This window comes from Muntiacus reevesi, chromosome 11 (genome assembly GCF_963930625.1).
Source record: "Muntiacus reevesi chromosome 11, mMunRee1.1, whole genome shotgun sequence".
In the NCBI taxonomy this organism is placed as follows: Eukaryota; Metazoa; Chordata; class Mammalia; order Artiodactyla; family Cervidae; genus Muntiacus; species Muntiacus reevesi.
In genome coordinates, this window is record NC_089259.1 from 35,619,445 (window position 1) to 35,763,623 (window position 144,179).

The following is a 144,179-nucleotide window of genomic DNA, read 5'->3' on the forward strand; positions in this document are numbered from 1 at the left end:
TTAAGAAAACCTGCTTTCTTGAGTAATCATTAGCTTACAATAGTCTCTCATATTTTTTTCAATTTACAATCCCCTAGTGGGATTAACTATTTAATCACCTACTTTGTCCCTTTACTCTGTCCCTATCAGTTACAGGAAAAAACAAACATTTCACTACTTTCCACTTTACACCATCTTTCACTATGAATCTATGAAAAAGTGTTCCAAGATCCTGACTATTGAGCTACCAACTAGTTGCACCATATCTGGCACCTCCTAAAATATAAATGCGCTATACTCTTCTATTCTGTAATTTATCATATTAATATTTTAAATATTCTATTCTTTTAAAAATGAATTAGAAGAAATTTTGTATTGCTTATAGCTAAGGGCACTTAACCAATACAAACTTCATATACAGATTTTCTTGTTTACATTAGGTGTACTCTTCCTCCCCCCAAAAAGGTTTATGTAACTAAATAGTTGAATATCAGACTGTATTTTAAAGTGTTCATGAGAATTTTAGCCACTGAAAAATCCAATAATCACTTCATGTAAATCAGTGGCATGTACATCACTCATTACAGCAATTCAACTCTGAAAATTTTATTGTTTAAATTTTTTTTGCTACTTTTTCAAAGACTATAATCCCTTTAAACTATATTCTTCCTTAAATTTTAGGGGTATTGTTCTGAACTTCTGGATGAGAGATTACATAGTGATACATATCAATAGAATGAGTCAGGCAAAATGAATTTCCCTAAAACATTATCAGTTGATTTGCATATTATAAAAACTTCAAACATATATTAGAAAAATTAAGAGTACATTACAAGTTATTTCTTTAGGCTTGTTAAACACTGTTCTATTTCATATTATTGCTTAAGTTTCCACAATTGTTCTTGAGAAGAAGTTATGACAGACTGAAAAAATGGTAGACAACATTCTGATCCTCCCTAAATCTAGCTTATATTAGCACTTTGTTATAAAATAAATTCTAAATATATTTAAATATATTGTAATTATACAGGGTTACAAATTATGTAGTTTTTAAATAAAATCATATGGACTGTGTACCCCTAACTAAATGATGGTCAGATTCTAGTTTATATATTTCATTTTGCAAATCAAGTTTCATAGAAAATTTGTCTTCATATTGAATAAATTGTCAGCATAAAGGATTAAATATATTTGTGTTTTTATATGTATATAATATACATTGTATGCCTTAGTGTATTAAATGTATTTTATATATACTGTAAATATATATGCATACAGTTACACATATGTTAATGATGAGAATTGATCAAAATACCCCATGTTCTAATTAATGACAGAGTTTCAACTCAGTTCAGTCACTCAATCATGTCCAGCTTCTTGCAACCCCATGAGCTGCAGCATACCAGGCTTCCCCAACCTTCACCAACTCCCAGAGCTTGCTCAAACTCATGTCCATCAAGTTGGTGATGCCATCCAGTCATCTCATACTCTGTCATCCCCTTCTTCTCCTTCCTTCAATCTTTTACAGCATTATGGTTTATTCCAGTGAGTCAGTTCATTGCATCAGGTGGCCAAAGTATTGGAGATTGAGCTTCAGCATCAGTTCTTCCAATTCAGGTCTTATTTCCTTCAGGATGGACAGGTTGGATCACCTTGCAGTCCAAGGGACTCTCAAGAATCTTCTCCAACATCACATATCAAAAGCATCAATTCTTAACTGCTCAGCTTTCTTTATGGTCCAACTCTCACATACATACACGACTACTGGAAAAACCATAGCTTTGACTATAAGGACCTTTGTTGGCAAAGTAATGTCTGCTTTTTAATATGCTGTCTAGGTTTGTCATAGATTTTCTTTCAAGGAGCAAGTGTCTTTTAATTTCATGGCTGCAGTCACCATCTGCCGTGACTTTGGAGCCCATGAATGTAAAATCTGTCACTGTTTCCATTGTTTCCTCATCTATTTGCCATGAAGTGATGGGACCAGATGCCATGATCTTATATTGGATATGTCTCTTCCCGTGGCCAAATTTTGTCTTGTTTACACCTTGTACCATCCATATAAATAAAAAATAAATCCACTAGTTCATTTCAAGAAAGATTTTGAAGTTCGTTTTTCCCCTATGGTTTTGTCTTGGAGTAATAAAGTGACATGGCTATCAATCTCAACTAATTGATGATCAGTATTACCAATTTATACATTGATGGTATAATTTTCAAATCCATAGCTAAATACTTTCATTAGATGATAAATAGAAGGAGTATTTATATATGCACATATGGCATTAAAAATAAAATTTTGGTAGAAATAAAGTAAAATCAACAATTTATTTTAAATTAGGTTAGCTTTATTTATAGCTATTTTTCACCAAAAGTATATCAACTTATTGTCACAGCAAAAATTTCCCTCTTCAAATTTAAGCTGGCAAAGAAGACTTTATACATAACTATTGTAACAGGGGAAGGAAACCAGAAATGAGATTGAGCTCAACTCTATTGTAAAAAGGGCAGGAAAAGGTTTTAAAGAGCTAGAAGGAGCTACTGCAAAGTAGAGAAAAGTCCTGAAAGTAGGGGGGTTGATCAATGGGATGTGTCTAGAACACTGAATTATTACTCAGTTTGCAATGTGTTTCCCTATGGTTATGCCACCTGAGTTTGCAAGTCGGCACCATTCAGTTAGGCCTCTATCCTCTGATAGAGACTGGAAGATAATTGTGGTGTCTTTCTTGATGATCATATTTCAAAGAAACAGTTTTCAGGAACTTAAGAAAGACATTCCTGGCTTGTAAAACTGAAAAATGTCTTTAAAAGATATTTACATCTTAAAGGAACAGAGAAAGAACGTATTTATACATTCTAAAGTAAATGCTCTAAGAAAAGAAAGGTCAGGGGCCCATATCTAGTCAGGAAAATTCCAGTGTGAAGTTCAGTTAGTCAAGCTGAGAGGAGCTTTCAGGCTCCTCTTGGTTAGTATCTTAGGAAATGCAACAATGAAGTTTGAATTCATTAAGCCTTTTATTTTACATGATAGACTCAGATTCAAAAATTCAATGTGCAACAGTTAAAATCCATGCATAGAGTCTTATCAATCCAAAATTTTATTAAGATTAACCATAAAGTATAACATAATGAATATATTTTCTGATTTAATGAGTATGTTTATTGAATATCTAGCATGGGATTAGAGATGCTAGTTCTCTCTTGCTCCAAGTGGGTGCCCAATACAAATAAAGCATGAGGAGGATATGGATGATTTAGATTGAGTTGAAAAAAAAATTTTTACAAGACAGAAAAAAATCTATTAATTCTAAACTTCTTTATTACAATGTATGATGCAACAATTTTGCATAGAAAATGTGAATATTGCATATATAAGTGGCATGAAGCACTTTTCTACAAGCATTCAGGATTTTTGAGAATATGATATTGTGATATATATTGTGATATTGTGAGACATATATATATATATATATATATATATATATACACACACATATATAATCTGATATATATTGTGTCACATTATATAAATGGTGAAGAGCAGCTTAAGTCTGGAAAAGTAGAGCATGTAAAGTGTTGGTCCATATGCATACACAATTCCAGTTAATTCTAACCAAAACCAAAATTAGGTTTTAGGTTTGACTTTAATTTGAAAGGTGCTCAGCTTTCTTTATAGTCCAACTCTCACATCCAACATGATGACTGGACAAACCATAGTTTTGAATAGATGGGCCTTTCTTGGCAAAGTAATGTCTCAGCTGTCTAGGTTGGTCATAACTTTTCTTCCAAGGAGTAAGCGTCTTTTAATATCATGGCTGTGGTCACCATCTGCAGTGACATGGGAGCCCAGGAAAACGAAGTCTGTCACTCTTCCATTGTTTCCCCATCTATTACCATGAAGTGATAGGACTGGATGTCATGATCTTTGTTTTCTCACTGTTGAGTTTTAAGTCAAAATTTTCACTCACCTCTTTCACTTTCATCAAGAGACTCTTTAGTTCTTCTTTGCTTTCTGCCATAAGGGTGATGCCATCTGCATTACCAAGTTTATTGATATTTTTCTGGAAATCTTGATTCCAGCTTGTACTTCATCTGGTCCAGCATTTCTCATGATGTACTCAGCATATAAGTTAAATAAGCAGGATGACAATATACAGCCTTGATATGCTCCTTTCCCAATTTGGAACTAGTCTGTTGTTCCGTGTCCAGTTCTAACTGTTGCTTCTTGACCTGCATACAGTTTTCTCAGGAAGCAGGTCAGGTGGTCTGGTGTTCCCACCTCCTGAAGAATTTTCAACTGTTTGCTGTGATCCACACGGTCAAAGGCTTTGTTGTAGTCAATAAAGCTGAAGTAGATGTTTTTCTGGAACTCTCTTGCTTTTTTGATGATCCAACTGATGTTGACAATTTGATCTCTGGTTCCTCTGCCTTTTCTAAATCCAGCTGGAACATTCGGATGTTCACGGTTCATGAACTACTGAAGTCTGGCTTGGAGAATGTTGAGCATGACTTTGCTAGTATGTGAGATGAGTGAAATTGTGTAGTAGTTTGGGCATTCTTTGGCATTGCCCTTCTTTGGGATTGGAATGAAAACTGACATTTTCCAGTCCTGTGGCCACTGCTGAGTTTTCCAAATTTGCTGGCATATTGAGTGTAGCACTTTCAGAGTATCATTTTTTAGGATTTGAAATAGCTCAACTAGAATTCCATCACCTCCACTAGCTTTGTTCATAGTGATGCTTCCTAAGGCCCACTTTACTTCACATTCCAGGATATCTGGCTCTAGGTGAGTGATCACAGCATCGTGGTTATCTGGGCCATTAAGATCTACTTTGCATAGTTCTGTATATTCTTGCCACCTCTTCTTCATATCTTCTGCTTCTTTTAGGGTCATACTGCTTCTGTCCTTTATTGTGTGCATCTTTGCATGAAATGTTCCCTTGGTATCTCTAATTTTCTTGAAGATATCTCTAGTCTTTCCCACTCTATTGTAACTTTTTAAGACTCCAAGATGGTGGAGTAGAAGGACGTGCACTCATCTTCTGCGTGGACTCCAAAATTGCAACTCACTGCTGAATATCCATCGACTGAAGAATGTTGAATCCCACCAGAAAAAGATACCCAATGTCCAAGGGCAAAGAAGAAGCCCCAGCAAGTAAGTATTAGTGTTTAAATCTCATTTAGAATCAAACCCATACCCCCCCAAAGATACTTGGAGTGCTCAAACAAAGCATGTGCACACCGGGACCCAGAAAACCCAGAGAGACTGCGCCAGAACTGCGTCTGAGTGTCTCCTGTGGAGGGAAGGGTCAGCAGTGGGCTGCAGCAGCAGCAGGGGCTCTGGGTGCAGCAGACCTGGGTATGGCATAAGCCCTGTTGGAGTCAGTCGCCATTACCCCACTATAGGGCTGCCATAACTTACAGAGGACTGGGGAAGCAGTCTCTTGGAGGGCACAAACAAAACCTTGCACATACCAGGACCAAGGAGAAAGGAGCAGTGACCCACAAGAGACTGACCCAGACTTGTCTGTGAGTGTCCAGGAGTCTCTAGCAGAGGCGTGGGTAGGTGGTGGCCTGCTGCTCGGTTGGGGGCACTTAATGCAGCAGTACAGGCACAGGACCTTTTGAAGGAGATCACTAATATCTTCATTACCTCCACCATAGTTTGGCCTCAGGTCAAACAACAGGGAGAGAACACAGTCCCGCCTATCAACAGAAAATTGGATTAAAGATTTACTGGGTATGGCTGCCCCCATCAGAGAAACACCCAGTTTTCCCCTCAGTCAATATCTCCCATCGGGAAGCTTCTATAAGCCTCATATCTTTCTCCGTCAGAGGGCAGACAGAATGAAAATCACAATTACAGAAAACTAACCAAGCTGATCACAAGGACCACAGCCTTGTCTCACTCAATGAAACTATGAGCCATGCCTGTAGGGCCACCCAAGAGGGACAGGTCATACTGGAGAGTTCTGGCAAAACATGGTCCAGTGGAGAAGGCAATGCAAGCCAAATCAGCATTCTTGCATTGAGAACCCATGAACAGTATGAAAAGGTAAAAAGATAGGACACTGAAAAATGAACTCCCCAGGTTGATAGGTGCCCAATATGCTACTGGAGTTCAGTGGAGAAATAACTCCAAAAAGAATGAAGAGATGGGGCCAAAGCAAAAACAACATCCAGTTGTGGATGTGACTGGTCATGGAAGTAAAGCCCAAAGCTGTAAAGAGCAATATTGCATAGGAACCTGCAATGTTAGGCCCATGAATCAAAGCACACTGGAATTGGTCAAAGAGGAGATGGCAAGAGTGAACATCAATATTTTAGGAATCAGTGAAGTAAAATGGACTGGAATGGGTGAATTTAATTCAAATGACCATTATATCTACTACTGTGGGCTAGAATCCTTTAGAAGAAATGGAGTAGCCATCACAGTCAATGAAAGAGTCTGGAATGTAGTACTCGAGTGCAATTTAAAAATGACAGAATGATCTCTGCTCATTTCCAAGCCAGTCCATTCAATATCACAGTAATCCAAGTCTATGCCCCAACCAATAATGCTGAAGAATGAAGAAGCAGAAGTTTACCGGTTCTATGAAGACCTACAATACCTTCTAGAACTAAAAGTCAAGAAAGATGTCCTTTTCATTATAGGGGACTGGAATGCAAAAGTAGGAAGTCAAGACACACCTGGAGTAACAGGCAAATTTGGCCTTGGAGTACAGAATGAAGCAGGTCAAAGGCTAACAAAGTTTTGCCAGAAGGATGCATAGGTCATAGAAAACACCCTCTTCCAACAACACAAGAGATGGCTCAATACATGGTCAATACCAGATGGTCAATACAAAAATCTGATGATATTATTTACAACCAAAGATGGAGAAGCTCTAAACAATCAGCAAAAACCAGACCAGGAGGTGACTGTGGTTCAGATCCTGATCTCCTTATTGCCAAATTCAGACTTAAATTGAAGAAAGTAGGGGAAACCACTAGACTATTCAGGTATGATCTAAATCAAATCCCTTATGACTATATAGTGGAAGTGAGAAATAGATTTAAGGGACTAGATCTGATAGACAGAGTGCCTGAAGAACTATTGACAGAGATTTCTAACATTGTACAAGAGGCAGTGATCAAGACCATCCCCAAGAAAAACAAATGGAAAAAGGCAAAATGGTTGTCTGAGGAGGCCTTACAAATAGCTGAGAAGAGAAAAGATGTGAAAGGCAAAGGAGAAAAGGAAAGGTATAGCCAATTGAATGCAGAGTTCCACAGAATATCCAGGAGAGGAAAGAAAGCCTTCCTCGGTGATCAATTGAAAGATATAGAGGAAAACAATAGAATGGGAAAGACTTTAGATTTCTTCAAGAAAATTAGAGATTCCAAGGGGACATTTCATGCAAAGATGGGCACTGTGTTTTGATTTCTAATTTAACAAACGTATCAGATTTTTGAAAATATAGTTTATAACATCTTATCATGTAGGAGTACTATCCAATATAAGATTCTCTTTTACATGATGCAACAATTCAAAATTAAGGTTTTACCTTTGCAAAAGATATATTTGACTATCCAAATCATGTAAAATTATCTGTAATTTAACCATTCAACAAATACTTTGTTTTAATCAAATTAGGTGTTATTCTCACCAATGCTATCAAAATGTCAGTGATAATATTACAAGTTGTAGCTTCTGGAATAAATTTCAAAAAGTACTAGATGTGACTGATGAAAGTTTTTCTTTTTAAGTAATTTCCATTAGTGGAGCCATAGGATATAATAGCAAATCTCTACAAGTCAGTTCTAGGGCAATATCTCACTAGGATTGAGAGTTAAAATTATGTGACAATCTGTGCAATGGAATACATGCAAGCATGAAGTATTTTATGTACATGTTATGTGCGTTAGTTATAGAAACATAAATTTAGACCATGTTATAGTCATTATACAGGAAGTACACTGAGAATTCCTCAAAAATTTGAAGCAAAATTTATGTAGTCTGAGAGTCAAACTTAGATCAGAGAAGAATTTTTTAGTCATTTTACTGTAGTTCTTTAATTTTCAACACCCCTCTGGGTGAACCATTATCAAACATCAAGTTGTCACAAGAGTCCACTTTCTAGTAAACAATTCCTGTTTATAGAAACCAACTTTAAAATCCTAGAGAAAACAATAAGTTATTGGATATCATAAAAATAAAATTATAATGAGGTATATGAAACAGTAGAAAAATGAAAGATTATTTGCTTTACAAAGACAAAATCTTTAGAGCTTCAGAAATGAAATGTAAATATGACAAAAGTTTCTTAACCAAATCTGGTATCAATATTTACCTTCCTGCTTGTCAGTCATGACTTGAACATAGAAAACCTTTGCCTGCATTTTAACTGACATAATGTTATACCTACTGGAATGTTCTCTAGTGAAAAGAGCTTACATTATCTAATTTCCAAGACAAACTGCAATTACAAGAAGTGGACTCTTTCTCTCTGCATCCTCAGTTTTCTAATATAAAGTCACAATTTTATGAAACCAAATTTTTAAAATCTATTCTAGTTTTCTAATAATCTAACATCTCACATCATTTTTATAAATATGTAAAACCTAGTCAATAATGGTAACAGCACAGAAAATAAAAGTATATCTGTCCTGATCTATGCCCTCTTTGCTCTTCAATTTGAGAAGCCCTGATCAATATGTCCAGAGACTGGCTATTCTAAAACAAAATAGTGACATTTACATTTTATACAAATAATCTATTTGCTTAAATGATAACTTAAAAATTTTTAACTAAGGTATTATAAAATGAACTCCTAAACTTCAAATTTATGTGAATTTGAAATGGTCACTTTGGAAGGGATAAAATGAACATCAAAGAGCTTTTGATCATGACAAATCTACTGCCTAAAGTTTATAATTAAAATCATTTTATTTCCTGGAATTTTCTTCTATATTCAATTAGAATGCATTTTAATTGAGAATAACTCAAGTCACACAAATTGATTTTTATTAATTGACTCTCTCTGTTGAAAAATTACTTAATTTCCCCAAATAGAATAAAGACTTCTATTTTTACCATCTTTTTAATTCGTGTAGCTCTATGGCTGATTCACATCAATGTATGACAAAACCCATTGAAAAATAAAAAAAATAAAAAAAAATCACAAATGTAAAAATAAATAAATAAATAAATAAATTCCATATATATGTGTTAGTATACTGTATTGGTCTTTATCTTTCTGGCTTACTTCACTCTGTACAATGGGATCCAGTTTCATCCATCTCATTAGAACTGATTCAAATGTATGGCAAAAACCACTACAATATTGTAAAGTAATTAGCCTCCAACTAATAAAAATAAATGAAAAAAAAGACTTCTATTAAAAAAATATATGTTAAAAAAGATAGATAACATTATTTTAATACAAATTACTGGGCTATAACAATTCTTATTCTCTGAGTTATTAAAACCATTATTAAATTTCTTAGCTGAAAGCATCTTTTTTCACTTTTATTTAAATAATATTTTAAAATAATAATTTTATTTGAACAATACTTCACATTTTAATAATTTTCATGAAGAGGCTCTTGGTTGATCAACATGTAATTTCCTCCAGGCTTACCCAATATTGAAATACAAATCACATCCTTCTTCCTTATAATTACCATTTCTAACAACTCCACTTCAGTTCCTTTCACTGCAATTAATTTTGCAAAATATTATACAATAGGTATTGGTATGGTGATAGACAACCACAATAAATAAGATAAGGACGGAGTCTCCAAAACACTCACAGTCTAGTAATTGGAAACAAAAGGGTGTTGATGAGCATCAGGTTGCTTCCATGTCCGGGCTATTGTAAATACTGCTGTAATGAAATTTGGGACACATGTGACTTTTTGAATTATGGTTCTCTCAGGGTATATGCCAATTAGTGGAATTGATGGGTCATAGGGTAATTTTATTTCTAGCTTTTTAAGGAATTTCCATAGTTTTCTCCATAGTGGCTGTATCCATTTATATTCCCAATAGTGCAAAGGGTTCCCTTCTCTCCATATCCACTTCAGCATAGATTGTATGTTGATTTTTTTGATAGTCATTCTTACAGGTGTGAGGTGATACCTTATTGTAATTTTGATTTGCATAAGTAATAACTTATGTAGTTATAAACTATAAATATAGTTTCCATATAGTATACTAGACAAAATAAATAGTATATGTTGTACACGTAGAGAAAGTGGTTGATTTTTTAAGGGAGAAGACAGAGATACCATTACAAAAAACAAGGACATCAGCTAACATGAGCATAAGCACATTGTGAGAAGAGGCAATAGCATGTTTTGAAGAATAGAGGCATGAACTAGTGTGGTATATTCAGTGAGTTCATCAAAAGTGATGAAATACGTCAAAAGTGTATTCAGTGAGTTCATCAAAAGTTCATCAAAAGTGGATGAACTACATGTGATCTTGAAGAAAGTGGATGATGATACATATAGACAGGTAATAAGGGAAGCCAGTCTTGAAACCAATGGAGAATAATTAAATGTTTTAAGTTTAAAATCTCTGGTTTTCTATTCTCTAGCTCCTCAACAGTTAGAACTGGACATGGAACAACAGACTGGTTACAAATAGGAAAAGGAGTATGTCAAGGCTGTATATTGTCACCCTGCTTGTTTAACTCATGTGCAGAATACATCATGAGAAATGCTGGGCTGGATGGAGCACAAGCTGGAATCAACATTGCCAGGAGAAATATCAATAACCTCAGATATGCAGATGACACCACCCTTATGGCAGAAAGTGAAGAGAAACTAAAAAGTCTCTTGATGAAAATGAAAGAGGAGAGTGAAAAAGTTGGCTTAAAGCTCAACATTCAGAAAACTTAGATCATGACATCCAGTCCTGTCACTTCATGGCAAATGGATGGAGAAACAGTGGAAACAGTGGCTGACTTTATTTTGGGGGGCTCCAAAATCACTGCAGATGGTGACTGAAGCCATGAAACTAAAAGACACTTACTCCTTGGCAGGAAAGTTATTACCAGCCTAGACAGCATATTAAAAAGCAGAGATATTACTTTGCCAACAAAAGTCTGTCTAGTCAGAGCTATGGTTTACCCAGTAGTCATGTATGGATATGAGAGTTGGACTGTAAAGAAAGCTGAGTGCCGAAGTTGATGCTTTTGACTGTGGTGTTGGAGAAGACTCTTGAGAGTCCCTTGGATTGCAAGGAGATCCAACCAGTCCATCCTAAAGGAACTCAGTCCTGAGTGTTCACTGGAAAGACTGATGTTGAAACTGAAACTCTGATATTTTGGCCACCTGATGCGAGGAACTGACTCATTTGAAAAGACCTTGATGCTGGGAAAGATTGAAGGTGAGAGAAGAAGGGGACGGCTGAGAATGAGATGTTTGGATGGCATCACTAACTTGATGGACATGAGTTTGAGTAAACTCTGGGAGTTGGTGATGGACAGGGAGACCTAGTGTGCTGAGGTCCATGGGGTCGCAGAGTTGGACACGACTGAGCGACTGAACTGAACTGAAGCTTAAAATAGACATGGCATTCACATTTTAATAAAATAGCATTTATAACACTAGTTAGTTAGTGTTAGTCAGTTGTGTCCAACTTTTGTGACCCTGTGGACTCTAGCCTGTCAAGCTCCTAAGTCTGTGGGATTTCCCAGGCCAGAATACTGGAGGGGGTAGCCATTTCCCTCTCCAGGGGATCTTTCTGACCCAGGGATAGAACCCGGGCAGATTCTTTACCATCTGAGACACCAAGGGAACCTATGGACACCAGATTATTGGAGGGAAGATGAAGTCAGTAGGATAGAGGTTACTAGCGCTCCCCAAACCTTATTTGTTTTATTTTCTCAAACACATGGAAGGGATTTCAGTCTACCTTGGGTTTATTTTGAGCCTTTGTAAATAATAGGATAGCAGTATCTGAAGGAGGTTGAGATTATGTGTGATTTCCTCACACAGAACTCTTTGTGAACAGCATTCTAAAGCCACATGCCTAGCATGCAGCAGAAATAAGTTGAAAAACACTGAAATATGATTGGATTGCAGGGAAGAAAGAGAAGATGTGTGGACAATGAGATCAGAGGGTAAGCCAATAGCCACATCATATGGACTGTTACAGATCTTGGCAAGGCTTTTGTAGAATAGATGAAGTAAGAAAGGCAGTTCTTGCTAGAGATGACAAGAACTTACTTACATTATATCATTTAAATATCTGTATCAGATTTGTCCTTAATTTTGTTATTCCACCCAAAATTTATTTCTCATATTTGAAGGATTTTGCTACCTTAATTTTACCATTGAGTCAATCTTCAAAATTTTATACACCTTCAGTATGCAGAATTTTTAAGTTATTTCTCTGAAATTAACCAGAGCTTTACAGTTACAAAATTTCATAGATTTCTTGTTTTCAACCTCTTTACATGATTAGAAAATGGTAATTTGCTTCTTGGTATTCTTTTGCTCTAGGTCATTGTGATACAACAATTTTTCTAAGTTCAGGGTCATAATCTGGTATGTTTCTGTCTTCTCATTTTATTCTCAGAACTTCTGTTTTTCCTTTTTATTTTTCTTGTATTTTCTGGAACTTTTATAATCTGAACGTATAGCTAACAAATATCACCAAAAGTAAAATTTTAGATTTTTAAATCTTTTTATTTCTTGAGTTTCAAGAAACATTTCCAGATGACTGATAAGTAATTCACCTACTTCATATGACAATATAATCAAAACTAAATCATTTACATATATTTCCTAATGTGCCCAAACCCTTAATTTTTTACTTCTCTGTGCACAGCTTTGATCATAAGGTTTTATATAATGTCTAGTTAAATCATGCAACATTTTTGTTTTATTTTTAGTCTTATCAGTGGGATATTTCACTACATAAAAATTAAGCATTAATATTTATTTTCAAAATTTTATATAACTTATAATTAAAACATTAATTACAGGTACATTACCTCAGAAATTATTTTATATAATGTGTTACTTTCCTCTGCAACTAATTATCACAGATTTAGTGATTTAAAACAACACAGACTTATTGTCTTACCTTGCTCAAGGTCAGAAGTCTGAAGTGGGTGCTACTGGGCTAACATTAAGGGGCTTGCATGACTATGCTACATTCTGGTGACTCTAGTAGAGAAAGTTATCTCCTTGACTTTTCCAGAACTACTGTACTCTTTGCCTCAGGATGCCATTCTTTACTTTTTAAGGCGGCAACTTTTTAATTTTTTTCTTTTTAGCCACTACTTTGTTAATTCAGTTGTTATTGTTTTTCATAATACATATATTTTGGTTACTTAAGCCACTGCACTTTTTAAAGCAAGATACAAGCAAGTATTGCCTTTATTATATAATGAACTTTTTAAAATTTTAACATCAGATATTAATTTCTTTATTTTAATTTCTCTCTCTGTCTACCTATATAATTTTCAGTTTCTTTTCTCTCTTAGGATGTTAAAAAATACTGAATAAGTTCTCTATGCTATACAGTGGGTTTTGTTGTTGTTGTTGTCTATTTTATATTTAGTAGTGTGTATATATTAATCCCAAACTCCTAATTTACTCCCCTCAGCTGTCCCCTTGTGTACCAATAAGTTGTTTGTGTGTGTGTGTGTGCGGGGTGGGGGGGGGGTTAATTCTGTTTTGTATCTAAGTTCATTTATATTATTATTATTATTTTTAGTTCCCACATATAAGTGATATCCTAAGATATTTGCTTTTCTCTGTCTGGCTTACTTCAGCCGATATAATCTTTTAAGTCTGTCCATGTTGCTGCAAATGACAGTATTTCATTCTTTAGAGTGGCTGAGTGATACTCCTTTGTATACACATATATAAGAATAACAAAAGCAATCTTGAGAAAGAAAAACAGAACTGGAGAAATCAGCCTCTTTGACTTCAGACTATACTACAAGTGGAACAGGATAGAAAGCCTAGAATAAACCTAAGCACCTATGGTTGATTAAGCCTGCAACCCTAAGTTATTTATCTCATTGCCATCTCTCTTTTACTATGTTTCTTTCTTCTATTTTTGTCAGGACACTGGGTTTACCTGGATTATCCAAGATAATCTCTTCATTTCAAGGTAATTTCAGTGGCAATCTAAATTCCATCTGCAATCTTAATTCCTCTTTGACATATAAACTAAAATAGTCACAATTTCCAGAGATTAGAAGGTAGACATCTGGGCAGTCATGATTCTGTTTATCAGAGATACATATATTTTTTTAAATATCAGGAGACATTTAAAAGTGAAATTCTTCTTAATTCAGAAAGATTATATAACACATAGAATATCTCAAGTTTTCACAAGGAAAAGTTTGTATAATTACTCTACTAATATAGTTAATTTAAAATGAGAGACACTAGACAGTGTCCTAACAATCTTAGTTTTGCTTCTAAAACTTTAAACAATGTCAAAACTTCAAAATTATTGCTGTCATTTCATAGTATTTTAAATGCTTGAGTTTTGTCTACAATATGTGGTTTTTCCTACATATTGCAAATGAAATATGACCTATTCATTAACAGAATCTAGAAATTACTTTTTTAGGAACATGGTTTATATAAATATTTCACAGCTAAGTTTTTAAACATGGGTGAAGACACTATTTCCAGAAATTACAAAGAATTTATATTAAAATGATTTTTGAAAAATTATCTTTAAATAGTCAAAGGAAATATAAATCAGGGAACAAAGAAAAATAAAACTGAAAGTGTAATTTGTTATAATGATGTGGCAGCAAATGTGTTTCTGTTAAATTATTTTACTTAAAAGCTTCTTGTAGAAAACTAAGAATACATTTTAAATTCTGAAAAATTAAACTTGATAATGCATGAGTAAATGAACCTATGCTTGGAATATATTTTGTTAGAGATATTGAAGAACACTTTACAAACTATAAAATGCACTCTCTGATATGAAATTCTATAATTTTTAACACACACAGTTATGCCACCTAAATCAAGACACATGATACTCCCATCTCTCCAAAACAGCCCGTATTCTCCCTGTACCCAACACTCTAACACTGGACTCAGAAAACCTGAATTGTTAACTGAATATTTGATTTTGCCTTTTCCAGAATGTCATATAAATGAAGTTCTATAGACTATAGCATTTTTATTCTGACTTCTTTTGCTTAGCATATTGTCCTTGAGAATATTCTATATTGTTGCATGTATCAATAGTTCTTTCTTTCTTTCTTTTTTTACTGCTGGGAAATGTTTATTTGCCACTAAGTCACCCAAGATTGCTACAATTACAAGAAAGGTACAGGTCATTTCTCCTTTCCATAATTCAATGTCCACAGCACCTCCTCAATCATAACTATTACAAAAGAAAATTAAAAAAAAAAAAAAGCCACATTTTACGGATCTTAGACTTGTCTTTACAATCTAGCTCCAATCTTACCATCTTCAAAAAGCAGTTCTCCTGTCAAATTTAGCTAAAAGTTCTAGCCAAGTGGTGAGAAGATGGCGCTTGCTAGCCCATGGCAATTCCTTTTTGATTTGTCCTAGCTAGCTAGTGCTAAACAGAAGAATGAGGCTTAGATTGCAAGGGTGGGAGTAAGGGGGCAGCAAGGGCTAATTCCCCCAGGACAAGATGGGCATCTGAAACTTGATGGTAGAGCTGAACTGGAGAGACTGAGGGAAGGGTCCAGGCCCTGTATTTAGTCAGAGTCACTGGTGGAGGAGGAGGAGGAGAAGGAGGAGAAGGAGGAGGAATGCTTGCCATGCTTATGGTGTTTCTGCTTCTTTTTAAGAGTTTTCTTCATTTTCTCGTGCACCTTCTGGTCAATCACTATTCCTGATCCTCCTATACCAGGAACCAATGAATTCACAGGACACATGCCAGGGCCAGGTGGTGGGTGTGGAGAGGGGTAGGGATCTGAGGACTGGCATCCTGGATATCCTGGCTGTGGTATAGGATGACAGGGTCTGCAAGGGGGAAAGCCTGGATTCCCCTGGTGTGCTCCTGGGGGAGTGGGAAAGGGGTCTGGAGGAAAGGCAGGGTTGGCAGGTAACAGATGGGAAGGATTGCAACCTCCAGGATACCCACCGTTAATGGGGTGTGGATATGGCCCTGGATGCCCAGCATCGGGATTCCATATGTTCAAGTGCTTCCTTCAGCCCAGGAATGGAGAAAGAAGGAACCTGGGGTATCCAGATGTCTGGTCACCCTGACACCACTGCCTGGGTGGACCTGTTCCTTTTTGGCCTGAATAACTCTCATTTTTTATTCCTGACTAATACACTTTTTGTAGGAATGTACCACAATTTGTTTATCTCGTTTATCCATGACTAGTTGTAGGACATTGGGTTGTATTCAAGTTTGGTTAAGATACTTGTAAACAGTTCTATACACGGAATTTTTGTGTGTGTGTGTGAATATATATCTTCATTTATTTTGGATAAATACCTATGAGAAGATTTTCTAGGCCATAAAGCAAGTGAATTTTTATTTTAATAAGAAACTTTGAAAGTGCTTAACAAAGTGGCAATAGCATTTTACATTCTCAAATCAGTGTATGAGAGTTGCAGTTCCTCCTCATTTTTGTTGCTATGATTATCTTCAACACACATTGTGTGAATAGTCTATAGGAAACAAAGGCTTGAGGTTTTTCTAAGGATTGGACTCCTGAGGAGGGTTGTCCTCAGTTTTGGAAGGTTACTTGACAGTCAGCCATCGTTGCACTCCTTTCCCTTCCCTTCTCTTTTTCAGTGTTTAAATTATGTTGCTTGTGCTCCATGCCTTGTTCTGACAGCACACAAGCATATTTCTTAGTTCACTCTAACCTCAGTCATAGGGATACCCTTTGTCAGGGCCTCTGAAAGAGCTTTGTTAGAATCCTGTCCCTCATCTCTGAGACAGCCAATCTCTACTTGTATCTATATTTGATATTAGGTAGTTGTTTCTCACTTTTTTTCTAGCTGTAGAGATATATGTTTGGTGTAGGTTTAGGATTTGATTTTTAAAATTATCACCTGCTCATTCTCCAGAGTAGACATTAGCTTCTAGTCTTCTGTTAGCAGTTTTAATTTTTCTCTCTACCATGGAGGTGATTTTTATGCCTGGATGTCAGAGCCATTTTTTTCCTTTTGCCTAATAACCAAAGAAGAATCACTATGGTCTCCTAGGCTACATGCAGACTTTCTCATAAGCCCCAGGTAGAGGGCTCTAGGAAAGAATATTCTTTCTTAATAATATACAAATGAGTGAAAACTCTGTTTGTGTTTAGATTAACTGATTTTTTTTTTCTTTTAAATCAGACTGACATACTAACTCATAATGGTTTTGGTAGTCTGTCCAAATTTTAATTTATTCATATCTTGACTGGCAGCCAGAACCTCTATCTTCCATCTTGTCCTACAGGTGAGACAGCCATCTCTCCCTGAGGAGGCTCTCTCTCTTTGAAATTCATGTTACTCAGTAATCTATCTATCTATGTTTTTTAAAATGTGTTTATTTTTTAATTTATGATTTATTTTTATTATATATTGGAGTATAGTTGATTTGCAATGTTGTGTTATTCTCAGGTATAAAGCAAAGGTATACATACACATATATCCATTTTTTTCAGATGATTTTCCCATATAAAATATTTTTAAAATTTATTTATTTTTAATTGATATTGTTTTACAGTATTGTGTTGGTTTCTACCAAACATCAGCATGAATCAGCCATATGTGTCCCCATGTCCCCTCCCCCTAGAACTCCCTCCCCCCTCCCTCCCTATCCCACTCCTCTAGGTTGTTATCGAGCCTCAGTTTGAATTCTCTGGGTCATACAACAAATTCCCATCAACTGTCGATTTTGCTTATGGTAATGCATACTTTGTTACTCTCTCCACATTCCACCTCCCCTTCCTGTATACTCCGGCCATGTCCGTAAGTCTGTTCTCAATGTCAGTGTCTTCACTGCTACTGTGCAACTAGATTCATCAGTGCCATCTTTCCAGATTCCATTTAGTATATGATATTTGTTTTTCTCTTTCTGACCCCACTCTATGTAATAGGCTCTAAGTTCATCCCTCTCATTAGGACTGACTCAAATGCATTCTTTTATGGCTTAGGAATATTCTGTTGTGTATATGTAGCACAGCTTCTTTATCCATTCGTCTATCAATGGATATCTAGGTTGCTCCATGTCCTAGCTATCATAAGTAGAGTTGCAATGAACGTCGGGGTACATGTGTCTTTTTCAGTTTTGGTTTCCTCAGGATATATGATCAGTAGTGGGATTGTTGGATCATATGGTTTTATTCCTATTTTTTTTTTTTAAAGAATTTCCATACTGTTCTCCATAGGGGCTGTATCAATTTACACTCCCACTAACAGTGCAAGACGGTTCCCTTTTCTCCACACCCTCTCTGGCTTTTATACTTTGTACATTTTTTGATGGTGTGGGTTGATATCTCATTGTAGTTTTTATTTGCATTTCTCTAATAATGAGTGGTGTTGAGCATCTTTTCATGTGTTTATTAACTACCTCTATGTCTTCTTTGGATAAATGACTGTGTAGGTCTTTTTTCCCACTTTTTGATTGGGTTGTTTGTTTTTCTGGTATTTATTTGTATGAGCTGCTTGTTTATTTTTGAAATTAATTGTTCATTAGTTGATTCATTTGCTATTATTATTTCCCATTCTGAGGGTTGTCTTTATACCCTGTTTATAGTTTCCTTTGCTGTGCAAAACCTTTACGCTTAATTAGGTCCCACTTTTTAATTTTTGTTTTTATTTCCATTACTCTGGGAGCTTTTCATAGAGGATCCTGCTATGATTTAATTGGAGTGTGTTCAGTATATATTTTACTGTAAGAATTTTAAAGTTTCTGGTCTTAAATTTAGGTCTTTAATCCATTTTGAATTTATCTTTGTGTATGGTGTGTTAGAAAGTGTTCTAATATCAATCTTTTACACAGTTGTCTAGTTGTCCCAGCGGCACGTATTGAAGAGACTGTCTTTGCTCCATTGTATAGTCTTACCTCCTTTGTCAAAATTAAGTTATCCATTAGTGTGTGAGTTTATTTCTGGACTTTCTATTCTATTCCATTGGTCTATATTTCTGCTTTTGTGCCAGTACCATAGTGTCTGGATGACTATTGCTTTGAAGAATAGTATAAATTCAGGAAGACTGATTCCTCCAGCTCCATTTTTCTTGAATAATAGTGGTGAGAATGGACACACTTGTCTTGTTCCTGATCTTAAGAGGGAATGCTCTCAGTTCTTCACCACTGAGAATAATGTTTGTCGTGGGTTTATCATATATAGCCTTTATTATGTTGGGTAGGTTCCTTCTATGCCCATTTTATTATAAATGAATGTTGAGTTTTGTCTAAAGCTTTTTCTTCATCTATTGAGATTATCATATGATTTTCATCTTTCAATTTATTAATATGGTGTATCACACTGGTTGATTTTAGTACATTGAAGAATCCCTGCATCCCTGGGATAAACCTGATTTGATCAAGGTGTATGATCTCTCTAATGTGTTATTGAATTCTGTTTACTAGAATTTTGCTAAGGATATTTGCATCTATGTTCATCAGTGATATTGGCCTGTAATTTCTGTGTGTGTGTGACAACATATTAAAAAGCAGAGACATTACTTTGGCAACAAAGGTCTGTCTAGTCAAAGCTATGCTTTTTTCTGTAGTCACGTATGGATGTGAGAGCTGGAACATAAGAAAACTGAGCACTGAAGAATTGATGCTTTTGAACTGTGGTCTTGGAGAAGACTCTTGAGTCCCCTGGACTTCAAGGAGATCAAATCAGTCAATCCTAAAGAAAATCAGTCCTGAATATTCATTGGAAGGGCAGATCCTGAACATGAAACTCCAATAGTTTGGCCACCTGATGCAAACAACTGACTCATTGGCAAAGACCCTGATGTTGGGAAAGATTGAAGGCTGAAGGAGAAGGGGATGACAGAGGATGAGATGGTTGGATAGAATCACCGACTCAATGGACACGAGTTTGAGTATAGTCCAGAGTTGGTGATGGACAGGGAAGCCTGGAAAGTTGCAGTCCATGGGATTGCAGAATCAGACATGACTGAGCGACTGAACTGAACTAACTGTCTTTTGTTTTAGTTTCAGGGTGATGGTGGACTAGAAATATGAGTTTGGAAGTTGTCCTTCCTCTACTATTTTTTGGAAGACTTTTAGAAAGATAGGTATTGGATCTTCTCTAAATGTTTGATAGGATTCACCTATGAAACCATCTGACACTGGGTTTGTGTTTCAGGAGATTTTTTAACACAGTTTTGATTTCAGTGCTTGTAATTGGCTTGTTCATAATTTCTATTTCTTCCTGGTTCAGTCCTTTCTAAGAATCTGTCCATTTCTTCTAGGTTGTCCATGTTGCTGGTGTATATTTGCTTTTAATAATCTCTTATGATCCTTTGTATTTCTCCATTGTCTGTTGCAACCTCTCCTTTTTTATTCCTAATTTTGTTGATTTGATTTTACTCTGTTTTTTCTTGATGTCTGGCTAATGGTTTGTTAATATTGTTATCATCTCAAACAACCAATTTTCAATTTTATTAATCTTTACTACTGTTTCCTTTATTTCATTTTCACTTATTTCTACTCCAATATTTATGATTTTTTTTCCTTCTACTAACTTTGGAGCTTCTTGTTCTTCCACTTGTTTTATTTTAAGTGTAAAGTTACATTGTATATTCAATATTTTTCTTGTTTCTTGAGGTAGCATTGTATCACTATAAACTTCCCTCTCAGAGCTTCTTTTGCTGCACCCAATAGGTTTTAAGTTGTTATGTTTTCATTTTCATTTGTTTCTAGGAATTTTTTGATTTTCCTTTTGATTTAACCTGTTCATAATTTAGAAATGTATTGTTTAATCTCCATGTGTTTGTATTTTTCCAGTTTTTTTTTTTTTTCCTGTAATTGATGCCTAGTCTCATAGCTTTGTGATCAGAAAAGATGAATTTAATAAGGGGTGATTTGTGACCCAAGATGAAATATCTTGTAGAATGTTTCATACGCATTTGAGAAGAAAGTGTATTATTCTGCTTTTGGGTAGAATGCCCTTAATATATCAATTAGGATCATTTGGTCTAATGTTTCATTTAAGATTTGCATTTCTGTTTTGATGATCTGTCCATTGTCATAAGTGTGTTTTAAAGTCCCCTACTATTATTTTGTTGGTGCCAATTTTCCCTTTTATGTCTGTTAGCATTTGCTTTTGTATTGAGGTGCTCCTATGCTGGGTGTTTAATATTTACAATAGTTTGGTCTTCTTCTTGAATTGATCCCTTGATCATTATCTGGTCCTTCTTATCTCTTGTAATATTCTTTATTGTAAGTCTATTTTGTCTGAAATGAGAATTGCCACTTCAACTTGCTTGCTTTTGATTTCCATTTGAATGAAATGTATTTTTCCATCCTTTTAATTTCAGTCTGTATGTGTCTCTAGGTCTGAAGAGCGTCTCATGTAGACAGCATATATAGGGTCTTATTTTTATATCCATCCAGGCAGTTTGTGTCTTTTGGTTGGAGCATTTAATCTATTTACATTTAAAGTAATTATTGATATATATATATATATATATATATATATATTCCTATTGGCATTTTCTTGTTTTGGATTTGTTTTTGTAGGTCTTTCCTTTCTACTTTGTTATTAACTATGTTAGTCCCTTTAATATTTGTTGTAAAGCTGGTTTGGTGCAGCTAAATTCTCTTAACTTTTGCTTGTGTGTAAACTTTTGATTTCTCCATCAGTTTTGAATGAAATCTTTGCCAGATGGAGTAAACTGATTGTAGCTTTCTTTCTTTCAGTACTGTAGATATATCCTGCCATTTCCTTCTGGCCTGCAGAGTTTCCACTGAAAGATCAGCTGCTAATTGTATGGGATTTTCCCTTGTATGTACTTGTTCCTTTCCCCTTGCTGTTTTTAATATTCTTTCTTTAGGTTTATCCTCTGTTAGCTTGATTAGTATGTGTCTGGGCATGTTTCTCCTTGGGTTTATCCAGTATGGGACTCTCTGCACTTCTTGGAAATGACTATTTCTTTTCTCATACTGGGGAAGTTTTCAGCTATAATTTTTTTTTTTTTTTTGGAAAATGTTGTCAGTGGCTTTCTCTCTCTCTTCCTTCTCTGGGACCCCTATAACTCAAATGTTGGTGCGTTTAACAATGTCCTGGGGTCTCTGAGGCTATCCTCAATTCTTTTTATTCTTTTCCCTTTATTCTGCTCTTCAGCAGTTATTTTTACTATTCTATCTTCTTCTGCTTCAGTTAATCTACTATTGGTTCCTTCTAGAGCATTTTAAATTTAGTTATTGTATTACTCATCTCTGTTTATTCTTTATTTCTTCTCTCTCCTTATTAATTGTGTTACTTGTGCTGACTGCTTCTTGCATTTTCTGCATTCTATTATTGAGACTTTGGAGCATCTTTATTATCATTATTCTGAATTCTTTTTCAGATAGTTTGTCTATTTCCTCTTCACTTATATGATCTTGTGTGTTTCTCATTTGCTCCTTCAGTTGCACAGTACTTCCCTGTATTTTCATTTTTTTTTTCCTTTTTTTATTTATTGGGTGTGAGGTCTCCTTTTCTCAGGCTTTGAGGCTGAATTCCTTCTTCCTTTTGGTTTCTGTCCTTGGTGGGTAAGGTTGGTCCAGTGGTTTCTGTAGGCTTCTGTTGGGTATGACTTGTGCTTGTACTCTGTTGGGAGGAGGGAAGAGGTAAGTTTTTTTTTTTTTTTTTTTTTCTTCTTCTTCTTTCTTCTGATGGGCAGGGCTGTATGAGGTGGTAATCCTGCTTGATGATAATTGGATTTGGGTTTTTGTTTTGTTTGCTATTTGTGTGAGGAGTCCTGTGCTGGGTACTGCCAACATTTGGGTGAGGCCAGGTCTTGTTTAAAGGTGGAGGCCTTTGTGGAAGTTCTCACTAATTATTACTCCCAGGGTTTAGGAGTTTTCTTGCAGTCTAGATTCTTCCTGTCAGTGCTCCCATTCCAAAGGCTCAGAGCCCAAATTCTAGACAGGGAAGTGAGATTCCATAGGTGGTTTGTTATGGCAATAAAGGGGATTAAAACAAATACACTAAAACAAGAAACAAAATGCCTACACCAGACAAATGGCAAATACAAAATCAGACAAATACTAAAAAAAATAATGAACTATATATACACACACATAAACAAAATCAACACAGTCCAAAATAAATAGATAAAGTGGAAGAGCTTGACCCGTGGAGCAAAGGAAAGCAAAAATGATATCAACCATTTAAAAATAAAGCTAACAAAAATTTGCTCAGAAGGCAAAGTGTCTGCCTACAATGTGGGAGGCCCGAGTTCGATCCCTAGGTCAGGAAGATCACCTGGAGAAGACAATGGCAACCGACTCCAGTACTCTTGCCTGGAAAATCCCATGGATGGAGGATCCTCATAGGCTACAGTTCACAGGGTCTCAAAGACAGACATGACTGAGTGACTTCACTTTCACTTCTTTTCAACAAAAACTTAAATTGGAAAATAAATCTGAAGCAATATGCCAACTTGGGAATAAAGAAACAAAAGCAAAACAGACTAATAAACATGGTGAAGAAAAAAAAAGAAAAAAAGAAGAAAAGAAATAAAGAATAGAAAAACAATGTTAAATAAAGGTAGATAAAGTAGACTTATATATCTCAAGGAATAACTACAACAGGGAAAGAATAAGTAAATGAAATCAAAAGAATATACGTAGAAAGTTAGACTATAAAGAAAGCTGAGCGCCAAAGAATTGATGCTTTTGAACTGTGGAGTTGGAGAAAACTCTTCAGAGTCCCTTGGACTGCAAGGGGATCCAACCAGTCCATCCTAAAGGAAATCAGCCCTGAATATTCATTGAAAGGACTCATGCTGAAGCTGAAACTCCAATATTTTGGCCACCTGATGCGAAGAATTGACTCATTGGAAAAGACCATGATCCTGGGAAAGATTGAAAGCGGGAGGAGAAGGGGACAGCACAGGGTGAGATGGTTGGATGGCATCACCGACGTGATGGGCATGAGTTTGAGTAGGCTCCAGTAGTTGGTGATGGACAGGGAGGCCTGATGTGCTGCTGTCCTTGGGGTCACAAAGAGTTGGACAAAACTGAGAGACTGAAACGAACTGGGAAAAAAAAAAAAAAAAAAAAAAAAAAACTCAAAACAGCAAAAGGTCAATATAGAGGCAGAAGTATTTAAAGGAAATAAAAAAGTCTGATTAAAAAAAAATTCTCAAAAGTTTAAATAGATTTATAGTACTGTTAAAATCAAAAGCTACAGCAGAGAAAAAGAAAAAAAAAAATCCTATAGCAACTACCAAACAAGTTAAAATATAAGAAAAATAGATGTTTTTCTTTGATCCCTGCTGTCAGTGTTCTTTTCCTCACTGTGAGTCACAGTCCACCTCACCTCCCTAGGATGCCCTCCAATACTGGGCTGGTCTCTGGGCCTGTTGTGGGGGCAGCTCAGACTCTAATCTGGTTCTACTCCAGAGTGTTCTTGCCTCTAGTATTCACATCTACCAGTGCTAGTGCATTTTCTATTGAGGGAACACTTACTGTGCTTTTATATATTCAATAGATACAGATTCGTCCTTGTCGATCACACGGCCTCAGTCATAGGAGCTATGGTCCTATTAGAGTATTTTCCTAGCCTCTGGCAACTGAAAATCAGAGGATCTCCTTGACTTGTCCTTCTCTGTTTCTTGGTCCATTCAGGTTGTTGTCATTCTCTGTTGCCTGGAATATCATGCACTTAAAGGGTCACCCTGACGGGGATCCTCATCTGTTGTTTGGTGCATCAATAACTTAAAGGGTCACACTGGCTGGGGTTTTTCAGTCATCCACTGCTGATTAGTGGGGAGAGAGAGACTACAGAAATGGCTCCAACCCCTGTGTATGACCCAAACCATATTGCCCTGCTTCCATGTTTGACTGACTGTCCTTAGGCATTCCCCACTGTGATCTCCTCCCTCAGGTCCCCTTGGACCATTTTCCTGCAGTCAACATCAAATATTGCTCTGAGGTTGCTCTCCAATCTCTATGCTCCAGCTCTTAGCTGCTTCACTTTCTGGGGGACTTGCATCCCTCTACAGAGTATGTATGGCTGTGGGAAGGATTATCTGTGTGATTCTCATTTCATTTAGACTGTCACGGGTCAGCTGCTTCACTCTTCAACAGCCTCAAATGCTTCACCTCTGTTCCAAACAGTTGCCCTGATGTGGGGATCTGACTCCTGCTTCAGTTTTCCCACTCCCCAGGTGCAGATCCAGTCCTACTCACTCTCTTCTGTTTTGCCCTCCTTCCTTTGTCCTACCAAGCTTTGCAAGGTTCTTTATATTCTTTTCTTGTGATCAGGTTCTGCTGCCCAGTCTCAGCTGGTATTATGCAAGATCTGTCTTTGAAAGTGTATTACTGATGTATCCATGGCCACCTACTGCTCCACCATCTTGAATCTCCTCCCATTTAGAATACTATAGAATATTGAGTAGACTTCTCTGTGCTGTATAGTAGGCCTGTGTTATCTATTTTACATATAATAGCATGCATATGTTAATTTCAAACTATTTTACCTCCTCCACTTTTCCCCTTTGGCAACTATGTTTATTTTCTAACTCTGTGAGTCTGTTCCTATTTTGCAAATAAGTTCATTCATATCATTATTTTTGATTTTACATTAAAGTGATGTCATATGATACTTATCTTTCTCTGTCCACTGCCTTCACTTAGTATGATAATCTCTAGATCCATCCACATAGATGAAGTTGCATTATTTTGTTCTTTTTTATGGCTGAGTTCTATTGCTTCGTATATATGTACATTATCTTCTTTATCTGTTCATCAGTTGATGAACGTTTAGGTTGCTTTCATGTCTTGGCTCTTGTATGCATTATTGCAAAGAACTTTGGGATGCATGTATCTTTTGTAATAATGGTTTTCTCCAGATAAATGCCCAGCAGTGGGTTTGTTGGTCATTGTATAATTGTAGCTTTCTGGTGGACTCAAGATAAATTATGATTCTGTATTTTATGCCCACTATCTTATAAGTAGTGGAATTAATTTCAGTTTCATTTTTTATTTCTAAATAAAGCAAAACCTTAAAGTTTTCAAACACAAGTGAACTAAAGAACAATATTTTGGAGGTGGTTTGGAGAGCTACCTTGATTCAAATGGATATCTTTGTGAGAAAAGACATTCAATCTTCTTTTTACTTTTCTATTGAAATTTCTACTTTGAAATTGCCTTAAAACTCAATATTCAGAAAACTAAGATCACGGAATCTGGTCCTATCACTTCATGGCAATTAGATGGGGAAACAATGGAACTATAGAGAGATTTTATTTGGGCAGGGGGCGGATGAGAGGATGACATGGTCGGATGGCATCATGGACTCAATGGACATGAGTTTGAGCAAATTCCTGGAGTTGGTGATGGACAGGAAGCCTGGCATGCTGCAGTCCATGGGGTTGCAGAGCCGGACCCAACTGAGTGACTGAACTGATGGACTGAAAATTTAAATTACGTACAAATGTCAAGAGATACCAAAAAGCAATCAAGACTTTGCAGCAATTATTAATACATGATCAAAGTTGTTGATCTATATATCTTACCCCAGCAACCATGCAGACACAAGATATTACTATCCATGTAATCCACAAAGGTATCAGTTCAGTTCAGCCACTCAGTTGTGTCCCGTTTTTTGTGAGCCCATGGAGTACAGCATGTCAGATCTCCCTGTCCATCGCCAACTCCCGGAGTTTACTCAAACTCATGTCCATTGAGTTGGTGATGCCATCCAAGCATCTCATCCTCTGTTGACCCCTTTTCCTCCTGCCTTCAATCTTTCCCAGCATCAGGGTCTTTCCAATGAGTCTGTTCTTCGCATCAGGTGGCCAAAGTATTGGAGTTTCAGCTTCAGCATGAGTCCTTCCAATGAATATTCAGGACTAATTTCCTTTAGGATGTACTAGTTGGATCTCCTTGCAGTCCAAGTGACTCTCAAGAGTCTTCTACTCCATAGTTCAAAAGCATCAATTCTTCAGCGCTCAGCTTTCTTTATAGTCCAACTCTCACATCCATACATGACTACTGGAAAAATCATAGCTTTGACTAGACAGACCTTTGTTGATAAAGTAATATCTCTGCTTTTTAATGTGCTGTCTAGGTTGGTCATAACTTTCCTGCCAAGGAGCAAGTGTCTTTTAATTTCATGGCTGCAGTCTCCATCTGCAGTGATTTTGGAGTCCCCCAAAATAAAGTCTGTCACTGTTTCCATTGTTTTCCCATCTATTTGCCATGAAGTGATGAGACCAGATGCCATGAACTTAGTTTTCTCAATGTTGAGTTTTAAGCCAACTTTTTCACTCTCCTCTTTCACTTTCATCAAGGGACTCTTTTGTTCTTCACTTTCTGCCATAAGGGTGGTGTCATCTGCATACCCGAAGTTATTGCTGTTTCTCCTGTCAATCTTGATTCCAGATTGTGCTTCATCCAGACCAGCATTTGTCACGATGTATCCTGCATATAAATTAAATAAGCAGGGTGACAACATACAACCTTGACATGCTCCTTTCCCCATCTGGAAGCAGCCTGTTTTTCCATGTCCAGTTCTAACTGTTGCTTTTAGACCTGCATACAGATTTCTCAGGAGGCAGGTCAGGTGGTCTGGTGTTCCCATCTCTTTAAGAATTTTCCAGTTTGTTGTGACCCACACAGTCAAAAGTTTTGGCATAGTGAATAAAGCAGAAGTATGTGTTTTTCTGGAACTCTCTTGCTTTTTTGATAATGCAGTGGATGTTGAAGATTTGATCTCTGGTTCCTCTGCCTTTTCTAAATCCAGCTTGAACATCTGGAAGTTCACAGTTCATCTGAATCCTGGCTTGGAGAAATTTGAGCTTTACTTTGCTAGCGTGTGAGATGAGTGCAACGGTGGTGTAGCTTGAGCATTCTTTGGCATTGCCTTTCTTTGGGAAGAAAGAAGGTATTGCTAGTATTTATTCTAATATCTCTCATCTGAGGTGGTGGCTTCCCCAAACTTGGACTGAGGGTGAAAAGAGAGAATAATAAATCAAATAACAATGATTCTTTTCATTTTCTTCCTTAACAAGGCCTCACATTTCCAGCTTCCTGCTGTAGGAGGAGGAGTCTGAAGAGACTCAGCCACAAAAAAAGAACAAGGAATTATCTGCCCTCTCTCTACCCACAACCCTCCTCTCCACTAATCAGATTCTTTGACATTCTTAATTTCTGATACATATTCTTGTTTTAATATATATTTATCAAACACAAAATTAAACTCTATTCTCCAGATTCAAGTATTATAGCTACTAGTTTTATATGTTTCCAAATCCCTTGCTTCCTTATAGTCAGTTAAACCACAGCAGGGGTAATAGCACATTTTTCCTACATATTTTGATTTCTGGTCTCTCAATACAGATAAATTTTCAGAGTATCTGAAAGAAAATCTTTTCTTTTCACTTCATTTATTTATTAGAGCACACTTTGTCACCTACTCAATGACTTTATACCATAATTTCCCATTCTCTTTTACATGATCTATTTATCATGCTCTTAGTGGTATACCTTGTACCCTAAAAGCTTTTAATTATCCTCTGCATCTTAAAAAAAAAAAAAAAGGAGAAAACAAAAAAACAAAGCTATATATTTTGATCAGGAGTTTGCCAACCAGAAATTAGTTCAAGTTATTTCCACATTGATTAATTCTCAGTCCTTATCTTATGTAACCTAACAGTTGCCTTTGAAACTTCTTTTTCTTCTTCTTCTTCTTCTTCTCTCTCACCCTCAGTTTCAGATCAGGTCCTGGTTCATTAGAATGAGATCTGCGATCTGTGCAGTCACACATGACCTTGGGCCTAGAAGAGTTCTATACATGATTTACAGTTCTGCTGTCACTGACTTGAAAATTTAAATATAGCTTCAACAAAGTTTCACATTTTGTGAGCTAGATCCATAATTGTTGCCAGTCTTTCTTCCAATAGACTCTATTGTGGTTTCTTTCTATATTTCTGATTGTTACATCTCTGTGTCTATTTGTGTTCATCCTCTTCTTCCATCTTTAGAATTTTGTCTCCTCTATTTACAGTCATCTCCTTCATTATCTCACCTCTTTCTATGATGTCAATATCATCTATTTGCTGACAATTTCAAAGTGTGTATTTCCAAACCAGACTGACTAACCCCTCACAGTCCAGATTTTTCCTCTCACATATTATCTTTCCCTTGAAAAATAATTATTGGAGTTAACTTGAGTGAGAGCAAGAGTGCATGAGTGAGAAATAGGCCAAACAAAATATTCACTATCTTGTGATGAAGGGGCAAGTGAAGAAGGAGTCAAATAGGCAGCAACTGATACTAAGTCAAGACCAAATAGAAAGGTGACAGATGAAGGGTAGGGTCAGTTAAGAAGGCAACGAATTCAGTAGCTGTCTGCACTGAGTTAGGTCAAAGAGCCACTGGTGTGACTACATAACAACAGCCAGAGAGATACACTGTTGATGACTTTCAAAACGGTGAAAGGAAGCTAACAAAAGGATGTAGATCATCTCTAAAATTTGGAAAAAGCAAAACAAAGAAAAAACAGAAAATCCTGAATGACAACAAGAGCAACAAACACACAAAAAACCATCTCCAGAAAGAAATACAGCCCTGCTGACACCTCAGTTTTAGCCCAGTGAGACCTATGCTGGCCTTTTAATTTCTAAAACAGTAGTATAACACATGTGTGTTGTTTTAAGCCATGAAGCAAGAGGCAATTTGTCATAGAACCCATAGAAAGCTAATATGAAAAAATGGGTTTTTCATTATAAAAAATGTTACAAATATGGAAAGGGAGGATTCTAGAATAAACCATGCATGTTAGATTGAAATTAGAAGGAATGGAGTGAGCTCTTATATATTTCAAAATACAGATATAAATATAAATATGACTATAGATTGATATAGATATGAATGTCTGGTGTATGTTTGTGTGTTTATGTATATATACACAAATATTTGTGTGTGTGTACAACTGTGTGTATATGTGTATGCTTACACTTTTTACCTCAGTTCATTGTAAGGCCTGGGTGTAGCAATATCCTATTGCTGTCCAACAGGTCTTAGCTTCTAAATACCACTTTTTACTAAAAGGTACCAGAATTTTTAAATTCCAGGCCTGGGGAAGAAAAATAATAACTGAGTCTGGAAAGTCTTATGGCAGAAAGTAAGAGAATATCAAAAGAAAAATGGGTCTTGTTAAAGGACATAAAAGCCAGCTTAAAGAGTCTCCCAGTAGCCAAACCCAACACAACTTGAACATCAAAACAGAATGATAAATGTATAACATAAATAATATATGAGTTTATGATATAAAAATGAACAAATCAGAAGGAAATATATCTCTGACTTGTAGTCAGGCAACTAAAAATGTGGGAAAAATGATAAAATGATAAAATATTATAGCATTCCAATATTCTAGATTTTTTTTTAAATCAGTGGATGCTAAAAAATATAACAGCAAATTTGTACTTTCACAGCATCAAAGAATCTCCCTGTGAACTTCTTAGTAATTACAATAGGGAATCTGGGAAACTTTACAGTGAAGAAAGAATATGACCCCTATCAGCTGATCTTAGTCAACATTTCCAGTGACTACACAAATTGTCATGTGTCATGAGCTGTAAAATGTGCTAAGAATGAGGATTACAACTGTGATATTTATCATAAAAATGTGTAACCTGAATCTAGTTACAAAGCAACAGTAGACGTAATCAAATTGAAAAACATTCTACAAAAAACAAACATATAATTTAGGATTATAAGAGAGTGAGGAATATTTTCAGATTGACTGAATTAAGAGATATGGCAACCTGATGATACTCTTGAGTCTGGATTGGATCAATTCGTTTTAAAAATGACAATATTTGCAAATATTAATGTACTTATTTTAAAAGATAATGCTATAGAAGCAAATGTCCTTGTTTTCAGAAAACACACACATATTTAACTTGAAGGGGACATTGATCTGCATATAAACAAATATATGAAAGCAAATGAATGATGTAGCATTGATAAAATATTTACTATTTAGATGAAGAATATAAAAATAAGAGGCATTTTTTACTATCTTTTATAAATGTTACTTTTTACTACTTTTTATAAATTTTTAGTTACTGTGAATATTTTTTCAAATAAAAAGTAAAGGAAAATGACTTTATCAAATAGCCACCATGAATAGATTTACTCTCAGAGTTATTTTGTTGGTAGAATATCTTCTTTTAATATAGATGCCACTTTATATGATATTTCTTTTTCCTTAATATATATCATGTTAATAAATATGCAATTTTATTTCCCTGTGCTCACAAGTAGTTTTCCATGTTACGATTTTATATATTCATAATTAACAACTCATGATATTTCATGTATCTAAGTACATCTTTGAAAATTATGTGTGCTCATTTTAACATTTATATTACATCTACATCAGTTTTTCTTAAGCTTTTTTTTCTTAACCTTTTTTTCTCTGGACTAACTTCAACAATTAAAGCCAGATCAAATAAAATCCCAATGAATACCAGAACTTGCCGTCAAAAAATGGATTCATACAGATGGTAATCTGTATGCTTAATTTTTCCACTCATAGTCTTGGAGTAAAGGAAATGATAACACTAAATAATTATCACTAAATAAAAGACATATAAAGACTAGGACACATATTTCATCCTTACCTTTTCAATAACATATATAATTGACAATGAATTATGTAATTAGGCTGACAATTATGGAATATTTCCCCCCAAATTTTCCTCATTCTAAATCTTATACATATCTATTAAGTTAAACAACAAATTATTTTTTACAAAATAGATAATATATACTCCTGATAATTAAAGATTGAAACTGAATAGATATGATATGATAATTAATAAATAGATATAAATATGACAAATGGAATTCTTGCCTATTCAATATTTGTTGCATTTAAATTTTGAGATTAATATGTTTTCGGTAGTATAAACATGCTGACCTAAAAATTTGTTCATCCTATCTTTTTTACAGAATTTTTTCTTAATATCAATATATTTTAATTGTGGAAAATTTTGATATAATATGAATTCTTTTTACTGGAGTATAGTTTCTTACAATGTTGTGTTAATTTCTATTGTACAACAAAGTGAATCAGTCACAGATATATACCCACTCTTCTTTGAATTTCCTTTCTACTTAGGCCACCACAGAGCATTGAGTAGAGTTCCCTGTGCCATATAGTCAGTTCTCACTAGCTACCTACTTTATACATAGTACTGTAGATACTTCAGTCCCAATATTCCAATCAATCCAACCCCACTTCCTTCCTTGGTATCCTTATGTTTTTCTATATAATGTATAATTTGTGAGAGGCACCTCATTTATCCTTACATCTTAAAAATTAAAATCTTTTTAACTGACACATTTTATCTAGTTATACCATAAATAAGTTCATATATTTCTTTTTTATTTTTCAATTTATTTTCAAACATTTCTGTTGAAGCTTTTATCAAAAATCTTAAATGCACAGTTAATTGTATTATTCCAAAATGAATACACCCACTCAGTTCAAGAAATCAAACATTATCAGGATCCCCAGAAATCTCTTTTGTGCCCTCCCAAGCATTATCCATCTGCCTCCTGTCAGTAACCACTATCAAGAATTGTCATATCATACTTATTTTGTCTTTCTTAAACTTCAATAACTGGAATCATACAATATACATGGTGTTGTGTGTGGCTTCTTCATTTAGCATCATTATGAGTTTAAGTTTACATATTTGTGTGCACTTTCAAATAGCATGAAAACTTAGAAGGAAGGTAGAAAAATCAACCTGACATTCAGATAATATTTATTGAAATAAATCAAAATTATTAACTTTGTTTATTAGCAGGAAGTCTCTTTAATAATGAGAAAAATCAAAGACTTTAGGATATTCATACTAGAGAATTTGTGCATGTATTCCCCTCCTCTTAATGGTGTTAAAAAATTCTGCCCATGTTGACAGCAAACTCCATGTACACTATTTTAATGCAACAATACTCTGTAAAAGTATTTTTTAAATAAAGTTTTATGATGAGAGCAAAGTATATTTTTATGTTGAATGTGAAAATGAGTCACTCTGTTGCGTCTGACTCTTTGTGACCCCATGGACTATACAGTAATGGAATTCCCTAGGCCAGAATACTGGAGTGGGAAACCTTTCCCTTCTCCAGGGGATCTCCCCAAACCAGGGATCTAAGCCAGGTCTCCTGCATTGCAGGTGGATTCTTTACCAGCTGAGCCACAAGGGGGAAGTCCCACATGGGATTATTTAATGACCTTTATTTTCTTAAAAAAAAAAAAAAGAACAGTGAACAGCATGACTGGATAGCTGGTCTCTAAATGATTGGTTTTTTACTTGTTTCCTATCCTTTGGAATTGGGCATGAGTGAAAACTGGAGTACCTCTGAGAAAACAGAATATAAACAACTAAAAATCAATATAAATATAAACAACAAAAAAATTTAGGAATACATTATTTGATCACAAGTATTGAAAACCATCAAGAAATTGAACCACAATTTTTCATTTCTTAACTTCTAAAATTGTTTATCAAATAATATATATTTAAAATAAAATACTGATAAATGACATCAAAATATTTAGAATTTTGTGCATTCTGTGATTCATAGTGTTTATACAGCTCATGTTCACACATACACACACATTCACACTAACTTTAAGAAAATGAATAATATGCAAGAGATCATTTAAGTTAGCAGTGGCATTTATATCCTAAGGGAAAAACATAAAGGAGTAGATGGCCTAACAAAAATATAAAACAAATAAAAGAAGTTTTTTGTGGATTTTGATTTATTTTAATTTTATTGTCATGGTTTGGAGTTACTGCAAATATTTCCAAAGGTATTTGTAAATCAGAACAATTGTCGGCTTCTAGAATGTGTGTATATAGATATATTTGTAAAGACAAGAAAATGTGGAGAAAATGGTCCTGTTTCTTTTTGATTATCTTAATGGAGATTTTGCATACACACCCTACACACCTGTTGGTTCAGAAAAACTTACTATTACAGCATGCATGATTTTCACTTTCGTGTGAACACATAAAATAAGATTGGTAATAAAGTGTTAAAGAACTAATTAATTTTTGAAATGTTACATCATCCCTTAACTGATTCAATTTAGGTTTTTTTCAAAGGGGTTAAAAAAATTAGTCATTTAGAATCACTTTTAGGAATCATTCACTGTTACATTCTGATCTCTTGTATCAAAAAGGATACATACCTCTTTTATTAAAGCACTGATGCTGGGAAAGATTGAGGGCAGGAGAAGAGGGCAATATGGATAAGAGGATGAAATGGTTGGATGGCATCACTAATTCAAAGGACATGAACTTGGGAAATCTCTGGGAGGTGGTGAGGGACAGGGAAGCCTGGCATGACACAGTCCATGGGGTTGCAGAGTCAGACACAACTTGTCAACTCAACACAGCATACAAAAGGATAATTAAATCCTCAATTATTTGTAGGTTATTGCTGTGCTGATGTGTAAAGAGTAAAATTTTTCCAAGTCAAAAATTGATAAGAGATTAGAAATATGAATTATTTTGTTGCTGAAAATGAGTAAAAATAATCTATTATTTTCCCAGTAGGAAATTTAATTCATCATAGTACCATCATCTAGTCACATCATTTTGGTTTTCTCTCTGATGCTAGAACTACAGCTCAAAATAGAGGCTGATCTTTCCTCAGGAAGATTCATGAAGCAGAGTCACATTTGACTCTGGCCAACATGTAACAAAAGCAAGAAATAAAACTTAATCTTGGAAATAACTGCATTTGATTTGTTGTTTTACCACAATATGACCTGTAAAAAAATATACATACATATATATATATGAAGTATACTTTTGAAATAGCTTTGGAAGTCATAAAAATTATAAAATGTGTTATGAAATGGGGAAATACTTGATAATGCTATCAAAAGAAATAACATGGAATAAAGTAATATGTAAAACGAGCTTCCCAGGTGGCACAGTGGTAAAGAGTCCACCCATCAATGCAGGAAAAGCAAGAGACGAGAGGTTGATCCCTGGGTTGGGAATGCTCTCTGGAGTAACAAATGGCAACCCACTCCGATATTATTGCCTGGAAGATTCCATGAAGAGAGGAATCTGGCAGATTACAGTCCACGGAGTTACAGAGTCAGACATGACTGAACATGCACACATTCATGATATAGCCTGCATTTAGCAAGGTACTATAGAAAGAGATAAGTTGAGATAATTGACAAATGGGCAAACAAATGAAAGGAAAATATGAGAAATTCTAATACTTTAAGATTGAAAGATATAATCATTGTTCTCATTGTTGTTCAGTCGCTAAGTTGTGTCCAACTATTTGTGATCCCATGGACTGCAGCATATCAGGCTCCTCTGTCTTCCACTATCTCCCTGAGTTTGCTGTAATTCGTGTCCATTGAGTCGGTGATACTACCTAATCATCTCATCCTCTGCCGCCCCTTTCTCCTCCTGCCCTCAATCTTTTCCAGCATCAGGTTTTTCTCAATGTGTCAGCTCTTTGCATCAGGTGGCCAAAGTATTGTAGCTTCAACATCAGTTTTTCCAATGAATATTCAGGGTCGATTTCCTTTAGGATTTCCTTTGATCTTGCAGTCAAAAGGACTCTCAAGAGTCTTCTCCAGCACCACAATATGAAAGCATCAATTCTTCAACACTCAGTCTTCTTTATGGTCTAACTCTCACACCTGCACATGACTACTAGAAAAACCATTGCTTTGACTATATGGACATTTGTTGTCTAACTGATGTCTCTTTAATATACTTTCTAGGTTTGTTATACCTTTCTTTCCAAGGAGCAAACGTCTTTTAATTTCCTGGTGGCGATCACAATTCACAGTGATTTCAGAGTTCAAAAAAAGAAAATCTGTCATTGCTTCCACTTCCCCCTCTTCTATTTGCTATAAAGTGGCCATCTTTTTCTTTTTTTCTTTTTTAATATAGTTTCAAGCTAGATTTTTCAGTCTACTCTTTCACCCTCATCAAGAGACTCTTTAGTTTCTCTTCACTTTCTGCCATTAGAATGATATTTTCTGCATATCTGAGGTTGTTGATATTTCTTCTGACAATCTAGATTCCAATTTGTGATTCACTGAGTCCTGCATTTCACATGATGTACTCTGCATAGAAGTTAAATAAACAGGGTGGCAATATACAGCCTTGTCATACTCCTCTACCAATTTTGAACCAGTCGGTTGTTCCATGTCCAGTTCCAAGTATTGCTTCTTGATTTTCATGCAGGTTTCTCAGGAGATAGGTAAGGTGGTCTGGTATTCCCTTCTCTTTAAGGATTTTCCACAATTGTTACTCGATGTAAACTAATTAAAGACAAAATCTAGTGTCAGAAGGTCACTATATAATCAGTTTCATGGAGTAGACAAAATCTAACTTCTGATCATGGAATCCTTTGTTAAATCTCAAATTTTGTTTAGTTGACTCTCAGAAAAACTTTTAACCAAGACAAGAAGTTTAGAGAAATGAGACTATAAATATTGCACTTCTGTAGATGACTGATAAACTTAAAGTACCTAAAAATTGAAAGAAAAGTGAGTGAAGTTGATTAGTTGTGTCCCACTCTTTGTGATCCCATGGACTGTAGCCTACAGGCTCCTCAGTCCATGGAATTTTCCAGGCAAGAGTATTGGAGTGGGTTGCCATTTCCTTCTCTAGCACAAAAAGCATGTCTACAAGAAAATTCTATGAAGTACTGATATGTGAATCAAAAATAAGATTTCTATTGAACTGTATCTCCCCAAAAGCTATGTTGAAATCTTATTGGTGCCTCATAAAGTGACCTTGAACAGGAATGGGCTTATTGCGAATGCAACTAATTAAGATGAGGCCATCCAGAAGTATCAGTTCAGTCGTTCAATCATGTCTGACTCTTTGCAACCCCATGAATCACAACACACCAGGCCTCCCTGTCCATCACCAACTCCAGGAGTTTACTCAAACTCATGTCCATCGAGTCGGTGATGCCATCCAGCCATTGCATCCACTGTCGTCCCCTTCTCCTGCCCCTAATCCCTCCCAGAATCAGAGTCTTTTCCAATGAGTCAACTCTTCACATGAGGTGGTCAAAGTATTGGAGTTTCAGCTTCAGCATCAGTCCTTCCAATGAACACCCAGGACTGATCTCCTTTAGGATGGACTGGTTGGATCTCCTTGTAGTTCAAGGGACTCTCAAGAGTCTTCTCCAACACCACAGTTCAAAAGCATCAATTTTTCTGTGCTCAGCTTTATTCACAGTCCAACTCTCCCATCCATACAAGACCACTGGAAAAACCATAGCCTTGAGTAAACAGACTTTTGTTGGCAATGTAATGTCTCTGCTTTTTAATATGCTATCTAGGTTGGTCATAACGTTCCTTCCAAGGAACAAGCATCTTTTAATTTCATGGCTGCAATCACCATCTGCAGTGATTTTGGAGCCCCCCCAAAATAAAGTCTGATACTGTTTCCCCATCTATTTGCCATGAAGTGATGGGACCAGATGCCATGATCTTTGTTTTCTGAAGGTTGAGCTTTAAGTCAACTTTTTCACTCTCTTCTTTCACTTTAATCAAGAGGCTCTTTAGTTCTTCTTCACTTTCTGCCATAAGGTGGTTATTGATATTTCTCCCAGTGATCTTGATTTCAGCTTGTGCTTCTTCCATCCCAGCATTTTTCATGATGTACTCTGCATATGAGTTAAATAAGCAGGGTGACAATATACAGCCTTGATGTACTCCTTTTCCTATTTGGAACCAGTCTGTTGTTCCATATCCAGTTCTAACTGTTGCTTCTTGACCTGCATACAGGTTTCTCAAGAGGCAGGTCAAGTGGTCTGGTATACCCATCTCTTTCAAAATTTTCCAGTTTATTGTGATCCACACAGTCAAAGGCTTTGGCATAGTCAATAAGGCAGAAATAGATGTTTTTCTGTAACTCTCTTGTTTTTTCGATGATCCAGTGAATGTTGGCAATTTGATCTCTGGTTCCTCTGCCTTTTCTAAAACCAACTTGAACATCTGGAAGTTCATGGTTCACGTATTGCTGAAGCCTGGCTTGAAGAATTTCGAGTATTACTTTACTAGCGTGTGAGATGAGTACAGTTGTGCGGTAGTTTGAGCATTCTTTAGCATTCCCTTTCTTTGGGATTTGCAATGAAAATTGACCTTTTCCAGTCCTGTAGCCACTGCTGAGTTTTCCAAATTTGCTGGCATATTGAGTGCAGCACTTTCACAGCATCGTCTTTCAGGATTTGAAATAGCTTAACTGGAATTCCATCACCTCCACTAGCATTGTTCATAGCGATGCTTTCTAAGGCCCACTTGACTTAACATTCTAGGATGTCTGGCTCTAGGTGAGTGATCACACCATCATGATTATCTGGGTCGTGAAGATCTTTTGTTGTAGTTCTTCTGTGTATTCTTGCCACCTCTTCTTATTATCTTCTGCTTCTGTTAAGGTGATACCATTTCTGTCCTTTATCAAACCCATCTTTGCATGAAATGTTCTCTTGGTATAGCAGACTCTTAATCAGGTTTAAGGACTGATTCCTTATAAGAAGAGTGAAATTTGGACGCAGACACCAAGGCAAGACACAAGTGTGTAAAAAACAAAGGCAGAGATTGGATTTATGCTGCCACAAGCTGAGAACCATAGGGTTGTTAGAAGCTGAAAGAGACAGGGAAGGATTCTCTCCTACAGCCTTCCCAGGAATCACGGCCCCGACAATACCTTAACTTTGGGCTCTAGACTGTATAATTGTGAAAGAATATATTTCGTTTGTTTCAAGACACCCAATTTATGTTTCTTGTTATAGCAACCCTAGGAAACCAATACACTCACAAAACCTGACTAACACACTCGCATTTGACAGCGTCTAGCTGAAATTTCAGTATTAAATATTCAAAATTCTGTATTTTAAATCCAGGTATTTCAAGTCTAATATATATTCTTAGCAAAACACATGGTATTCCCCCTAAAAGTATGTAATCACCTGAATACTTTTCTCTTAGTTTGTGGCAATACTATCCAGTTATGCAAACAGAATGTCTGGGATTAAGTCTCAAATCTTCTCCCTACTTTTTTTCACTCACATATAATAAACTTTTAATATCACCTCTTAAAGTTATCTTAAATCTATCACTGCAAATTTTGATTTGGTTTGAGTTTACCCTTTAACAAATGAGCAGTTAATTTGATGTATTAGATCATTCCAGTCTTTTCTCTTAACCATCAGTATCACACTTTAATCTTCAGAGAGTTTATTCTCATTTTCTTTTAAATTCTTCTCTTCTGTTGCTTGTCACATTAAGTTCAGTAATATCTAGGGTTTTTTTTCCCCTTAAAACCTATAATTTTATTATCACATGAATGATTACTGGGTGATTTCACTTACTTTCACAGTAATTTTCATATTTTGTACACTTCCTACCTGCTGCTTAATCCTCTGGAACCAAATAGACACGGACAATAAAGGATCCTTTACTATTCACATTTGCAACACAAAATCTCACTATTTAGTCTGTCTCAAGAGAAAGTCAGAAATTGTAACTCAAATAATTGGGTAACTTGCTAATATTCAGGAGCAAATTATTTACTGAGCTCAAAAACCACTTTTTCAGCTGCTTCCATGGTCTCTACAACTGAATGCGTGAGGACACCTTTAATTTTGTATGTTCCAAAATGGACTTCTCTCCCCTAATTTCCTATTTGCTTATTTATGTCTCCCTTCATTCCAAATAATCTTTTGAATTAATGGACATTTAACCATTTCGTTACTAAAGCTTAAAGCTTTGGAATTATTATTTTTTATTCTCTATTCCCAACCTCAATATTAAGCTCTTTACCAAGTTCTTCCTATTTTTCTTTCCAATAATCTGAATTTGTCTTTTTAAAGAAAGTTCCAAATTTCTTGTTTAACTTGAAAGAACCTAAATGATCTGGATCTAATTTAATTTTCTAATGATATTCAATCACCTACACCATATCCACTCAAACATGTTTTGCTTTGTTTTGTTCTGTTTTTGCTGAAACTTGCCACTTATGCTACCTCTCTCATTTTTGAAACAAGTGTTCTTTATACTGGTTTATCAGTTGATTATTCTTTCCAATATATCAAATTTTTGGTTGAATCTCTTGGTTGAACTCTTTATAATGATCTCACTATATTATTTTCTGTTTTTATTATTTCCTACTACTCCTTTGGTTTAATTAATTGTCATTTTTGCTGCTGTGTTAATATGGATGTATAGATGATTTAATTCCATCATGTATTTTCTTCTAATGCAAATATATGAGCTGTAACAGTACCTCTAAAGATGGCTTTAATGATAAGACATTTTGCCACTATTCATTAATTTTATTGTAAATTGAAATATTTTCTATTTTTATTATAACTTTCTTGTTTGTTTATCAGGTAATATATTTTTTGCATTTATCCTTTTTGATAATCATTGTTAGCTAAATAATTTTATGTTCATAGGACATATAGTATGTCTTCTCAATGTTTTGAAAATTTCTAAAACTTACTTACAGTACTTGATAATGCTAAATTTTTGTAATGTTTAACATGAAATGAACAGTCTGTATTCTGCAACTTAAAGTATTTAGTATATGTAATTAGATCAAATATTTAATTGTGTTATACTAGTATTCTGCATCTTCTCTTAATTTTTATTCTCTTTGTGATGCATCAGTTACAGAGAAAAGCATTAAAAATCTCCCACAATGATGATGTGTTTCTCCTGTCTTTGAAGATCTTTCAATTACCATATTATATATACTTGAGGTTATATTGCTAGGTACACAGCAATTTTGAACTGCTATATTTATAATGAATTGCAATTCTATCAATATATATCTGTCATTTTCCCCTAAGCATATTTTTCATTTTAGAGTTTATATTTTTTCTGAGATTAGAGTTACAATTTTTTTGTTTATGTTTTGCAATATATATATATGTATATGTATATACACACACACACATATGTGTGTAGTTCACCTATTCTACATGTTCCTATGAACAACATACAATTTGTTCTCTTTTGTTGTTTAATTGGGATATTTGATGGTTTTCATTTAAGAAGTTATTGATATAGCTGAATTTTAATCTACTATTTGATTTTTTCCTTCCTTATTGTATTCTATTTGTTTTTCTTTCCCTTTGTTGTAGAAAAAATATTGTTGGTCCACAAGAGCCCACTCTAATGAACATAATCTATATTGTCCCTACCCAGTGAGTGTGAGACAGACCAGTGAAAATGAATGGATATCACTTCGATGATGAGATTACTATTTTTAAATGCATTTAAATTAATCCAAAATGACATTATTTAGGATGGATATGACTCAATTAGATGTGACTTAAAAGAAGGTGAACAGAGATGTTCTTTATAGTGAAAACTGTCATATAATGGAGAGAACCTCAGAGTAAGGATCAGAGAATGGTCTCCAGAAGTGAGTGATCTTCAAGTGCTATGAAAACTAGAATCTTAGTCATAGAGCCACAATGCAATTTATTTTTGTGGCAGCAGGAGAGAGCATGCAAAAAGACCTTTCCTAGATTAATCTCTACATTAACACGCATCTGGCCACCACCTTGTTTTCAGCCTGTGTGACCCTAAGCAGAGGACCCAGTTAAAACGTCAGACTTAACTTTGAAAACTGTGATATAATAAAGCTGTTAAGTTTAAAATGATGTGTTATAGTTGTTGTTTAGTCACTGAGTGGTGTCCAATTTTGTGACCCCACATGGACTGCAGCAAGCCAGGTTTTCCCGTCCTTCATTGTCTCCTGGAGTTTGCTCAAACTCATGTTCATTGAGTCAGTGATGCCATTCAACCATCTCATTCTTTGTTGCTCCCTTCTCCACCTGCCTTCAATCTTTCCCAGTATCATGGTTTTTTCCAATGATCCACCTCTTTACATCAAGTGGCCAAAGTATTGGAACTTCATCTTCAGTCTTGGTCCTTCCAATGAATATACAGAGTGATTTCTTTTAGGATTGACTGGTTTGATCTCCTTGCAGTCCAAGGGGCTCTCAAGAGTCTTCTCCAGAACCACAGTTTGAAAGCATCAATTCTCTGGTGCTAAGCCTTCTTTAAGATCCAACTCTCATATCCATACATGACTACTGGAAAAACCATAGCCCTGACTATTCAGACGTTTGCCTGCAAAATGATGTCTCTGCTTTATAATACATTGTCTAGATTTTTCATAGCTTTTCTTCCAAGGAGCATTTCAATAATGTGTTATGTAGCAAAAAGAAAAAGAAAGAAAGAAAGAAACTAACATTCCTCTACTGTATTCTTTTAGATTTACTTTTTTAAAAAATTGTAATTATTCATTTTTCTACACTATTCACAAAAATCTCAGTTTTGCTTTTTCAAAAAAAAAATTATTTGAAAGTCAGCATTGAAGATATATTTGGTAGATATATGATTTTACTTGGGCCAAAATTTCCAAGGCTGTATTTTTTTGCCTTTGTCTCTTGAGTCTGACAAAAGTTATCCTCATTTTCAAAATGGAGAAGGAAATGGCAACCTACTCCAGTATTCTTGTCTGGGAAATTCCACTGGTAGAGGCACCTGGTGCGCTACAGTCCATGGGGTCACAAAGAATTTGACATGATACAGAAATTAAACAACAACAACATGTTCACAAACTTCCATCTTCCTCTGCATGGAAGGCCAAATCCTTAACTGGAAGATGGTTCCAAATGATAAATTCATTTCTCTGAATTTTGTTCTCCCTGGAATGCTGCCATTTAACTTTGTGGTCAACGAAATTATTTTAAATATTTGATTTGCATTTTCTGGATATTCTCAGGGGAAAAGCTTGGCCCAAACCATCTAAGCCATCATTTCATAAATGAAAATAATTCTTTCAGAGATTAAAGATAGCTCTTAACTAAGCAGATTCAACCATGTAACAATGAAGTCCTGGTATTCCACTTGGTTAGGTCAAGAAAAAGAAAATCATGTAAAAAGTCTTCTGTAAATTTGACCTAGTATTTGTCATGTCACCCATTGTACTTGCTTAGGGTAATTGCACTACAAATGTTAATTTGATAGCATTTGAATGTTCTAAATATTTGTTTTGCTAATATGTTATTTATCTAATTTTTGCTGCAAGAAATTCTTCTACAATTACCTTTCTTTGAAATTATTTATATTGTTTAATTGATTGCAATATTGTAAAATACATGTAACATTCCTATGATTAATATAATCTACTTTAAAAATGAAAAGCATTGGATAAATGCTACTCATATCTTGATTGTTATCACATAGTCCATGAGGTACATTTCTTAGTAGGGTAATAGTAGAGTCCTGTTTTGAAAATACTTACTTTTATTCACCTCACTTCAGTACACATAAATATTTTTCAACAGATCACCTAACTGTACTGAATACTTCTTTCCTACCTCCATGTTTAGCCTCATTTACTGTGTTCAGCCATTTTGTAATGATTGCTTCAACCTACTAATTAATCTGTTTATAAATTAATTTAGTAACTATAAAATATATATCTAATGTTTTCTGTTTGTCATACCCCTCTAATTTATCCCCTATTACATACTCCATCACATTCATACACCTTTCACCCATCATAACAGATGTCATCTTCACTAGGTTAGCTCTGTTGGGTATTATTATAGTTCACATGAGACTTGATTCCTTAGTGGAGATCTTTCCTCTTCTCACATTTTGTTTAGTTCTCAATATTGTCACTTATAACTTACTTCTTTCATCTTAGTCACTGGCTGAACTTGTTATGAATGTGCATAACAGTTATATCCATGACACCCCTAATCTTCTTGTTTGGTATATTAATGCAATCTCTATTAAATAGTATGGTTAAGAGGTAAGTTATTTAACTTTCATAGGTTCTTGTCTCTTCTCTCTAAAATTGTGAGAATTGCAATTTTACTGCAAAGGATTGCTAGAAATTCTAAATAACATGTGACTTAAAAGAGTAGTGGCAATGCTGAGGCCTAATTCACACACTATCATTGTTATGTTATTATGATAATATATCTAAGAACTATTGAGACAGGATGGGACCTGGAACCTAGGTCCTTTACTGGAATGCTTGTTCATAGATGAATGTCCCCTCTAGCAAAAGAATGCAAAGAACCTATAAGGCCCTAAAAGCAACTCCACTCATGTTTATTCAGAGAAATTATGAATAAGATACAGAGACCAAAGCTCAACTGCCAATTCTGAGGTGCTGGGAGCAAAATCATGGGACTGCTCATGATTCCTGCATACAGCACCACCAGAGAGGTGGAAAGACTACCTAAGTTAACCCTGAATGGGACAAGAAGGGGTAAAAAGAAAAAAAAAAATACCCTTTTTTCATTTAACAAAATGCTTTCCCATTCTGTTCTGGTTCCCATTCTATTTTTCCACTTGTGCTGGAGTGAGCAAGGGTGCCGTTACTTGTTTTCACTTCCTCATGCCTCATTATAGCCTTGCTTAAATTTCTTCTCTGGCTTCAAATGAAATTCTATTTATTAAAGAATCCAAGAACCCAGTTCAGTAACAATATTATATAATGATAATTATGTCCTTAAGCTTGGAAATGCATTTGCTTGTTTATTAAATATTCCAAGACACATTCTCCACCTGCTTCTATCTTTTACTTTATAAGATGTATTTTTAGATACTGTGAGTAAAGTTGTTAGTTGGGGTTTTGTAAGTTTGTTTGAAACTTAATCCAAATGGCTGAGGAATGTGAAGGAAAAAGCAGTAAGATTAAACAAGTTAAAGCATATTTCCATAACATTTTAAAATAAACCATGTGTACTTCTATTGTAAACTCAAATTCTTGTGAAGTTGTTTGAAAATACTGAAGCACCATACTGCAAAAATAATAAAAGCTCTAAGTAATGTTGAGGTAAAATAATTAAATGCAATTTTGAGATATTTTTCTTGAGTTTGGATAACTTAATGTCCAAAGTTATAACCTGGATAACTTCAAGAATATGAAGTCATAACAAAGTAAGTCTTCTTAACTCAATACTATTATCTTGCTGTTTTCTAGTGTGTGTTTTCTAATGCTGAAAATTCTATTTTCTAATGTGTGTTTCTAATGGGTCAGGATAATATTGGAACACACACACAAATATCTAAAAGCAATAATTTTCTTTCACAATATTTCATCTACTGTGTTTTTGTCAAGAAGAATGCTAAATTCATCATGAAAACAAATGTAGGTTATATGTATGATATATGTAAGTGTGTGTATGTATGTGTTGTATAAAGGATAGTGGAGGAATATGAAAACTAAGGAAAAGGAGATAATAATGAATTTTATACACTGATCATAGAAAACTTTTTCTTTTTCTCCCCCATTTCTTCCCTTTCTTTCCTCTTAATAATAATACGAGTGAATGTAACTTCAAAATTTCTTAAAGAAAATTTGTTGGGAAGTCTGAACATCTGACATGTTGATTGTTATTTACACAGTATTGTTTTATATACTATATTATATTTTCTACTACACAAAGATTGAGTTTGAGAAAGGTTATGCAAATAATCCAAGAGGGCATTGCTGATGATATAGCAAGATTTTATACTCATATCCATAATATATAATTCTGCACTGAATACAAGTTTACTGAAAGATGCTATTATATCACTTATAATTTAATAAATGAATAAGCAAGCTAATATATTAAAATATATTGTATAATCTCAAGTTAGGCACCATATAAAATGATCTGTTAAAACTTTTTTTTTAATTTACTTTAAAGAAATTTACTTATTTTTAACTGGAGGATTATTGCTTTAAAATGTTGTGTTGCTTTCTACTTTACATCAACATGAACCAGTCATAGGTATACAGATGTCCCCTCCCTCCTGAACCTCCCATCCACCTCCCACCCATTCCACCCCATCTCACCCCTCTAGGTTGTCACAGAGCACCATGCTGTACTCTCAGTAATATATATCAACTTCCCATTAGCTGTCTACTTTACATATGCTGCTGCTACATTGCTTCAGTCATGTCCCACTCTGCAACCCTAGGGACCATAGCCTGCCAAACTCCTCTGTCCATGGAATTCTCCAGGCAAGAATGCCAAAGTAGGTGGCATGCCCTCCTCCAGAGGATCTTCCTGGCCCAGGGAATGAGTCTTTTACACTCTTGCCTTGGTATTTGGGTTCTTTACTACTAGTGCCACTGAGAAACCCCATTTTACATATGCTAATGTATACATTTCAATGCTACTCTCTCAATTCATCCCACTCTCTCCTACCACCACTGTGTCCATAAATATGTTCCTTATGTCTGAGCCTCTATTCCTGCCCTGCAAATAGTTTCATCAATATCACTTTTCTAGATTCCATATATATGCATTAATATATGTTATTTGTTTTTTACTTTCTGTCTTACTTCACTGTGTATAACAGGTTCTAGGTTCATCCACATCACTAGAACTGACTCAAATTTGTTTCTTTTTATAGCTGAATAATAGTCTATTGTATATACGTACCACAACTTTATTCCTTCATCTGTCCATGGACATATAGGTTGCTTCCATGTCCTGGCTATTGTAAACAGTACTGCAATGAACACTGAGGTCTGTTTCAATTATGGCTTTCTCAAATCCTATATATAGACAGGAGACACAACAGTTTATGACTACTAATTTTCACATAGTGTCCATTATTATATAATATTGTTGCCATAAGTATATGTTTATCTTTTCTAACTCCACAGCTAGGCAAATGCAGCAAACTATTATATCAGTGGCTATCATAAACCATGTATTTTATGTTTCCTTGTATAGTCTCTTGCCACATCAACTCATGAGTCATCAGTTACAAACAGACTTGATAATTACTCGCACATTGAGTGTTGTCCTATGAATTCTCTTCTGAGCTCTGAATCACTATGTGTAAATGCATTTATGGCATCCATTTGGAAAAAAAGAAGTGCTCAGTTAGCCCCCAGATGTTTCAACCATTTCAGATAAACCTTTAAACATGAAAAAAGGAGACATTTTCAACATTCTAGATTTATCAGACACCATCTGTGTCTAACCTCAATTTTAGAATAATGCAGAACAAAAATTTGTCATTTTAAGTGTTTAATATGAAGTAATTTCATGCAGAAATTGACAACTGAATAAGCAATACAATTATTATTTTATAAGCAAATAGTTATTTATGTTCATCTACATTTATACCGATTTATTTGGCCACCTTTAAAAAACTTTATCATACTCCCTTTTCTTATACAATATTTTCTCTTCTTCATGAAATATATCTATTTGACTATCCTGCAATAAATTTCTCTCAGATTTTGTTGAATAAAAATGCTTTAATTTTGCTCCCTTTTAAACTGACAGTTTATGTTGACCATTGTTGACCATCCCTATCACTTGGAAGGGGATATTTCACTTTCTTTGTGATTTCATAATACTACTGAACGTTGCTATAAGTATAGTTGTCTTTTTTTTTTTTTTTGTAGGCAAGTTTCCCTTATTCACTGTTTAATATTAAGCTCTCATATTTTGCATTTCTATTTTTTAGTTTTACCATGATAATAGTGTGTATATTTTTCTCTTTTTTGCTTGGTGTTTTCTTTTTTTCCTTCATCTAAATTTGACTTAAACCTGTGATACATCAATTCTGGGCAAATCTCAGTCATGATATGTTCAAATACTGCTTATCCCCCATCCTTTGTCCCTTTTTCTATTGGAAATCATTTAATCTTACAGTTGCAATATTAATTATATATTTTTTTCAAAATCTAAGCTTTATAATCTGTTTTATTTACAATATATAAAACATTTTCTCATTTAATTTCTATTCTCTAGTCATTATACTGTTTTGTATCTTCAGCAGTGAATGTCCTCCTATTAACATAGTCACTGAGTTGAATGCATGTGTACATATATATGTGTATATCTGTATATGAACATGTGTACATATAGATGTGCATATATATATATATATATATACACACACACACACATACATATACACTCCAACAAACATATACATATGTATGCATATATGTTCCTTTCAAAATCTGTTTTTGTTTCTTTGTCACAATTGCATGGTCATATTTAGTAATTGCGTTTTTAACGTGCTTTCATATTATTAATTTAAATATTCATATTTTACAGCTGTGGCCTATAAAACCAATGTGGTTGCAAAATTTTTGACCACTACTACTGACAAAATGTGGTACACTGGAGAAAGGAATGGCAGATAACTTCAGCATTCTTGCCATGAGAACCCCATGAACAGTATGAAAAGACAAAAATATAGGACACTGAAAGATAAACTGTCCAGGTTGGTAGGTGTCTAATATGCTACTGGAGAAGAGTGAAGAAACAGCTCCAGAAGGAATGATGAGGCTGAGCCAAAGTGGAAACAACACCCAGTCGTGGATGTGTCTGGTGGTGAAAGTTAAGCCCGATGCTGTAAAGAACAATATTGCATAAGAACCAGGAATGTTAGGCCCATGAATCCAGGTAAACTGCAAGTGGTCAAACAGGAGATGGCAAGAGTGAGCATCGAATAGTCATTAGTGCACTAAAATGTACTGGAATGGGAAAATTTAATTCAGATGACCATTATATCTACTACTGTGAGCAAAAACCCCTTAGAAGAAATGGAATAGCTCTCATAGGCAAAAAAAAAAAAAAAAAAAAAAAAGAACCTGAAAGGCAGTACCTGGGTGCAATATCAAAAATTGCAGAATGATCTAGATTCATGTCCAAGGCAAACCATTCAATGCCACAGTAATCCAAGTTTATGGCCCAACAATTGATGCCAAAGAAACTGAAGTTGAACAGTTCTGTGAAGATATACAATAAAGACATTAAAACATACAAGGCCTTTAAGAACTGACACCCCCCAAAAGATGTCCTTTTCATCATAGGGGCCTGGAATGCAAAAGAAGGAAGTCAAGAGTAATAGGCAAGTTTGGCATTGGAGTAGAAAATGAAGAAAGGGAATAAACCAACAGAGTTCTACCAAGAAAATGCACTGGTTATAGCAGACACACTTTTCCAACAACACAAGAGGTGACACTACACATGGACATCACCACATGATCAATATCAAATTGAGATTGATTGTATTCTTACAGCTGAAGATGGAGAAACTCTCTACAGTCAGGAAAAACAAGGCTCGGAGTTGATTGTGGCTCAGATCATGAAATCCTTATCACAAAATTAAGACACAAATTGAGGAAAGTAGGGAAAACCACTAGGCCATTCAGATACAACCTAAATCTTATCCCTTATGATCATACAGAAATAAATAAATGTAAGGGATTAGGTCTGATAGAGTGCCTGAAGAACTATGGATGGAGGTTCATAACATTACACAGGAGGCAGTGATCAAAACTATCCACAAGAAAAAGAAATGCAAAAAGGCAAAATGGCTGTCTAAGGAGGACTTAAAAGTAACTGAGAAAAAACCAGAAGTGAAAGGCAAAGGACAAAAATAAAGATATAACCATCTGAATGCAGAGTTCCAAAGAATAGCAAGAAGAGATAAGCATGCCTTTCTAATCAATCAAAGAAGCAGAGGAAACCAATAAAATTGTAAAGACTAAATATCTCTTCAAAAAACTAGAGATACCATAGGGAAATTTCATGTAGAGATGGGTACTATATAGGACATAAATGGCATGGACCTAAGAGAAGCAGAAGATATTAAGACGAGGTGGCAAGAATACACAGAACTATGCAAAAAAGATCTTCATGACCAAGATAACCATGATGGTATGATCACTCAACTGGAGACAGACATCCTGGAGTGCAAAGTCAAGTGGGCCTTAAGAAGCATCAATATGAGCCAAACTAGTGGAGGTGATTGGAACTCCTGCTGAGCTATTTCAAATTCTGAAAGATGATGCTGTAAGAGTGCTGCACTCTGTATTCCAGCAAATTTGGAAAACTCAGCAGTGACTACAGGACTGGAAAAGGTCAGTTTTCATTCCAAACCCAAAGAAGGGCAAAACCAAAGAATGTTCATACTGGCCCAAATTGCACTCATTTCACATGCTAGCAAAGTAATGTTCAAATGCTCCATGCTAGGCTTCAACAGTGCATGAACAAAGCACTTCCAGATGTTCAAGGTGGATTTAGAAAATACAGAGGAACCTGAGGTCAAATTGCCAACATCTGCTGGATCATAAAAGTGTAAGAGAATTCCATAAAAAATCTTCTACTTCTGCTTCATGAGCACTGAAGAATTGATGCTTTTGAGCTGCCGTGTTGGAGAAGACTCTTGAGAGTCCCTTGGACTGCAAGGAGATCCAACCAGTCCATCCTAAAGGAAATCAGTCCTGAATATTCACTGGAAGAACTGATGTTGAAGCTGAAACTTCAATACTTTGGCCACCTAATGTGAAGAGCTGAGTCATTTGAAAAGACGCTGATGCTGGGAAAGATTGAGGGCAGGAGGAGAAGGGGATGACAGAGGATGAGATGTTGGATGGCATCACTGACTCAATGGACATGAGTTTGACCAGACTCCAGGAGTTGGTGATGGACAGGGAGGCCTGGCATGCTGCAGCCCATGGGGTCACAAAGAGTCGGACACGACTGAGTGACTAAACTGAACCATGCAAAATCTTTTGAATCTGTGGGTGACAACAAACAGTGTAAAATTCTTCAAGAGATGGGACTACCATACCATCTTACCTGCTTCCTGAGAAATCTGTATACAAATCAAGAATCAACAGTTAGAACCACATATGGAACAGGGGACTGATTCCAAACTGGGAAATGAGTATGTCAAGCCCATATATTGTCACCCTGCTTATTTCATTTTTATGCAGAGTACATCATGTGAAATACCAGGCTGGAGGAAGCACAAGTTGGAATCAAAGATTGCTGGGAGAAATATTATTAACCTCAGGTATGCAGATGACAACACTGTTATGGCAGAAAGTGAAGAAGAACTAAAGAAGTGAAAGAAGACAGTGAAAAAGCTGACTTAAAATTTAATGTTCCAAAAAACAAAGATCCTGGAATTTGGTCCCATCACCTCATGGCAAATAAAAGAGGAAACAATGGAAACAGTGACAGAATTTCTTTTCTTGAGCTCCAAAATCACTGCAGATGGTGACTGCAGCCATGGAATGAAAAGGTGCTTGCTCTTTTGAAGAAAAAAAAAAAAATCTATCACCAACAAAGACAGCATGTTAAAAAGCAGAGATATTACTTTACCAACAAATGTCCATATAGTCAAAGCGATAGTTTCTCCAGTAGTCATGTATGGATGTGAGTGTTGGACAATAAAGAAGCCTGAGCTCCTGGGTATTGGTGCTTTTGAACTATCGTGTTGGAGATAACTCTTGAGAGTCCCTTAGACTGTAAGGAGATCCCACCAGTCAATACTAGAGGAAATCAGTCCTGAATATTCATTGGAAGGTGATGCTGAAGTTGCAATACTTTGGCCGCCTGATGTGAAGAACTCATTCATTGGAAAAGACCCTGATGCTAGGATAGATTGAAGGCAGGAGGAGAAGAGGACAACAGGGAACAAGACAGTTGGATGAATAACTGACTCAACGGACATGAGTTTGAACAAGTTCTGGGAGCTGGTGAAGGACAGGGAAGCCTGGTATGCTGCAGTCCATGGGGTTTGGAGAGAGTCATACAGGAAAGGGCAACTGAATAACAACAAACTGACAGTTCAAGGAAATCTTTCTGTTTTTTTTTTTTTTTTTTTTTTAGTAAATTGTCCTTTTATTTTCTTTCTTTTTATTTCAGCTACATTGAAGTACCATTTCTACTGTATAATCATAAAGGATTTGATTTAAGTCATACCTGAATGGTCTAGTGGTTTTCCGTACTTTTTTCATTTGTCTTAATTTGGCAATAAGGAATTGATGATCTGAGTCACAGTCAGCTGTGGACTTGTTTTTGCTGACTGTATACAGCTTCTCCATCTTTGGCTGCAAATAATTTATTCAATCTGATTTCGATATTGGCCATTTGGTGATGTCCGTGTGTAGAGTCTTCTCTTGTGTTATTGGAAGAGGGTGTTTGCTATGACCAAAATCACTACAGATGGTGACTGCAGCCATGAAATTAAAAGACGCTTGCTCCTTGGAAGAAAAGCTATGACCAACCTAGATAGCATATTAAAAAGCAGAGACATTACTTTGCCAAGAAATGTCCACTTAGTCAAAGCTATGTTTTTGTTTTTGTTTTTCTTCTTTCCAGTAGTCATGTATGGATGTGAGAGTTGGACTATAAAGAAAGCTTAGTACTAAAGAATCGATGTTTTTGAACTGTGGTGTTGGAGAAGACTCTTGAGAGTCCCTTGGACTGAAGGGAGATCCAACCAGTCCATCCTAAAGGAAATCAGTCCTGGAATATTCCTTGGAAGGACTCATGCTGAAGCTGAAACTCCAGTACTTTGGCCACCTGTTAATGGAAAAGACCCTGTGCTGGGAAAGATTGAAGGCAGGAGGAGAAGGGTACAGCAGAGGATGAGATGATTGGATGGCATCACCAAGTCTATGGTCATGAGTTTGAGTAAACTCTGGGAGTTGGTGATGGACAGGGAAGCCTGACGTGCTGCAGTTCATGGGGTCCCAAAGAGTCAGACATGACTGAATGACTGAACTGAACTGAACTGAAGTACCTCTGGCAAGTAAAATTGTAACATATTTAAAGTGCACAATAAGATAATGTGATATACACTGTAAAAGGATCCTCCCATCAAGTTAATTAACAATATTCACCTCATATTTTTTGGTTCAGTTGCTAACTCATGTCCAAATCTTTGTGACCCCATAAACTGTAGTCCACCAGACTCCTTTGTTCATGGGATTTCCCAGGAAAGAATACTAGAATGGGTTGCCATTTCTGTCTCTACATTTACCTCTTTTTTATGTGTTAGATAACCTAACTTCTTCTCTTTTATTGAAGTTCAAATATACAATACTGTACTACCAACTGTAGTCATCATTCTATATATTAGATCCTCAGATTTTCTTTGTCTAAAATGAATTGTCTTGAATTTTGATTTTGTGCTTTACATGGCTAATCTAAATATTTGGAAACACTAATGGGCTTAGAAAGATATGCTTTTCTTCATAGTATGCTGTTTTGTTTTGCTTATGTTTAGAAGCCTTCTACTAGAAACTGCCTCAGTTTCATATTTAATGTTTGAATATTCCAGGCTATGGAATTAATATATACTTTCAAAGCTGTTGTCTATCATGAAAGGTATTTCCACCTAACAAGAGCTGTGGCTGAGCCCATGGAGATTGTCTATCATCTATTCCTTACTTGCGGTTTTAATTTTCTGTTACTGTTCCCCTTCTAGCAGATGGGCAAAATTTGGTCTTTTATCCTCCTCATAGATGGAAAAACATCTTTTCTCTTTTTCTTGTATGGTAAATGTCATAAAGCACTCTTTGTTTTGCTTTGTATGTTTTGACCCTTGGTTTTCTTATCATTCTGGTTGTCTCTGTAGTTAAAGGCTCTGGATTTCCTTATCTTTTTGTCAACTCTGCTAATCAATTAAAATTATGCTTATTAAAATTTAGCCAATATCTAGGTGTTTTGGACCAAGATGTTTCTTGTATGGCTGACCATATTGATTTAAGTATGATATTTTTGTTTTTCCCTACTCCTCTTATATCTCACTCAGTCTCCTTATTAAACTTTAAATTTTTAATAGTTTAATCTTTTTTCTCTAATTTTTTTTACATATGTCTTATGTTACTTCTTTAATTTTTAGAGTACTTACTTGTCATAAATCTTTTGGTCTTACAATTTAGATCCATAATCAATCAGTATCTTATTAATGCATTTATATTATCTGCATTATTTTTCTAGGAAATCAATACATTTATTTTTGCACTTGTTGCTATCATTTTAATGTCAATGGAAATATGAAGCATTGCCCAAGTAGCTTAATTGATGCATACAGTCATTTCAGTAATGTCTAGCTCTTTGCGATCCTAGGGACTATAGCCTGCCAGGCTCCTCTGTCCATGGGATTCTCCAGGCAAGAATACTGGAGTGTGTTTTCATGCTTTTCTCCAAGCTTAATCAAAACATTTATATTATTTTGTATAACAGGGAGTCTGAAAGTAAGCTGTTCTAGGATTAATGATTTCAGCCACAAGGTAGCATCAAGACCCTAATCTTCATTTTTCTCCTCTATCAGTTTCTGTGCATTCACTATGAACTTTAAGTCTGTATAATCATTAAACATTTTTTAATAAGATCTGGATTTATGATTGGCTTTCTCTGTGCATACTTTTATGTCAGATGCCCAATGACAAAGTTCTAATAACTATCAAAATTTTAGAAATGTGTTATTTAAATTTTGAAGATTTCTTAAATGTATTAGCATCCACTATTATGGGGGCTTCCCAGGTGGTGCAGTGGTAAAGAATCTTGCCAATGCAGGAGACTTCTTGCAAGAGACTTCGGTTCAACCCCCGGGTCAGAAAAGTCCCCTAGAGAAGGAAATGGTAATCCACTCCAGTATTCTTGCCTGGAGAATTCCATGGACAGAGGAGCTGGGTAGCTACAGTCCATGGGGTTGCGAAAAGTCGGACACCACTGATAGACTGAGCAAAGCTATGAAATGGTAGTCTCATTATAATGTGAATAACTAATGCAATCTGACAGAAAATCCTTTACATATGGTAGATGTTTTGTGAATGTTATAGTCATCAATCTTTTTATAAATTATATATATACAGACATATTTAATTTGCATATTTCAGTAAATATATATGTGCATTACATTTTTTTATGTATGTATGTGCTGTGCTTAGTCACTCAGTCATGTCCAACTCTTTGTGACCCCATGGACTGTAGCCCGTCAGGCTCCTCTGTCCATAAGGTTTCTCCAGTTAAGAATACTGAAGTGAGTTGCTAAGTCCTGCTCCAGGGGATCTTCCCAACCCAGGTCTCCTGTATTGCAGGTGGATTCTTTACCTTCTGAGCCACCAAGGAAGCCCTTTTATATATATACATGTTATATATATATATACACACAAACATGTATTTATATGTGCATATATATATATTTATGTGTGAAATTACTTATGTTCTACTCTCTTAGTAAATTTCAATTGAATAAATGTAAATCATTCTTGACTGTTTTATGCTAAGGCTGTGCTTTCCCATGGAAGTAAGAAATAGGTAACACTCATGAAAATATATTGATTGCTTCAGGTTAACAGAACCTCAGATTGCTAACAAAAGTTTGGAGCAGTCAAAGCTCTTAAAGCGAGTCATCATTTGATATATAGCTCTGCTATTAACTTGAGTGAACCACACAGACTATAAAATCCTATGTGTTGAGGAAACACTGCCTTAAAAAAATGAATCAAGATAAGTCTTGCTGAACTTATTAAATGCTTGTATTCAGTTTTTAGTTTTATTTTATCTACCTGAACTTTTGCATACACTCAATAAAATCTTATTTAATGTATTTTCACAGTTTCCAAATATTTAAATATTAAAATTTTTGCACAAAAAATGTTGTGCATTCTAAGCTTAAATAAGTATTTTGAAATATCATATTCTATATTCTTGCAGTAATCTTTGGTTATATTTAATTTTTCTCAATTCAAATTAGCATTATGATATATAAAGTATCAGTAAAATTTATTTTAAAAATATTTTATTTAAATTATTTTGAATATAAAAATATGTCTGAATGTATATCTATAACAGCACAATGAATGACAGTAAAGTTTTTCTGTATCTTAAAGAAAGCTAAAAATCTTGCAATTATAAAGAATGCTTGACAGATGGAGAAACATACCGTGTTCATGGATTGGAAGAATCAATATTGTCAAAATGGCTATTCTACCCAAAGCAATCTATACATTCAATGCAATCCCTATCAAGCTACCAATGGTATTTTTCACAGAACTAGAACAAATAATTTCACAATTTGTATGGAAATACAAAAAACCTCGAATAGTCAAAGTAATCTTGAGAAAGAAGAATGGAACTGAAGGAATCAACCTGCCTGACTTCAGACTCTACTACAAAGCCACAGTCATCAAGACAGTATGGTACTGGCACAAAGACAGAAATATAGATCAATGGAACAGAATAGAAAGCCCAGAGATAAATCCACGAACCTATGGACACCTTATCTTTGACAAAGGAGGCAAGGATATACAATAAAGCAACACTTTAACAAGTGGTGCTGGGAAAACTGGTCAACCACTTGAAAAAGAATGAAACTAGAACACTTTCTAACACCATACACAAAAATAAACTCAAAATGGATTAAAGATCTAAATGTAAGACCAGAAACTATAAATCTTCTAGAGGAGAACATAGGCAAAACACTCGCTGACATAAATCACAGCAAGATCTTCTATGACCCACCTCCCAGAATATTGGAAATAAAAGCAAAAATAAACAAATGGGACCTAATGAAACTTAAAAGCTTTTGCACAACAAAGGAAACTATAAGTAAGGTGAAAAGACAGCCCTCAGATTGGGAGAAAATAATAGCAAATGAGGAAACAGACAAAGGATTAATCTCAAAAATATACAAGCAACTCCTGAAGCTCAATTCCAGAAAAATAAATGACCCAATCAAAAAATGGGCCAAAGAACTAAACAGACATTTCTCCAAAGAAGACATACAGATGGCTAACAAACACATGAAAAGATGCTCAACATCACTCATTATCAGAGAAATGCAAATCAAAACCACAATGAGGTACCATTACACGCCAGTCAGGATGGCTGCTATCCAAAAGTCTACAAGCAATAAATGCTGGAGAGGGTGTGGAGAAAAGGGAACCCTTTTACACTGTTGGTGGGAATGCAAACTAGTATAGCCACTATGGAAAATAGTGTGGAGATTTCTTAAAAAACTGGAAATAGAACTGCCATATGACCCAGCAATACCACTTCTGGGCATACACACGGAGGAAACCAGATCTGAAAGAGACACGTGCACCCCAATGTTCATCACAGCACTGTTTATAATAGCCAGGACATGAAAGCAACCTAGATGCCCATCAGCAGATGAATGGATAAGGAAGCTGTGGTACATATACACCATGGAATATTACTCAGCCATTAAAAAGAATTCATTTGACTCAGTTCTAATGAGGTGGATGAAACTGTAGCCCATTATATAGAGTGAAGTAAGCCAGAAAGATAAAGAACATTCCAGCATACTAACACATATATATGGAATTTAGAAAGATGGTAACGATAACCCTATATGCAAAACAGAAAAAGAGACACAGAAGTACAGAACAGACTTTTGAACTCTGTGGGAGAAGGTGAGGGTGGGGTGTTTCAAAGGAACAGCCTGTATATTATCTATGGTGAAACAGATGACCAGCCCAGGTGGGATGCATGAGTCAAGTGCTCGGGCCTGGTGCACTGGGAAGACCCAGAGGAATCGGATGGAGAGGGAGTTGGGAGGGGGGATCGGGATGGAGAATACGTGTAACTCTATGGCTGATTCATATCCATGTATGACAAAACCCACTGAAAATAAATAAATAAATAAAATTTTAAAAGTGCAAAAAAAAAAAAAATAAATAAATAAAGAATGCTTGACTTTGCATTCCTAAAGAAAATTCAGTGCAACAACTATATTCAGTGAATGATGATAATACATGGGAGATAACAGAATAACAGGTTGATGAAAAACACACAAAAGTAATTGAAAATAGTACGTATAGATTTATGTACCTGTTTTATAGTTTCCCTGAATTTTTTAAACACAAGGGAAAATAGTTATTCTTTGAGTTAAAGGTATTGTTAGGTAAAAATAAAATTGAAGACAACAGAATTTTTTCTCCAAATAACAACATCCTACTTTGCAAAGTAGTGTGGTATAAGAAAAATATATGGGACTTGATGTTAAGAAACACTATGGCCTATTCTAACTTTTCTTAATTTAATAACTACTTGACTTTGAACAAATAATTGAAAAAATTGCTTTTATTTTTTCTATGAGAACAAGAATATTTATAATTTGCATATGTAGGAAAAGAAAAATCTTATAAACTTGCAGATTCATTATAATCTATTTCTTAAAGAAGGATAAATCATAAGAAGGATGACGGGTGACATAGGCCTGAGAACCTTGCCTATACTCTTAGAGGGAAAGTAAGTATAAAATCTCAGCCAAATATTCCAGGGAAGCTAAAAGGCAAGAAATTGAAACAAGAATGAATTATGAAACATCAGTGTCACACTTGACTTTAGAGACAAGAAGCAAGTTGTCTACTATAAAAGTCATCAGGAAATTTCTAAGTCCTCTCAATATTCAGAAAACTAAGATCATGGCATCTGGTCCCATCACTTCATGGGAAATAGATCGGGAGACTGTGGAAACAATATCAGACTTTATTTTTATTTTTCTGGGCTCCAAAATCACTGCAGATGGTGATTGCAGTCATGAAATTAAAAGACACTTACTCCTTGGAAGGAAAGTTATGACCGACCTAGATAGCATATTTAAAAGCAGAGGCATTACTTTGCCAACAAAGATCTGTCTGGTCAAGGCTATGGTTTTTCCAGAGGTCATGTATGGATGTGAAACCTGAACTGTGAGGAAGGCTGAGCACCAAAAAATTGATGATTTTGAACTGTGGTGTTGGAGAAGACGCTTGAGAGTCCCTTGGACAGCAAGGAGATCCAACCAGTTCATCCTAAAGGAGATCAGTCCTGGGTGTTCATTGGAAGGACTGATGCTGAAGCTGAAACTCCAATACTTTGGCCCCCTCATGCGAAGAGTTGACTTATTGGAAAAGACCCTGATGCTGGGAGGGATTGGGGGCAGGAGGAGAAGGGGACAACAGAGGATGAGATGGCTGAATGGCATCAACGACTGGATAGGCTTGAGTTTGAGTGGACTCTGGGAGTTGGTGATGGACAGGGAGACCTGGTGTGATGCAATTCATGAGGTCACAAAGAGTCGGACACAACTGAGCGACTGAACTGAACTGAAAGTCAATATTTTGGGGAAATAAATGACCACAATTTATATTAATTTATATAAAGAAGTTATACTAATCAGATCAAGTTGCCATAACAAAATATCATAGACTAGGGTTCTTCACACAGAAGTTTACAGAAATTTATTTTTAAGCACAACACATACCATATATTACAACCCACTAAATAAAATAAGAATCAATGAATACATGTTTGATATAAATAAATAAAGGACAAAGTAATGCTGTTCCTTAAACTATGAACCATCATATAAATTTAGAATATATGACAACATTAATAAATGACTATATGGCAATAATCATAGTAATAATTAGAACAAGAACTAGTGAATAATTGTTTGATGAGTAATGGGTTATTTACATGGTTTCAAGGGATCTACTTATTTTCTTTACAATGCGAAGAAATTGACATAATGTGCCTCCTGATGTAACACACTGAGAACACAACATCTTTTCTGTTTTGCTGTCTTGTATTTAAATGTATGAAAAATTTCCTCTTGGGGAAATATTATACAAACCCACATTGAGAAACATTCCACATGATAATTGATCTGTACTCTCAAAGTTATCAATTTCATAAGAAAAAAGAAAAACTGAGATATTGCTCTTTAATAAAGGATACTGTTGAGGTGGTTTTTCCAGTAGCAATGTATGGATGTGAGAGTTGGACTATAAAGAAAGCTGAGTGCCGAAGAATTGATGCTTTTGAACTGTGGTGTTGGAGAAGACTCTTGAGAGTCCCTTGGACTGCAAGGAGATCCAACTATTTCATCCTAAAGGAAATCAGTCCTGAATATTCATTGGAAGGACTCATGCTGAGCTGAAACTCCAATACTTTGGCCACCTGATGCAAAGAACTGATTCATTTGAAAAGACCCTGATGCTGGGAAAGGTTGAAGGTGGGAGGAGAAGGGGATGACAGAGGATGAGATGGTTGAATGGCAACACTGACTCAGTGGACATGAATTTGAGTAAACTCTGGGGGTTGGTGATGGACAGGGAGTCCTGGCATGTTGCAGTCCTTGGGGTCGCAAAGAGTAGGACACAACTGAGCAACTGAACTGAACTGGACTGTTGAGACATTATGTAATACAGAATTTTTCATTTACTGCAACATTACTGAGAAAATAGAAAACTGAATAAATCCCATAGATTAGATAGTGTAATAGCATTTGTATATTTGTTCTGTGGTTCTGCCAGGAAGTTTTTTTTTTTTTTTTGGAATACACACTTAAACCTTTAGGAATAAAGTAGAGTGATTTTTTTAATCTCAAATATTTCAAAAATATGCAGAGAAAGAATAATGAATCAAAAAATGTTAAAGGTTAACATTTGCAAAAGCTGAGTGAAAAGGAAGTTGGAATTCTTTGTATTATTCTTACAACCTTTCTGTGCCTGATATGATGTCAAAATAAAAATCTTAAAGAAAATAAAGTATTAGTTTTCATAATATTTAATAAGCTTTCTCCTGTTTCAGTTTTTAATTTCTACACAAGGCAAGTGACATTTGTAAAAGTTTAAAACCTTGATCTTAAAACCATTATGCATCTGTTAGGAAAATTAAGATAGAAGTAGCCTTGGTCAGGCTTCAGAGACAATATGAGACCTCTCACCAATTCTTTCATGACCTTGCCTTGACTACATGCCTGTTCCTAAACTACAGCTAGGTAGCCTGGTGCACTCAAGATAAGAGAAAGGAGTGAGTCATGGAATTCTTGAGCCTTGGGAATCTGCCAATTCCCTGGAGTCTGAAAAATCTTGACACACAAGGTAAAACAAATAGCATTGTTGGCAAAAAGTAGGGCTGCACACTTGCATGCAAATTGTTGGTATCAGATTGCAACTTGGTATTAGAAACAAGACTCCCCCTAACTGCAATTTGAAATCTCACCCATGGAGTAGACACATTTCCTGGGATTTTCCCAGTTGGGACTCCAGATCAATGTTTTTGGGAGTTCCCAGAGTTGGAGAAGACTCTTGAGAGTCCCTTGGACTGCAAGATCCAACCAGTCCATCCTAAAGGAGATCAGCCCTGGGTGTTCATTGGAAGGACTGATGCTGAAGCTGAAACTCCAATATTTTGGCCATGTCATGTGAAGAGTTGACTCATTGGAAAAGAACCTGATGCTGGGAGGGATTGGGGGCAGGAGGAGAAGGGGACAACAGAGGATGAGATTGTTGGATGGCATCACCGACTGATGGACATGAGTTTGAGTGGACTCCGGGAGTTGGTGATGGACAGGGAGGCATGGTGTGCTGCGATTCATGAGGTTGCAGAGTCTTACACGGCTGAGCAAGTGAACTGAACTGAGAGCTCTTCAAGGCTGTATGTAGTTGTCTCTCAGCCCAATTTGGTTATGTATATACTTTTACTTTTCTATTCCTCTCTCACTTCTATTTCTTGCTTTCTGATAATTTTCTATTAAAATTGGAGTAAACGTTCATTTGGGTAATAAATGGTGTCTTTTGCCAACAAATCCTTTGAACTTAAAATGAAAGTTAAAATTTTGGCAAAGCAGCATCTAGAAAATAGAAGGTCACTTTCAGTAACTGACTTTGTAGTTTCCTGCAGGAAAGTCTGACTAGAGAGTAGAAACTTTGGATTATATGATTTTCCCATACAATATATCTTTCACTTACTTTTGTTGAACTAGAAATACTTGGTAAGGAAGAAGGTGTGTGAAACTCAAATCTCCTCCATGGTTTTACTTTCAGAATAAGAGAGTTGTGCTGTGTGCTGTGCTCAGTCTCTCAGTCTTGTTTGACTCTGTGACCCCATGGACTGTAGCCCGCCAGCCTCCTCTGTCCATAGGGATTCTTCAGGCAGCAATACTGGAGTGGGTTGCCATGCCCTTCTCCAGGGGATCTTCCCAACCCCGGAATAGAACAGGAGTCTCCTGCATTGCAGATGGATTATTTATCAGCTGAGCTACCAGGAGTTAGTTGATACCAACTGCTAAAATTAGTTTTAGAGATTATCCATAGCTGCTGCTGCTGCTGCTAAGTCGCTTCAGTCATGTCCGACTCTGTGCGACCCCACCAGGCTCCTCCGTCCCTGGGATTCTCCAGGCAAGAATGCTGGAGTCGGTTGCCATTTCCTTCTCCAGATTATCCATAGATGATCCCTTAATTCCTCTGTTATTAATACTATTTTGAAATCACTATTTATTTGTCATCCAGAAATAGGATTATTTTTACTTATCTTTTTCAGTCAAAAATTCTTAGTTTCCAAATTACTTTTTTCCTTAAAGCTTTCTTTATTTTATATACATTCTTGACTTCATAGTTTCTTTCCATTTTTTAAACCACTTTTTTGAGGTATGACAGACCTGTAGAAAGTTTTACATATTTACCATATGCAGCTTGATGAGTTTGGGGATTGATGGCATAATTTTCATATTAAGAACATTAAAATCTCCCTCTTTTTCTTATTGGTCAAGTCCAGTTTCAAAACCTCCATCTATGTGATCGCACCACATCTGAATTGATAAACTGTTTACAATGGAAATGGAACCTTTCTCTCTCTCTCTCTCTCTTTTTTTTTTTTTCTGGTTTATCTTAGTACTATTCAATAACTTGATTAAAAAAAAACAAAACAAAACTAAGGCACAAGTCCTCTAATTGTAGTAGCTTCATATACTCAACATTAAGAAAATATTCATAAAATAGTAAATATTCATTAATTTGTTTAAATAAAAAAAAGAAGAAGCACCTTTTATATACCAGCCAATGTTTCTACATTCATTATATTCAATACTAATCCTTTGACTCAGAGAAGGCAATGGCACCACATTCCAGTACTCTTGTCTGACAAATTCCATGGATGGAGGAGCCTGGTAGGCTGCAGTCCATGGGGTCATGAAGAGTCAGACACGACTGAGCAACTTCTCTTTCAATTTTCATTTTTATGCATTGGAGAAGGAAATGGCAACCCACTCCAGTGTTCTTGCCTGGAGAATCCCAAGGATGGGGGAGCCTGGTGGGCTGCCGTCTACGGGGTCGCACAGAGTCAGACACAATTGAAGTGACTTAGCAACAGCAGCAGCGATCCTTTGACTCTTATCTTGCAAAAGTAACATACAGGTAAAATTCAATTGAAAGTGCACATTAAACAAAATCATTTTTGACTATGAAAAATGCTATGAAGAAAATTAAAGAATGATTGACTGACATGTGACTGGGCAGAGAAAATTGACTTAGACTAAGTGTTTCTGAAAGGCCTCACTGAGAAAATGACATTTGAACTGAGACATGGATGGCTGAAAGGAGTCAGCTGTGAGCAGATATAGTCACCTAGGTTTGGTCAGAGTTAAAGAATGCGCACCTGAGCAATGTGAGAAAGATTTTGATATATTGGAAGAAAAATCTTACTGCAACTTATTGAATGAGGAATAAAGGTAAGTTGAGAGACATATGGAGTAAGAACACAAGCTTTTTCTTTAAGTAACGGGAAGATAGTGGTAGTTTTCATCTTAGGACTGTCATAGGTCAATTCTTTTTTTTTTTTAAATCATTTCAACTGGATGAAAATAGACTTCTTGTTGAAGAAAATGAATTGGGATAATCTTTACTGTAAAATTTAGTGACTTGAATAATAAAAATTGGAATAATTTTAGTTTTCTTAGACAATTGTAATAATTCAGGTAAGTATTAATTGGCTAGGTCTGGGTTTATAGTAGAGATTCTGAAAAGTATGACTTTGAACTATTCAGAGGATTTGATTTGAGCATTGTGGTAAAAGTCAAGGAATGACTCCTAAGTTTTCAACTTCAGCAAGCAGATTCAAACAAAGATTGGGAGATAACACAGTATATGTGAATACAAGAGTACTGAGGAGATCAAAGCTATTGCCACAGTTGAGTTAAATTTGAACTGTCAGCTGATAAAGAATTTGCCTGCAATGCTGGAGACCTGGGTTTGATCCCTGAGTTAGGAAAGTCCCCTGGAGAAGGGAAAGGCTACCCACTTAAGTATTCTAACCTAGAGAATTCCATGGACCATATAGTCCGTGAGGTTTCAAAGAGTTGGACACGACTGAGTGACTTTCACATACATATACATTGACATGGAAGCAGTGACACCAAAGCAAGTGGTTTGATATATGAGTTTGATTCACAATGGAAATATCAAGGTTGGAGACATAATGTCATAAGTTGACAAGTAAATAACATTATAGTAACTTTTAATTTCCTTACATAAACTGTTAAACATCAAAATATTTTAATAATTTATTATAAACAGATTTTTCTAGTGTACTTTCATTTTTACACTTACATTGCTAATTTCCTTCAGTAAGTACAATTTATCAAAAGCTTTATTTCAAAATTAAGTTTATTTTTAGATCCTACAGGCAGTTTGCCTTTAAAATAATATTTTGATTGTGGAAGTTTTTTCCACAATAATAATATTTTTTAAAAAAGCATTTTAAGATTATTTTAGTACAGAAAAATGTGAAGTACACCTTAATTTTTTTGCAAATAAATATTTATCCCAAGGTAGTAACTTTATTCTGAGGGGATTACTTTTTAAAATTAAGGTGATAATCACAGATAAGCAAGAAATAAGTACGAAGTATGGTAACTTTTTGTTCAGATCTTTTAAAATATCGACATATATCAAAGTCAGGATTCAGAGAGTATTCTAGAAGTATTTTCTCTCAAATCCCATTGGTTGAATTGTGGCTGGTAACGGTCTATAAAAGGAAAGTCAATTTGCCCCTTGATGGAAGTTGCTGTACCAAATGTAGTAAAGAGCTTAGAAAACTCTATTCAAAAGTGTAGGTGTTGATTAGTTTCTAGTTTTTCTTTTTGTGCATTGGAAATAGGTCTTGCTTATTAGTTCTTTTTAATTTCTCACATCAGTTTCCTGGCATTACTGTTTATTTCTTAACCTGAAAACTTGTCTTTAAGACAAAATATATGGTTGCAGAGAATAGAACACGGTTGAGTGACTAAGCATATAGCACGTATAGTTCCACATGAGTTCTAACTCACTGATAAACAATTAGTTATTTTTAAAAACATTATTTGTGATGGTAGAAAACTTCAAAACCAAATTGAATAATATTTATAAGTATTTTTGAGAAGAGAATTAATTATTTCTTTAATATTCCTAAATTTCTCAGTATTCATTACTATGACTTTTTTTCCTAGACTGAAATTTCTTAATAATTAGCTTGTCATGCTATTACTATCCATATAGTTAGTATCTATGAAAATGTGTCCTTTATTTTTAATACACCATAACAGAAAAATATAAATTACACTTGCTACATATGATCATTTTATTTATAAACCTAAATCAACAGGGAAATTGTGAAGCTGAAACTTATCTTTTCCAACTTTATACACACTTTAATATATCCATTTTTTACTTTGTATCTGAAAGAATTAAATTTTAGTTAAATTATTAAAGCAGTTACATGAATCATCCTCATGTTAGAGATGTCTTGTAATCAAATGAATAATTTATGTAATTGAAAAAGGTTGGATTTACTGTAAAATTCTTACAAGATACACTTTAAGGCTAATAATTACTTATGTATTTATTCTGGGAAAAAGTTGAACTTGGTAAATATAAACTTAAAACTATGTCTCTAAAAATGTTAATGTTAAAACATGGAATCTTCAGAGGTGTCATATTTTGTGTACTCTCATACAATTTTCACTGCAACAAAATAGATTAGAAATGTGCAGAAATATTTTATTAATTAGCATAGATATTTTATATATAGAACATTTCTTACAGCAGGAGAGAGTGCTGTAATTTTATGCAATTTACTTTGAAGTTTATATGTAAGATTAATATCATTTTAGAATAATATAAAATTTAAGTTGTGGGAAAAAGTGAGGAGCCAGGAGAATTCAGCTTCCTTATCATCTCATAAATCAATGATTGAACAGCTATCCCCAAACAAAGCATCTCTGGAAGACCTCTGGAATCTATGTAAATATTTTAGCAACACCATGAAGCAAAAAAACCTGAGCACAAGAAGAGAAGGGGGGCATAATCTCTTTCCTCAGGCTAGCATAATTTAGCAGCAAGAAGGAACATCCTAACTAGAAAGAGCTTTTCTTGCCAGGGAAGAAAGATCAGAGTGAGTCATAAGTTTTTTAGCCTTTGAGGGCACTTCACAAGAGTCCCATCTGTTTCACCTCACTCAGACTTGTAAAGTTGAGATATACTGAGCCAGCTAGGAATAAGATGAAATTCCTTAGATTTGGGATAAATCTCAAAGACACAAGTTCAAACTGCTTAGAATTGAAGAACTCCTGACAGACAGGAATACTAACCTTGAAAATTTGCAAATCTACTGAAGGTATTATTTCTCAAGAGCATTTATTTCAATCATTGAGCATGGATCTATTGAATATCTCCTCCACATAGATACTGATTTAGGCACTGGGCAAACACCAAATTACATATGATCCATATGCACAAGACTGACCACAGGTGAAAAAATACTGTATTTCATAGCAAACTATTCATGGGGGACAGGGTGCACAGATTCCTTGGAAAAATATCACTTACGCAGAAAGTATTCCACATGTAACACTTGAGTCATGAATGAAGAATTTGCTAATACTACAAGAGAGGCAGAAAGGAAAAGAATGAACAAATACACAGGGCTATAAATAGGCACAACATTCAGGGGAAATTCAAATACTTATCCCTTGTTGATATATAAGATACTCAGAAAAAGAACAGTAATATTGAAGATGTAGTCAAAGACAAGGCCATGTAGGGCTTAGGCTATTTTCTCAATTTCTCAATTTCCACCTGAGACTATTATTTTTAGAAAGCACTCCTTATGATATTGGTACATGAGTAGACAGATTAATAGAACACAAAGTCCAGAAAGAGAAAAGGAAAATAATTATTGTGATTTAAAATTTATTAAACTGGTATTCAGATGACTGAGCTGAAGATAGACTTAAAAATAACTAGAACTGTGAAAACCAATAGTCACTGAAAAGTGATAACTGTATGCTATGTTGCATGCTGGGATAAACACCAAAAGGATCAAATATTTAAATGTAAATAATGACATCATATTAGGACTAGAATAAAAGCTGCATGTGATTAAATTCATTTAAAAACTGAGTGGAAAAACTTTTTAAACTATTTCTTAAAATACAAACTTATAGTAAAAAAGAATTGATAAATTGAACTATATTAAAAATCAAACCAAAGGAAAAATTCTTGATATACTTGATACAAAACAACATAAAGAATAAACTTGTGGGGGAAGCATAAGCAATATCAAAGATACATAATTATTGTAAAATTCCTATATCAAGAAAAACTGTGTTCTCAAGTTTCATATGTTTAAGACTTAACCCTCAATTCTTCAGAAAATGATCTTTTTCAGATTGGGTCTTTAAAATATTAATTAAGAGATAACCCTTTTGAGAATGAGGTGAGTAATATAGATTCTAATCTAATCTGACTGGTGTCCTTGGAGATTAGAGCATATGGAGAGCTATCAGGATTCTCCACACAAAGAAAAAGTCCGTGTGAAGACATAGGATGAAAACAGTGGCCTGAAAAGCAAGGAAAGAGATCCCAGGAGAAACTAAACCAACAAACCTTGACTTTGGATTCCTAGCTTCCAGAACAATTAGAAAAAAAAAATTCATTGTTTAAGACACTCAATTTGAGATATGTTGTTATGTCAACTAAAAACAAAAAAATAGAATTTCTCTCTCTTACATGAAAAGTGAGAGAAATGAAAAAAAAAGTCCCAAACCTAGCTGAAGAATGAGCAAAAGACATTAAAATACAGCTTACAGAAGATGTACACATATTACTTAAACTGATAGAATATAGTTTAGGCTTATTCATAATAACAAATAATGTACATAAGTCTACAATCAAGATGCTAACAAGAAAAATTTCCCCTCTATCTTTCTTGAGTTTTTGTGGCTGGACTCATAATGAAATTGATACAAAACAGATAATAAAAGGGATAATTTGTGCTCATGGAAGTCTCATAGAAATGACACCTAAGATGTGACCAAAGCAGGCAGCTTTTATAACTTTTAGACAACAAAACAAATTTGTGAGAGGTCAAATTTGTGACAGGACAACACTTTGGTTTTGGGAGCTTAATTAGTGAAGAATCTAAATGGGGTTGGGCTTTGGGTAGTGAATTAAAGTAAGATTTTTGTATATACCTTTCTCTCCCAGAATTCCATCTTTGTGGTGTTCTCTGCCTCCAAAATGTAGAAAATTCACTTTCACAAGAGAGATTTTGCTTTCAGGGAAAGAGAGGAGAGTCAGAGGAACCCTCTAGTGATGGCCATTTCTTAAGTAATTTTAGTGCAAAACAATATGCCATTGAAGAATATTTTGGGATGGCCTAGCCTGAGTCCCAGCAATGTTGTATCTCATTGTTCAGATTAGTGGAAACATCAAAAAGGTGGGGAAACTCTGCTTCTCTAACAAAAGTCAGATGTCCATATAAAATTATGAAGATTTCTTGCTGTGCTTATAAACCACCATAGGCATGTCTGGCAGTTCTAAAAGTAAAGTTTATTCAAACTCTACTTGCCACTTTATGGCAAATAAGTGGGTGAAAAATGGAAACAGTGGCAGATTTTATTTTCTTGTGATCCAAAGTCACTGCAACCAGTGACTTTAAATTAAAAGATGCATGCTCCATGGAAGAAAAGCTATGACCAACCTAGACAGCATATTTAAAAGTAGAAATGCCACTTTGCAATAAAAGTCCATGTAGTCAAAGCTATGGTTTTTCCAGTAGTCATATATGGATGTGAGAGCTGGACCATAAAGAAGGCTGAGTTCTGAAGAATCCATGTTTTCGAACTGTGGTCCTGGAGAAGACTCTTGAGAGTCCCTTGGACTGCAAGATCAAATCAGTTGATCTTATAGGAAATCAACCCTGACTTATGCTACAGCTGAGACTCCAATACTTTGGTCTGATGTGAAGAGCTAACTCATTGGAAGAAAACCCTGGCAAAGTTTGAGGTCAGGACTAGAAGGCAGAGAATAAGATGGCTAGGTAGCTTCCTTGACTCAATCGACATAAAATTGAGCAGACTCTGGGAGACAGTGAAGGACAGAGGAGCCTGATATACTGCAGTCCATGGAATCACAGAGTCAGATACACCTTAACAACAACAGTAACTAGGCACCACCTTTATATTTATTGAAAAAAATTTATAGAGTATATTATATTTGAAATATGTTACCATGAGTATGGCCTTCCCTGGTGGCTCAGCTGGTGAAGAATCCGCCTACAATGTGAGAGACCTGGGTTTGGTCCCTGGGTTGGGAAGATTCCCTGGATAAGGGAACGGCTACCCACGCCAGTATTCTGGCTGGAAAATTCCATGGACTGTATAGTTCATAGGGTCGCAAAGAGTCAGGCATGACTGAGGGACTTTCACTATCACTTTCTTTCATCAAGAGTATAAGGTAGTAGCCTATATTTGGACACCAAGAATTCCTCAGCATCAAGATATATCTTTGTTATCAAATGCCCACTATTTAGTTCACTTATTTACACTGCCACTTGTTATCCTGGCCTTATACTTGAAGCCTTAATGATTGTCTTGTTATTATATTACTACAATTCTTACCAGCTTTTCAAGACTGTCCTTCAAAGCATTAGGATAGTCATAATCTTTACAAGACTTCCCTGGTGGTTCAGACGGTAAAGTCTCTGCATACAATGCAGGAGATCCGGGTTCAATCCCTGGGTGGGGAAGATCTTCTGGAGAAGGAAATGGCAACCCACTCCAGTACTCTTGACTGGAAAATCCCATGGGAGAAGCCTGGTAGGCTACAGTCCACGGGGTCGCAAAGAGTCAGACACGACTGAGAGACTTTACTTAACTATTTACTTAATAATCTTTCCAAAACCCTACTAATATCTCATTAGCAGGGTACTGTGTTCACTTATTCCCTAGGGCAAGGCCTTTAGAAGCATTACCTTGCACTTGGAGGCAGGCAATGAAATCTTTTCAGATTTGTCCCAGTGGAACTACCATCTCTCCTTCCCCCTCTTTCTCAATTTATCCTCCTTCTTTACTTTTCTTCTCAAAGGAATTACCTGAAGGAGAAAAAAAAGAAGAAGAAGAAAAAAAGAATGAGTGTCAGAATACCAGAGGAAGTACAAAGCCTTGGTTCATCTTACTGAAAAATTCACTGGCTCCAGCCACAGCTCTCCAGGGTCACATCCTCACAGGTTCAATGATTCTCTGCATATCCCTTCCTCAGTTTGCTTAGTATTTTAGACATATAGCTAATAGATCAAGTGGAAAAAGTCTGTCTCCTCTCTGATCATAAAATAAAAGTTTATACTCATAAAAGTATACATTGATAAAAGTTTGCATAAACAAAAACTACTTCAATGAAGAAAACAATGATATCTTGTGGCTTCTAGAAAATTTTCAACTCTGTAAATGACTGTGTCCTTCTGATGATTTTTATTTTCAACATAAGAATAACCATGTTACTCCTCTGTACAAAACATTGTACATTTCAACTATGGCAAATGTGAAGATTACTATGAAGTTAGTTCCTTCACACATAAGTATGCATTTAAACACACAACTATAAGTAGGCCATGGCAACTGAGTGAGGAACTAATGTCATTTTACTTTCATTTGCTTTTTTCTATACCTCTTAATATACATATTCTTTGAAATATAATTGACTTACAATGTTTCAGGTGAACAGTAAAGTGATTCAGCTATATATACACATGTATATTAATTTTGAAATTACTTTCCATTGTAGGTTATTACAAGATCTTGACTATAGTTCCCTGTACTAAACAGCAAACCTTTGTTGCTCATTACATATCTATTTTTTCTTAGGTAGAAATCCAACATTCTACACATTAAGCCAAACAAGTGAAACAAAATGTCATAAATTATTTAATTAGGCAAAAAAAATAATATTTTCAAAAATATATATATTATGCATATTATTTTTATATATGTATACAAAAGCTTTTCTACTATGCTTTGTAAAGACTTGAGAAAGATTAAAAAAAAAGTTGGAGAAATTAGAAAATATAAACTAAATGAAATTGCAACACTGAATGTGAAAAAAAAAACTAGATAAAAGACCATCATAGAGTCCACTTGTTTTTAAGCATGACTACTCATTAGAAACATATCTGGAGCTCTGGGAGTAAAAACTGCTATGCCAGGGCATTTGTATTTTTCAAAAACATTCAAGAAAGTTCTTATATCCATCTGGGTTTTAAGAAGTGATTACAGATATTTCTCTTAAATCATAGTTTTGGTGATATAGGGTTCCATTATTTTTCTGTTGACCAATCATGATAAAATTGTGTTAAGTGAGTAACAATTGCATAATTAGAGTTCCAAAGAAAAGCAAGGAGGGATAAGAAAGATTTCCTCAGCAATCACTGCAAAGAAATAGAGGAAAACAATAGAATGGGAAAGACTGGAAATCTCTTCAGGAAAATTAGAGATACCAAGGGAACATTTCATGAAAAGATGGGCTCAATAAAGGACACAAATGGTGTGGACCTAACAGAAGCAGAAGATATTAAGAAGAGGTGACAAGAATACACAGGAGAACTATTTAAAAAAAAAAGAAATCCTCACGACCCAGATAATCACAATGCTGTGATCACTCACCTAGAGCCAGACATCCTGGAATGTGAAGTCAAGTGGGCCTTAGGAAGCATCACTATGAACAAAACTAGTGGAGGTGATGAAATTCCAGTTAAGCTATTTAAAATCCTAAAAGATGATGTTGTGAAAATGCTGCACTCAATATGGCAGCAAATTTGGAAAACTCAGCACTGGCCACAGGACTGGAAAAGGTCAGTTTTCATTCCAATCTCAAAGAAAGGCAATGCCAAGGAATGCTCAAACCACCACACAATTGCACTCATCTCACACACAAGTAAAGTAATGCTCAAAATTCTCCAAGCCAGGCTTTAGCAATACATGAACTGTGAACTCCCAGATGTTCATCTTGGTTTAGAAAAGGCAGAGGAACCAGAGATCAAATTGCCAACATCCATTGAATCACTGAAAAAGCAAGAGAGTTCCAGAAAAACATCTATTTCTGCCTTATTGACTATGCCAAAGCCTTTGACTGTGTGGATCACAATAAACTGTGGAAAATTCTGGAAGATGGGAATACCAGACCACCTGACCTGCCTCTTGAGTAACCTGTATGCAGGTCAGGAAGCAACAGTTAGAACTGGAAATGGAACAACAGACTGATTCCAAACTGGGAAAGGAGTATGTCAAGGCTATGTACTGCCATCCTGCTCATTTAACTTATATGCAGAGTACATCATGAGAAATGCTGGACTGGAGGAAGCACAAGCAGGAATCCAGATTGCCAGGAGAAATATCAATAATCTCAGATATGCAGATGACACCACCCTTATGGCAGAAAATGAAGAAGAACTAAAGAGCCTCTTGATGAAAGTGAGAGAGGGGAGTGAAAACATTGGCTTAAAGCTCAACATTCAGAAAACTAAGATCATGTCATCTGGTTCCAACACTTCATGGGAAATAGATGGGGAAAGAGTGGAAATAGTGTCAGACTTTGTTTTTTGGGGCTCAAAAATCACTGCAGATGGTGATTGTGGCTATGAAATTAAAAGATGCTTACTCCTTGGAAGGAAAGTTATGACCAACCTAGACAGCATATTAAAAAGCAGAGACATTATTTTGTCAACAAAGGTCCGTCTCGTCAAGGCTATGGTTTTTCCAGTGGTCATGTATGGATGTGAGAGTTGGACTGTGAAGAAAGTTGATCATTGAAAAATTGATACTTTTGAACTGTCGTGTTGGAGGAGACTCTTGAGAGTCCCTGGGACTACAAGGAGATCCAACCAGTCCACCCTAAAGGAGATAAGCCCTGGGTGTTCATTGGAAGGACTGATGTTGAAGCTGAAACTACAATACTTTGGCCATCTCATGGGAAAAGTTGACTCATTTGAAAAGACTCTGATGCTGGGAGGGATTGGGGGCAGGAGGAGAAGGGGACGACAGAGAATGAGATGGCTGGATGGCATCACCGACTCGATGGACGTGAGCTTGAGTAAACTCCTGGAATTGGTGATGGGCAGGGAGGCCTGGCATGCTGCAATTCATGGGGTCAAAAAGAATCGGACACGACTGAGTGACTGAACTGAATTGAACTGAACTGATTACATTCTTTGGCATTGCCTTTCTTTGGGATTCGAATGAAAACTGACCCTTTCCATTCCTGTGGCCACTGTTGAGTTTTCCAAGTTTGCTGGCATATTGAGTGCAGCACTTTTATAGCATCATCTTTTAGGATTTGAAGTAGCTCAGCAGGAATTCCATCACCTCCACTAGCCCTGTTCTTAGTGATCTTCCTATGTGCTACTTGAATTCACACTCCAGGGTGTCTGGCACTAGATGAGTGATCATACCACCGTGATTATCTGCATCATGAAGATTTTTGTGTATAGTTCTTTTGTGTATTCTTGCCACATCTTCTTTATATCTTCTGCCTCTATTAGATTAATAACATTTCTTTCCTTTATTGTGCCCATCTTTGCATGATATTTTCCCTTGGTATCTCTAATTTTCTTGAAGAGATCTCTAGTCTTTCCCATTCTATTGTCTTCCTCTGTTTCTTTGCTTTAATCACTGAGGAAGGCTTTCTTTTCTCTCCTTGCTCTTCTTTGGAACTCTACATTCAAATGGGTATATCTTTCATTTCCTCCTTTGCCTTTCACTTCTCCTCTTTCCACAGTTAGTTGTACAGCCTACTCAGAGAACCATTTTGCCCTTTTTCATTTCTTTTTTTGGGGATGATCTTGATCACTGCCTCCGGTACAATGTCATGAACCTCTGTACATAGTTATTCAGGCACTCCGTCTAACAGATCTAATACCTTGAATCTATTTCTCACTTCCACTGTATAATCATAAGGGATTTGATTTAGGTCATATCTGAATGATCTAGTCGTTTTCTCGACTTTCTTCAATTGAAGTCTGAATTTGGGAATAAGGAGTCCATGATATGAGCACAAACAGCTCCTGGTCTTGTTTCTGCTGACTGTAGAGAGCTTCTCCATCTTTGGTGTAAAGAATGTAGCCAATCTGATTTCCATATTCACAATCTGATGATGTCCACATGAAGAGTCTTCTCTTGTGTTGTTGGAAGAGGGTGTTTGCTGCGATCAGTTCGTTTCTTGGTTAAACTCTATTATCCTTTGCCCTGCTTCATATTGTACTCCAAAACGAATGTTGCCTGTTACTCCAGATGTTTCTTGACTTCCTACTTTTGGATTCCAGGCCCCTATAATGAAAAGGACATCTTTTTTGCATGTTAGTTCTAGAAGTTCTGTAGGTCTTCATAGAACCCTTGAACTTCATCTTCTTCAGCATTACTAGTCAGGGCATAGTCTTGGATTACAGTGATATTTAATGGCTTGCCTTGGAAATGAACAGAAATCATTCTTTCACTTTTGAGATTGCATCCAAGTACTGAATTTCAGACTTTTGTTGACTATGATGACTACTCTTTTTCTTCTACAGGATTCTTTCCCACAGTAGTGGCTATAATGGTCATCTGAGTTAAATTCACCCATTCCAGTCCATTTTACTTCTTTGATTCCTAAAATGTTGACATTCACTCTTGCCATGTCCTGTTCGACCACTTCCAATTTGCCTTGATTCATGGACCTAACGTTCCAGGTTCCTATGCAATATTGCTCTTTACAGCATTGGACTTTATTGCTATCACTGGTCCCATCCACAACTGGGTATTATTTTTGCTTTGTCTCGGTCTCTTCATTCTTTCTGGAGTTTTTTCTCCACTGATCTCTGGTAACATATTGGGCAGCTACTGACCTTGGGAGTTCATCTTTCAGTGTCCTATCTTTTTGTCTTTTCATACTATTAATGCCGTTCTCAAGGCAAGAATACTGAAGTGGTTTGCCATTCCCTTCTCCAGTGGACCACATATGTCAGAATTCTCCACCATGACCTGCCAATCTTGGGTGGCCCTACAAGGCATGGCTCATAGTTTCTTTGAGTTAGACAATGCTGTGGTCCATATAATCATATTGGTTAGTTTTCTTTCCATAGATTTAATTTTTTCTTGCAATTCTTTATTGACATCAATTTATTGCAGGTGTGATAATGCAAAAAATATTAGAAAAATATTTTCAATAAGGAAACCATGATTCTCACTCTAGAGTGAATACTTTTTTTAATTTTTTATTTTAAGTGGTGGAGATAAAAATATAGAATTGTAAACATCTTAAAGTTATTTTGGAGTATTATCATTGTTTTGCCAAGAATCCTGAATTTAAAGAAACTTCTAGTTTTGGATATTCTGTTTGTTAATTTATATTGATGCTTATGGTCTGCATAAATGTTAAAGAAATTTTCATTTGTATCCAGTGTGTTGAGAATGTGTAAATGCAAAGCTTGTGAACCTCTGAACATTGTCATGCAATGATATTATTTTGTAACAACTTGTTTTAATCCGAATGAAATATATAATAATTTGGTCATCAACTCGCTTTGATTCTTAGAAGTTTCAGAATAGAATACTTTGACACTTGCTAATGTTTCATAAACACCTGCTTTTGTTTCATTAGTGAGTAAATACTGTGATTTTTGTAAATGAAAATGAAACTGTGAAACATAACATTTCTATTATTCTTTCTTTGAAATAAGGTGGTTCATATAAATACTTAGATGCTGTGTACACTAGTTACAGTCATGATAAAATAGTAATAAGTAAAATTAAGTACTCTACATTTTCAGCTTATGCAGTTACCAAAAGTGTGAACAACCACTTGAAGTACACCTTCAATCCTGTCTGGACTGACTTCTTTTCTTCACCTGCACTCTGCCTCATACCTGTGGATGATCTCCTCCATATAGACCCCTCACTGGGACACAGCATCTCTCTTCTGCACTCCAAAACACACATGTTTCATTTCCTTATGAAATTAAGTGTTCAGAAATGGGAGGGAAGGAGAAGGAAGGTGAAGGAAGGAAAAGGAATGATGAAACAAGAACATGTTGAAAGGGAAAGTGAAAAGAGGATTGATAATGACATTTTAAATTCATATTTTATAGTTAAAGAATTGAAGGTCTCAGTGTAGAATGAACGTGGACTAGAACAAGACACAATAGACAGACATAGACATCTGTGTTTTGGAGTGAAGGAGAGAAATATCATGGCCCTAAGTGGGCCTGCAGGGACCCTCATGTGGGGTCATAGTCTGTCTAAATAGAAGAGGACATCCACAGCAGTGGGGTCAACCCAGACAGAACGATGAGTGCATTCACATAAGAGGGGGCATGTGGTATGGAGAGCAGTGTGCAGTGGCTGTCCAGGTTGTATATGTGTGTGACGTTGGAGGCTTTGAATGAAATATGTGGTGTGTCCTGAAATGTCAAGTATTAAATGCATTTTACATAGATAAAGATGCTATTTAAATTTGTGACCACTTAGTACTCATAATATCATCTTATTTTGACCATGATTTTCAAAGTTTCATTTAAAAATTAAAAAGGCAAATGATACTGTACTCTCAGTGTATGCAATTATTAGAGGATAATTTGTTGCTGTTGTTCAGTTGCTCAGTCATATATGACTCTTTGTGACCCCATAGACTGCAGCAAACAAGGCCTACATTTCCTTTACCATCCCCCACAGCTTGCTCAAACTCATGCCCATTGAGTTGGTGCATATTGGAGGATATTATGCTTGATAATAAGTGCACAAGTATTTCCATTCCAGCTGACTGTTTGCTATACATAATTTTTTAAGATGTTATACATGTCTACATATACCAGAATATCTGAAAGTGTGAAAGAAAATACCAAAAATGAATTTGAAACTACTCTACAGAATAGATGATCATTGCAGTTATGATGACATATTTACATTATTTTGGGAAAATGTTTAGTAGTAGTTACTAAGCAATAAAAATGTTAAACAGGTGTGCTTTTAGCAGTAGTAATTGTAGGTATATTCCAAAATATGTATGTTTATATGTATGTGTAAGTGTAGAAAACATGGCTTTAATCCCAGAGTCAGAAAGTTCCTTTGGAGGAGGAGATAGCAAACCAGTACAGTATTCTTGTTGGAAAAAAATTCATGAACAGAGGAGCCTGGCAGGCTAGAGTTGATGGGATCGCAAAGTCAGACATGATTGAGCGACTGAACATGCCTGTATATATTAGGCGGATATCAGTTCAAGTCAGTTCATTCAGTCGTATCTCACTCTGTGACCCCACGGACTGCAGCACGCCAGGCTTCTCTGTCCATCACCAACTACTGGAGCCTACTCAAACGCATATCCATCACGTTGGTGATAACATCCAACCTTCTTATCCTGTGTTGCCCCCCTTTCCTCCCGCCTTCAATCTTTCCCAGCATCAGGGTCTTTTCAAATGAGTCAGTTCTTCACATCAGGTGGCCAAAGTATTGGAGCTTCAGTTTCAGCATCAGTCCTTCCAATGAATATTCAGGACTGATTTCCTTTAGGATGGACTGGTTGGATCTTCTTGCAGTCCAAGGAACTCTCAAGAGGCTTCTGTAAGACCTCAGCTCAAAAGCAACAATTCTTCAGCACTCAGCTTTCTTTATAGTCAAACTCTCACATCCATACATAACTACTGGATAAAGTCATAGCTTTGACTAGATGGACCTTTATTGGTAAAGTAATGTCTCTGCTTTTTAATATGCTGTCTAGGTTGGTCATAGCTTTTCTTCCAGGGAGCAAGTGTCTTTTAATTTCATGGCTGCAGTCACCATCTGCTATGATTTTGGAGCCCCCAAAAATAAAGTCTGTCACCATTTCCATTGTTTCCACTATTTCCCCATCTATTTGTCATGAAGTGATGGGACCAGATGCCGTGATCTTAGTTTTCTGAATGTTGAGTTTTAAGCCATTTTTTTTTTCACTCACTTCTTTCACTTTCATCAAGAGGCTCTTTTGTTCCTCTTCACTTTCTGCCATAAGGGTGGTATCATCTGCCTATCTGAGGTTATTGATATTTCTGCCAATAATCTTTATCCCAGATTGTGCTTCATCCAGCCTGGCATTTCTGATGATATACTCTGCATATAAGCTAAATATATAAGGATATCTGTATCTATATCTATATCTATATATTTATTTTTCAGAATATCTGAAAATGTGAAAACAAAATGCCAAAAAAGAATTTGTAGCAACTCTTATAGAATAGATGATCATTGCAGTTAGGATGGAATATTTACCTTATGCATATGTAAATATAAAAATATATCTGTAAAATGTAAATATTGTATATGTAAAAATGCAAATATTTTCATTATGTATATGTCTATATACATATATATATATATATATCTATGATGAGTGCACTCAAAAGTATTGTGCTGAGTATTGTGTTATTTTCATCTTATAGAATAAAAGAAATGGACTAGTATAAAGCACAGAAGAGTTTATTTCAGTCTTCTTTCTCTTTTCCACTCTATTTCAGATTAGATAGTTCAAATAAACAAAAAATTGTCATGCTGCTTTTTTAGGGCTCTAAACACAATCTTCTAAAACATATATGATGACACCCCATTGCATAACAGTTTTTTTTAGGATTATTGAGATACATTTTTTTCCATTTTCACTGACATGTCAATCAGCATATGAAATTGTGTAATTTTATTTTTTTTGAAATTGTGTAATTTTAAAATGTACAAGATGCTGATTTAATTTATGCTCAGTTCAGTTGCTCAGTTGTGTCTGACTCTTTGTCATCCTGTGGACTGTAGCACACCAGAATTCCAGAACTCTCAAGAGTCTTCTCCAACACCACAGTTCAAAAGCATTAACTCTTTGATACTCAGCTTTATTTATGGTCCAGCTCTCATATTCACACACGACTGCTGGAAAATCATAGCTTTGATGAGATGAACATTTGTTGGCAAAGTAATGTCTCTGCTTTTTAATATGCTGTCTAGATTGTGCACAACTTTTACTCCAAGGAGCCTTTTAACTTCATGGCTACAGTCACCATCTGCAGTGATTTTGGAGCTCAAGAAAAGAAACTGTGTCACTGTTTCCATTGTTTCCCCATCTATTGGCCATGAAGTGATGAAAAAGGATGTCATGATCCTTGTTTTTATGAGTGTTGTATTTTAAGCCACTTTTCGTTCTCCTCTTTCACTTTCATCATGGGGCTCTTTAGTTTCTCTTCACTTCCTGCCATAAGGGTGGTGTCGTCTGCATATCTGAGGTTATTGATATTTCTCCCAGCAATCTTTGATTCCAGCTTGTGCTTCATCCAGTCGCATTTCACATGATGTACTCTGCATATAAGTTAAATAAACAGGCTGACAATATACAGCCTTGGCTTTCTCCTTTTCCAGTTTGGAACCAGCCCACTGTTCTATCTGGGTATAACTGTTGTTTCTTGACCTGCAAACAGATTTGTCAGGAGGCAGGTAAGATGATCTGGTATTTCCATCTCGTTAAGAATTTTCCACAGTTTGTTGTCATCCACATGGTCAAGGGGTTTCACATCATCAATGAAGCAGAAGTAGATGTCTTTATCTGGAATTCCCTTACTTTTTCTATGATCCAGCAAATGTTGGCAATCTGACCTCTGGTTCCTCTGCCTTTTCTAAATCCAGCTTGAACATCTGGAAGTTCTTGGTTCACATACTGTGGAAGCATTGCTTAGAGAATTTTGAGCATTTCTTTGCTAGTCTGTGAGATAAGTGTAATTGTGCGGTTGTTTTTTTAACATTCTTTGGCATTGCCTTTCTTTGGAATTAGAATGAAAACTGACCTTTCCAGTGCTGTAGCCACTGGTGAGTTTTGCAAATTTGCTGGCATATTGAGTGCAGCAATTTCATAGCATCATCTTTTAATATTTGAAATAGCTCAACTGGAATTCCATCACCTCCACTAGCTTTGTTCCTGGTGATGCTTCCTAAGGCCCACTTGACTTTGCACTCCAGGATGTCTGGCTCTAAGCAAGTGATCACACTATCATGGTTATCTGGATCACTAAGATCTTTTTCATATATTTCTCTGTGCCACCTTTTAATATCTTCTGCTTCTGTTAGGTCCATACTATTTCTGCCCTTTATTGTGCCCATCTTTGCTTGAAAATTTCCTTTGATATCTCTATCTTGAAGAGCTTTCTAGTCTTTCCCATTCTATTGTTTTCCTCTATTTCTTTGCATTGATTTGATCACTGAGGAAGGCTTTCTTATCTCTCCTTGCTATTCTTTGAAACCCTGCTTTCAGATGGTTATTATCTTTCTCTTTCTCCTATGCCTTTCACTTCTTTTCTCAGCTATTTGTAAGGTCTCTCACACAACCATTTTGCGTTTTTTCATCTCTTTCTTGTGTATTATTATATGGTCACTACATGATTATGATTTGTTTTTTGTGTGAAAAAACTTAAAATCTCTCTTATTAACTTTCAAATATATAATGCAGTATTATGACATTAATCATGATGCTTTTCATTAGATTTCCAGACCTTTTTTAGCTTATAATTGAAAAATTACTTTTTGATTAAAAGCTTCTACCGTAGGATCCAGCAACTTCAGTTTTGGATGTGTATTCACAGGAAAAGAAAACCGGACCTCAAAGAGATACCTTCACACTCATGTTTATTGAAGCACTACTTACAATAGCCAAGGCATGGAAACAACCTATGTTCATTAACCATTTTTAATTACTACTTTTCGATCAGACGATATGGCTTGAAGTTTCTAGACCATAGTATCTGATGTAGAATATTTCATATGCACTAAACGTTAAAACAAAAGTTACACTGTGAAATAGAAGAAAGGTTTTGATGGAAATATGATAAATGGAAAGAATACTAAACACACATACATGTGCACACACACATGGAGCCACTGCTTGTTTACAATACGTGTGGTTTTATCTTTGGATCTTTTGATATTTGTGTCCTTTCCATTGATACACTGATAATCAGAGAAGTTGAGTTGTTCCCTTACTTTCTGTTTTAGGAGCTACAGACAATAATATAAAACCAGAAAACTGAGACAGGAATGTGCTCACATGCTCCAAGGACATGATGAAAGACAATGATCTTAGTGAGCAAGCAGATTGTGGTGGAGGGTGAAGTTTGAAATGTTGCTGATGTCAGATTGTGGAGGACAAAGATTATGATAAGGAGTTGGGATCTGAACTTGAATCAAGGGTATAGATCATAGCAGGAGTTTAATAAGATTATTTTACATTTTTTTTTTTTTTTAAAGATCAGTCTGCTTCAAGTGTGATGAGGGCTTAGCAGGGTACAAGAATTAAGACTGTAAGAATGGTTAGTATGTAGGTTTACTTGTGTAGGTGTAAGAAAATGATGATTTGGGTGTGGTTTCTTGAAACAGAGATGGCAAAATTTACTCACACTTGGGATATATTTTACTTGTATTTGGCACATACTTGCAGTACTACACAGTCATTTTTGTCCTAGGAAAAACATTTGACCAAAAAAAAAAAAGCAGAAAGAAGGAAATATAAACTAATTGCATATTTTCCTAGATATAGGTCTAGGCTTAAGTCAAACTTAAAATGTGTAAAACATTTATCTTTCCTTGTTATATTCTTACATATTATCTTTTCATATAATTGATTCCACAGAGTCCCAGCCATACATTGTTCTCATGTTATCTTAATTTCTTATTTATGATGTTAAAAGAAAAGAAAAGAAAAGAAAAATCGCCAGGACCCCAGTTTGTTTTCTTTATGTAATTTCTGAAAACATTTGTTACTCTGGGCAGGAAAATAAATTATTAAGTAAATGGATGGGATGGAAATATATATATATATATATATATATATATATTTTTGCAATTTCTGAAGGATTGACAGATCAGTTCTCTTATAAGGAACATTTTTGTTTCATTTATTATTACAAAAGAACTCTAAACTCAAACAGAAGAGCAAGATATAAACCAGCTAAAACCTCATAAATGAGACCTAATGGATTAAACAAGATAGTTTATTGCTGATGAAGCCAAATTCAATTTCTGTAACCCAACACCAAAGTAAATATCTGACACGAGGTTTGGCATAAGTAGAAAATGACAATTTTATTGTTTATCAAGACAAAGTAGGTTACGGTGGGCTAATTCCTTCAAAACTAAGTGTCCCATCCTGGAAGGAGTAGTGAGAACTCTTGCAGTAATGGTTCAAAGAGAAGGGCATGATCAAATCATGGACATTCTTCTGATTGGTTGATGGTGAGGTAACTGAGAGTCAGCATCATCAACCTTCTGGTTCCAACCTGTCTTATGTCTACATACCTGTGCACAGCATACACTTAACTTCTGCTACCTAGGTTTCAGTAACTGTTAAAGGGCTCAAGATTTTATGTATACTCTTTGAAAGTGGAAGTGAAGCTCGCTCAGTCATGTCTGACTCTGTGACTTCATGGATTATACAGCCCATGGAATTCTCCAGGCCAGAATACTGGAGTGAGTAGCCTTTCTCATCTCCAGTGGATCTTCCCAATCCAGGGATCAAATCCAGATCTCCCACATTGCAGGCAGATTCTTTACCAGCTGAACCACAAGGGAAGCCCAGGTATACTGGAGTGGGTAGCCTATCCCTTCTCCAGAGGATCTTCTCAACCCAGGAATCAAAGGGTCAATATGCAGGGTCTCCTGCATATCCATTAAGAAGTATGGAAAAAGACCCAGTTTCCCCCACAGTCAGTCTCTCCCAACAGGAAACATCCATAGGCCTCTTATCCTTATCTTTCAAAGGGTAGAAAAAATGAAAACAACAATCACAGAAAACAAATCAAACATCACATGAACCACAGCCTTGTCTAACTCAATGAAACTATGAGCCATGCCATATAGGGCCACCAAAGACAGATGGGTCATGGTGGAGATTTCTGACAAAACGTGGTCCACTGGAGAAGGGAATGGCAAAACACTTCAGCATTCTTGTCTTGAGAACCCCGTGAACAGTATGAACAGGCAAACAGATATGACACTGAAAAATGAACTCCCCAGGTAGGTAGGTGCCCAATATGCTACTGGAGATCAGTGGAGAAATAACTCCAGAAAGAATGAAGAGATGGAGCCAAAGTGAAAACAATGCCAGGTTGTGGATGTGACCACTGATGGCAGTATAGGAACGTGGAATGTTAGGTCCTTGAAGCAAGGTAAACTGGAAGTGGTCAAACAGGAGATGACAAGAGTGAACATCAATATTTTAGGGATCAGTGAACTAAAATGGACAAGAATGGACAAATATAATTCAGATTAACATGGCATCTACTACTGTGGGCAAGATTTCCTTAGAATAAATGGAGTAGCCCTCAGAGTCAACAAAAAGAGTCTGAAATGCAGTACTTGGGTGCAATCTCAAAAACAACAGCATGATCTCTGTTCCTTTCCAAGGTAAACCATTCAATATCACAGTAGTCCAAGTCTATGCCCAAACAGTAATGCTGAAGAAGCTGAAGTTGAATGGTTCTATGAAGACCTACAAGATGTTCTAGAGCTAACACCCAAAAAAGATGTCCTCTTCATCACAGAGGACTGGAACACAAAACAGGAAGTCAAGAGACACCTGGAGCAATAGGAAAATTTAGCCTTGGAGTACAAAATGAAGCAGTGAAAAGGCTAACAGAGTTTTTCCAAGATAACTTACTGGTCATAGCAACACCTTCTTCCAACAACACAAGAGAAGACTGTACACATGGTCATCACCAGATGTTTGATATCAGTTGTATGCTTTGCAGCCAAAGATTGAGAAGCTCTATAGAGTCAGCAAAAATAAGACTGGCAACTGATTGTGGCTCAGATCATGAACTCATTATTGCATTAATTCAGACTTAAATTGAAGAAACTAGGGAAAACCACTAGACCATTCAGGTATGACCTAAATCAAATCCCTTACAATTATACAGTGGAAATGACAAATACATTCAAGGGATTAGAACTGATAGAGTGCCTGAACAAATATAGACAGAGGTTTGTGACATTGTACAGGAGGCAATGCTCAAGATCATTTCCCCCAAACAAAGAAGTGCAAAAAGACAAAATGGTTGTCTGAGGAGGTCTTATAAATAGCTGTGAAAAGAAGAGAAGTGAAAGGCAAGGGAGAAGAGGAAAGATATACCCATTTGAATACAGAGCTCCAAAGAATAACACGGAGAGATAAGAAACCCTTCCTCGGAGATCAATACAAAGAAATAGAGGAAAACAATAGAATGAGAAATACTAGAGATCTCTTCAAGAAAATGAGATACCAAGGGAACATTTCATGCAAAGATGGGCTCAATAAAGGACAGACATGGTATAGACCTAACAGAAGCAGAAGATATTAAGAAAAAGTTGCAAGAATACACAGAACTATACAAAAAGATCTTCAAGACTGATATAATCACAATGGTGTGATCACTCATCTAGTGCCATGCATCCTGGAATGCGAAGTCAAGTGGGCCTTAGGAAACATCACAATGAATGAAGCTAGTGGAAGTGATAGAATTCCAGTTGAGCTATTTCAAATCCTAAAAGATGATGTTGTGAAAGTGCTGCATTCATTATGCCATCAAATTTGGAAAACACAGCAGTGGCCACAAGACTAGAAAGGGTCAGTTTTCATTCCAATCCTAAACAAAGGCAATGGCAAAAAAATGTTCAAATTACTGCACAATTGCATTCTTCTCACCTCACACACTAGCAAAGTAATACTCAAAATTCTCCAAGACAGGCTACAAAAATTCGTGAACTGTGAGCTTCCAGATGTTCACACTAGATTTAGAAATGCTAGAGGATTTAGAAAAAGATTTAGAAAAGGCAGTGGATTTATAAACGGTAGATCAAATTGCCAATATCCATTGGATGATCAAAAAAGGAAGAGAATTCCAGAAAAAAAAGATCTACTTCTGCTTTACTGATTAAATCAAAGACTTTTACTGTGTAGATAACAACAAACTGTGTTCTTAAAGAAATGATAATACCAGACCACCTTACCTGCCTCCTAAGAAATCTGTATGCAGCTCAAGAAGCAACAGTTAGAACCAAACATGGAACAATAGACTGGTTCCAAATTGGGAATGGAGTATATCAGATTGTGTATATTGTCACCCAGCTTATTTATCTTATACACAGATCCAGACTGGAAGAAACACACACTGTAATGAAGATTGCTGGGAGAAATATCGATAACCTCAGACACGCAGATGACACCACAATTATGGCAGAAAGCATAAAAGTACTAAAGAGCCTCTTGAAGAAAGTGAAAGAAGAGAGTGAAAAAGCTGGCTCAACACTCAACATTCAAAAACAAAACAAACAAACAAACAAAAAAAACGAAGATCATGGCATTTGGTCCCATCACTTCATGGCAAAAAGATGGGGAAACAATGGAAATGGTGACAGACTTCATTTTTGGGGGCTCCAAAAATCACTGCAGATAGTGATTGCAGCCATGGAATTAAGAGATACTTGCACGACAATGGAGAAACAGACATATAGAATAGACTTATGGATATGGGGAGAGGGAAGGAGAGGGTGAGAAGTATGGAAGGAGTAACATGGAAACTTACATTACCACATGTAAAATTGACAGCCAAAAGGAATTTGCTGTATGGCTCAGGAAACTCAAACAGGGGCTCTGTATCAACCTAGATGGGTGGGATGTAGAGGGAGATGGGAGGGAGCTTCAAAAGGGAGGGGATATATGTATACCTATGGCTGATTCATGTTGAGGTTTAACAGAAAACAACAAAATTCAGTTAAGCAACTATCCTTCAATAAATAAAAGAAAAAAAAAAAAAAAGAAAAGACACCTGCTCCTTGGAAGAAAAGCATATAGACAGCATATTACAAAGCAGACATTACTTTGCTGACAAAGGACTACCTAATCAAAGCTATGGTTTTTCCAGTAGTCAGGTATGGATGTGAAAGTTGGACTATAAAAAAAGCTGAGTGCTGAAGAACTGATGCTTTTGAACTGTGGTTTTGGAGAGGACTCTTGAGGGTTCATTGGACTGCAAGGAGATCAAACTGGTCAATCATAAAGGAAATCAGTCTGCAATATTCTTTGGAAGGACTGATGCTGAAGCTGAAGTTCCAATACTTTGGCCACCTGATGTGAAGAACTGACTCATTGGAAAAGACCCTGATGCTGGGAAAGATTGAAGGCAAGAGGAAAAGGGGATGACAGAGGATAGTTGGTTGGATAACATCACTGACTCAATAGAGATGAATCTGAGCAAACCGGGAGATGGTGAAATACAGGGAAGACTTGACTGCTACAGCCCATGCAGTCACAAAGAGATAGACATGACTGAGTAACTGAACAATGAATAATACCAAGCTGTGTGATCCTAAAGAGACAGAATTACCAAACAGTTATAAAATGTAATACTCTTATTAAAGCATAGAAAATTAATGAAAATTAACTTTCTACACCTTAAGCTATAAGGTTAACAGTAGCTTAATACTAGAGTGAGTAAGCAGGACTCTGTGCCTGAGAAACCTTCTGTTGTGGAAAAGGAAGCCTTGGGGCTCATGTAATGCAGACATATTAGAAACATGAGATCATCCAGATAAATGCATTTTGTCAGACTTCATGTAGCAAAGAATTTACTTCATGGCAAAACTGGTTCACTGAGGGAAAGAGGTGGGAGGTGAGAGGTTCAAGAAGTGAGTCACTTTGGATAAAACACATACTGCCCCCAAACAAACACAGAAAGCAAACAATAAACAGTTCCTTTGGTCATCTCCCATTCTTTAAGAGCCTATGGACTGTAGCCTGCCAAACTCCTCTACCAATGGGATTTCTCCAGGCAAGTGTACTCAAGTGGGTTGCCATGCCCTCCTCCAGGGGATCATCCCAACCCAGGGACCAAACCTGCATCTCTTACATCTCATCTCCTGCTTTGGCAGGTAGGTTCTTTACAGCTAGTGTCACCTGAAGAAAATACATTAAATCTTCCGTTCTAAAAGGGAACGGTCAGTTCACAGGGGCTTCCCAGGTGGTGGTAGTGGTAAAAAAACAAACAACAACAACAAAAAACCTGCCTAACAATGCAGGAGATGTAAGAGTTGTGGGTTCAATCTCTGAGTCAAGAAGATCCCCTGGAGGAGGGCATGGCAACCCACTTTCGTATTCCTGCCTGCGGAATCCCGTTGACAGAGAAGCCTGACAGGCTACCGTCCCATAGGGTTGCACAGAGTCAGACATGACTGAAACAGCTTAGCATGAATGCACATACGGATATTTCATTCCTTATTTCTTCTGGATCACAGATACTGTTTTAAAAAGTTATCTCATGACCAAGCTACTAGACGTTAGGAACTTAAAGTATTCAATGTTCTAAGTAATTTAAAATTCAAATGAAATTTAGTATTATTCTTTAGCAGAAAATGTATTAATAGAACTACTATAATAATGGAAAGTTTTTCTTGTTGTTAAGTGAAGCAAATCTTAGCTAAAAATGTTAATGCCAGGAGGCTAAGGCACTATCTCACTAGTCTATCCAATGTATGTAAACATTTTCTTATGAGAGATTCATAAAATCATAAAATTCTTAGCATAACATAAAAGAAAGTAGGCATGAAATTGTGACTTACAGTAATCTGTTTTTCTTCCCTATTCCTATGTTTCCTACAAAAAATATTTCTGGCAACATGAATGTCAAGTTATTAAAATAGTAATGTGCAATTATATATGTGAAAAAGTGATTTAATATTTTATTTACAATGGTAAATTGTAAAATCTATCTGCATCATTTTATTTTTTTCTAAAAGCATGTTAAAGTGATCATCATTCCTATGTCTAACCTATCCCCTTTGTAAAATGTATTAACAATCATCTTGTTAAAAAAATAAAAATGAAATCCTGGAATAGATTAAATTGTAAAGAAATACTAATTTGAAAGACAAGACGAACTGATAGTAGTGTGCATGAAACAGAACACAAATGAGATTGGGTCTGTTCTATAGCTGTCAGCAAGAAAGTGTGCAAATCTGGGAGCACTGGAAGAACAGAAACAGATAAAACTATAATTTCTTCAAAATACACCCTAGCCATCAAAGCGCAAGTTTCTGACCACATTATATCCTAATAATAACATTTTTTGCTGCTAATTTTTTCAATTAATTATTCTATGTCTGCTCTTTGAAATAAGACTTTGCACTTAACATTGTTACCAGAAATTTATTTAAATGCCAACCAATGAAATCACCATCTACCCAAAACCTTGGCAAGTAACATAACTCAAAATGGAATCAGCAGATAAGTGACTATAGATTAGAAAAAGATGTCTTTATGGGATCATCTTGACTGATTGCCTTAGCATTGAACTTTGAATCTGCAAAATATTCATGGGAAGTTTAGAATTATAAAATTTCTAACTTAAGATTTTTTATATCCTTATGGATCATGTTAATAGTCAGCTCATCATTTAATATTTCAACATCGATCCATATGTTACAGTAATTGTTATTTAATCTTTATAAAATGGACACTTTACCTTTAACTAGATTGATTTATTAAATTTTCTTGATAATGGTAAAACAGAGAATGTTTTAGAAGTAAAATATACCTTTAAAGAAAAAACAGTTCTAGGTGAAAGAACTTAAAGTGATGGAAATATTTCTATTTTCAAGGTGATAAAATTATATTTAACATTACCATTTCTTTGCAAGTTTCATATAGTCATCTTAAATAGAAATCTTATCCTTGTTCTAACTTTTTATTTATATTAGAGTGTAGCCAATTAACAGTGTTGTGATAGTTTCAGGTGAACAGCAAAGGCAGTCAGCCATACATATACATGTATCCATTTCCCCCCAAACTTCCTTCCCATTCCGGGTACCACATAACACTGAAAAGAGCTCCTTGTGCTATATAGTAGATCCTTGTTTGTTATCCATTTTAAATATAACAGTGTGTACATGTTGATGCAAAACTCTTTAACTATCCCTCTCCATCATTTTTTTTTTTTCTAGTAATCATGTTTATTCCCTAAGTCTGTGGGTCTGTTTCTGTTTTATAAAGAAGTTCATTTGTATCACTTCTTTTTAGATTCCACATATAAGCAATATCAAAATGTATTTCTCTTTCTCTGTCTGACTTACTTCACTCAGTATGACAATTTCCAGGTCCATCATGTTGCTGCAAATGGTATTAATTAATTCTTTTTAGTGGCTAATTAATATTCCATTGTATATATGTACTACATCTTCTTTATCCCTTCCTCTCTCAATGAGCATTCAGGTTGCTTCCATGTCTTGAGTATTGCAAACAGTATTGCAATGAACATTGGGGAGTATGTGTCCTTTCAGATCATGCTTTTCTCTTGATATAGTCCCAAGAGTGTGCTTGCAGGGTCATGTGGTAGCCCTATTTTTAATTTTATAAGGAGTATTCATACTGTTTTCTCTAGAGGCTGTACCAGTTTGCATTCCCACCAACAATGTAGGAGGTTTCCCTTTTCTCCTTCCTATCTGGTGGTTCAGCTGTAAAGGATCTGCCTGCAAAGCAGGAGACTTTCAGGAGATATGGGTTTGATCCCTGGGTTGGGAAGGACCCTTGGAGAAGGGTAATGGTGATCCACTCCATTATTCTTGCCAGTGAACTACCATGGACTGTGGCCCATGAGGCTCCTGTGTCCATGTGTTGCATAAGCATTTGATACAACCTAGAGACTAAACAGCAACAAAGATTTTTTGATGATGGCCATTCTGACCAGTGTGAAGTTACACCTCATTGTAGTTTTGATTTGCATCTCTCTAATAATAGAGATATTGAGCATCTTTTCTTGTATTTGTTGGTCATTTCTATCTTCTTTGGAGAAATATCTATTTAAATCTCCTGCCTATTTTTTTTCCTTTTCTTTCTTTTTTTTTTTTTTATTGGTTTCTTCTTTTTATATGGAGCTGCATGAGCTGTTTGTATATTTTGAAGATACATGCCTTGTCAAGTTGCTTCATTTGCAAATATTTTCTCCTAGTTTGTGGGTTCTCTCAGAATTATTTTCCTTAAGGATTTTGTGGGGTCCTTGACATCAGAGCTTTTAGTGTCCCCCATTTCTTCATTACAGGAAATAGGCTTCACTCAGTCTCCAAGACCTTCCCTGAGCTCCAAAGGGCGGGTTCAAACAATTACTAATTAGGGAAAAGAGAGGATACAGAGACAAGAGAGGAACAGGCAAGAAAGAATAGTACAGCCTTGAGGCAGAGACTTGCTGCCCCTTCAAGATATATGCATAACAAAACTTTGAGCCCTTTTGCAGGCGCTGAAACTTCCATCTCCTATACAATGTTATAAACTCCCTTCAATTGTTCTTCAGGCACTCTATCTATCAGATCTAATCTCTTGAATCTATTTGTCACTTTCACTGTATAATTGTAGGATATTTGATTTAGGTCATACCCAAATGGTCTAGATTTCCCTGCTTTCTTCAATTTATGTCTGAATTTTGCAATAAGGAGTTCATGATCTGAGCCAAAGTTGGCTCCTGGTCTTATTTTTGCTGACAATATAGAACATCTTCATCTTTGGCTGCAAAGAATATAATCAATCTGATTCAGTATTGAGATTCTGGTGATATCCATGTGTAGAGTCTTCTCTTGTGTTGTTGGAAGAGGGTGTTTGGTATGACCAGTGTGTTCTCTTGGCAAGCCTTGTTCTCTTTCCCAAAAAGTCACTGCCCTACTTCATTTTGTACTCCAAAGCCAAACTTGCATGTTACTCCAGGTATCTTTTGACTTCTTACTTTTACATTCTAGTCCCCTATGATTAAAAGGACACTTATAGAAGGTCTTGTATGTATTAATACAGCATTCAACTTCATCTTCTTTGGCATTAGAGGTTGAGGCATAGATGTGGATTACTGTGATATTGAATGCTTTGTTTTGAAAATGAACAGAGATCATTCTGTCATTTTTGAGATTGCATCCAAGTACTACATTTCAGACTCTTTTGTTGACTCTGAGGGTTACTCCATTTCTTCTAAGAGATTCTTGCCCACAGTAGTAGATATAATGGTCATCTGAATTAAATTCACCCACTCCAGCCCAATTTAGTTCACTGATTCCTAAAATGTCAATGTTCAGTCTTGCCATCTCCTCTTTGACCACTTCCAATTTACCTTGATTCGTAGACCTAACATTCCAGGTTCCTATGCAATATTGTTCTCTACAGCATCAGAACTTACTTCCATTGCCAATCACATCCACAAGTGGGCACTGTTTTTACTTTGGCTCAAGCTCTTCATTCTTTCTTGAGCTATTTCACCACTCTTCTCCAGTAGTATATTGGGCGCTTACTGACTTGGGAATTCTTCTTTCAGTGTAATATATATTTTTTTTTTTTTTTTTTTTTTTTTAATATTATTTTATTAGTTGGAGGCCAATCACTTTACAACATTTCAGTGGGTTTTGTCATACATTGACATGAATCAGCCATATAGTTACATGTATTCCCCATCCCGATCCCCCCTCCCACCTCCCTCCCCACCCGACTCCTCAGGGTCCTCCCAGTGCACCAGGCCCGAGCACCTGACTCATGTATCCCACCTGGGCTGGTGGTCCGTTTCACCATAGATAATATACATGCTGTTCTTTCAAAACATCCCACCCTCACGTTCTCCCCCAGAGTTCAAAAGTCTGTTCTGTATTTCTGTGTCTCTTTTTCTGTTTTGCATATAGGGTTATCGCCACCATCTATCTAAATTCCGTATATATGTGTTAGTATACTGTATCAGTGTAATATATTTTTGTCAGTTCATACTGTTCATGGGGTTCTCAAGGCAAGAACACCGAAGTGGTTTGCAATTCCCTTCTTCAGTGGACGATGTTTTCTCAGAGCTCTCCACCGTGACCCGTCCGTCTTGGGAGGTCCTAAATGGCATGACCACAGGATATGACTACACAGCCCTCAACAGCATGAGTACATGGCCCTACAGTGAGTATGAATGTGGCTCAGATCATAAACTCTTTATTGAAAAATTCAGACCAAATTGGAAAAAAGTAGGGAAAACCAGTAGACCATTCAGATATGACCTAAAGTGACAAATAGATATAATGTATTAGGTGTAATAGATAGAGTGTCCAAAGAACTAAGGATGGAGGTTAAAGATTGTAGAGGAGGCAGGGATCAAAACCATTCCCAGGAAGAAGAAATGCAAAAAGGCAGAATAGTTGTCTGAGGAGGTCTTACATCTAGCTGAGGAAAGAAGAGAAGTGAAAGGCAAAGGAGAAAAGGAAAGATATATCCATCTGAAAGCAGAGTTCCAAAGAATAGCAAAGAGAGATAACAAAGCCTTCCTTGGTGATCAGTGCAAAGAAATAGAGGAAAACAATTGAAAGGGGAAGACTATATCTCTTCAAGAAAATTAGAGATACCAAGGGAACTCTTCATGCAAAGATGGGCTCAATAAAGGACAGGGATGGTATAGACATAACAGAAGCAGAAAATATTAAGAGGTGACAATAATACACAGAAGATGTATACAAAACAGATTTTAATGACCCGGATAACCACGATCATGTGATCACTCACTTAGAGCCAGACATCCTGGAGTACAAAGTCAAGTGGGCCTTAAAGCATCACTACAAACAAAGCTAGTGAAAGTGATAGAATTCCAGTTGAACTATTTCAAATCCTGAAAGATGATGCTGTGAAAGTGCTGCACTCAATATGCCAGCAATATGGAAAACTAGCAATGGCCACAGGACTGGAAAAGGTCAGTTTTCATTCCAATCCCCAAAAAAGGCAGTGTCAAACAATGTTCTTCCTACTGCACAATTGCACTCATCTCACACACTAGTAAAGTAATGCTCAAAATTCTCCAAGTTAGGCTTCCTGAACCAAGAACTTCCAGATGTTCAAAGTGCATTTAGAAAAGGCAGAGGAACCAGAAATCAAACTGCAAGCATCTGTTGGGTCATAGCAAAAGCAAAAGAATTCCAGAAAAACATCTACTTTTGCTTCACTGATACATTAAAACCTTTTACTGCATGGATGACAACAAACTGTGGAAAATTCTTAAACAATGGAGTTGCTATACCACTTTTCCTGCTTCCTGAGAAATCTGTATGAAGGCCAAGAACCAACAGTTAGGACCAGACATGAAACAACCGACTGGTTCCAGATTGGGAAATGAATATGCCAAAGCTGTATATTGTCACACTGCTTATTTAATTTATATGCAGAGTACATCATGTGACATGCCATGAAGTACAAGCTGGAATACATTTTGCTGGGAGAAATATCAATAACCTCAGACATGCAGAAGACACTATCCTTATGGCAAAAGTGAAGATAAATGACAGAGCCTCTTGAAGAAAGTGAAAGAGAAGAGTGAAAAAGCTGGCTTAAAACTCAGTACTCAAAGAAAAACAAAGATTATGGCATCCGGTCCCCTCACTTCATGGGATATAGATGGGGAAACGATGGAGACAATAGTAATCTTTATTTTCTTGGTCTCTGCAATAACTGCAGATTTTGACTGCAGCTATGAAATTAAAAAGTGCTTCCTCCTTGGAATAAAGTTGTGACCAACCTCCTAGACAGCATATTAAAAAGCAGAAGTATTTCTTGAGCAACGAAAGTCCATCTATTCAAAGCTATGGCTTTTTGAGTCGTCACATATGTATGTGAAAGCTGGACCATAAAGAAAACTGAGCACCGAACAATTGATGCTTTTGAACTGCAGTGTTGGAGATGACTGCAAGAAGATCAAACCAGACAATCCTAAAGGAAACCAATCCTGAATAATCATTGGAAGGAGTGATGCTTAAGTGAAGTTGCAATACTTTGGCCACCTGATGCGAAGAACTGACTCATTAGAAAAGACTCTGATGTTGGGAAAAATTGAAGGCAGAAGGAAAAGTGGGTGACAGAGGGTGAGATGTTTGGATGGCATCTCCAACTCGATGAACATGAGTTTGAGCAAGCTCCAGGTGTTGGTGATGGATAAAGAAGCTGGTGTGTCCATGGGGTCACTAAGAGTCAGACACGAATGAGAGACTAATTGAACTGAACTGAAACCCCCAGTATATAGGAGAGTTAACTATATGGTACCCTCAGCAATGTAGATCCCAGACTGGTTGGGACCATAAGCTTGATGATGCTGACTCTCACTTACCTCAGTGCCAACCAGTCAGAAGAATATTCACAAGCTGAACCATTACTATAAATGTCCTTACTACACCCTCCAGGTCAGAATACACAGTATTTAGGGCATTAATCCTTTGTTGTCCACTTGTTCTGATAATTTCAAGGGGTTGCAGGAGTGAGACACAAATGAGCAACTGAACTGTACTTTCCTGACAAAGCAAAAAGCTGTTATTTTAGTGTCACCCAAAATTTTGTCTCTGAGATTAAATTTGGTAACAGTGTACAAAGTTTGAATTTCAGCTAAACAACAAGCTAACACAAAAAAGAAATGCAATTTATGTTCATAATCAAATCTGATTAACTTTAAAAATGGCAATTATATATATTCATAGCATCCTTTTTGTTGTGCTAGTGTGAACTGATCTATGGTTCCTCAGCCTTTTCTAAATCCAGCTTGAACATCTGGAATTTTATGGTTCATGTACTGTTGAAGCCTGGGTTGGAGAATTTTGAGTATTACTTTGATAGCATGTGAGATGAGTGCAATTGTGCAGTGGTTTGAGCATTCTTTGGCAACATCCATGGCAAGATCAAATTGCCAATATCTGTTGGATCATTGAAAAAGCATGAGAGTTCCAGAAAAACATCTACTTTTGTTTTGTTGACTATGCCAAAGCATTTGACTTTGTTGATCACAACAAACTGTGGAAAACTGTTCAAGAGATGGGAATACCAGACCACCTGACCTGTCTCTTGAGAAATTTGTATGCAGATTAGAACAGTTAGAACTGGACATGGAGCAAGAGACTGGTTCCAAATTGGGAAAGGAGTGCATCAAGGCTGTATATTGCCACCCTGCTTATTTAATTTACATGCAGAATACATCATGAGAAATGTTGGACTGGATGAAGAACAAGCTGGAACCAATTTTGCTGCTAGGTACATTAATAACCTCAGATATGAAGATGACACCATTTTATGGCAGAAAGTGAAGAAGAACTAAAGAGCCTCTTGAAGAAAGTTAAAGAAGATAGTGAAAAAGTTGACTTAAAACTCAACATTAAGAAAACTAAGATCATGGCATCTGGTCCCAACATTTCAAGGTGAATAGATGGGGAAAAAGTAGAAAGAGTGACAGAGTTTATTTTTTAGGCTCTAAAATCACTGCAGATGATGACTGCAGCATGAAATTAAATGGTGCTTGCTCCTTGGAAGAAAAGTTATGACCAAAATAGACAGCATATTAAAAAGCAGAGACATTACTTTGCCAACAAAGGCCCATTTGGACAAAGCTATGGTTTTTCCAGTAGTCATGTATGGATGTGAGAGTTGGACTATAAGGAAAGCTGGGTGCTGAAGAACTGATGCTTTTGAACTGTGGTGTTGAAGACTCTTGAGAGTCCCTTGGACAAAAAGGAAATCTAACCAGTCCATCCTAAAGGAAGTCAGTTCTGAATATTCATTGGAAGGACTGATATTGAAGCTGAAACTCCAATAATTTGGCCACCTGATGAAAGAGCTGATTTACTGGAAAAGACCCTGATGCTGGGAAAGATTGAAGGCAGGGGGAGAAAGGGAGGCCAGAGGATGAAACAGTTGGATGGCATCACCGACTCAATGGACATGAGTTTTAGTAAACTCCGGGAGTTGGTGATGGACAGGGAATCTTGGCGTGGTGCAGTCCATGGGGTCACAAAGAGTTGGACACAAGTTTGCAACTGAACAGAACTGAGAGTGAACTAAAAGGAAAAACTGTGAGTCAGAGAAGTAAATTAGTTTGCTTAAGAATATACTCCTGGTACAGAGCATATACAGAGTTGAACATTCAGTTTATTCTGACTTTTAATCTCTTTCATGTTATACATGTCCAATATTTTTTACTTAACATTGACCCCCAATGCAGAAAAACCCCACATTTCTTAGAAGGGCACAGTTAAGAATAAACTTCATTATCTCCTATGTAACATACTCTATCAGAATGATGAACAGGAAGTAAATATTATCTGTACCCCATCATATCCCTGCATCTAGACCTTCAGTTTCAGTTATTTCTTTAACTTTATTTTTAAAAAAATTTTTTAGTATAGTGAGCCATTGTTCAGGTTTTTTTCTTTTTTATTCTACTCTATAATATTCACTTTATTACTATCAGGGAAAATAACTTTGTGAATGATTAATGTTCTTCCTATCAGCTTCCTTTAAATACAAAAGAATCCTAAAATGATGGGTCTTTATGCAATATGTTTTATTTGTTTACTTTGTTTTTAAACAAACTTTTCCTGAGATAGAAGGGAATATGGAGTGACTTTTACTTTGAAAATGTATTTGTCTTTGTCATGAGATTCTAATGTCAACTTTACAAAATAAAATAGCCAGTTATTTTTCCAGTAAGATGATTTTAGTTTGGAATACCAGAGGAATTGCAATTAAATAAAGAAAATTATGTTGAATGGTAGGCAAGTCTGAAAAACAATGGAGGACAGAGTTCTTTTATAGAGAAAATGTAGGAGTTTCAAAGGCATGTTTCTGAACAAAGTCCACTGGAGGAACACAGGAGTTCAGGATTGTGGATGCTTCTCTTTGGCTGAGTGGTTGTGCGTTCTCATTGGCTGGGCTGTTGCTGGAGTGTGTAAAATAAGCTTTCTATTGCTACTAGCATCACCCAATGGTGAAGTGTGACAGCACCATATAGGGCTTACTCCATTTTATTTCTTTAAATTTTAATATATATTGGAGTATAATTACTTAACAATGTTGTGTTCATTTCTGTGGTATACAAAAGTGAATCAGTTTTATGCACACATACATACACTCTTTTATAGATTTCTTTCCCAATTAGATGGAACAGATTGTGGAATAGAGTTCCCTATCCTAAACAGTAGGATCTCAATCAGTTCAGTTCAGTCTCTAAGTATCAGTTCAGTTGCTCAGTCATGTCTGACTCTGCAAACCCATGAACGGCAGCATGCCAGATCTCCATGTCCATCACCAACTCCTGGAATATACACAAACTCATGTCCATTGAGTCAGTGATGCCATCCAACCATCTCATCCTCTGTCATCCCCTTCTCCTCCTGCCTTCAATCCTTCCCAACATCAGGGTCTTTTCAAATGAGTCAACTTTTCACATCAGGTGGCCAAAATATTGGAGCTTTAGATTCAACATCAGTCTTTCCAATGAACACCCAGAACTGATCTCCTTTAGGATGGATTGGTTGGATCTCCTTGCAGTCCAAGGGACTCTCAAGAGTCTTCTCCAACACCACAGTTCAAAATCATCAATTCTTTGGCACTCAGCTTTCTTGATAGTCCAACTCTCACATCCATACATGACTACTGGAAAAACCATAGCCTTGACGAGACAGAACTTTGTTGACAAAGTAATGTCTCTACTTTTTAATATGCTGTCTAGGTTGGTCATAACTTTCCTTACAAAGAGTAAGCATCTTTTAATTTCATGGCTGCAGTCACCATCTGCAGTGATTTTGGAGCCCAAAAAATAAAGCCAGCCACTGTTTCCACTGTTTCCCCATCTATTTCCCATAAGGTGATGGGACCAGATGCCATGATCTTAGTTTTCTGAATAGTAAGCTTTAAGCCAACTTTTTCACTCTCCTCTTTCACTTTCAACAAGAGGCTCTTTAGTTCTTCTTCACTTTCTGCCATACGGGTGGTGTCATCTTCATATCTGAAGTTATGGATATTTCTCCTGGCAATCTTGATTTCAGCTTGTGCTTCATCCATCCCAGCGTTTCTCATGATGTACTCTGCATATAAGTTAAACAAGCAGGGTGACAATATACCTTGACATACTCCTTCTCCTATTTGGAACCAGTCTGTTGTTCCATGTTCAGTTCTAACTGTTGCTTCCTGACCTGCATACAGGTTTCTCAAGAGGCAGGTCAGGTGGTCTGGTATGCCCATCTCTTTCAGAATTTTCCACAGTTTATTGTGATCCACACAGTCAAAGTTTTGGCATAGTCAATAAAGCAGAAATAGATGATTTTTGGAACTCTCTTGCTTTTCCGATGATTCAGTGGATGTTGTCAATTTGATCTCTGGTTCCTCTGCCTTTTCTAAAACCAGCTTGAACATCTGGAATTTCATGGTTCACATATTGCTGAAGGCTGGCTTGGAGAATTTTGAGCATTACTTTTCTAGCGTGTGAGATGAGTGCAATTGTGCGGTAGTTTGAGCATTCTTTGTGTTTGCCTTTCTTTGGGATTGCAATGAAAACTGACCTCTTCCAGTCCTGTGGCCACTGCTGAGTTTTCCATATTTGCTGACATTTTGAGTGCAGCACTTTCACAGCATCATCTTTTAGGAATTGAAATAGATCACCTGGAATTCCATCACCTCCACTAGCTTTGTTCATACTGGTACTTCCTAAGGCCCACTTGACTTCATATTCCAGGATATCTGGCTCTAGGTGAGTGATCACACCATAATGATTTTCTGGGTTGTGAAGATCTTCTCTGTACAGTTCTTCTGTGTATTCTTGCCACCTCTTCTTAATATCTTCTGCTTCTGTTAGGTCTCTAATATTTCTGTTCTTTATTGTGCATATCTTTGCTTGAAATATTCCCTTGGTATCTCTAATTTTCTTGAAGAGATCTCTAGTCTTTCCTATTCTATTGTTTTCCTTTATATCTTTGCATTTATTACTGAGGAAAGCTTTCTTATCTCTCCTTGCTATTCTTTGGAACTCTGCATTTAAATGGATATATCTTTCCTTCTCTCCTTTGCTTTTTGCTTCTCTTCTTTTCACAGCTATTTGTAAGTCCTCCTCAGACAGCCATTTTGTTTTCTTTGTATTCTTTTTTCTTGGGGTTTGTCTTGATCCCTGTCGACTATACAATGTCACGAACCTCCATCCATAGTTCATCAGGCACTCTGTCTATCAGATCTAGTCCTTTAAATCTATTTCTCACTTCCACTATCAGTGTCTCGGTCATGTCCAATTCTTTGTAACCTCATGGACTGAAGCTCACTAGTCTTCCCTGTCCATCACCACCTCCCAGAGCTTGCCCAAATTCATTTTCATTGAGTCAGTTATGCCATCCAACCATCTTATCCTCTGTCATCTCCTTCACCTTCTGTCTTCAATATTTTCCATTATCAGAGTTTTTTTCCAATGAGTCAGTTCTTCACATCAGGTGGCCAAAATATTGGTGTTTCAACTTTGGCATCAATCCTTCCAATAAATATTCAGGAATGATTCCCTTTAGGATTGACTGGTTTTATCTCCTTGCAGTCCAGTGGAATCTCAAGAGTCTCCTCCAACACCACAGCTCAAAAGCATTAATTCCTTCACACTCAGCCTTCTTTACCGTCTAATTTTCACATATATATCATGAATATTGGAAAAAACTGTAATTTTGACTAGACGGGTGTTTCTTAGCAACATAATATCTCTGCTTTTTAATATGCTGTGTAGGTTGGTCATAGATTTTCTTCCAAGTAGCATGTGTCTTTTAATTTTATGACTGCAGTCACAATCTGCAGTGATTTTGGAGTCCGATAAAATACATTATTTCACTCTTTCCATTGTTTTCCCTTATATTTGCCATGAAATGATGGGAGAACCTGCCATGATCTTCGTTTTTGTTGTTGCTGGTTTTTTTTTTTTTTTTTTTTATATTGAGTTTTAAGCCAGTTTTTTCACTTTCCTCTTTCACCTTAATCAAGAGGCTGTTTCATTCCTCTTCAGTTTCTGCCATAGCGGTGGTATCATTTGCATATCTGACTTTACTGATATTTCTCCTGGCAATCTTAATTCCAGGAAAATCTTGTGCTTTATCCAGCCTGGCATTTTGCATGATGTACTCAGTATGTAAGTTAAATAAGCAGGGAGGTATTATATGGCCTTGATGTACTCCTTTTCCAAGTTGGAACCAGTACGTTGCTCCATGTTTGGTTCTAACTGTTTCTTCTTGAACTGCACACAGATTTCTCAGGAAGTTGGTAAGGTGCTCTGTTATTCCCATCTCTTGAAGAATTTTCCACTGTTTGCTGTCATCCACACAGTCAAAAGTTTTACCATAGTCAGTAAAGAAGAAGTATATATTTATCTAGAACTCTCTTGCTTTTTCTATGATTCAACGGATGTTGGCAATTTGATCTCTGGTTCCTGTGACTTTTCTCAATGGACCTTTAACATCTGGAAATTCTCACTTCATGTACTGTTGAAGCTTAGCTTGGAGAAAATTGACTATTGCTTTGCTAGCATGTGAGATGAGTGCAATTGTGGGCCAATTTGGGCATTCTTTGGCATTGCCTTTCTTTGACATTAGAATGGAAACTGACCTTTTCCCGTCCTGTGGCCATTGCTAAGTTTTCCAAATTTGCTGGCCTATTGAGTGTAGCACTCTCACAGCATCATCTTTTAGGATTTTGAAATAGCTGAACTTGACTTCCATCACCTCCACTAACTTTGTTCTTAGTGATGCTTCATAAGGCCCACTTGACTTCACATTACAGGACGTCTGACTCTAGGTGAATGATATACTCCCTTAGACATCGTGACAGTATACCTAGTCATCACCTAGACAGTACTCATCTACTCATCTAAACATCATGGTTATCTGGGCCATTAAGATATGTTTTGTATTGTTCTTCTGTGTATTCTTGTCACCTATTCTTAGTATCTTCTGCTTTTGTTAGGTCTATATCATTTCTGTCCTTTATTGTGCCCATCTTTGCATGAAAATTTCCCTTGGTATCTCTAATTTTCTTGAAGAGATCTCTAGTCTTTCCCATTCTGCTGTCTTCCTCTATTTCTTTGCATTTATCACTGAAGAAGGCTTTCTTATCTCTCCTTGTTATTCTTTGAAACTCTGCTTTCAGATGGATATATCTTTCCTTTTCTTCTTTGTCTTTAGCTTCTCTTCTTTTATCAGCTATTTGTAAGGCCTCCTCAGGCAACCATTTTGTCCTTTTGCATTTCTTTTTTTGGGGTGGTCTTGATCTTGTTTTTGCTTTGGTTCCTTCCCTTCATTCTTTGGAGATATTTCTCCACTGATCTCCATATTGGGCATATTGGGCACCTACTGATCCAGGGAGTTCATCTTTCAGTATCCTATCTTCTTGCCTTTTCATATAGTTCATGGGGTTCTCAAGGTAAGAATACTGAGGTGGTTTGTCATTCCCCTCTCCAGTGGACCACATTCAGTCAGATCTCTCCACCATGACCCGTCAGTCTTGGGTTGGCCCACACAGCATGACTTAGTTTCATTGAGTTAGACAAGGCTGTGGTCTGTGTGATCAGATTGGCTAGTTGTCTGTGATTGTGGTTTCAGTCTGTCTGCCTTCTGATTTCCTCTCTCAGCGCCTACCATCTTACTTGGGATTCTCTTACGTTGGATGTGGGTTATCTGTTCACGACTGCTCTAGCAAAGCGAAGCTGCTGCTCCTTACCTTGGACATGGGTAGCTCCTCTCGGCCGCTGCCCTGACCTTGGATGTGGGGTAGGTCCTCTTGGCCGTGCTCCTGCACCGTCATAGCTACTGCGCTCCTGCACCATCACTGCTCTTGGCCCTGACTTAACTGTGGGTATACTTGCAACTGATCCTCAGGTGACTCTTGATACTTATATTTTTTTTCACTGAGCTGCTGGTTGAAGTCCACTGAGCTTAGATTCCAATATTGCAGTAGTAATGCAACTGGACCACTGTAGGAGCTATGGAAGAAGTTCAAACTATGGTCTGGTTCTCAGACAATTCAGTCACTCAGTCGTGTCTGACTCTTTGCAACTCCATGGACTGCAGCACACCAGGATTCCCTGTCCATCATCAACCCCCAGAACCTGGTCTAACTCATGTCTATCGAGTCAGTGATGCTATTCAACCATCTCATCCTGGATAGGCCCCTTCTCCCCCTGCATTCAATTTTTCCCAGCACCAGGGTCTTTTCCAATGAGTTAGTTTTTCAAAACAGGTGGCCAAGTATTGGCGTTTCAACGTCAGCATCAGTCATTCAAAAGAATATTCAGGACTAATTTCCTTTTGGATTGACTGACTTGATCTCCTTGCAGTCCAAGGGAATCTCAAGAATCTTCTCCAACACCACAGTTCAAAAGCATCAATTCTTCGGCACTCAATTTTGTTTATAGTCCAACTCTCACATCCATCCATGACTACTGGAAAAACCATAGCTTTGATAGATGGACATTTGTTGTCAAAGTAATGTCTCTGCTTTATAATATGCAACCTAGGTTGGTTATAACTTTTCTGATAAGAAGCAAGCATCTTTTAATTTCAAGACTGCAGTCACCATCTGCAGTGATTTTGGAGCACAAGAAAGAAAGTTTCTCATTGGTTCCATTGTTTCCCCATCTATTTGCCATGAAGTGACAGGACCAGATGTCGTGATTTTAGTTTTTTGAATGCTGAGTTAAGCCAGATTTTTCACTCTCCTCTTTCACTTTCACCAAGAGGCTCTTCAGTTCTTCTTTGCTTTCTGCCATAATGGGTGGTGTCATCTGTGTGTCTGAAGTTATGGATGTTTCTCCTAACACTCTTGTTTCTAGCTTGTGCTTCATCCAGTCTGGTATTTCACATGAGGTACTCAACCTATAAGTTAAATAAGCAGAGTGACAATATACACAGCCTTGGTGTACTCCTTTTCCAATTTGGAACCAGCCTGTATTTCCATGTCCAGTTCTAACTATTACTTCTTGACCTGCATACAGATTTCTCAAGAGGCAGGTAAGGTGGTCATCTCTTGAAGATTATCCGCTGTTTGTTGTCATCCACATAGTCAAAGGTTTTAACATTGTCAGTAAAGTATAAGTAGAGGTTTTCTGGAACTCTGCTGCTTTTTCTATGATCCAGTGGATATTGGAAATTTGATTTCTCTTCTCTTGCCATTTCTAAACCCAGCTTGAACATCTGGAAGTTCATGAGTCACATACTGGTGAAGCCTGGCTTGGAGAATTTTGAGCATTACTTTACTAGAGTGTGAGATGAGTGCAGTTGTGTGGTAGTTTGAACATTCTTTGGCATTGCCATTCTTTGGGATTGGAATGAAAAAATAATGACCTATTCCATTTCTGTGGCAACTGCTGAATTTTCCAAATTTGCTGGGATATTGAATTCAGCACTTGCATAGCATCAACTTTTAGGATTTGAACTTGACCAACTGGAATTCCATCACCTCCACCAGTTGTGTTCATAGTGATGCTTTCTAAGACCCACTTGATTTCACACTCCAGGATGTTTGGCTCTAGATGAGTGATCACACAATCATGGTTATCTGGGTCACGAAGATCTTTTATGTATAATTCTTCCATTTATTCTTGTTACTTCTAAATATCTTCTGCTTCACTTAGATCCATATTGTTTCTTTCCTTATTGTGCCCATCTTTGCATGAAATCTCTTGGTATCTCTAATTTTATTGACGAGATCTTTAGTCTTTTCCATTCTGCTGTTTTCCTCTATTTCTTTGCATTGATCACTGAGGAAGTCTTTCTTATCTCTCCTTGCTATTATTAGGAACTCTGCATACAAATGGGTACATCATTCCTTCTCTCTTTTATCTTTAGCTTCTCTTCTTTTCTCAGCTATTTGTAAGACCTCCTCAGGCAACCTTTTTGCCATTTTGAATTTCTTTTTCTTGGGGATGGCCTTGATCACTGCCTCCTGTAGAATATCACAAACCTCCATCTATAGTTCTTCAGGCACTCTGTCTATCAGATCTAATCCCTTGAATCTATTTCTTACTTACACTGTATAATTGTAAGGTATTTGATTTAGGTCATGCCTGAATGCTATAGTAATTTTGCCTACTTTCTTCAATTTAAGTCTGAATTTAGCAATAAGGAGTTCATGATCTGAGCCACAGACAGCTCGTGGTCTTGTTTTTGCTAACTGTATAGAGCCTTTCGACTTTTGTTTTCCTCCTTTGTTTTCCACCTTTCCATAATTTGTCTGCAAATTATATAATCAATCTGATTTCAGTATTGACCATCCAGTGATGTCCATGTGTAGAGTCTTCTCTTGTGTAGTTGGAAGAAAGTGTTTGCTATGACCAGTGAGTTCTCTTGGCAAAACTCTGTTAGCTTTTGCACTGTTTAATTTTGTACTCCAAGCAAAGCCAAATTTGCTTGTTACTCCAGGCATCTTTTGACTTCCTACTTTTGCATTCCAGTACCCTATGATGGAAAAGACATCGTTTTTGGGTGATAGTTCTAAAAGGTCTTTTAGTTCTACATATAACCACTCAACTTCAGCTTCTTCAGCATTACTGGTCAGGGCATAGACTTGGATTACTCTGATATTGAATGGTTTGCCTTAGAAATGAACAGAGACCGTTCTGTCATTTTTGAAATTGCACTCAAATACCACATTTCAGACTCTTTTGTTAACTATGAGGGCTACTGCATTTCTTCTAAGGTATTCTTCCCCACAGTAGTAGATGCAATGGTCATCTGAATTAAATTCGCTCATTCCAGTCCATTTTAGTTCACTGATTCGTAAATGATTGGTGCTGACACTTGTCATCTTCTGTGGGACCACTTCCAATTTGCCTTTATTCATGGACCTGGCCTTCCAGGGTCTTATGCAATTTTGTTCTTTACAGCATTGGACTTTGCTTCCATCACCAGTCATACTAACATTTAGGCGTTGTTTTTGCTTTGTCTCCATCTCTTCATCCTTTCTGGTGTTATTTCTCTACTCTTCTCCAGTAGCATATTGCACACCTACCACCTGGGGAGCTCATCTTTCAGTGTGATATCATTTTGCCTTTTCATATTGTTCATGGGGTCCTCAAGGCAAAAAATGTTGAAGTGGTTTGCCATTCCTTTATCTAGTGAACCACATTTTGTTAGAACTCTCCACCATGATCTGTCTCTCTTTGGTGGCCCTATACTGCATGGATCATAGCTTCATTGAGTTAGACAAGGCTGTGGTCCATACGATTAGTTTGATTGATTTCCTGTGATTATGGTTTTAATTCTGTCTGCCCTCTGATGGATAAGGTTAAGAGACTTATGGAGGCTTCCTGATATGGGAGCTTATTGGAGTGTGGGAGGGGGGAGGACTGGACTGGGTCTTGGTCTGATGGGTGGGGTATGCTCAGTAGATTTTTAATTAACAAGATGGCAGAGTAGAAGAACGTGTGCTCATCTTCTCCTGAGAGAACTTCAAAATTGCAACTCGCTGCTGAGCAACCATCAAAAGGAGAATGCTGGATCCCACCTATACACACACACACACACACACACACACACACACACACACACACACACACACACACATATACACACACATTCAAAGGCAAAGGAGAGGCCCCAGCAAGACAGTAGGAGGGACAAAATCATGTTTAGAATCAGACCCCATACCAGCCAGAGATGCTTGGAAGGCTCAAATAAAACCTTGTGCACAGCAGGACCCAGAGAACTGACAGAGACTGAGCCAGACCTGTGTTTGAAGGTCTCCTGTTGAGGTACAGGTCAGCAGTGGCCTGTTGCAGGGGCAGGGGCTTTAAATGCAGGAGACCTGGATCACACAACCTGTGGCATAAACCCTCGTGGAGGTGGTCAACATTAACCCCAGCATAGAGCCACTAAGCAGATGACCCACAAACTGCAAAATAATTATCTAAAAGAAATTTTGTACTGTTAAGAAATTTCTAGGGCCCACAACAGATTTATCAATCTGTTTCACATCAGAGAATTGATTTCTCAATTTCTCAATCCCCTGGGGATCTGGCAAGGGGACTAAGAACCTCCAGGGAATTTGACTTTGGAGGCCAGTGAGATTTGATTACCAAACTTACACAGGATTGGGGAAACAGACTCTTGAAGGGCACAAATAAAACCTTGAGCACACCAGGACCCAGAAAAAAGGAACAGTGACCCCACAAAAGACTGACTCAGACTTGCCTGTGAGTGTTCAGGAGTCTCCAGCAGAGGTGTGGGTGAACAGTAGTCTGCTAGTGTCGGTGGCACTGAATGAAGCAGTGCATGCATGGAACTTTTGGAAGGAGGTCACCATTATCTTCATTACCCCTACCATAGTTTGGTCTCAGGTCAAACAACAGGGAGGGACACACAGTCCCGCCCATCAAAAGAAAATTGGATTAAATATTTACTGTTCATGACCCTGCCCATCAGGACAGGACCCAGTTTTCCCCACAGTCGGTCTGGCCCTATCCCAATGTATTTGTGCCTGCAGAGCCCACAGCTGTGAAAGTCAGACTCATCCCAGATTCAAGAGCATCTGTTATCCTTTCAGATGTTTAGCTGGTACTGAATTTATGAAGCTGTCATCAGAGGTGTAACTCTGCAGTTCATGATTCTACATGGAAAGGTTTTAGCTCTTTTGTCTTAGTCACATAGTCCCTGGGGCTCAGCTGTGGTTTCAGCCTTCATCTCTGGGAGAATTCCCTAGTGGGGGAAGCTATCTGTACTCTGCAGTACAGTGGTGCAGGTCCCAGCACCCACTGACAGATTTCTAGTACTAGGAAATCTTTGTGTGCTCCTGGAATGATATGAAAGCTCCTTGTACCTGCTGATGGGTTTCCTGGTGGGGGGAGGTATCTGTGCCATCCTGGATAGCATGGGCAAATCCGGGGGCTTTCTGGAAGAATTCCCAGTGGGGAAAGCTGTCCATATCCTTTCAGATCAGTAGGGTGGGTTCTGTGACCCCCTCATGATATTTCTAGTTTCAGGTTCTTTCTATTTTAGATAGGTTTCATTTATTCCTTTTCAGACTAAATGATATATTGGTGAAGATTTTCAGGATTTTATTTGCTAAACTTATGCCACACTGAGGGTTAGTTAGAATGTGACAGATGTAGGTAGGGGCCTGGTTACCAAGGCACCTTGGTAACTTCCTCAAACTTTCATACACTTTCAGAGCCAGAAGGCATTTTTAAAGGTTAACCATGACTACCTCCTTCCTCCCTTAATTGCTACTGGTAATTTTAGAAATTCTGATTTCCAATTTATATTTACCATCTTATCTTGGGAATTTCTGACATCATCTTCTAGCTTAAAGACTTATCAAAAGACCATGTCTAAAGAAATGTGGGAATTAGCAGTTGGATTGCTTAACATTCCATTTGTTTATAGAATTTATAATGTATAATGAGATAATTCTATATTAAGCAATCTGCTTGATGTAATTATTTTTCCTTTCTTGGGGGGAGGGAAATCAAGATTTTGAACTATTCATATTATCTTTCTTTTAGCTAATTGTGTGAAACAGGTTTCAGTTAGTTTTACTCATCTGAAATAAGGTGGACTTCCCTGGTGGCTCAGACGGTAAAGCGTCTGTCTGAAATGCAGGAGACCCGGGTTCGATCCCTGGGTTGGGAAGATCCTCTGGAGAAGGAAATGGCAGCCCACTCCAGTATTCTTGTCTGGAAAATCCTATGGATGGCAGAGCCTGGTAGGCTGCCTTCCACGGGCTTGCAAAGAGTCAGACACGACTGAGCGAATTCACTTTCACTTTACATATTTAGATCATCTCAAATGCATGTTCAAGTTTACTTTTCACTGTGAAAATTTTAATAATAATTCATTTTGATTATCTGTATCTTTTTTAAAATTATTAAACTGTTTTATTGTTTGGGACATAAATTGGTAAACCTGAAACAGAATCTATTTCTCTTTTCAGTATATAATTATTTTAGAAGCCTGGTGTACCTCACAATACTAAGTATTGAATATGTAAAAATGAGACAAGCAGAAAATGTTCTCTGCCCTCATGTAATTTAATTTTACCAGGATGAATGTGCTTTATACCATCATAAAATAAATATCACCACAGCAATTTTGGTTAAGGGCTACTAAAAAGATAAACTGTGCTATGAGTATGCTTACCAGACTGATGAGTATAGAAAGACCTGCAGTTTACAGAGTAAAGAGAAGTTAACAAAAGAAGATATAAAAATGGGGAAACAAGTAGAAAAGGGCAGTATGTGCAAAGAAGTCCAGACAAGAAAGTAGCAGAGGCAAAATGAGACCAGGCCGTTGAAAAGGGCCAAACCATATGGATCCTATGGACAAAGGCAAAGTATCTAAACTTTGTTACACAGTCCATGGAAAGCCACTGAATGAGTGCAAAGTAACAGATGCCATGTGCATTTCGGATAATAGGTGAGAGAAAAATGTGTATTTGGATACACTAGTTAGGATGATATGGGATTCCCAGGTTTCACTATTAGTAAAGAATCCACTTGCCAATGCAGGAGACTTAAGAGACCAGGGTTCAATTCCTGGGTCAGTAAGGTCCCCTGAAGAGGAAAATGGCAACCCACTCCAGTATTCTTTCTTGGAGAATCCCATGGACAAAGGGGCCTGGTGGTCTATGGGGTCGTAGAGTAGGACACAATTGAAGTAACTTAGCATGCATGTGTGTATACATAAGTACACAGGGGGAAATTATGGTAAATTGTACTAAATTATGCTAGTTTGAAGTAAGTTTAAAAAAAAATTTCTGTATTCTTGGTACTTTCCATAAAGGGCGGGCCTGATAGTAAATATTTTAGACCAGACTGTTTCTATTGCTTGTTCCTGTAGCGCATAGAAGCAATCATAGAAATAAATGTTACCAAATGAATGAAGTTGATTCTATACAATTTTTTTTTTTTTTCAAAAACAAGCATGAAATTGAATTTGGTCCACAAGTTCTAGTTTGGCAGTTACTCATGGATAAAAAGAAAATACCTGAGATTTGTTTTTTGTTTGCTTGTTTTTAACTATGGAGATTCAAGTTCAAGGTTAAAGATGGCTTAACCATTTAAGAACTGCATTTCTTGTATGAGCAAAGGATTTTTTAAGACTTAATTACTAATACAAAATATTTGAAAAGGCTTAAATCATTTATTTATAAAGCTTGGAATACATGAAAAACTTTCCTTAAATATCTCAATGTATGTAAATATTTAATGTAAAATGTTGATCAAAATATACAAATCTGAGTTTATAAAATTATTTAAACACATGCACTGTGCACAACTAACTTGCCATAAATTCTAACCATTCTATAAATTTAATTTCTAGACTTTATTATATCTCTTTATTATATCTTATGGAAATACGGCAGAAGAAACTATTTCAGTTCAGTTCAGTTCAGTTCAGTTCAGTCACTCAGTCATGTTCGACTCTTTGCGGCCTCATGAACTACAGCACATCAGGCTTCTCTGTCCATCACCAACTCCTGGGGCCACCCAAACCCATGTCCATCGAGTCAGTGATGCCATCCAATCACTTCATCTTCTGTCGTCCCCTTCACCTCCTGCCTTCAATCCTTCCCAGCATCAGGGTCTTTTCAAATGAGTCACCTCTTCGCATCAGGTGGCCAAAGTATTGGAGTTTCAGCTTCCACACCAGTCTTTCCAGTGAACACCCAGGACTGATCTCCTTAAGGATGGACTGATTGGATCTCCTTGCAGTCCAAGGGACTCACAAGAGTCTTCTCCAACACCACAGTTCAAAAGCATAATTCTTTGGTGCTCAGCTTTCTTGATAGTCCAATTCTCACATTCATACATGACTATTGGAAAAACCATAGCCTTGACTAGACGGACCTTTGTTGGCAAAGTAGTGTCTCTGCTTTTGAATATGCTGTCTAGGTTGGTCATAACTTTCCTTCCAAGGAGTAAGCCTCTTTTAATTTCATGTCTGCAGTCACCATCAGCAGTGATTTTGGAGCCCAGAAAAATAAAGTCAGCCACTGTTTCCCCATCTATTTGCCATGAAGTGATGGGACCAGATGCCATGATCTTAGTTTTCTGAAGGTTGAGTTTTAAGTCAATTTTTTCACTCTCCTCTTTCACTTTCATCAAGAGGCTCTTTAGTTCTTCCTCACTTTCTGCCATAAGGGTGGTGTCATCTGCATATCTGAGGTTATTGATATTTCTCCTGGCAATCTTGATTCCAGCTTGTACTTCATCCAGCCCAGCATTTTTCACGATGTACTCTGCATGTTAGTTAAGTAAGCATGGTGACAATATACAGCCTTGACATACTCCTATTCCTATTTGGAACCAGTCTGTTGTTCCATGCCCAGTTCTAACTGTTGCCTCCTGACCTGTATACAGGTTTCTCAAGAGGCAGGTCAGGTGGTCTGCTATGCCCATCTCTTTCAGAATTTTCCACAGTTTATTGTGATCCATACAGTCAAAGGCTTTGGCATAGTCAATAAAGCAGAAATAGATGTTTTTCTGGAAATCTCTTGCCTTTCTGATGATTCAGCAGATGTTGGCAATTTGATCTCTGGTTCCTCTGCTTTTCTAAAACCAGCTTGAACATCTGGAATTTCATGGTTCACATATTGCTGAAGCCTGGCTTGAAGAATTTTGAGCATTACTTCACTAGTGTGTGCGATGAGTGCAATTGTGCCATAGTTTGAGCATTCTTTGGGTTTGCCTTTCTTTGGGATTGCAGTGAAAACTGACCTCTTCCAGTCCTGTTGCCATTCCTGAGTTTTCCAAATTTTCTGACATATGGAATGCAGCACTTTCACACCATCGTCTTTCAGGATTTGAAATAGCTCAACTGGAATTCCATCACCTCCACTAGCTTTGTTCCTAGTGATGATTCCTAAGGCCCACTTGACTTCACATTCCAGGATATCTGGCTCTAGGTGAGTGATCACACTATCATGATCATCTGGGTTGTGAAGATCTTCTTTGTAAAGTTCTTCTGTGTATTCTTGCTACCTCTTCTTAATATGTTTTGCTTCTGTTAGGTCTCTACAATTTCTGTCCTTTATTGAGCCCATCTTTACCTGAAGTGTTCCCTCGGTATCTCTAATTGTCTTGAAGAGATCTCTAGTCTTTCCCGTTCTATTGTTTTCCTCTATTTCTTTGCATTTATTGCTGAGGAAAGCTTTCTTATTTCTCCTTGCTATTCTTTGAACTCTGCATTCAAGCGGTTATACCTTTCCTTTTCTCCTTTGCTTTTAGCTTCTCTTCTTTTCACAGCTTTTTGTAAGGCCTCCTCAGGCAACCATTTTGCTTTTTTGCAGTTCTTTTCTTGGGGATGGTCTAGATTCCTGTCTCCTGTACAGTGTCACGAACCTCCATCCATAGCTCATCAGACACTCTGTCTATCAGATCTAGTCCCTTAAATCTATTTCTCACTTCCACTGTATATTCATAAATGATTTTATTTATGTCATACCCAAATGGTCTAGTGGTTTTCTCCACTTTCTTCAATTTCAGTCTGAATTTGACAATAAGGAGTTCATGATCCCAGCCACAGTCAGCTCCCAGTCTTTTTTTGCTGACTGTATAGAGCGTCTCCGTCTTTGTCTGCAAAGAATATAATCAGTCTGATTTCAGTCTGATTTGACCATCTTGTGATGTCCATGTGTTGAGTCCTCTCTTGTGTTGTTGGAACTGTTGCAGACAATAAATTCAATGAACCATTAAACAGGTGGCAAATACATGATAGTCTCTTAATATTAACCAGCATAAATATACACATATTGGAATCATCACTTAAGTTGGCACAAAAAGAAAGTTTCCATAAAATCTAAATTTCAAGTGCCAAGGAAAATTATATTTTGTTTATTAAAACTTACATTAAGTAAATAATTGAACTTAATTTTAGGATATGCTTTAAATATTTCTCAATTATTTGCACTTTTAGATGCAAAGGACAAGGAGAATATTTCTTTATTGCTATTTACATTATTAAGTAGGGGTAAATGATTCATTATTAAGTGGGGTAAATTATTATGTGAGGGCAAATGAGAGTTGGACCATAAAGAAAGCTGAATGCTGAAGAATTGATGCTTTTGAACTGTGGTGTTGGAGAAGAGTCTTGAGAGTCCCTTGGACTGCAAGGTGATTAAAACTGTCAATCCTAAAGAAAATCAGTCTTAAATATTCAATGGAAGGACTGATGCTGAAGATGAAGCTCCAATACTTTGGCCACCTGATGCGAATAAATGACTCTTTGTAAATGACTCTGATGCTGTGAAAAATTGATGGCGGGAGGTGAAAGGCACAACAGTGAATGAGAGAGATGTAATTACCGACTCAATAGACATGAGTTTGAGCATACTGTGGGAGTTGGTGATGGACAATGAAGCCTTGTGTGCTGCGGTCCATGGAGTTGCAGAGTCAGACAAGATGAGCGACTGAATGGAACGAAAATGGTGTATCATGCTTTAAGTAAAACTTTTGAAGAATTAAAAGAATTAAAAAACCCCATTTCCATTTAATTATATAATAATTAAAAAAATAAAACCACTTGCTTTGTTCGAGGCACTGTTCCTCAAAACAGCAATATAAGATAGGTATCATTAATATATCTATTTTGCTGGTAAAAAACCAAAACCAACCAAACAAACAAACAAAAAAACCTGAAGCCTAGAGTGTTTGAACTACATATCTATGGTTCAACCTTTATTAATTTGAAAATTATCAAGCCGTGTGTTGCAGTGTATGCTCTTAACTGCTTTACACATCACCTTATAGAGATAAATATTATATGGCCCCATGACCTCATGTAGGTTTTTCCAAGGATTAGAAAGCTCTGAATAAGGTCACACTTCGAGAAAAAATTAGAAACACAATTTTTGTTAACATTTTATTTCCATAAACATTTTCTGATTTACTTTTGTCTTGTTTATTTTATTTTACTTTATTTGATCCCTTTATAATAATTAGCAAGATGAAAAAAAAAAAATTCTAAAGTAGCAGAAAATGTTCTACTCCCTAGAAGCAGTTAGTTAAGCAACTGAAAAGTGATTTACACTTAGTAAACCATCTATTGGGCTTCCCTGGTGGCTCAGAGGTTAAAGCAGCTGCCTGCAATGCAGGAGATTCGGGTTCGATCCCTGAGTCAGGAAGATCCCCTGGAGAAGGAAATGGCAACCCACTCCATTATTCTTGCGTGGAGAATCCCATGGAAGGTGGAGCCTGGTAGCTACAGTCCATGGGATCGCAAAGAGTCGGACATGACTGATCAACTTCACTAAACACATTTATTTGTCCGGGACATATATTTGTTTCTTTTTCTCACAGTACACACCCACACACAGATAGACAAACACTATTGCTTACTTGCATGCACACACCAATACCCATATGCACAGACAAATGAATGAACACGCACACAGTACACTGTCCACAAAACTAAACTGATTCTAGACCTTGCTCTATTGTTAGCAGAATAAATTCTGGATACAAACATTGTGTATCTTGTCTCATTTATAATGAATTTATGACATTGGAGTGGGGGATTGGCTAACACAGATGATCTGTAAGAAAATTGTTCTCTTTTGCAGTCTTTGATATTGTGTTAATTTTCATACTTATGCTTTAAGGAGAAGAACGTTTGGGTGATTCTTTTACATGTGTTATAGCTATGCACATCTTTATGACTTAGAGGTATATCAGACAATCTAAAAGAAAAGGAACTTATACCATAGCAGTATATAACTAGTTTCTATGATCTGAAAATTCCATGTCTTGATTCTATTTTCTAGCTCTCACTCTGATTTCTGATGAGTCGTTTTGGGAAGGAAACCCCTTAACATTTCTCTATTTTTAAGAAATATTCTCTATTTTAAGAAATATTCTTTTTAAGAAATATTTTAAATAAAATATTTAAAAATATTTTAAGAAATATTTTTAAGACATATTGTAGGTTGACAGTTTTGTTTCTATATCTGCCTGCCACATTAGGACCCAGATGAAAATGTATTCTTTAGGTATTCATGGACCACCCACTACACAACCTCAGGTGTAAAAATCAACATCAGCCCAACCTTAGGAAAATAATTGGCTTTTACTGCCTGACTGACCTTTCTGCTGAATGCATCAGACACACAGAGCTCTGCCATTTAGGGGTTTATCACTAGTAAATTTCAGTTTTTCTTGCATCCTGACAACTATCCAGCTTGAGTTATGACAAATATCCTATACCACTTTAAAAAAAGTTGCAGACTTTTATTAGTGACAATATACTAGCTATTTCATTATTAGAGAATAATGCAATGATGTTTCCACTAGCAAACACAGTCTGTCAATTGCATTTGTTATTGTTTCTTAAGGAAAATAACTTCTGGTTACTGTGGATTGATGTAAAAACCACAAACCATGTCCAAGTAACTGGGGAAATGAAACATGTCAGTACACCATATTCAAAGACTATTTTAAAAATAATAAACCAAATTATGCTGCAACACAATGATATACAGGCATCATTTCAGGGAGCACAATGTGTTATTTCATATAATTCAGATAAATATGATGAATTAATGATCATATATTCAAGCTTTTAAAAAAATATCTATTGCTCTGATAGTAGCTGCCATTTAATTAACTTATACAGATAAATCAGAGTTTAGAAAGATTTTTGGGGGGGAATCGCTCAAATCTTAAGCCCAATGGAAAAATATTTAAAACCCAAGAAGAGAGAAAAATTGTCTGTCTCTGACATTTAGTCATAAACACTAATATTAATTTTTATATTAAAAACTAGAAATATAGTTATTATAGAGGATGTATCATTATAGTAGAGGAAGATTCAATGAGTATGAAATATAAATTAGCTAATTAATATAAATATAAAACGGTAGTAGGTAAACTGTGTTTTCTTTCTGAAATATATTTCTTTAAGAAATTTATACTTTTCTAAGATTTTTTTTGTATCTTCTTTTTTTTTGCAAATGGAAACAAACAGCATATGTGACTTGAAGTTGAGTTTGGATAGTTAGCAAATTTTCATCTGAATTGTTGCTATGACATCTTTTAATTTTTCAGTCTTTAAAATAGGGTTAATTTCAATTTTTCAGGAAAGTATGAAAATAATTTGTAGGGACAGACACATGATTATCCTATTATTTGTTGAAAATTAAATTGGGAAGATGTTGCATTAAATCTAAGAAAATTCTTTAGAAACAAACAACTGCTTCTTCACCAGTTCAGATTTTCTATTTTTTAAATTATTCTTTAAGAGATTAAAATTCAATAATCATTAAAGGTCAAACAAAATTATAATCTAAATAATATAATTAAAGGGCATGTTTTCCATATAAACTTTAATGGTTCCTAGGTGACACTACTGGTTAAAAAACATGCCTGCCAATGCAGGAGACATAAGAGACTCAGATTCAATTCCTGGGTTAGAAAGATCGCTTGGAGGAGGGCATGGCTTTCCACTCCAGTGTTCGTGCCTGGAGAACTCCATGGACAGAGCTGCCTGGAAGATTATGGTTCATAGGTCACAAAGAGTTGAACACTACTTAATAAACTTAGTAGTTAGTATATAAAACCAAATATATCAGAAGTAGAAATGAGTAATTTGCTACTAAAAAATACTTAAAGTAAGTAGAATTTATTATATATGCTAATATTACATGTGAATAATAAATTTTATAGCAATGGAATATCTAGGGAGTAGGCAGGAATTCAAAATACCAAGGATTATTCTCAGTACATCTGTGTCAGATAAGTTCCAATGTATCATTAAATGCATGAGTTTCATTAGGCTCAATGAGTAGCAACATATATAACTTCTGTTTGTGTATAACATAAGATGAAGCAATAAAATCATAAAGGAAAGATAATGTAATTTTTTAGCATTTAGTTGCTCCCCATTATCTGTGTCAGTCGCTCTTATTTGACTTGTCTGACTCTTTGCAACCCCATGGACAGACGCCCGCCAAGCTCCTCAGTCCATGGGGATTCTCCAGGCAAGAATACAGGAATGGGTTGTCATGTCCTTCTCCAGGGATCTTCCCGACCCAGGGATTGAACCCGAGTCTCCTGCACTGCAGGCAGATTTTTTTACCTGATCCACCAGGGAAGCCCATATAGGAGCCCTCTGTAGAAGTGACATTGTCAAAAAACCTGAAGGCTCTATGAATGAAATATTTTTACCTGTTTAGTGGCTCTATAGAAGTACAGATGATACATTCTCTGTCTTCATTAAATATTAATAAATATCACCTTTAAGATACACTTTGTCTGTTTTCCTATTGATTGTAACACTGGATGTTTTTTCTTTCAACACTGATGAAATTCTCATATGTTGTTTTATTAGATTTAAACATAATTATGTATGTACATTTGTATGTGTGTAATAAGTAGCTATAGGTTTCTTGTTCTGTGGTACACTTCTTTGTTATGAATACATTTAACCTCATAACAATTAATTACTTCCAGGTATGAAAACTCATTTTGCATATATCCCTAATTATAACAGCAATCTTGTAAGGGCAATTATTACTCTGTATATTTTCTCATTCAGAAACTGAGATCACATATGTTTCAGCCAGCAGATAAAGTTCATAGAGCTAAGAAAGTGTGGAGATCAAACTAAAATTTAGAACTTCTCGCTCCTAACTCAGTTCTCTCTAGCATTATACTGATTGCAATTTTTCCATCTTAGCAACTACGCCACTGCCCTTCCTAACTCTTACCTGCCTTGAGTAACAAAATTTCTATCCACAACTCATTGTTGTCATTCTTACATACTTATTTCCAATAAGTGTATCCAGTTTATGAAACAGGCCAATATCTTTCTATTTATAAAGTCTCTAGAGACTTGTTAATGCTTCCCTCACATCCGTTTATTTTATATTTCAGCCACCTCATCCAGAATCCAATAGCACTTGTCTTCTCAGTAGTGTCAAAAGTCTTCTAGCTTGCAGAATCCTCTATAAATAGTACACTTCCACATCTATAACTCATCAATGACTATATATATGGAGAATTCTCTTTTAGTGCTTTAAAGCAGTACTGTAATACTATAACATTAAAAAAAATCCTTCCCTATATTGATTTATGGTATAAAGAAAAATGTTGTAAAATAAACATGTGAGCTGTAAAATCTGTAATTTCTCAGAACTAGATTTTATCTTTTAAAACAAAACAAGTAGTTGCACGAATCTCTTTTGTATTCTGCAAATAAGGCCTCATGGTTGTGTGATTACATCTATTGGTTGCTCAACCTAATGGGACCTTATACAGTAATGAATTGCATTTGAAAAAATAGAAGTCTGTTATCTAGTGTTGACTGATCTGAAGTCTTCATTCAATTGTATCTACTTAAAAAGAACAGATAAGACAGGTTTTCTGAGATGATATGGAACTTGTAAATTATAGGGTTTTTATATGGTTAAGGAGGGAAGTATTACTCAAGGTCAATAATACCAAGTCTGGGTAAAGTAATGAATCCAATCTCCTTCTACCAAAATAAGATCTATGTAGGAAAATTAACAAGTAAATGCCTTCATTTCATCATGATAGTGTTTGGGAGTTTTAGAACTCTGTAGTCCATTAGTCAGCTTAGTTAATGACTCTGCTTATCCTCTTAATCATGTGCAACACATTGTCTGAATTTCTTTTAATTCAAAGTGAGTTTCAGAAGTCTGAGCCAAAATTTTAGTTGTGGAAAATCTTATCTTCTCAGGATACAAAGCACAGTTCACCTCTCTAAGTTATATAATATGTTTAGAAAAATTGTAGTACTTCTAAGTACAGAAAATGTCAGTTTAGGTAAGGCCCAAATAGATTATTGTTTTAATGTTTGGCTATTTACACACTCTTGACTTACTTAATGCAGGAAACATACATTACATTTACAGCAGTTTCAAATAATAAAGCAAGCAGAGCAGACAAAATTTTAATAGTAACTATTTCCTGGTATAATATTTAAATTTATATAAATATATATAATTGAAAAAAATGTTTCAAACTTCATTAAGTTACAGTGTTAACTGAAGAATTAGATCAATTTTCATGATTAAGAGGATATTAAAATTTATCACAACCCCCATTGAGGTGGTAATAGATTGATGCTGTGTAAGATCAGGGAACTTCAATCCACTGCACTCAAGTGAAATCCATTGCATTAAAAAAAAAGCAAACAAATAAAAAAAAACCTTTATTCATTTCAGCATCCATGAAAAAAAAGATGAATGATGCAAATTTTCTTCTTTAGAGAAAAGAGCTACTTGTGATAAAAATTTTTGACTAAGTAAATGTGTTACCTGTAGAGTTTAGGAAAAAATGTAAGTTTAATAGTATGTAGCTAATTGATGACTGTTGGCTACTAAAATAATAAAACTTTCATGATTCAAAATTAGAGTTATATATTTTTTTATCTTCCTTATTTCCTTCTCCCATTCATCCTTCTTTCTTAGTTCTTAACTTCCACAAAACTCAAATATCTTTAATGTGTATTCACTTGTAGGATACATATTGTTGCATACCTTTATATTAATTTCTGTATTATAAGATTATAGATACCATTATCTTTTATAATTTTGCTTTCATGTAGCAGATCATTATAAAACATGCATGTCTATATGTAGATCTGATTTATTGCCCCTACCTGAAGGATGAAATTTCATAATGTTCATCCTCCAGGTTTTCCTAGTCAATCTATCTAGCAATAAATGTTCAGATTGCCTTCAACAACCTGCTTATCACAAACAATACTGTGGTGATCATCTCTGTTCATATATCTTTGTGACCTATATGAGACCAGAGGTTCCTGTCATTGTACAGGAGACAGGGATCAAGACCATCCCCATGGAAAAGAAATGCAAAAAGGCAAAATGGTTGTCTGACGAGGCCTTACAAATTGCTGTGAAATGAAGATAAGCTAAAAGCAAACGAGAAAAGGAAAAATATTCCCATTTGAATGCAGAGTTCCAAAGAAAGGCCAGGAGAGAAAAGAAAGCCTTCCTCAGCAATCAATGCAAAGAAATAGAGGAAAACAACAGAATGAGAAAGACCAGAGATCTCTTCAAGAAAATTAGAGATATCAAGGGAATATTTCATGCAAAAATGGGATCAATACAAGACAGAAATGGTATGGACCTAACAGAAGCAGAAGATATTAAGAAGAGGTGGCAAGAATACACAGAAGAATTGTACAAAAAAGATCTTCATGACCCAGATAATCACAAGGGTGTGATCACTCACCTAGAGTCAGGCATCCTAGAATGTGAAGTCAAGTGGGCCTTAGAAAGCATCACTATGAACAAAGCTATTGGAGGTGATAGAGTTCCAGTTGAGCTATTTAAAGTCCTGAAAGATGATGCTGTGAAAGTGCTTTACTCAATATGCCAGCAAATTTGGAAAACTCAGCAGTGGCCACAGGACTGGAAAAGGTCTGTTTTCATTCCAATCCTTAAGAAAGGCAATCCCAAAGAATGCTCAAACTACCACACAATTGCACTCATCTCACACACTAGAAAAGTAATGCTCAAAATTCTCCAAGCCAGGCTTCAGCAATATGTGAACCATGAACTTCCAGATGTTCAAGCTGGTTTTAGAAAAGGCAGAGGAACCAGAGATCAAACTGCCAAAATCTGCTGGATCATCAAAAAAGCAAGAGAGTTCCAGAAAAACATCTATTTCTGCTTTATTGACTACACCAAAGCCTTTGACTGTGTGGATCACAATAAACTGTGGAAAATTCTGGAAGATATGGGCATACCAGGCCACCTGACCTGCCTTTTGAGAAACCTGTATGCAGGTCAGGAAGTAGCAATTAGAACTGGACATGGAACAAATTGGTTCCAAATAGGAAAAGGAGCACGTCAGGATATATATTGTCACCCTGCTATTTAACTTCTATGCAGAGTACATCATGAGAAACGCTGGGCTGGAAGAAGCACACGCGGGAATCAAGATTGCCAGGAGAAATATCAATAACCTCAGATATGCAGATGACACCACCCTTATGGCAGAAAATGAAGAGGAACTAAAAAGCCTCTTGATGAAAGTGAAAGAGGATAGTGAAAAAGTTGGCTTAAAGCTTAATATTCAGAAAGCTAAGATCATGGCATCTGGTCCCATCACCTCATGGCAAATAGATGGGGAAACAGTGGAAACAGTGCCAGACTTTATTTTTCTGGGCTCCAAAATCACTGCTGATGGTGACTTCAGCCATGAAATTAAAAGATGCTTACTCCTTGGAAGAAAAGTTATGACCAACCTAGATAACATATTAAAAAGCAGAGACACTACTTTGCCAACAAATATCCATCTGGTCAAGGCTATTGTTTTTCCAGTGGTCATGTATGAATGTGATAGTTAGACTGTGAGGAAAGCTGAGTGCTGAAAAATTGATGCTTTTGAACTGTGGTGTTGGAGAAGACTCTTGAGAGTCTCTTGGACTGCAAGGAGATCCAACCAGTCCACCCTAAAGGAGATCAGTCCTAGCTGTTCATTGGAAGGACTGGTGCTGACGCTAAAACTCCAATACTTTTGCCACCTGATGCAAAGAGTTGACTCATAGGAAAAGACCGTGATGCTGAGAGGGATTGGGGGCAGGAGAAGAAGGGGCGACAGAGGATGAGGTGGCTGGATGTCATCACCAACTCAATGGGCATGAGTTTGAGTACACTCCGGGAGTTTGTGATGGACAGGGAGGGCTGGCTTGCTGTGATTCATGGGGTCGCAAAGAGTCGGACACAACTGAGCGACTGAACTGAACTAAGACACTTTTTTTAAGGTAATATCCAGTAACAGCAATACTAAGTCATAGGATATACATATCCCAATTTTAGTTTGTAACAAAGACTGTTCTCTTAGGGCGGCTGTGCCAGTTTGCATACAGGTAGAAAGTTTGCATACATGAGTCAGGTGTAAAGTATCTCATATCCTAGTGTCCTTGGTACAATTTGACTTTATTAGACTTTCTGATATATGCTAATCTAACAGGTGGAAAGTGACATCTTTTTACTCTTTCAAGTGGCATTCTCTGCTTAGTAATGATTTTGAGCTTCTCTATTATTGCTAATCTTCTTGGTTCTTTCTTTTATTGATGCTTTTCTGCATTATATTTTTCTATTAGAATTCTTTTTTTTTTCTTTTGTTGATTTGCAAGAAGTCCTCTAGAGGTAGCTTTGTAATTTTTTTTTCCTATAAATGACCAGATAACAGATATTTTAATGTTATTGACTATACAAGCTTTGTCTTGAATGCTTAACTCTATTGTAATAACATGGAATACACAAACCAGTGGTTCTGGTTGTGTTTCAATAAAACTTTGTTTACAAAACGAGGTCATTGGTCAGATTAGACCTGCAGGCCATAGGGGCAGAGTTTACATAAACAGTAAAAGTGCTAAGAACAATATAAAGAATAGTGATGGAAAAAGAATAATACAGGCATGAGCATCATTAGAAAAAGCCAGAAAAAGGTCAAAATTTGATTTATGAAAGATAAAATTAAACATTTACAGAAATAAGTTTATAAGAATACCCTTATAATCCAAATAATGAAAATCATATGCAAAAAAAAAAGACAAAAGTCAAATAATCTAATGAATTCATAACTTCTTTAAAAAAGAACATCATAGAGAAATTAAAATACCAAGGACAAAATGGTAGAAGGTAATTGTAACAAATAGAATTAACACAGACTAATATCTAAGAGCAACAGTTAAACAGATACTGTTTTGAATGAAATTCTTTCTTTAAGAAAACAGAAAAGATGAAAAAAAGGAAATTTGAGAATAGTTCATTAGATGTCTCTGTACGGTTTTAAAATACACTTCCCCACCACGTTTTTTTATCCCCCCAGAAAGCAAATATTTTCAAAATTATCAAGATAGGACTGAAACTAAAGCAAAATAAAAGAGCCATATTAAAGGAAATAGCACTCACCAATTTTTGATGATTTTTATCATCAAGGGAAAAAGAAATATAGCCATGTTTAATTCTAACAAGTTGAGTCTCTGAAAGGCTATGATTAAAGAGTAAGACATAGGGTAGTCCCAGCATGATGAGGAATAGAATAGAGAGACCACTTTCTCATCCACAAATACATCAAAAGATCACTACTATTCAACATAGTTTTAGAAGTTTTAGCCACAGCAATTAGAGAAGAAAAAGAAATGAAAAGAATCCAGATTGGAAAAGAAGAAGTAAAACTCACTGTTTGCAGATGACATGATCCTCTACAATAGAAAACCCTAAAGACACCACCAGAAAATTACTAGAGCTAATCAATGAATATAGTAAAGTTGCAGGATATAAAATTAACACAGAGAAACCCCTTGCATTCCTATACACTAACAATGAGAGAAGAGAAAGATAATTTAAGGAAACAATTTCATTCACCACTGCAACAAAAATAATAAAATACTTAGGAATAAATCTGCCTAAAGAAACAAAAGACCTATATTTAGAAAATTATAAAACACTGATGAAAGAAATCAAAGATGACACAAAGAGATGGAGAAATATACCATGTTCATGGATCAGAAGAATCAATATAGTGAAAATGAGTATACTACCCAAAGCAATCTATAGATTCAATGCAATCCCTATCAAGCTACCAACGGTATTCTTCACAGAACTAGAACAAATAATTTCACAATTTATATGGAAATACAAAAAACCCCGAATAGCCAAAGCAATCTTGAGAAAGTAGCATGGAACTGGAGGAATCAACCTGCCTGACTTCAGACTATACTATAAAGCTACAGTCATTGAAACAGTATGGAACTGGCACAAAGACAGAAATAAAGATCAATGGAACAAAACAGAAAGCCCAGAGATAAATCCATGAACCTATGGACACTTTATCTTTTAGAAAGAAGGCAAGAATATACAGTGGAGAAAAGACGATCTCTTTAATGAGTGGTGCTGGGAATACTGGTCAACCACTTATAAAAGAATGAAACTAGAACACTCTAATACCATACACAAAAATAAGCTCAAAATGGATTAAAGAGCTAAATGTAAAACAAAAACCTATAAAACTCATAGAGGAAAACATAGGCAAAACACTGTCTGACATAAATCACAGCAGGATCCTCTATGACCCACCTCCCAGAGTAATGGAAATAACAGCAAAAATAAACAAATGGGATATAATTAAACTTAAAATCTTTTGCACAACAAAGGAAACTATAAGCAAGATGAAAAGACAGCTCTCAGAATGGGAGAAAATAAAAACAAATGAAGCAACTGACAAAGAATTAATCTCAAAAATATACAAGCAGCTCCTGAAGCTCAATTCCAGAAAAATAAATGACCCAATCAAAAAATGGGCCAAAGAACTAAATAGACATTTCTCCAAAGAAGACATCCAGATGGCTAACAGACATATGAAAAGATGCTCAAGATCACTCATTATCAGAGAAATGCAAATCAAAACCACAATGAGGCACCATCTTATGCCAATCAGAATGGCTGCTCTCAAAAAGCCTACAAGCAATAAATGCTGGAGAGGGTGCAGAGAAAAGGAAACCCTCTTACACTGTTTGGGGGAATGCAAACTAGTACAACCACTATGGAGAACAGTGTGGAGATTCCTTACAAAACTGGAAATAGAACTGCCATACAACCCAGCAATTGCACTGCTAGGCATACACACTTAGGAAACCAGAATTGAAAGAGACACATGTACCCCAATGTTCATCACAGCATTGTTTACAATAGCTGGGACGTGGAAGCAACCTAGATGTACATCACCAGATGAATGAATAAGAAAGCTGTGGTACATAAACACAATGGAATATTACTCAGCTATTAAAAAGAATGCATTTGAACCAGTTCTAATGAGGTGGATGAAACTGGAGCCTAATGTACAGAGTGAAGTACGTCAGAAAGAAAAACACCAATACAGTATATTAATGCATATATATGGAACTTAGAAAGATGATAACGATGGCCCTATATGTGAGACAGCAAAAGAGACACAGATGTAAAGAACAGACTTTTGGACTCTGTGGGGAAAAGCGACGTTGGAATTATTTGAGAGAATAGCATTAGAACATGTATGTTACCATATGCGAATTGGATCGCTAGTCCAGGTTTGATGAATGAGACAGGATGCTCAGGGCTTGTGCATTGGGACGACCCTGAGGGATGGGATGGGGATGGAGGTGGAAGGGGAGTTCAGGAAATGGGACACATGTACACGCATGGCTGATTCATGTCAGTGAATTTCAAAAACCACTACAACATCATAAGGTAATTGGCTTCCTATTAAAATAAGTAAATAAAGTTAAAAAAAAAAGTCTGCAAGTGAAGCAACTTTCACAAAACAATTTCTAAATATTAGAGGAAGACCCCAGATACCCAGAAAGACAAACCAATCTCTTTGAAATGAGGAAGGACACAAGATAATGTTGAAAAAAAGAGACAAAGAATTTAGGGAAAAAGGCCCATCATGGGGAGGGATAGTGAAGGAGGAAACATTACAGGAAAGCCTCTCACAGGTAGGGTCAGTGGGGAGCTTTGGAATCACAGATAGCAATATAACCAGAAAAAAGAAGAAAATAATAATAATAATAATAATCAGTACAGAATTTGCATTCAACAGAAATTAGCAGCCAAGAAGCAACTCACACTCTTGTGTCCACCCGCAGTGAGTCGGGCTAGGTGCATAGGTTTGGGCTGCATCATTGATCCTTAAGTCCATAAGGAAAGGACCAGGACTGAATGTTCTGACGACACTCTGAGGGGACTAAGGTGATATAGCAATCCAAATAATGGAAATGCCAGAGAGACAAAGAAAAACAGAAGATCTTTCCTGGGGGAAGGTTCTAATGCCACACTGTGACATCTGGCACACACACACAACAAAGGGTGACCCCCTAGTGAATACCAGAGGAGAGCAAGCCAGCTTGTGTGACAGCCAGAAGTGGAAGACAAGGGACTGCTACAATCCGGGCCCCAGAGACCACATCCCCATCAAGCTGTGAGCAGGTTGCCAGTCACTAACTAAATCTTCCTGGGATCCAGGACAGTTCATACCTGACAGGAGTGTCTCAGCCTAAAGACAGCTCCCCTGAGGAGATGCATGGCCCACCCAGGACTGTGCCCTTACAGAGAACCCAGGAACCTTGTGTCTTGGACATGAAAAATGCATGCCACCTTGGAATGTGGCCACCCTTGTATGGTCCATCTGCTGTGAACACTCCCCACACATCTCAGAAGTGTTTGTTTGAAATGCACCTACCTCTCCATGGCGCAACTGAACAAAGAAGCCTGAATAAATGACCACTTTTGCCCCTTGATATCAGGATGGAGATTTGACACTGAAGACACTTACAAGCAGAGGGGGCCAATCCAAGCAAAGAAAAGGAGAACTGTTCCAAAAGTGTCAAGTGCAGAAGATTAAAATCCTAAAGTTAAGCTGAGACTGTGCATTTGAGGGGGAAGTGTAGATTTTGATAAATGTACAAGTTGGAACAGGGGGTTATCTGACACTGAAAGGACTCCACTCTGCACACAAGAGCTCCAAAGAATTCCTAGATATATTTTTCTATATTATTATGACTTTAAATTTTTAAAATTTTATTATTTCTTTAAGTTCTTTATTCTCATTTTTCACTTTCTCCCACGTTCCACTTTTTCATTTTCCCCTCATACTGTCTTAATTTGGTTCTTTATGTTTGATTCAGTTTTTTTCTTTTTTTTAATATTGTTTTAAGAGTCTAGTTTTATTCTAGTTTTTTTAATTTTTGTCTTTTGATCTTTTGTTATTAATTCTGTACCTTTTAAGGGTTTAATTTATAATGTTCATTTTGACTTAGGGATTTGATTACTGACTTGAATCCTCTCTTCCCGTTTGATTCCCCCACTTCTCCTCCTGGCCATTTTATCACCCGTCTCCATCTTCTCTTCTCTATATAACCCTATGGATCTTTTTAGCCATTTCTGGCTGTGGAGAGATGTTTAACCATTAACCTAGGGGTTTTGTCTTCTCTGCTGTATGGACAGAGAAGTTTTGATGATACTTTAAGAGATAAAGACCAAAATCCAGAGGCAGGAAGGTCAACTACAGAACTTTGGGATCATCATAGAACTCCTGATCCCAGGGAACAATAATAGACAAGACACACCCAAAAGTCTCCATACCTACACTGAGACCAAGCTCCACCCAAGAGCCAGCAAGCTCCAAAGAGACATTTCATGTTAATCCTCTAGCAAAACAGGAACACAATCTTGAACATTAAAAGACAGTCACCCCAAAGCCATACAAAATCTGCAGATACCCCAAAACTCACTACTGGACACTGCACTGCCCTTTAGAGAGATGAGATCCAGTCCATTCCCCAGAACACAGACACAAGTTCCCCCAACCAGGAAACATTCACAAGCCACTGGTCCAACCCAACCCACAGGGAACAGACTCCACAGGGAGGGTGAACTATCACCCTCCAGCCTGCAGAAAAGAGGCCCCAAACATAGGAAACTAAACAAAATGAAAAAGCTGAGAAATATCCAACAGGTGAAAGAACATGATAAAAACCCACCAAACAAAACAAAAGAGGAGGCGATAGGGAGTCTACCAGGAAAATAATTCAGAATAATGATAGTAAAGATGATTCAAAATCTTGAAAGCAAAATGAAGATACAGATAAATAGATTAGATACATGGACTGAAAAGATGCACATAATATTTGCCAAGGACACAGAAGAAATAAAGAATAGTCAATTGGTAATGAACAATGCAATGACTGAGATTAAAAATACTGTGGAGAGAAACAACAATAGAGTAACTGAGGCAGAAGAAAGAATAAGTGAGAAGAAAGATAGAATGGTGGAAATAAATGAAGCAGAATGAAAAAAGAAAGAAAGAATAAAAGGAAATGAGGACAGCCTCATAGACCTCTGGGACAATGTGTGTGTCAACATAGAAATCATAGGTATTCCAGAAGAAAAAGATAAAAGGAAAGAGCATTGAGTAAATATGTGAGGAGATAATAATTAAAACTCCCCTAAGTTGGAGAAGGAAATAGCCACTCAAGTCCAAGGAAATCAGAAAGTGTCATACAGGATAAACCTAAGGAGAAACATGCCAGGACATATTAATCAAGCTAACAAAAATTAAGAAGGAAGGAGAAATAGTAAAAGAATCAAGGGAAAAGAAAAAAAAAAAAAAACATATAATGGGGCCCCCACAAAGATAACAGCTGATCTTTCAACAGAAACTCCACAGGCCAGAAGGGAATCACAGGATATACTTAAACCATAGAAGGAAAAAACCTAGAGCAAAGATTACTCTAACCAGCAAGGATCTCATTCACTATCAAAGGAGAAATCAAAAGCTTTACACACAAGCAAAAGCTGAGAGAAAGCACGGTAATCAAACCAGCTCTTCAACAAATGCTCAAAAATCTTCACTATACAGGAAACACAGAAAAGGTTTATAAAAATAAGCCCAAACAATAAAGTAAGTGGCAACTGGATCATACTTATCAATAATTTACTTTAAATGTAAATGGGTTAAATGTACCAACCAAAAGAAAAAGACTGGCCAAGTGGATACAAAAATAAAACCCCTAAGTATATCATCTACAAGAGACCCACTTCAAACATAGGCCCACATACAGACAGAAAATGAAGACCAGGAAAAAGATATGTCATGCAAATGGAGACCAAAAGAAAGCAGGAGTAGAAATACACATATCAGATATAAAATATTTTTAACATAAAGACTGTATCAAGGGACAAAGTAGGACACAACATAAAGATCAAGGGATCAATCCAAGAAAATATAACAATTATAAATATATATGTCTTGACATAGGAACACCTCAATATATAAGACAAATGCAGAGAACTATTAAAGGGGAAATCAACAGTAGCACAGTAATACTGAGGAACTTTAATATCCCACTCACACCAGTGGACACTTCATTCAGGCAGAAAGTGAACAAGCAAACACAAGATTTAAATGATACATTGGAACAGTTAGACCTAGTCGATATTCTCGGGGCATTTCAACCAAACAATGGATTTCACCTGTTTCTCAAGGGCACCTGTCACATTCTTCAGGCTAGCTCATATCCTGGGCCACAATACTAGCCTTGGTAAATTTTAAAAAATGGAAATCATTTTAAACATTTTTTTTATCATAAGAGTAAGATTAGAATCAACTACAGACACACAAAAAAACCTATAAAAACACAAATATATGGAGGCTAAACAACACATATCTGAAACCAACATATCACTGAAGAAATCAAAAAAGGAAATAAAAATATGAATTACTTCAGTTCATGTCAGTCACTCAGTCATATCCGATTATTCATGACTCCATGGATTGCAGCACGCCAGGCCTCCCTGTCTATCACCAACCCCCAGAGGTTACTCAAACTCACGTCCATTGAGTCAGTGATAGCATCCAACCGTCACATCCTCTGTCATCCTGTTCTGCCACCTTCAATCTTTCCCAGCATCAGGGTCTGTTCCAATGAGTCAGTTCTTCACATCAGGTGGCCAAAGTATTGGAGTTTCAGCTTCAGCATCAGTCCTTCCAATGTATATTCAGGACTGATTTCCTTTAGGATTGACTGGCTCAATCTCCTTGCAGTCCAAGGAACTCTCAAAAGTCTTCTCCAACACCACAGTTCAAAAGCATCAAGTCTTCAACATTCAGCTTTCTTTACAGTCTAACTCCCACATCAATACATGACTACTGGAAAAAACACAGTTTTGAATAGATGGACCTACCTCTGCTGACAAAGTAATGTCTTTGCTTTTCAATATGCTGTCTAGATTGGTCATAACTTTTCTTCTAAGGAACAGGCAACTTTTAATTTCACTGCTGCAATCACCATCTGCAGTGATTTTGGAGCCCCCCCAAAATTAAAAACTGCCACTGTTTCCCATCTATTTGACATAAAGTGATGGGACCAGATGCCATGATCTTAGTTTTCTGAATGTTGAGCTTTAAGTCAACTTTTTCACTCTCCTCTTTCACTCTCATCAAGAGACTCTAATTCTTCTTCGAATTCTGCTCTATGGGTGCTGTCATCTGTACATCTGAGGTTATTGACATTTATCCCGGCAATCTTGATTCCAGCTTGGGCTTCGTCAAACCCAGTGCTTCTCATGGTGTATTCTGCATATAAGTTAAATAAGCAAGGTTACAATATACAGCCTTGATCTACTCCTTTTCCTATTTGGAACCATTCTGTTGTCCCATATCCATGTCTAACTGTTGCTTCCTTACCTGCATACAGATTTCTCAAGAGGCAGGTCAGGTGGTCTGGTATCACCATCTCTTTCAGAATTTGCCAGTTTGTGGTGATACACACAGTCAAAAGTTTTAGCATAGTCAATAAAGCAGAAATACATGTTTTTCTGGAGCTCTCTTGCTTTTTTGATGATCCAACGGATGTTGGCAATTTGATCTCCGGTTCATTTGCCTTTTATAAAACCAGCTTGAACATCTGGAAGTTCATGCTTCACATATTGCTGAAGCCTGGCTTGGTGAATTTGCAGCATTACTTTACTAGCGTGTGAGATGAGGACAACTGTGCGGCAGTTTGAGCATTCTTTGTCGTTGACTGTCTTTGGGATTGGAATGAAAAATGACCTTTTCCAGTCCGTGATCACTGCTGAGTTTTCCAGACTTGCTGGCATATTGAGTGTAGCACTTTCACAACATCATCTTTTAGGGTTTTAATAGTTCAACTGTAATCCCATTACCTCCACTAGTTTTGTTCATTGTGATGCTTCCTAAGGCCCACTTGACTTCATATTCCAGGATGTCTGGCTCTAGGTGAATGACCACACCATCGTGATTATCTGGGTTGTGAAGATCTTTGCTGCATAGTTCTTCTGTGTATTCTTGCCACCTCTTCTTAATATCTTCTGCTTATGTTAGATTTATCCCATTTCTGTCCTTTACTGAGCCTATCTTTGCATGAAATGTTCCTTTCATATCTCTAACTTTCTTGAAGAGATCTCTAGTCTTTCCCATTCCATTGTTTTTGTCTACTTCTTTGCACTGATCTCTGAGAAAGGCTTTCTTATCTTTCCTTGCTATTCTTTGGAACTCTGCATTCAAAAGGTCCTTTTCTCTTTTGCTTTTCACATCTCTTCTTTTCACAGGTTTTTATATGGCCTCCACAGACAGCTATTTTCCTTTTTTGCATTTCTTTTTTTGGGGATGGTGTTGATACCTGTTTCCTGTACAGTGTCACGAACCTCCATCCATAGTTCATCAGGCACTCTGCCTATCATATTGAGTTCCTTAAATCTATTTCTCGTTTCCACTGTATAATTGTAAGGGATTTGCTTTAAGTCATACCTGAATAGTCTAGCTTTTTCCCTTACTTTCTTCTCTTTAAGTCTGAATTTGGCAATAAGGAGTTCATGGTCTGAGCTACAGTCAGCTCCTGGTCTTGTTTTTGCAGACTGTCTAGAGTTTCTCCACCTTTGGCCACAAAGAAGATAACCAATCTGATTTCAGTGTTGAAGATCTGGTGATGTTCATGTGCAAAGTCTTCTCTTGTGTTTTTGGAAGAGGGTGTTTGCTGTGACCAATGCATTCTCTTGGCAAAATTCTGTTTGCCTTTTCCCTGCTTCATTCTATACTCTGAAGCCAAATTTGCCTTTACTTCAAGTGTTTCTTGACTTCCTTCTTTTGCATTCCAGTCCCCTATAATGAAAAGGACATCTTTTTTTGGGTGTTAGTACTAGAAGGTCTTGTAGGTCTTCAGAAAACCGTTCAACTTCAGGTTCTTCAGCATTACTCATAGGGGCATTGATTTGAATTACAGTGATATTGTGTGATTTGCCTTGGTAAACTACAGATATCATTCTGCCAGTTTTTAAGATTGCATCCAAGTACTGCATTTTGGACCCTTTTTCTTGATGATGATAGCTATTCCATTTCTTCTAAGGGATTCTTGCCCACAGTAGTAGATATAATGGTCATCTGAATTAAATTCACCTATTCCAGTCCATTTTAGTTCACTGATTCCTAAAATGTCGACGTTCACTCTTGCCTTCTCCTGTTTGACCACTTTCAATTTGCCTGAATTCATGGACCTAACATTCTAGGTTCCTATACCCTATTGCTCTCTACAACATTGGACTTCTATCACCAGTCACATCCACAACTGGGTGATTTTTGTTGTTGTTGTTGTTGCTTTTTGCTTTGGCTCCCTCTCTTCATTCTTTCTGGAATTATTTCTCCACTGGTCTCCAGTGACATATTGGGCACCTACCGACCTGTGGAGTTCATCTTTCAGTGTCCAACTTTTTGCCTTTTCATAATGTTCATGGGGTTCTCAAGGCAAAAACACAGAATTAGTTTGACATTTCCTTCTCCAGTGGACCACATTTTGTCAAAATATGAATAGAAACAAATAGTAATGAAATCATGACAACCTGAAATCTATGGAATTCAGTAAATGCAGTTCTAAAGGGAAGTTCATAGCAATATTAACCTACCTCAAGAAATAAGAGAAACATCAAATAAACAATCTTACCTTACACCTGAAGCAACTAGAAAAAGAAGAAGAACAACAAAAAATGTCCCCCATGTTAGTTGAAGGAAAGAATTCAATAAAACCAGAGCTGAAAGAAATGAAGGAGACTATACCAGAAATTAATAAAACTAAAAGCTGGTTCTTTGAGAAGATAAACAAAATAGACAAACCTTTAGCCAGATTCAGCAACATAAATGGTGGGATGAGAAAACTCAAATCAATAAAATTTGAAATGAAAATGGAGAAATTACAAGAGACAACACAAAATTGCAAAAGATCATAATAGACTACCATGAGCAACTATATGCCAACAAGATGGACAACTTGGAAGTAATGGAAAAATACTTAGAAAAATATAATTTTCAAAAACTAAATCAAGAAGTAATAGAAAATTTGAACAGACCAATCACAAGCACAGAAATCTAGACTGTAATAAAAAAATCTTCCAGCAAACAAAAGCACAGGACCAGATGGCTTCACAAGTGAATTCCACCAAAAATTTAAAGAGCTAATACCCCTAATCAAACTCTTCCAGAAAATTGCAGAGGAAGGAAACTCCCAAACTCATTCTACAAGACCACCATCACCCTCGTACCAAAAACACGACAAAGATTCCAGGAAAAAAGAAAACTATAGGCCAGTATCACTAATGGAAATTGATGCAAAAGTCCTCAACAAATTTCTAGGAAACAGAATCAAACAATATATTTAAAAAGATCATACATAATGATCAAGTGGACTTTATTCCAGGGCTGTAAGTATTCTTCAATATTCACAAATCAATCAATGTTATCTACCATATTAACAAACTGAAAGATAAAAACCATATGATTATTTCAATAGGTGCAGAGCAAGTCTTTGACAAAATTCAGCACCAATGTATGACAAAAACTCTCAAAATATGTACAGAGGGAACATATCTCAACATAATAAAAATCATATATGGCAAACACACAGCAACCATTATCTTCAATGGGAAAAAATTGAAAGCATTTCCTCTAAAGTCAGGAACAAGGATTCCCACTGTCACTACTACTATTCAACAAATTTTGGAAGTCCTAGTCACAGAAATCAAAGAAGAAAAATAAATAAAAGAATCCAGATTGGAAAAGAAGTATAACTCTCACTGTTTGTAGATGACAAGCTCCTCTACATAAAACAAAACAAAACTAAACTAAAAAAAACCCCTAAGGATACCGCTAGAAAATGACTAGATCTGATCAATGAATATGGTAAAGTTGAAGGATATAATCACCATTGCAATGAAAAGAATAAAACCCTTAGGAAGAAATTGACCTAAAGAAACCTGTATACAACAAAACAATAAAACACTGATGAAAGAAATAAAAAAATGATACAAGTAGATTGATAAATATATGATGTTCTTGGATTGGAAGAATGAATATATTGAAAATGAGTGTGCTACCCAAAACAATCTATAGATCCAATGTAATCCCTATCAAAATGCCAATGGTATTTTTCACAGAGCTAGAACTAATAATTGCATAATTTGAATGGAAGCACAGAAGACCTGGAATAGCCAAAGCAATCTTGAGAAAGAAGAATGTTATTGAAGGAATCAACCTTCCTGACTTCACACTATACTAAAAAGCAATAATCATCAAGACTAATGGTACTGGCCCCGAAACAGAAATATGATTAACGGAACAAAACAGAGAGCTCAGAGATAAATCCAATCACCTATGGACAGTTTATCTTTAACAAAGGAGGACAAAAATATACAATAGAGACAAGATGGTCTCTTCTCCAAGTGGTGCTGGGAAAACTGATCAACTACATGTAAAGAATGAAACTAGAACACTTTCTAACACCATACACACAAAATAAACTCAAAATGTATTAAAGACCTAAATATAAGACCAGAAACTATAAAACCCCTGGAGGGAAATATAGGCAGAACATCATCTGACATAAATTATAGCAAGATCCTTTATGACCCACTTCCCAGAGTAATGGAAATAAAAACAAAAATAAATAAATGGGACCTAGCTAAACTTAAAAACTTTTGCACAATGAAGGAAACTATAAGCAAGGTAAATAGACATAATGGGAGAAGATAATAGCAAATGAAGCAACTGATAAAGGATTACTTTCCAAAATATACAAGCAGCTGATGAAGCTCAATACCAAGAAAATGACCACACCAATCAAAAAGTCAGTAAAAGACCTAAACAGACATTTCTCCAAAGAGGACAAGTAGATGGCTAGTAAACATTTGAAAAGATGTTCAACATCACTCATTATTAGAGAAATGAAAATCAAAACCACAATGAGGTATCATCTCACTATCAGTCAGAATGAAAGTGAAAGTGAAGTCACTCAATTGTGGCCGACTCTTTGCGACCCCATAGACAGTAGCCTACCAGACTCTTCCGTCCATAGGATTTTCCAGGTAAGAGTACTGGAGTGGGCTGCCATTTCCTTCTCCAGAATCTTTCCAACCCAGGGATGGAACTTGGGTCTCCTGCATTGCAGACAGACACTTTACTATCTGAGCCACCAGGGAAGCCTGGTCATCACCAAAATGTCTACAAACATTAAATGCTGGGGAGGTCTGGAGAAAAGGGAACCCTCTTACACTGTTGTTGGGAATACAAACTGATAAACCACTATGGAAAACTGTGTGGAGATCCCTTAAAAAACTGAAAATAGAACTGCCTGTGATTCAGCAATCCCACTGCTAGGCATACATCCCAGGGAAACTAGAATTGAAAGAGACACATGTACCCTGATGTTCATTGTAGCACTATTTGCAATACCTAGACATGGAAGCAACCTAGATGTTCATTGGCAGATGAAAGGATAAGGAAGTTGTAGTATGTATCCATAATGGAATATTACTTAGCTATAAAATGGATTGATTTGAGTCAGTTCTAATGAGGTAGATAAACCTAGAGCCTATTATACCTAGGTAGATAAACCTAGAGCCTATATAGAGTGAAGTAAGTGAGAAAGAGAAAGAAAGACATTGTATATATATGAAATTCATAAAGATGAGACTGATAATCATACATTCAAAGCAGCAAAGGAGACACAGATGTAAAGAATAGACTTTTGGGCTCAGTGGGAGAAGCCCAAGGTGGGATGATTTGAGAGAATAGTATTGAAACATACACATTATCATATGTAAAATAGATGACCAGTGCAAGTTTGATGAATGAAGCAGGGCACCCAAAGATGGTGCTCTGGGACAACTTTGAGGAATAGGGTGGGGAAGTGAGTGGGAGTGGGGTTCAGGATGTGTGGGACACGTGTATACCTGTGGCCAATTTCTGTTGACATATGACAAAAACCATCACAATATTGTAATTACCCTCCAAGTTAAATAAGTAAATTTTTAAAAATCTATGACAAAATCATCATAGTGCCAAACTAGTAAGTAAAAAAAAAAAACAACTAAATTTGATTCTAAAATTCTAAAAACATAACCTGAATGCCTAAATATATTATTAAAAATATTAATGAATTTTAAAAATTAATTACATTACTGGATTTGTACTTAATATTTTGAAAGAAAACATTATACATAGGTAAAAAAGGAATAAGTCATTTGAGTTGATATAAATGCAGTTAAAATAACAGAGTTGTGGAGATGATTGCATGGAATTATTTTAATCTCATAAAACTTTGCTGTCTTTTGGTTTTTTCATTGAGTGCAAATGATGTTCTATGTACATGAGTATGCCAGTGAGTATATATGCATATACATATATATGTATATGTGAAATATGTTACATTTAATATACTTAAATGTATGCATATATACTTAAACATTAATAAGAAAGAATAAAGAACAATATTAGAGAATCAGAGATATAGGTAAGAGGAACTGAAACCTATGTTCTCCAGGATGATATATTAGTCACAAATTCCAGAGAGAAGAGTTAACAAGGCAGTCACTATCCTTTGAAATAAAATTTTTAGATGATTGGATTTATTTTCAAAGAGATATTATTAAGGTATATATTAGTTTCCAATTATAATAATATAATTATATCAATATTTCACAATGACAAGACAGTAGATTAGGTACTTCTGGTCTTACAAAATTAAAAGAAGTCATACTTTCTGGAATAGTTACCAAAATTAAAATAACAAAATATCTAATGATACTAAAGAACTTAAAACACCAGTGATAAAGCAAATAAAATTTTATTATAAAAGAAAGATAAACTCAGGTTTCAATTATGTTCTATTTCAAAGGTAAGCTCTATGACCAGACCAAGAGTCAACTGATGAAAACCCAGATCCTGAAAACTCAATGTTTTAGAGACTATTTTCTTTTGTTCCTTGGTTTTTTCCTTCTTTTCTTCCCTCCTTCCTGCATCTTTCCTCTCTCTCCCTCCACCGTTCACCCTTGCTCTCTCCCTTTAGCTCTAGTTCTACCCCTGTTTTTCTCTCTTTCTTTCTCCTGCCCTGTCTTCCTTTCTTCCTTTTCCTTTTAGGTTTGGTTTAAATAGCAAATCTTAGCAAAATGCAAACATTTTACCTGGCAAGCATTCTTAAAATCTAGAGGGTAGTACTGACAAATATAAAGATAATAAAGAATTAATGAAGAAATATATTTATATCCATATAATAAGACTATACACACACACACACACTGATTTTTAAAATTTATGCAATTTTATATATTTTATGTATTGAGTGCATAAAAATCTGAAATATATCATATACTATTTGGGCTTTTTTGTTTTTTAGAAGCAATTATTTAAGTTTTTCATCACTATTTGTTCGTATGAAGATATGACTTGTGAAACCCATAAGACTTCATAAAATCTGCATAATTACATTGTGACTATCTGGAGAAGTGTTAATATTTAAATCAATGTTAAGAGGTTAACTTGTCAAACTAATAAAGCTAACACTTACAATGCATGAATACTATAAAATATTTTTCTCTGAACCCAGCAAATGTAAACAAGATTTTAAAATGTATAAGCTACTCAAAAATTTCAAAATGAAGCATTCCAGCCTCAGTCCATCTTATCTCTCCAGGTACTTATTCTAGCAACTAGCTGCAACAATTCTTCATCCTGTGGGAAGCTCTAGCCACTTAATTCTACCAGCTTTTCTCTGCCTACAACCTCGATGTCCTCAGTGTCTTCATCTAGTTTTGATTCCATTGTGCATCATTATAATTCTCACTCCCCTTATGACACCCTCTGTTATATTAAGTTGTAAAATGCACCCTCCTTAAGTGCATTGCTCCAAGAGCTATGTCTTCCTACAAACAGTTAAACCTGGCTAGAGTAGAATACATGCTGTATTGAGTTACTGCACTTTAAATGCATAATACATTTCATACAATTCTTAAACTGTTGCCTTAACTTTGTTTCCCAAAGTCAAATTCATCTCAATTTCAAAAATATAAATTCTACATCATCCTTTGGTTTTCCTGTATATTTATATACTCCTTTATTTCTCATATTTTAAAGGTTTGTAAATCTGGCATTAACACAGGCTTTGGGATTGGTGGAGAAAATTCAGGTTTCATAAACTAGGATGAGAAAATAAAATAGAATATTTTGACCAGCTTTACATTTATCTTTTCTTTTAACTGTAAATATAGACAATAAATCATTGTTATTTTAACAGAGTCTGTGGACTTAATCACAGATAGAAAATGCATACATTTAATATCACATTGCAATTGCTGGAAATGTCCTAAAGTATGTACACTGTCATCACTACTTCAGAGTAATATAGTTTGAAAATCTACTGATCAGTTCTATAACAATATATTAATAAAAACTCCACACATTATTATATAAAAGCTACTTCTCAACATTTTGGAAACAATTTAAAAGTTATTCAGTATAACTCTTTCTTTGTAACCTAATTTTATTTTATAAATTTGTGAGGAGTCTACTAGAGTACTAAAAGATCCATCAAACTCACGCACACATGTACAAACAAAATTAAGATTTTTTCTGACTGATGGCCTAACTTCTTAAGTTGCAGAAACAAAAATAAAATACTTTGTTTTCACCCTACAAAATCTATCCATCTATTCGATCCTGAATTCTTTTTTTCTGCTTTATTTCCATTTAAAATGATGACTCTGTACTGCCTACTAAAGTCAAACATTTCATTTATACACAGGATTCTTTTCCCTTCACCTACATAAGAAATTTGTCCACAAGTGGATACTCTCTTTTGCACCAAATTTTTCTTCCTTACTTGCTTTATTATCAATAGTTAAAATGCATACAATATAATATAATCATATCTCTTGTGTTAGAAAGATCTTTGTATATTTTTCCTTGTAGGTTTAAATGTCTTCCAATTTTGCAAAGCTCTTACTCCCAGATATTGCAATTTTTGTTTGTTGTTTTTTCTCTTCCTTATAGCTTGTCTTCCTCACAGGTATCTAATTTTTGAAAGCAGGACTTTGGTCTGTTTTATTCTCCCCTATTTGTTTCCCAGGTGACTCAGTGGTAAAGAATCCACCTGACAATGCTGTGGACAGATAGAGTTGGTGGTCAGTGAGGTTGCAAAGAGTCAAACAGGACTGAGAAACTGAGCGTTACATAGCCTAGAGCATAGTGGGAACTCAATAAAAATACAATTGGATTGCTATAGGCACAGAGCAGACTTGCAGTCCTTATCAAGCAACATTTAGTGTGACAGTTAGAGGTCTTGCTCTGTCAACAGACAGCCCTGCCCTGTTGGCAGAGATCCTTGGAAGTGAGAGGACTTTTCCAAACACTTTGGCCTCAACTGGAGTCGGGTAAGCCAGAGACAGGCTGAGGGCTAAGTCTTGCAGAGTTCCAGAGCCCTTGCCATGGTCGTCCGCTGGCAGGGCCCGGGCTTTGAAGGAATAGCCAATCTTTTCCCTGTCCTAACTTCCGTGACCTAAAGACAACAGATTCCATGGGTCACAGTCCAGGGGACCCGTTCCCTGTTTAGGAGGCCTGAGGGGCATGACTTGGTACCTTGTCCTTTCAGTGATAAAGGCTGGGAGCGTCTGGGTTCCTGGCCCTGAGATTGCTACTAGCTGAGATCTGACTCCTCTGCCAGGCCTGGACACTGGCAGGAGCACCTAGATAGAGTGCTGGATGAATACTCCTGGGTAGAGTAACTGGCCTGTGCAGGGATCCTTTCCTTTTAGCCAGGGACTGGGCCTCAGAGGGGGAAAGCTGACCTTGGGATCTTGCCCTTTCTTGTCAGAACAGAGATTATCTGTTTTGGTGGAAGTTTACAGGAACATTATAACTTTACCTCAAGAATGAAGGGTCTGACACCAAGAAGTCTGCAAGAACTAACCAAGCCCCCTGTCCCACATACCCTATTAAAGGGCTTTGCTGAAAATTATCCACAGGTTCAGGGTTTTTAGGGCATGAACTACCCATCTCTTTGCATGGCTAGCAATAAAACTTTCTCTTCTCTAAACTCCAGTGTTTCAGTATTGTTTGGTCTCACTGTGCATTGGGCACATGCACTTGCATTTGCTGACATGAGGATTTATTTTAAAAAAGAACCTGCAGCATTAGAAAGGATTGTTCAATTTTCCCAGAATAAGGTATCCATACTAATTATAGACTTGAAACCACAAGCATCAGAATATTATCAATACATACCAGAAAAGCCTAGGATCCAAAATATATGGGCAAAAAAAAAATACTATTTAAAAATTTTAAAAGCCTATTTTAAAATGATTAAATATTAATCCTCAGAAAAGGATAAATATGGAACAACTGATCATCAAAAACTGATGCTGGAATACTGTATGTAGGAAAATCTGTACATAACACTGTAGAACTTGTGAACAGGGACAATTTCTTGATCATGAAACTGTGATCTGGGAAGTCCACAGGGTTTCCTGCTTATAAGGACCCTGTCTTGGTTTAATGCTCCGCTTCTATTCTGTCATCCTGAAATTATTTGTAATTTTGAGCAAAGAGACTTCCATTTATTTTTTACCCTCAAGTTATACAGACAGTTCTGCTTGCAAATATGAATTTAAACATTTAATTTTTGCTTTCCTTTGTGAGCTAGATGAGTAGAATACAAAAATTATTCTTACTTTATATTTGTACACTTTATATTTCTGGTATGTACTAGATTCATCTATCAATTTCAAGTAAAATTTGGAATGATATGCATTTATAATAAGCTTTTCAGGATTTTATATTGTAGAACATACTGATGAATTTGACAAGTGATAAAATGATTATTTAAAGTAGATTACCTCTTTACTTTATCCATATAGTCAAAGCTATGGTTTTTCTAATAGTCACGTATGAATGTGAGAGTTGGACCATAAAGAAGGCTGAGCACTGAAGAATTGATGCTTTCAAACTTTAGCATTGGAGAAGACTCTTAAGAGTACCTTGGACTGCAAGGAGATCGAACAAGTCAATACTAAAAGAAATCAGTCCTAAATATTCATTGGAAGGACTGATGCTGAAGTTGAAGCTCCTATACTATGGCCACCTATTGAAAAGACTCTGAAGCTGGGAAACATTGAAGGCAGGAGAAGAAGGGGATGACGGAGGATGAGATGATTGGATGGCATCACCAGCTCAATGAACACGAATTTGAGCAAGCTTCAGGAGATGGCGAAGAACAGGGAAACCTGGTGTGCTGCAGTCTATGGGGTCACAAAGAGTCAGACACGACTGAGTGACTGAACAACAAGAACAACCTCTTTATTAAATCTTTTCTATTAGAATTTCAGTTAAGAATAAAGTTAAATTTAGTTTCACTAAATATATTAAAATTCTAAGATTTTTTATTTATTTATTTATGCATAAGACTAAACTTTTCAAACTATGCCTTCCAAAATATAAAATTTCTAAGATAAATTTTTATCAGAGGTAAAATCCTTGTTCATTGAGTTGATTCCTTATTTATGATTTTGGCTTTTATTATTTCTAAAGCTTTTCCAGCTAATTACAAAATTACTGTAGTAAGGAATGTATCGTTTCTAAAATGTTTAATACTGTTACTTCCGTTTTGTCAAAAATGAATATTTTAATGATAAAAAGTACAATTCACAAAGAAGATAGACCCCATAAACCATTAGACATCTAACAAGAGAGAAACAAAGATGCATAAAGAAAATTCAGAAGAAATATAAGGGAGAAAATTATACATAATAATAGTGAGACATATTAACATTAACAAGTGCAGAAAAAATAAGAATGGGAGCACCTTGAATGATGTCATTAATAATTTAAATATTATAGATTTATAATTAATTTATTTAGGCTAATTTTATATTCCACACAAATACATTTAAAATTTTGTATCTCATACATTTTAATAGATGTCAATAGCACATCTAGGAAAATTGACATAAAAATAAACATTACTAAATCTCAAAAAGTAAAATTCTTTCTTTTTTGAGTCAGTTATACTTATAGCATATTATTTTTTCAATTATTTTCCATTACAGGTTATTATAAGATATTGGTTATAATTCCCCATGTTACAGTAAAACCATGTTTCTTGTTGCATATCTATTTTTAAATATAGTTTAACATTCTATTCATACTGTAAAACAAGCAAAATCAAAATATCATACATTTTTTAGTTAGACAAGATTTCATAAGTTTTTAAAATACTACAGCTAATAAAAATAAATGAAAAAAATAAAAAATTTAAAAAACAAATAAAATATATATTATACATATTAGCTATATATATGTATCAAAAGTTTTTCTACTATATATATTTTCTACTATATCCTTGATAAAGGTTTGAGAAAGAATACAAAAAAAAAAGAGAGAGACAGAGAAATAACAAAACAAACTAAGTGAAATGTGAGCACTGATTATGAAATAGGGAAAGGGAAATAAACTAGATAAAAGTAAAAGATCCTCATATAGTTCCATTGTTTTTAAATAAGACTGCTCATTAGAAACATATCAGGAGCTCTGGCAAAAGAAGCAATACCTTGGCATTTGAATTTTTCAAAAAATTCAAAGATACTTCTGATATGCACCTGAACTTTTAAAAAATGATTACAGATTTTGATATATATTCTATTCTTTTTCTGTTGACCAATCATGATACAATGGTACTAAGTGAGTGATAGTTATCTAGTCACAATAGTAAAAGATGTTTATCAGTTTTAACAATCAATAGCCAGACAAAAAATAAAAGATAATTATAATTGCAAGCCATAATGGGAACATGTCTGTCAACTCTGAAGGAGAGTTTTACTGGTAGAGTATTATTGGTTGTAAGTTATTTCCTTTCATCACTTTAAATATATCATGCTATTCCCTTCTGGCTTATAGAATTCTGTTGAGAAATCAGCTGATATCCTATGGGGAGTTCCCTTGTATGTTGTCATTTTCTCTTTTGCTTTTAATATTTTATCTCTGTATTTAATTGTTGTCAGTGTGATCACTATGTGTCTCAGTGTGTTCATCCTTGGATTTATCCTGCCTGGGACTCTGTTTCCCTGACTTGACTGATTATTTCCTTTCCCATGTAGGGGAGTCTTTAGCTATTATCTCTTCAAATAGTTTATCAGGTCCTTTCTTTCTCTCCTCCTTCTGGGATCCCTGTAATGTGAATGTTGGTGTGTTTAATGTTGCCCCACAGGTTTCTTAGATTGTCTTCATTTCTTTTAATTATTTTTTGTATATTCTATTCTGTGGCAGTGATTTCTGCCATTCTGTCCTCCTGGTCATTTATCTGTGTTTCTTCCTCAGTTATTTTTCTATGGATTTTCTCTAGTGTGTTATTCATCTCTGATTGTTTGTTCTTTAGTTCTTCTAGGTCTCTGGTATACATTTCTTGCATCTTCTCAATCTTTTCCTCCATTCTTTTTCCAAGATCCTGTATCTTCTTCACTATCATTATTCTGAATTCTTTTTCTGGAAGATTGCCTATCTCCACTTCATTTCCTTGTTTTTCTGAGGTTTTATCTTGTCTCTTCATAACTTTCTGCTTTTTCATCATGATTAACTTTCTGTAATATGTTTTTTGCTGTAGGATTGTAGTTCTTCTTGCTCCTTCTGTCTGCCCTCTGATGGAGGAGGCAAAGAGACCAATGTAAGCTTTCTGATGGGAGAGACTAGTGGTGGCAAAAACTGGGTCTTGCTCTCCTGGGCAGGCCCCTGCTCAGTAAAGCTTTAACCCAATTATCTGCTGGTGGGTAGGCTTGGGCTCCTTCCATGGTAGTATCTTGCCCTGATATGACACAGCCTATGGGGGCTGTATGTTCAGATTAATGGCAACTTCCAAGAGAGTTTAAGCTAAGGGACGCCTTCCCAGATTGATGCTGCCTGTGCCCCCATCCCTGTGGTGAGCCCTTGCTGACCCTCACCTCCACAGTAGACCCTCAAACACTAGCAGGTAGTTCTAAGTCTCCTTTGCAGTGACTGCTCCTTTCCTCTGAATTTTGGGGCAGGCAATGTTTTGTTTGTGTTCACCACGACTAGAGTCTCTGTTTCCCAGTTCTGTAGAAGTCGTAATCAATCCTGTTGGCTTTCAGGGTCAGATTCCCTGCAGATTCCAAATCCTTTGTTCAGAACCTTTACAACAGTGGGGGAATTTCTTTGGTATTGTTATTCTCCAGTTTGTGGGCCATCCACCTGGTGTGTATGGAATTTGTTTTTATAGTGAGTGTGCCTCTCCTACTGTCTCACAGTGTCTTTTTTGTCTTTGGATGTAGAATATCTTTTTTTCCACCCCCCACTGGTTCCAATATCCTCCTGTTGAAGGTTGTTCAACAGTTAGTTGTGATTTTTGTGCTTTTTCAGGAGGAGATGAGCACATATCCTTACTCCATCATCTAGAACCAGAAGGCCACCTTTAGAAGTTATCATTTTCATTAACTGTGATCTGCAAACTCTTGGGTTATCTTAGCACCACTATATATCTGAGAAGCAACAATAACAACAACAAATCCCCCAAAACAAATACAAACCCATGCTCAGTTGCTTCAGTCATGTCTGACTCTTTGTTGCTTCATGGACCATAGCCTGTCAGGCTCCTATGTCCATGGATTTCATAGCAAGAAGACTGGAGTGGGTTGTCATGCCTTCTTCCAGGGGCTCTTCCTGACCCATAGATCAAACCTGCTTCTTCTGCATTGCAGGCAGATCTTTTACAGCTGAGCCATGGGGGAAGCCTCCTATCTATTTTGTACATAGTATCAATAGTGTGTATATGTCAATCCCAATCTCCCAATTCATTCTTCTGCCCCAGAAGTTTAGACATAAATATCTAAATCTTCACATATTAAGCAGGGTAAAAAGTCATTCTCAACTAAAGCAATGCAAACTGATCTCATGAAATCTTTGTCTTCCACGTTAAATTTTAATTATTTTACAAGTTCTTGAATAGTGAAACAGTAAGTAGCTAAATATAACTACTCTGAATCCTATGTTTTTGCAGGTGAATCGTTGCTTTGTGTTCATCTTTTTATCCTTAGGGCAAAGTACATTGGCTCACACAATAAGATTCTCAAACATTCATTTCTCAAAAATGAACACTATTCATTAGTCCACTATGAATCATAAGTATATAATTCCACTAGGTCCATTGGTCCACTAGGAACCATATGTATATAATTTGCAGGGGCAATAAAACAGTTTGGAACATTTGTCCATACACAATTTGCAAAACTCAAGATGAATTATTTGGCTTAAAAATTTGCTTAGTCAATCATGTTTTTTCAATCAAATTAAACATAAGAAGTAGTGTTAGGAGTGTATGCCTCTACTTTATATCTGTCATGTCTTTTACAGATTAAATAGTAAGCTTTTTACAGTACTAATTTAAAAAAATTGTCTAGCATTATAGAAACTAGAATGTCAACTTTTAATTATACTGTTAGTAGGAACATAT

The 144,179-nt window shown here is 36.2% G+C and overlaps 1 protein-coding gene and 1 non-coding gene across 2 annotated transcripts; one reads left to right on the forward strand and one right to left on the reverse strand.

Annotated features, from left to right (window-relative positions):
• Positions 1–15,686: 15,686 nt before the first annotated feature.
• Positions 15,687–101,667, reverse strand: LOC136144127 (proline-rich protein 13-like). Its single transcript, XM_065901799.1, has 4 exons — positions 101,584–101,667; positions 50,792–50,807; positions 27,454–27,532; positions 15,687–16,140 (listed from the first exon to the last, which is right to left on the reverse strand). The coding sequence occupies exons 1-4, from the start codon at positions 101,665–101,667 to the stop codon at positions 15,687–15,689; spliced, it is 633 nt and encodes a 210-aa protein (XP_065757871.1).
• Positions 101,668–107,417: 5,750 nt separating this feature from the next.
• On the forward strand, positions 107,418–107,489 carry TRNAF-GAA (transfer RNA phenylalanine (anticodon GAA)). Its single transcript has one exon. It is a non-coding gene; the product is annotated as a tRNA-Phe (tRNA).
• The last annotated feature ends 36,690 nt before the right edge of the window (positions 107,490–144,179 follow it).

Excerpts from the sequence above, each read along its gene's own strand:
- LOC136144127 (XM_065901799.1), bottom strand. The coding sequence starts at position 101,667 with ATGACGGTGCAGGAGCACGGCCAAGAGGACCTACCCCACATCCAAGGT. Across the intron at positions 16,141-27,453 it reads AGAAACAGCAATAACTTCGG|GAAGCACTTGAACATATGGA; the intron begins GTATGCAGATGA and ends CCTGGGCTGAAG.